At 44.8% G+C, this 144179-nt stretch overlaps 2 protein-coding genes and 1 non-coding gene across 7 annotated transcripts; 2 read left to right on the top strand and 1 right to left on the bottom strand.

Annotated features, from left to right (window-relative positions):
• Positions 1 to 19046: 19046 nt before the first annotated feature.
• LOC121535279 (solute carrier family 12 member 7) lies at positions 19047 to 56154 on the top strand. 2 transcript variants are annotated; one of them, XM_041842168.1, is made up of 26 exons: positions 19047 to 19250; positions 33880 to 33974; positions 34191 to 34322; positions 37759 to 37905; positions 38097 to 38151; positions 38349 to 38479; positions 38700 to 38941; positions 39200 to 39411; positions 39608 to 39775; positions 40031 to 40129; positions 40289 to 40346; positions 41694 to 41868; positions 41970 to 42088; positions 42268 to 42366; positions 43595 to 43714; positions 43969 to 44073; positions 44424 to 44592; positions 45475 to 45670; positions 48657 to 48826; positions 50648 to 50779; positions 50907 to 51014; positions 51351 to 51485; positions 52347 to 52522; positions 52880 to 52894; positions 55137 to 55270; positions 55572 to 56154. In XM_041842168.1, the coding sequence occupies exons 1-26, from the start codon at positions 19133 to 19135 to the stop codon at positions 55661 to 55663; spliced, it is 3402 nt and encodes a 1133-aa protein (XP_041698102.1). In that variant the 5' UTR covers positions 19047 to 19132; the 3' UTR covers positions 55664 to 56154. The 2 variants fall into 2 exon arrangements, with proteins under 2 accessions (XP_041698102.1, XP_041698104.1); XM_041842170.1 differs by lacking the exon at positions 51351 to 51485.
• On the bottom strand, positions 20501 to 20553 carry LOC121535838. The gene has a single exon (XR_005994806.1). It is a non-coding gene; the product is annotated as a U7 small nuclear RNA (small nuclear RNA).
• Positions 56155 to 69784: 13630 nt separating the features above from the next.
• Positions 69785 to 130029, top strand: LOC121535277 (collagen alpha-1(XVIII) chain-like). 4 transcript variants are annotated; one of them, XM_041842167.1, is made up of 43 exons: positions 69785 to 69889; positions 69981 to 70051; positions 104989 to 105542; positions 107974 to 108048; positions 108440 to 108535; positions 109416 to 109548; positions 109807 to 109847; positions 109989 to 110186; positions 110321 to 110347; positions 110452 to 110514; positions 110592 to 110669; positions 110763 to 110822; positions 111140 to 111289; positions 112373 to 112426; positions 112550 to 112585; positions 112765 to 112893; positions 113001 to 113060; positions 113173 to 113208; positions 113303 to 113344; positions 113434 to 113496; positions 113628 to 113663; positions 113867 to 113950; positions 114168 to 114233; positions 114801 to 114836; positions 116030 to 116092; positions 116248 to 116337; positions 116434 to 116469; positions 116948 to 117001; positions 117104 to 117160; positions 117281 to 117340; positions 117659 to 117700; positions 118597 to 118624; positions 120447 to 120521; positions 120687 to 120712; positions 120862 to 120960; positions 121129 to 121273; positions 121425 to 121489; positions 121685 to 121813; positions 121948 to 122052; positions 122194 to 122262; positions 122362 to 122559; positions 128663 to 128778; positions 128946 to 130029. In XM_041842167.1, exons 1-43 carry the CDS (start codon positions 69879 to 69881, stop codon positions 129160 to 129162), a joined length of 3873 nt encoding a protein of 1290 aa, XP_041698101.1. In that variant the 5' UTR covers positions 69785 to 69878; the 3' UTR covers positions 129163 to 130029. The 4 variants fall into 4 exon arrangements, with proteins under 4 accessions (XP_041698101.1, XP_041698098.1, XP_041698099.1 ...); XM_041842164.1 differs by lacking the exons at positions 69785 to 69889; positions 69981 to 70051 and adding an exon at positions 100213 to 100594; XM_041842165.1 differs by lacking the exons at positions 69785 to 69889; positions 69981 to 70051; positions 114801 to 114836 and adding an exon at positions 100213 to 100594.
• Positions 130030 to 144179: the final 14150 nt, after the last annotated feature.

Here is a 144179-nt window from a genome sequence, read left to right as displayed (position 1 = left end):
ACTGTACCATATTCATCGATTAGGACAATAGCTTTGGTCCAGTTTTTCGCACGTATTCATTCAATTGTTGGCAGTGGTTGTACTAATTACATTACACAAGTTGCTTTAGTTTACATTGTGAACATAATAACAAGCCATTTAGCAGACGCTTTTATCCAAAGCGACTTACAGTAATGCGTGCATACATTTTTGTGCAACGTTTACTGATTTAAAAGGAAGCATTCCCTCCCTGGCTGATGACAATGCAGGACGCCCCCTGGCTGTAGTGTAGCAGGGCCGTTATTTGGGGAGAACCCTGGCATAGTGACCATCTTGGTTTTAAACGCTTTCAATCAGCACTTATGATTTTTGCTGTATTTCCCGGGACTCTCGGGATAAATATGAATTATTCCTGGTATTGAAACTTGGTGGATTTTCTGAAAAAGATTAATCCCTACTCCCTATGTGTCTATGCAACTTTATTTAGTTTTACACAAAATGCACTCAAGCGTTAATTCCTAGAAACATCTCCCTCTTTCTTAGCAATTAAAACACCCTCCACGGCGTTCAGCGTGTTTATTATGAAGCTGAATGTCAAAATGTCAAGTGAACCAAATAGAGTAATTAAGGGGAGAGAGGCAATAATGGAGACCCAAGGGGTTAGACTGGAAAGCTGAGCTCATCATCAAACCTAAATCTAAAGAGGTCTCTCTCTCTCTCTCTCTCTCTCTCTCTCTCTCTCTCTCTCTCTCTCTCTCTCTCTCTCTCTCTCCCTCCCTCCCTCCCTCCCTCCCTCCCTCCCACCCACAGGGTCTTGGAATGGGAGTGAAGTTCTAGAGTCATGTTAGGGACAGGACGGGACAAACTTGACAGTCCACAGGAATGGGCAGTACAGAATATTTATAAACTGAGGGGGGCAGAGGGGTTAAAAATATGTAATGTGTGGAGCATTTCATTTAAAAAAAACTGTGTGTAGGCCTAATATAGCTTATTATTTCTGCATATTGCACCTTTAATAAACCACAATTTTCCACGACCATGCTAGAGTGGCTAATGCTACTTTCTGATTTTCAGCCAATCAGGTTGCAGCAGTCTTGGTACTGCAGTTTAACAGACGCCCAGCCCAGAAAGACAATATCCATACACGGCCACATAGAGGTCAGATTTGAAAATTCCTAATAAGACATAACCTTTGTGCACAAAACATCCATTCAATTATTCAAATAATTGTCGCAGAGGCTGATGTTTTTTTAATCACTCACAGCCGAAGATATTAACATTTTATATTCATCCAATGTCTGCCATGTCTTTGGATGACGTGATGACGTCGTCGCTACACGGGCTACTCCCGGTGCACACTGAGTGCTAGTGTGCATGTGATGTCGGTCCGTATAAACCGGATGCAACCCGAATATACAGTGGCTTGAGAAAGTACACTGCTCAAAAAAATAAAGGGAACACTTAAACAACACATCCTAGATCTGAATGAATGAAATAATCTTATTAAATACTTTTTTCTTTACATAGTTGAATGTGCTGACAACAAAATCACACAACAATTATCAATGGAAATCAAATTTATCAACCCATGGAGGTCTGGATTTGGAGTCACCCTCAAAATTAAAGTGGAAAACCACACTACAGGCTGATCCAACTTTGATGTAATGTCCTTAAAACAAGTCAAAATGAGGCTCAGTAGTGTGTGTGGCCTCCACGTGCCTGTATGACCTCCCTACAACGCCTGGGCATGCTCCTGATGAGGTGGCGGATGGTCTCCTGAGGGATCTCCTCCCAGACCTGGACTAAAGCATCCGCCAACTCCTGGACAGTCTGTAGTGCAACGTGGCGTTGGTGGATGGAGCGAGACATGATGTCCCAGATGTGCTCAATTGGATTCAGGTCTGGGGAACGGGCGGGCCAGTCCATAGCATCAATGCCTTCCTCTTGCAGGAACTGCTGACACACTCCAGCCACATGAGGTCTAGCATTGTCTTGCATTAGGAGGAACCCAGGGCCAACCGCACCAGCATATGGTCTCACAAGGGGGTCTGAGGATCTCATCTCGGTACCTAATGGCAGTCAGGCTACCTCTGGCGAGCACATGGATGGCTGTGCGGCCCCCCAAAGAAATGCCACCCCACACCATGACTGACCCACCGCCAAACCGGTCATGCTGGAGGATGTTGCAGGCAGCAGAACGTTCTCCACGGCGTCTCCAGACTCTGTCATGTCTGTCACATGTGCTCAGTGTGAACCTGCTTTCATCTGTGAAGAGCACAGGGAGCCAGTGGCGAATTTGCCAATCTTGGTGTTCTCTGGCAAATGCCAAACGTCCTGCACGGTGTTGGGCTGTAAGCACAACCCCCACCTGTGGACGTCGGGCCCTCATACCACCCTCATGGAGTCTGTTTCTGACCGTTTGAGCAGACACATGCACATTTGTGGCCTGCTGGAGGTCATTTTGCAAGGCTCTGGCAGTGCTCCTCCTGCTCCTCCTTGCACAAAGGCGGAGGTAGCAGTCCTGCTGCTGGGTTGTTGCCCTCCTACGGCCTCCTCCACGTCTCCTGATGTACTGGCCTGTCTCCTGGTAGCGCCTCCATGCTCTGGACACTACGCTGACAGACACAGCAAACCTTCTTGCCACAGCTCGCATTGATGTGCCATCCTGGATGAGCTGCACTACCTGAGCTACTTGTGTGGGTTGTAGACTCCGTCACATGCTACCACTAGAGTGAAAGCACCGCCAGCATTCAAAAGTGACCAAAACATCAGCCAGGAAGCATAGGAACTGAGAAGTGGTCTGTGGTCACCACCTGCAGAACCACTTCTTTATTGGGGGTGTCTTGCTAATTGCCTATAATTTCCACCTGTTGTCTATTCCATTTGCACAACAGCATTTGAAATGTATTGTCAATCAGTGTTGCTTCCTAAGTGGACAGTTTGATTTCACAGAAGTGTGATTGACTTAGAGTTACATTGTGTTGTTTAAGTGTTCCCTTAATTTTTTTGAGCAGTGTATTTACCCCCCTTGGCATTTTTCCTATTTTGTTGCCTTACAACCTGGAATTAAAATGGATTTTGGGGGGGTTGTATCATTTCATTTACACAACATGCCTACCACTTTGAAGATGCAAAATATTTTTTATTGTGAAACAAACTAGAAAGAAGAAAAAACAAACAGAAAACCTGAGCGTGCATAACTATTCACCCCTCCAAAGTCAATACTTTGTAGAGCCACCTTTTGCAGCAATTACAGCTGCAAGTCTCTTGGGGTATGTCTCTATAAGCTTGGCACATCTAGCCACTGGGATATTTGCCCATTCTTCAAGGCAAAACTGCTCCAGCTCCTTCAAGTTGGATGGGTTCCGCTGGTGTACAGCAATCTTTAAATCATACCACAGATTCTCAATTGGATTGAGGTCTGGGCTTTGACTAGGCCATTCCAAGAAATTTAAATGTTTCCCCTTAAACCACTCAAGTGTTGCTTTAGCAGTATGCTTAGGGTCATTGTCCTGCTGGAAGGTGAACCTCCGTCCCAGTCTCAAATCTCTGGAAGACTGAAATAGGTTTCCCTCAAGAATAGTCCCCTGTAGCTCAGTTGGTAGAGCATGGCGCTTGCACCGCCAGGGTTATGGGTTCGTTTCCCATGGGGGGCCAGTATGAAAATGTATGTACTCACTAACTGTAAGTCGCTCTGGATAAGAGTGTCTGCTAAATGACTCAAATGTAAAGAATTTCCCTGTATTTAGTGCCATCCATCATTCTGACCAGTTGAAAAACATCCCCACAGCATGATGCTGCCACCACCATGCTTCACTGTGGGGATGGTGTTCTCGGGGTGATGAGAGGTGTTGGGTTTGTGCCAGACATAATGTTTTCCTTGATGACCAAAAAGCTCAATTTTAGTCTCATCTGACCAGAGTACCTTCTTCCATATGTTTGGAGAGTCTCCCACATGCCTTTTGGCGAACACCAAACGTTTGCTTATTTTTTTCTTTAAGCAATGGCTTTTTTCTGGCTACTTTTCGGTAAAGCCCAGCTCTGTGGAGTGTACGGCTTAAAGTGGTCCTATGGACAGATACTCCAATCTCTGCTGTGGAGCTTTGCAGCTCCTTCAGGGTTATCTTTTGGTCTCTTTGTTGCCTCTCTGATTAATGCCCTCCTTGCCTGGTCCGTGAGTTTTGGTGGGTGGCCCTCTCTTGGCAGGTTTGTTGTGGTGCCATATTCTTTCAATTTTTTAATAATGGATTTAAATGGTGCTCCGTGGGATGTTCAAAGTTTCAGATATTTTTTTATAACCCAACCCTGATCTGTACTTCTCCACAACTTTGTCCCTGACCTGTTTGGAGAGCTCCTTGGTCTTCACGGTGTTGCTTGCTTGGTGGTGCCCCTTGCTTAGTGGTGTTGCAGACTCTGGGGCCTTTCAGAACAGGTGTATATATACTGAGATCATGTGACAGATCATGTGACACTTAGATTGCACACAGGTGGACTTTATTTAACTAATTATGTGACTTCTGAAGGTAATTGGTTGCACCAGATCTTATTTAGGGGCTTCATAGCAAAGGGGGTGAATACATATGCACGCACCACTTTTCCGTTATTTATTTTTTTGAATTTTTTGAAACAATTTATGATTTATGGTGATTCTACAGGAAAAGAGTGAAATAGCCACAGTAACTAATTTCATGTAATAATTACCAGCTTGCTTTGGCCCCATCCCCCTTTAACAGGATTGAGCATTTATTCTCCACTCCTAAACCAGATTAATGTGCCATAATAATGACCCAAATAGAAATCATTCCTCTCTTCCAAGGCTTCTGCTCTAATGTTAATAATGAGAGGATGGAATCTTTCAGTTCCAGTCCCAAATCTCTGTCTCGTGGATGGAAGGCAGCCAAAAGATATGCCGTGAAATCACGCTGCTCCCAAATTGAAAAGCCAATTCCACACAAACCACAGGAGAGATAGACGACCACAGTGTAATGTTCCAGTGTGTCCTTGTGCTTCATGTGGTGCCTCACACAGAGCGCAACTAGGGAGGGATTACTACCATATCAATGTGCTGTAGCTGGGGGGTTAGTGTAGGCACTGAAACCCTACTACAGTTACACTTCAGTACAGCTAACAGGACACTAAATATTGACTCAACATAGGATGTCAAAGGAAATGATCTATCCTCTCTATTGTACAGTTCATAATATACTATACACAGCTGTTTTGACTTTGAGCCCAGTTTGAAAGGACAATACATCCGATAATTTACTAGAAGCACAACAATGAGTGTTCACATCCATTTAATTGATTGCTGCTATTTCAAACTGGTAGTAGTAATCTAAATGCAGATTGCTTGCTTTACACACTCATCCCAGTACAGCAAGATGAGATGTCATCATATCCAAAGTTACCTTGAGCCTCAATCACCCTGGAAGAAAGCTTTACCGTGCTGTAACTTTACACTCTCATATTTCAAAGCAGATTAAATTGGGCTTGTTCTACGATCCAAAGAGATTTAGGGAGCAGGGAGATGCTAGCTGAGCTTTGTTGTGCTTGAACTGGGCCCGGTAGGCAGCATTCACAAAATCTGGATACATTTTGGCCAAATTCCCCAGTTACTCCTCCACAATGTAATTCACAAGAAAATCAACATTAAGCTTTTGCAACGTTCTTTAAATAAAAAAAGAAAAGAAAAACGGTACATCTATCATTTACGGAGCATACACTCAGAGGGTTAACTAGGATTAAACTGAGGATGTAGTGAACACCAAGGCTATCTCCATAGCCATGAGGGTATTCCAGCTATATTCTACAGTATTATCTACACCTTTAGCGAGGTCATTACTACAATCAACTCAAGGAAAACTCAGTCACTCGGGAACTCACTAAATGGGCATTGTATTCTGATACTCAACATTATATGGCTCAAAGGTGTAAAATACATCTGTTGCCTGTAACTTTTAAATGCAAACACATTGCAGCGTTACCAGGTTTGACACTGATTTCAGGGGATTACTAATTTCTAAGATTATGTTTACTCATTTATGTTTGTCGTCAGTATATTTGAGTTCCAGGAATGAATTAATACTCTGGTGGGCAATTCACCTCAGTGCTTTAATGACCTCTCATGAGAGATGAACTTTGAGGAATGAGACAAATCAAGGAGGAATTTTTTCTTGTTTACAAAGACTATTTCAATCTAGTGGGATTTTAGGTATATCAGGAGGGTCTCTCACTGTGAATATGATGAGATCATCGAGCCACCTGCCTGCATGAGAGTTAGGCTGGCTATGAACTCCCTGCTCTTAATATATCTAAGGAATGACTGAATCCAATGCATGCTGTGCCACTTATTAAATCTACCTCAGTCTACTTTGATACAGACTGTTATGCAAAAGGAATGTATAATTATGAATGTATTAATCTCTCGTAAAAATGATCAACACCTTCTAACGGTATAAGTCTCCAGCACACAAAAAGTGAAATCTGCCCTTTACATGATACAATACTGTCTCCCGCCCCCTGCTCTGCTCCTCCTAGCCTTGAAACAGACTGTGAGGGCATTGTGTGTTTCAGACTCTTATGCAACCATTCGAAAATCCAGGGGTTACCTTTGGGATTTGAGCGGCATAGTGAGTAATCGTCCTTCAAGCCATCCCCAGCTAGCACATTTGGTTCCTTGGAAGTTTTTGGTTTCCCATTGGTTCTGGGAACAAAGCCATAAGTTTCCTGACCAGTAAAAGTGAACGTTTTTTAAATGTTCTGAGAACAGAAGTGAAAATATTGCCTATTCTGGGAACATTAATTTTTAGGTTGCAGGGAGGTTCTGATAATGTTTTACTATGGTTTCCTGAATGTTTTCATGGGAGGTTTTATTAACGTTCTGAGAATATAAATTATAGATTATTTAACGGTAATTAAATAATTTTCTGAGAACATTCTCTAAATGTTGTGAATGTTTTGAACGAAATGAAAAGGTTATTTGGATAATTTTTAATAACTTCCTTAAAACCTTCACTGAATGTTTCAATAAGACTTTTAATAACACTGCTAGCTTAATTTGGGTTAACTTTTTTGAACTCCAAGCACAGATAGGACAAATGGAAATGAATTTGCTTAAACCAGGTGTACACAATTTTGGCCCCGATTTAGCGGTCCCAGACAGGTTTTTGAGATCGGAGACAAAATCCCCATGTCGTTGCCTAGTCGGGGTGAGCGGCCGTTCCCGACGCTTGTTTAATGTGAGCGGGTCAGAGACCCAATCTGAGGGCTACCGATCCCGTCTTTGAGCAGTCCCAGACGTCCCGATATTTTCAAACGTTTGATTTTATCGGCACAAAATCTGCAATGCTCTTGTACTGTGAGATATGCAACGACAAGATTTGAGAACGGTGATCAGCAACAGCCAATGAGAGCTCTCCAGAGGAGGAGCTAGTGAGATGACGTTGTATTACATCACCCAGAATGTTTACTCTCGAGCAGGAGCGATGACCAATACTAGTATGCGTTTGTACTTGCCATAGTGTCAAATCGTTACAGCTCTGACAAGCAATGTTATTAAATTCAAAATGTATTGGCTAGATTTTCAACTCGGTATGGCAAGCGTGAATGTCTGACAAAGTGTTTATGAGGCTGCTTTGAGCCAAAGCTCGTTCTAGCTATCTAATCACATCACATCCTTGTTGTAGTGAGACAACGTGGTATCGAGAATCACCACGAGCATGTGAAGAATCTTCTAGTGTGTGACCCCCGTCTGTGCCACTACCTTGGCAAGACAAAAAATTACAGGAAAGATGGTTGTTTAATGTGAGAGGCTCAGCAATGTCAGGATTTTAAAAGTCATGTAGTGTCCACCCGGCATTAGGCATGCAAACACATTTATTTTGTCACAGCCGCAGTGAGATTTAAACCTACGATCTTCTGTTCTTTATTCATGGTATTAGTCCACTGCGCCACCAGGATGGAGCTAACATGCCATGTTTTTTAAACTCATACAAAGCTGTTCATTTTAGTCTATTCAAACAGACCCGATTTCAAAGGGAACAAGCACTCATTAAGATCAGGTGTGGCCAATTAGTGGGCATGGCCAACACACCTGAACACACTTAACAAGATGGAGGATAGAGAGAGTTTTGTTGATGCTGAGAACAGAATGTATGTTTTTAAATAACATTCTTAGAAAGTTATTTAAACATTACTAATGTTTTCTTGTGTTTTTTATGGTAGCCTAACAGTTAAGAGCACTGGTTTGAATTCCCGAGCAGACTAGGTGAAAAATCTGTCAACGTGCCCTTGAGCAAGGCACTTAACCCTAATTGCTCCTGTATGTTGCTCTGGATAAGAGTGTCTGCTAAATGACTAAAATGTACTGTAAATATAAACATTGCTTTAAATAGAAGAACCATGAGTTAACCTGTAGGAAACATTATGCTGAAGTACTGAAATTCTCACAGAATAACTTTTTTCATAATATTCTCAGAACAATTTGAGAACATTACTTTAAATAGAACCATGAGGAAACCTGTAGGAAACACTATGCTGAAGTATTGAAATTCCCACAGAAGAACGTTGTTTCATAACATTCTTTGAACTATTTGAGAACATTCCCAATGTCAAACCAGTTGGAGAACATTCCTAGAACATTACCAAAAATGTAATTAAATGTAACCATGTTTGAACTTCTAGGAAACGTTCTGCTTAAGTAACGAATTACCAAAAAAAAAACGTTATTTTGTCAAGTTCCTTAAATGTGCTGAGAATGTCCCAAAGCCAAGCAACTATCCTGCATCATAGTTAAATGTTGTGGGAAGGTTGTATGCAAAATAACCATCGGACAACCACGCTCCCACCAAGCTCTAAGAAACATATGGTTCATAGAATGTTATGAGCTAGCTGGGTCACGACTCCTTGTCTTTTATTTCTATTGTTATGATTCCGCTATTCCCAACTGCCCTATAAAACTACATTATAGAGACAAGGTTACTCTTTAAAAACAGAATATATTGTAATAACAATTGACACGGAGACAGCACCAGTCTGATCCTACCTTGCAGTGATATTCTCTAGCCTATATGATTGATTGTGTTGGCTGTCTCAGTGACAATCAACACGATACATCAGGGCGGCAGGTAGCTTAGTGGTCTCCACGCGAGTGTTGGGTAAACGAAAGGTCGCTGGTTCTAATCCCCTAGCCGACCAGGTGAAAAATCTGTCGATGTGCCCTTGAGCAAGGCACTTAACCCAAATTGCTCCTGTAAGTCGCTCTGGATAAGAGTGTCTGCTAAATGGCTAAAAATAAATAAATAAAATAAATATATGATGGGCTTATTAATCAATCTGAAGGGATGGAGCACTAAAGTGCTCTGTGTGTGTGTGTTTTTGTTTAACTATCAGAAGTCCTCACAAGGATAGTAAAACAAGGAAAATTCAGACACGTGGGGACATTTTGCCAGTCCCCACAAGGAAACATGCTATTTTAGGCTTAGGGGTTAGGTTTAGAGTTACAATTAGGGTTAGAACTAAGGTTAGGGTTTACGGTTAGGTTTAGGTACAGTTTTAACGTTAGGGTTAGGGGTTTGGGGTTAAGGTTAGGCTTACGGATAAGGTTCGAGTTATGGTTAGGTTAAGGTTAGATTTAGGGTTAGGGGAAATAGGATTTTGGATGGGAATCAATTATTTGGTCAACAAGGATAGCAATACAAAACTGTGTGTGTGTGTGTGTGTGTGTGTGTGTGTGTGTGTGTGTGTGTGTGTGTGTGTGTGTGTGTGTGTGTGTGTAGAAGGCTGTGTGTGCTGTGTTTCTGAGTGTAGAAAGCATCGTCCATTTAGAGTACAGTGGAGAGGCATGGGAGGCAGGCACTGAAGAGAGCAATCAAGATGTCATAAAAACACTATCTATAGTTCATTGCTTTCCTATCTCTTCTTGTAATTGGCACAGCTGTGTGCTGGAACCTATGACAGAAATAATAGAGTCATATAAACACATGGACCATTTAGACACAGAGAGCTAAACATGGGGGAAATGGAATGTTCATTATGCACATCTCCTTCTCCAGCTACAGTGAGCACCATAATTCATTGGACAGTGACCATTTTTTTGTTATTTTGGTTCTGTACTCTAGCACTTTTGAGTTTGAAAGGATAATCAGGGTGAAGTGCAGACTGTCAGCTTTAATTTGAGGGTATTTTCATACATATTGGATGAACCGTTTAGAAATGATAGAAGCTTTTGTACATGGTCCCCCCAATTTTGGGGCATAAAAAACATTGGACAGTTTAACATAATGTAGAATAAAGTAATCATTGTTAATATTTGGTCGCATATCCTTTGCATGCAATGACTGCTTGAAGTCTGCGATGCATTGACATCACCAGACGCTGGGTATCTTCCCTGGTGATGCTCTGCCAGGCCTGTACTGCAGCCATCTTCAGTTCCTGCTTGTTTCGGGGACGTATTGCCTTCAGTCTCCTCTTCAGCTTGTAAAATGCATGTTGAATTGGATTCAGATCTGGTGATTGACTCAGCCATTCAAGGACTTTCCACTTTTTGGCCATCAAAAACCCCTTTGTTGCTCTAGCAGTATGTTTAGGGTCATTGTCTTGTTGCATGATGAAGTGCCGTCCAATGAGTTTGGAGGCATTTGGTTTTATCTGAGCAGATAAAATATTTCTGTATACTTCAGAATTCACTGTTCTACTTCTGTCTGCAGTCACATCATCGATGAAGACAAGTGAGCCTGTTCCACTGGCAGCCATACAGGCCCAAGCCATAACACCCCCTCCACCATGTTTCAGGGATGAGGTGGTATCCTTTGGATCATGGGCATTTCTTTTTTTTCTCCACACTTTCCTCTTTCCATCACTCTGGTACATGTTAATCTTTGTCTCATCTGTCCACAATACTTTTTTCCAGAACTCTTGGGGCTCTTTTAGGTGCTTTTTAGCAAACTGTAATCTCGCTTTTCTGTTCTTCAGGCTTATCAGTGGTTTGCATCTTGTAGTGTACCCTCTGTAGTCCTGCTGGTGTAGTCTTCTACGTATGGTAGACTTTGACACATCTACACCTGCATCCAGGAGAGTGTTTTTGATCTGTTGGGCTGTTGTCAGGGGTTTTTTCTTCACCATAGAGAGTATTCTCCGGTCATCCACTACAGTGGTCTTCCTCGGTCTACCGGGTCTTTTGACATAATTGACTTCACTGGTTGTTTTTTTCTTGTTAATGATGAACCAAACTGTTGACTTGGGCATGGCCAGGGTTTTTGCAATGTTCCTGATTTATTGATTTTCATTTCTGAGCCTTATGACGGCCAGCTTCATTTGCATCAACACTGCTGTCTTCCTCATGTTGTCACACCCCAACAACAACCTCCAAAGGCAATAGCAAAGTCTATAATCAATACTATTCATCAACAGCTCTCCTGCATTCACTAACGACACAAATGAATACACCTGCCTAACGACACACATCTGTGAAGCCAATTTAACAAATACTTGTAGTACCTTAAAATGGGGGGACCATGTACAAAAGGTGCTGTCATTTCTAAACGGTTCATCCGATATGTATGAAAATACCCTCAAATGAAAGCTGACAGTCTGCACTTCACCCTCATTGTCAACTCAAAAGTGCTAGAGTACAGAACCAAAATAATGGTCACTGTCCAATGAATTATGGTGCTCACTGTATATGGTCCAAAAAACACCATCCATTTCTGTACCATCGTCAAGACAGTGTTGTGTAGTCCTTATGACACAGAGCATTCAAGTAAAGTGTTACTAAACTAGGATTACCCAATACCCAAAGCCTTTATAAGGATCTCATTCTCTCAATAAAAGCCTCTGGCATCATCCAAAATTAAAGATTAAACACTGATGAATGAAATACTTTATAACCTCTATTCCTAAGTGTGTTTTATGTTTAAAAATAAAATGAGAGCCATACTGAAGCACTGGCGGGCTGTGCCGGGTCAGGTCATACCATCTTTGGAGTAGAGGGAGATCTCCACCTTCCTCTCCTCGGAGCCCAGCAGAGCCTTGGCCATCTGGGCCATGGCAGGCCTCTTGGTGTGCGGCCCATACAGAAAGCTGCAGGTGCACGGCTTCTGCATGACCTCAGCGCGCGTGTACCCGCACATGCCACAGAAGGCGTCGTTGCAGAAGATGATGGCGCAGTTCTCCACGCGAGCATTGGCGATGATGAACTTGCGATCTGAGGAAGGAGGGAGTAATAGATCAATATTGTTCTAATCTAAAGAGTCATTGCAATTTGTCATCATATATAATACAGTTTACTACAGTTCAATCTAGTACAGACTTCAGCGAATGAGACAGAATACAATCAGTCATTTTTTAGATACTTTAGGATGATTTGGACATGAGTTGGTGCGAAAATTAAAAGACCTTACATCAAAACCTCATCATAGTGAGGAAATTAATAGTGAGATGTGCAATGCCATTTTGTTTAAATATTTGATTTATTTAATTAAAATAAGACACCTAGAAAAAAGTATATTTATAAAATCGATTACTTGGGAAAAACTGCCCTTTTCTAAAATTAACATTTCATTTAAAAAAAATGTTTTAAGTGTCAACTGTAGCCATTCGGAAAGTATTCAGACCCCTTTACTTTTTCCACATTTTGTTATATTACAGCCTTATTCTAAAATGGATTAAATTGTTTTTTCCCCTCATCAACAGTTTTTAGAAATGTTTGCAAATGTATTAAAAATAAAAAACTGAAAACTCACATTTACATAAGTATTCAGACCCTTTACTTAGTACTTTGTTGAAGCACCTTTGGCAGGGATTACAGCATCGAGTCTTCTTGGGTATGACGCTACAAGCTTGGCACACCTGTATTTGGGGAGTTTCTCCCATTCTTCTCTGCAGATCCTCTCAAGCTCTGCACAGCTATTTTCAGGTCTCTCCAGAGATGTTCGATTGGGTTCAAGTCCGGGCTCTGGCTGGGCCACTCAAGGACATTCAGAGACTTGTCCCGAAGCCACTCCTGCGTTGTGTTGGCTGTGTGCTTAGGGTCGTTGTCCTGTTGGAAGGTTAACCTTCGCCCCAGTCAGAGGTCCTGAGCGCTCTGGAGCAGGTTATCATCAAGGATCTCTCTGTACTTTGCGCCATTCATCTTTCCCTCGATCCTGACTAGTCTCCCAGTCCCTGCCGCTGAAAAACATCCCCACAGCATGATGCTGCCACCACCATGCTTCACTGTAGGGATTGTTCCAGGTTTCCTCCAGACGTGACGCTTGGCATTCAGGCCAAAGAGTTCAATCTTGGTTTCATCAGACCAGAGAATCTTGTTTCTCATGGTCTGAGAGTCCTTTAGGTGCCTTTTGGCAAACTCCAAGTGGGCCGTCATGTGCCTTTTACTGAGGAGTGGCTTCCATCTGGCCACTCTACCATAAAGGCCTGATTGGCGGAGTGCTGCAGAGATGTTTGTTCTTCTGGAAGGTTCTCCCATCTCCACAGAGGAAATCTGGAGCTTTGTCAGAGTGACCATCAGGTTCTTGGTCACCTCCCTGACCGAGGCCCTTCTCCCCCGATTGTTCAGTTTGGCCAGGCGGCCAGCTCTAGGAAGATGGTTCCAAACTTCTTCCATTTAAGAATGATGGAGGCCACTGTGTTCTTGGGGACCTTCAATGCTGCAGAAATGTTTTGGTACCCTTCCCCAGATCTGTGCCTCGACACAATCCTGTCTCAGAGCTCTACAGACAATTCCTTCGACCTCACATGGTTTGGTTTTTGCTCTGACATGCACTGTCAACTGTGGGAACTTATATAGACAGGTGTGTGCCTTTCCAAATCATGTCCAATCAATTGAATTTACCACAGGTGGACTCCAATCAAGAGTAGAAACATCTCAAGGATGATCAATGGAAACAGGATGCACCTGAGCTCAATTTCGAGTCTCATAGCAAAGGGTCTGAATACTTATGTAAACAAGGTATTTCTGTTTTTAATTTTTTATAAATTTGCTAACATTTCTAAAAACCTGTTTTCGCTTTGTCATTATGGGGTATTGTGTGTAGATTGATGAGGAAAATGTTTTATTTAATACATTTTAGAGTAGGCTTTAACATAACAAAATGTGGAAAAAGTCAAGGGGTCTGAATACTTTCTGAATGCACTGTATGTCCCTTCATAGTTTGTTTGCCTAAGCATGACCATCCATCATCAACATACCTCATTTGTACCAAACTTTGCTTTTTTGTGTCAGCAATTGGACATTTTTCTTAGGGGGGGCTAGTTACCCCACATTACCCTATGCTTACTGGATCAATTTAAAGCAAGCATTCATACCAGCCTTACTGATTGAACCTTTCGTAAACTACAATACAATTTAAGATAGTTATTCTACTTGACCACACATGCCATATCAGTGATCTACACCAAGGCATGTAACCCTGCAAGATAACTAAGATGGGAGAATCTGTAAGGTGCAAGTCTGTTTCACATTCAACTACTAAACTTGTTGTTTATATAAAAACTATAAACTGTTTAGAGCCTTAGAAAAACAAGTAGATTACATTTTGGTTCAAAATATGTCCCCAGAAGGAAACATTCAGTGATTGACTTCAGTTATTGAAATGTAGCTGCTTTACTCTCTCCCATCCTGCTTAGAAATGCAGCTTGGGTTCTTCTGATCCCGCTATGATATAAACCATAGTTATGCTCTGACAGACACTGCTGCCCTATTTATGTCCACTTGAAATATTGGTCTCCCAGTAAATGTCAAGTAGAAATGTAGCCTTGCCTTTCCATCTGACTTCATCATTAGGCTATGTGTGTACAATTATAATACTAAGAAGGGAAACAGAATTACAATGGCAAATCAGACCCCTGAGATTACACAATCAAATGTGTGGCATACTGTACATGTCTTTAATCTTCACTTATATTATTTGGTTAAATATTTGAAAAGTCATATCAAGGCTAATAATTTTGCATAGACTATACGCTACTTTTTACAGGACAATCATAATACTACATAATAGAAAGTGGTAACATCTCATGAAACCTATGAACTCTAATGAACAGGCAGATTACCTAAAATAATAGCCTAGTATTTTCATTTTAATCGGGACAAATTGCATCTAAATAAGCATTTAGAAAATCGAAAGAGACGGTTTGCATTGAATTCCAAACCACAGCATGGTTCCCCAAAATGACTCAATATTGAAAAAAAGTTCTTACTCTGTCCTTCGAATTTTCGGATGATTGTATCCAGAAAAGTGTTCTGAGGAGCCACGTGTCCCCGCCGAACAGGCATGTTTTGGGCCGTATTTCCCTCGCTTTGGAAAGTTGGACAGCAGACTCTAGTTATTGCACTCTGCGCCGCTGTAGCCTGTGGTCCCTATAGAAATCACAAAGTCGCTGAAGACATGTCACAGCCACCACCAAGTCCTGCGACGTGACGTGTCAGCTACTTTTTAAATCACTTTCTAAAGCAGACACTCCGACGACTTTATACATTCCCCAAACAAATAGTCTATTTGGCCGGCTATCAACCGACCTGCTTTGTTTACGGATTATGTATCCATCCTTTACTCCCCCTGCTTGGAAGTAGCACCGCCTCTTCTTCAGTGAAATCTGCAATTCCAAATCACAGGTGCCTCCAGGACTGTTGCTGCGGATGCTTAGAACATCTTTGACATGGCTGCCCTATTATGCTGTTTCACTGTCAGACCGTGGCTACTTGAAATGACGATAGTCTATCAAGTCATGGATGGAGTTGTCAGGTATATAATAATAATAATTTGGGTGAGGGTGAGTTTGGATATGCAAGAAACACATTTTCATTACACACTTGTGTAAGATGCGTCATGCCCATAAAAATGTTTATTTTTGTTCTTTCTCTGTAATACTAGCCACCTAGCAATTGTATGAAGTTGAAGGCTTTAGCTAGCCCAGATAGGTTCCCAATCTCCCAACCTCATAACTAGCTACCAAGAAGCCATTTCAGGCTATCAATAAAGTTAGAGTAGCTAGCTTGTCTAATTATCTTAGCTGGCATGCCTGCTGGCAAGGTTGGTAGATTTGAGAAAAGCAAGCAATAACTAAATGGCCTGAATAATACTCACATTCCTTAAAATCTTTTACACCATTTTTTTTGCAGAGATGCAGAGAAGCATATATAAAAAAAAAAGAACCACCAGTCATGAGGACACAGACAGCTCAAGTGGTATGCTTAGATATGTAGAAAAATATACGATGTTTTATTTTAAACATAGAATTAAGCATAATGATTATGGCTTTAGGTTGCAGGGAAAAGCTGTTTCAGGTGTTTGGAAAAGGCAAAATTCTTCAACTTTCGCCTAGCTCCCCTCCTGACCACCCCCTGTCCAATTTCATGTACTTTGTGCCCCCTAATTTCATGTACTTTGTGCCCCCTATGATTTTTGTCTCTGCCCATTGTCCAAGGTGTGTTTTTGTCTTGTTATTGTTATACAGTCAAACTTAGGTTAACAATTTCAGAAATGCCTTTATTGAACAGGAGATTACTTTTATTTTCTGTGCGTTGAAAATGGATTGTGATGTTGAAAAGGGTACAACTTCTAGATATAGGCCTAGATCCGAAATTTGCAGCAAGGCACATTTTTTTGGTCTTTTATGAAGTTTGTGTTATTTTAATAATTTTAATGCTTTGTTAATTATTTAAAATGTATGCTATTAAATACCATACCATTTTATAGCGTAATTTACTCACCACCTGGACTATACTCATTCACCTCGGACCGTGTCATCGTTCCAGACTGAATAATGAAGGGTGTGATTGCCATCTAGTGACACAGAAAGCACATTACTAGAGAGTTTGTGGTATGTTACAGTATGACCCTATGATCAGCAGGTGGCAACAGAAGGTTATAAATGGTCAGGTTAGAATGGAAAACATCTTATCGTTTTGTTCTCATACGCAATTGACCTCATCTGTTTATGCTCAACTGTCTGCAGCTTCTACTTTGGCATTTGATTCAGCCATTATGTTCATTACACTTAACAATGGTTATAATGGAAATATGAAACTCTACCTGTGTGCAAGCTTGTCTATCAAACCCTGGTCCGAGAGACAAGCTTAAGCTTGCACCCAGGTTGAAGTTCATATTTCCTTTATTGCCATTGTTACGTCAGCCAGGATTGGTTTTCCGACATCTTGGAATTTTGGAAAAACCCTCCAAAATCTTCATCTCATCAACCGCCTGGTCGATTGATACAACATTTGGTATAATGTACTCGTAGCAAAGATTTTCGCATGCTTCACCTGTTCCTTTCTGACTGTAGCCCTAGTCCCTGACTAAATTGTGAAGGATAAGTTTCTGTCAAAACATTGCCCATTGACAAGCCAATCAAATTTCACCAAAAATATGTTTTTAATTCCAATGCTACTTTGTTCTATCAAATTATCCAACTGGTAGGCCTACAGATGATTGACAACATGACCAATTGGCCTATACTACAGCATTTTCGCAATGGTTTGTCTGTCCTGCTGACATTTGCTTTTCATTTGAAGTGCAGTTGTTTTCGTCAATACTGTATAAGCTTTGACAATAAACTACCTGCATGAACTGCCAAAGGAGCACTTAATGATGCTCACAGTCTTACAAGGCATTTTGACCTCTTATCTTATCTTCCCATGACAAAGTTTATGGCCATACTTCTAGCACATATCCAGAACACAGTGTGATTTACAGACTTGGGGTAAGTTGAGCCAATGGTTGAGCTGATGGCAAGTTGAGCAAATGGTGAATGTGCATAAAGTTGGCAGAATTCATATATGACGTCATTGTTTTAGCACTATCCACTGAATTTTAAACTACAGCACGCAATATGGTTTAATGTGCCAATAAATCAGTACAATCTTCTTTTTTTTGTATTATTTTTTGTCTTGAAGCAAAAATTGGGATCATGTATACTCTTCTAATGACCATACAAAAAAAGAGTAACGGAGAGCAATGTACAATACGGCGAACTTAGCAAAACTAGGAATTTGTGTTAAGTGCATTTGGGTCACCATCTTTATGTACCTTCGCTATTGAAGTGTTTTCTTAACAGGCATAATGCAAGGCATTATCGCTGAGGTATGAGGTAACAACAGGGCCTGGCCCGTGTTTTAAAAAATGTACAATGTGTTTCTTAGGTGTTAAGACTGAGGTAAAAGATGCTTACAATGATTAAAAGGCAAAAAGTGATTGTGATTGTGTTGAATTGTGTTTGGGAAATAAAGATAGACATGGTTTTAAAAAGATAGTGGTAATATTTCATTCATGTACAGAAATGTGTAGGCGGCGTAACTTACCCTGTCCACTTTTTTGGGACAAGCTATGTTTTCAAAACTGTAATGTTGACATGAAAGGATTACTGGGAGATGTATTTTTTAATTTCAGTTAAATCGCCCAGGAGTAGATTTGAGATTATGACTATTTTGTTGTGTTTAACGTTATTCATGTGGTTTTTCCAGAATCTTCATTGTCATTAATAGCCTTTGGTCTTTTAAATCCTTCTCTTTTCCAATTGTTCCATATGTTTGCTCTGGGGCACCCTCAGGCTGATGTGATTCACGTGTGTGACTATAGGGCCTTTTGTGTTGATTGCCGCCTTACCCCAGGGGGCCACTCTCTCTCGACTGGCATGGTAAATTACTGAAATGAAATGTAATGGTCAGTTTAGCAATCAACACCTCTGAATTACCCAGCAGGCTTTGCTCTGTGGGAAAGGAAACACCCCTTTGTTTACTTTTGCTAATATGTAGTAGTCTACTGGCCTACAAAGGGGGGTAAAATAGAGGAAAGAAGACGAAATCCTCAGTCACTGTGCCATAGATCTACACTGTACGTTACAAATAAAGGGCTATTTTCAGTAAAGGGAGAGTTGTTCAGGAAGAGGTGCCCGCTGTAACATTAGGAGTCTTGTCTATTGTAGGTGCTATAGCCTAGAGGGGGGAGAGGTTGAGTGTAGTAAGGAAGGAGGACTTTCTCTGAGGGAGGAGTTGTAGAAAACTCCTTATTTGGAGAGAGCCTGGTCACATGGGGCCAGAATCTAAGCAATAGAGGTGTGAGAGACAGAAGTAGAGAGCACTTCGAATTGTGCCTTAAGAAGGTGAGAGAGAGTAGTTGACTTTCTCAGACTAGAGCCAATGCGGTGAGGGGATAAAATGCCCATAAACTTCACTGTGGTTCCTGTAGAGGATGGCGGGGCCGGGAAGTCAACTCTCGAAGGTGTGTTTAGTGAGGAAGATGAGGAAGACATTTCTCCACGACGACCCTACTCAGGTGAGGGCCCACGCTGTTGACGTTGTCATGACAGGCTCAGACAAGCAGAGTAGCTTCAGTAGAACAGCTGAACATGTTGACTTTAACTTAGCTTTGGGACACAACATTCCTCAGGGAGTTCAACCAATACACAGACTCCCAATGTTGTGTCCCAAAGCTAACTGGCCCTTGACTTAAAGAATTCTGATATGATATATTGCTTTGTTTGTTTGTTCATTTTTCTGTGGTCTAAGGAGACCGAATATACTTTTTCCGACAAGATTGAACTTTTGAACTTTTTGTAATTCTGACAAGAAATCAACTCCTGAGATCAAAAACTAGTGAGGGCTTTCTGAGATCTTTCCTCTTGCTCTCTCTCTCTCTCTCTCTCTCTCTCTCTCTCTCTCTCTCTCTCTCTCTCAATCTTTCACTCACTCAACTCATTCACACATATCTTTCTCCCTCTTAATGTGAAATCAATATGGATAGTAGTCTGTTATCTTTAGAGGTTTCTCAGCCTTACATTCCACAGTGGCAGTCACTGCCAAAATGCCTCTCCTCTGTCAAGTATTAACTTGCTGTAAATCAGTAGAACTCCATTGTTCTCTTCCTGTTGGAAGGGAGAGTGGGTTAGGGTTAGTTTATTGGAATGTCACAGGCTGACTGTCTGCTCTTTACTGCTGTAACTATACTATTTTAGTATTTGCACACAACATCATTCTTGTAAAACCGTAGTAATTTCAGATTCTGAGGTGTTTTTTCACTTGTGTAGCTTTAAAAAACAAATTTATTGAGGAAAGAGTCCTTTTTGATTGTCTCCCAATTGTTGCTGCAGCACACATGTGCTGCTGTCAGCCCTCACTGACTTTGTATGGAAAGGATATCTATTCACGGGGGGATTATATAACCCAGATGTTTGTTTGTTGGAGTGTGTGGATGTGTATGTGCTTGCGTGGGTGTCTGCCTGTGTTTTTCCGACCAAACTCTTCCCACATGAAAAATACTGTAGTATTCACTGTAGTGTTTTTGCTGACTTTACTTTAGTATTTACTGTAGTGTTTGGGACATGACTGTAGTATACTGTATTATTTACTGTAGTGTTTTGCGTACATGACTGTAGTATACTGTACTTTTTACTGTTTACTATAGTATAAATACTAGTATTAAAATAGTCAATTACTATAGTATATACTCTAGTTTCTTATGTTTTTGTGGACATAACTGCCATATTTACAATAGTGTTTTTATTTGATAATTTTTGACATAGAAGTGGGGGCTTTCTCCTTGAGGAAACCTACTGGACAAATAGTAAAAGAGCACATTTTCCATAACCTGAACAGATAGTTCAAAGCTTCTGCTCTTTTCTATAACCTGTAGGGAACACGATATATGGTCTATACTTGGCATGTAGGTTTCTCACTCATGGGTGGCACAAATTAGGAGATGGGGGATGGGAATGGGTGGGGAATATGCAAAGTAAATACTGTAGTATTGCTATAGTTAAAAAGCTGTAGTGTTTTTGCGGAAACTACCTGATGCCTAACGTTGTAGAATTTAATATAGTATTCTACAGTATGCTATAACATTATATGGATAGTACTACACATGATTAAGGGATACTACAGTGTGTAGTACAGTATTCTACAGTATACTACAACATTCTATAGTAAGTACCACACATGATCAAGGGATACTATAGTGTGGAGTATAGTATTCTACAGTATACTACAGTTTACTACATAATTCTATAGAATTCTATAGTAAGTACTATACTATTCTGTAGTAACCTGTAGTATTTTTTAATGTGGGTTATGCCTATTTATTTTAGTCCCATTGAGACCAAGGTCTCTTTTGCAAGGTAGCCCTGCATCTTACAATAACACAACAAATTACACATAGGAAATACACCAGAAAGAATACCCCAAAGAGAATGCAAAAATACAAAACACACTCAAGAAAAGCAATCACATTCATCAACAAAGAGGTCCTCAATCAACACTGAAATGCCCGAAAGGCACCAGTACATCCAATTGTAGGGAACTCTGAAGATTGTTTCATACATGGGATGGGAAGAAACTAAAAGTCTGAAGCAACAGACAGAATTTCCAGAGTTAGCCATCCCTATGATCAGGTAGCTATGGTAACTCCTACTTCTATGGGCTTTATAAATGAATGAAATGCAGTGTTTCGTTTTACGCAACGTCAAAGAGGGCCATCCTACTTTATGATTGAGCAAGCAGTGATTTGTTACTTTCCCTCTGGCCAGTTGAGTTAAGTGAGTTTAGCTTCCAGCTGCCACCACTGCTGCCTGAGTGGGGATATGAGATATTAGAATACAATCTTGGCATCACAAAATGGTAAGGAGGGTTCAGAGAGGTCAGGAGCAGTACAAAAGGTCAGAGGTCAGTGGGGAAGGTAGAACTAGTACATGTGTATTATCATTGTTGTCGTAAAATTCAATGGGGTTTACAGTACTTGGTTTTTGGCAATTGTAGTGCCCATTTGAGTAAAGTCAAACACAAACCTTTTTTAAAAACTAAGAACAGGTGCCTTCATTTAGAACTGGCTGCAGATAAACATTCCCAGTGTCACTGAGAGTGGAGCTGTTAACCTTTCTGGCTGCTGTTTGTAAAGGCAGTATGAGTCACACAGGACACACATAAGGGAAGGCAATGGGCTGTGGTCACTTTTGGGCTGTAGTCAGCAGTAGGAAGGCTCCACTCAGTCCCAGATAACCAGCTCTATCTGTGTTACATCATGTGCTCTCCTCTCTGTTCTCACGCCTACAGTACCTGTACTCACACAGTGCTGGCTCCACAAAATACATCCAGTATAAACAACGTTTTCCCAAATGGGCTGCCTCAGGGTCAGGTTTCACAGCATTGTTTGTTTCTTTAACTGACATAGTTGGTCTCTCTCCCTGAAATGCACTAAATACTGTATACTGTCCATAAAGACTTTTTAGTTTTGTCATAAAACTTTACTTCACTAAAGTCATAAAACCTGTGGGCCAATTGCAACCATTGAAAGCCACCAGATTATTGCCAGCTAATCTCTCGTTAAACCATCAATACAATCTAAAATCACTCGCACAGCTGATCTCAATTGCAACCAACATTGGCCAGTAATTTACCACTCCTAACGTGGATGTCGAGGTTATCTTTTAGTCTTGATTGCAGCAAAAACATTTTTACAACTATTTCGCCCTCTGGTGGGTATTATCATCGGAACAACTTAGTCCTACTTTATGAGCAGTCTAAGGGCGATTTATCTATTTGACAATCATTCCATTCAACTGAAATTAAGTATTTCCTCATTTACTGAAGTAATTTACCCAACACATTGTATGATGGAAAACTATTGTTGATGGTGTAGCCTACTCTTATTATTTATTTGTTTTCAAGTTATGTAATCCATTAAATATAACTGTCTTTAAAAGGAAATGGTCTGATATGGTCCTTTCTTATCAAGATCGGGGGTCAGTCCATACTTGAAATGTGTAACTAAATCAACTAAATCATGATTGAGTTATATAATCTATATATTTTTATCAGATGAAAACGTAGTCTATAAAGTTATTTCGAATGGCATATATTATATTATTTTGCCATTTAAAGTGAAACGTTTTAATGAAATATAGGCCTACTACTTCTATAATCTTATACTCAAATAAGTCGTTTTTCATTCATCAGCCTTACGGTTTCCGATGCTCCTAATGGGTTGATATTTAATTGGCGGCGGGAGTAGAGAATCTAGACCAGCTGTCTGGTATCATGATCACTTGACACTGTAACAACGAGAGATCAACTGATCTGCTGGTTTATCCTTGTGGGTTTTTAGTTGCAATCATGCTTAGTTTACCCCGCAGGTGCATGTAATCTCCCGTTTTAAGAAATCTAGTGGTAACCTTGCAGGAGCGTGTTAAGTTCTGCCTGTTGGTTGCAATCAAGCCTGTATTTTTAATCCAGTATGTAAATTGCCAAACATATTTCATTCTATGTTTATTTCATTCAGTGAGCCTGAGGCAGTGTGAGTGGCTTGTCTGGACAAGACAGGACAGTTAGCGCTGTAATTTATAATTGTGTTTATCAATGAGGAAGAGTTAGGCCTACTTGCTGTTTAGAAATGTAGGATGCCTGAATTTGAGCTACAGAATCATGGTAGGCTACATGCTAATCATTTTGACTTAACTTTGCTTCCTGTTCTGAAAACTACCTCCATTGACATGCCAATGAAACTTCAGACAATTTCAGACTTCCCTCCCTTGGGACTAGGATGAGATTACCATCTGTTGGGCATTTCTGTTTTTCTGTGTCGGTCTTCCTAGAGAGAAGACACAGGGGCCCCTGTGGTTACAGTCAGGCTAACCGCACTGTTTGTTTACAATGTGATCCTCCAATCAATTTCTGTGAGAAATGTTGTATCTGCACTGACTTACTGTACGTTCTTATCCTACATAGAGACAAATATAAGGGCAAGGCATTCAACAGACATGAATGACTGAGGCTGTTGAAATCCTGTTCACAGGACACTGCGGGCAACACACAGTCATCCTGAAGCTCCTTAAAGGTGGCTACAAGCTCCACTCCATCGATAGATGTACATGCATGTGCAAGGGCAGAGTCAGGTTTTTGGGGCAGCGCGCACTTTTGTCCACATTGTCGTTGCGTTCCACCAAGGAAGTCTGTCTTGTGTAGCTTACCAAGCAAGAGGGTCTGAGGCACTCTGACTGTAGCTAGCGATGATATTTGAACTTCCAGATCCAGTGTTATATGCCTTTTTGTTGACAAATACTAGCTAGCTAGCTACATGTCTGGCTAGTCTAGTGTTCTATGCTTTACGACGCTACTTTTTAGCCATAGAAGCAGATGCAAACATATCTCTCTAAGAATTGCAATTGCTAAAGCTTGAACAGCGAGAGCTTGAACAGCGAGTTGAACTGCTCTTACTACTCAGGAGGAGAAGAAAATGAAAACGACTGAGAAAATGGCAAGTTTGTCCACAGAAGAGGGGACGATGGAGAATACATGTCTCTTGTCCAACCTATTTGAAACATTGTCGAGGAAAGACCTTTTCAATACTTTCGGCTGTCTGTTGCCAGATTTGACAGCTTGCTTCAGCGGCATGCCCCTCACATCTCACACGAGAAAAATTCACAGCTTGCCCTTAAGTGCTGCAGAAAGTCTGTGACCCTTCTGTTTTTGGCGAGCGGCAGCACACAGCAAAGTTTTGCTGCAAGTTATAAGCTAGGAATCTCTACCGTTTGTGCCATCGTCACGGAAGTGTGCCAGGCTATCTGGCATGTCCTGAAGGAGGATTTTGTTGCTTATCCCGCCGTGGCAAAATGGGCAGAAATCGTCAGAGTTTGGGGATCATTGGAATTATCAGTTTTGTGCAGGAGCTGTCGACGGAAAAAATATTCAGATCCGAGCTCCAGCAAACTCAGACAGCGAGTACTACAACTACAAGGGCTTTTTCTCAATAGTCCTGATGGCAGTCTGCGACGCAAAGTACCGCTTCACCATGATCAACATGGTCGCGAGGGAGATGCGGGAATCTTCTCACAAAGCAAGTTCGGCTCCCAACTCATTGTAGGCCAGCTGCCGCTACCAAGGCCAAAGTGCTCGCCGGGGACCCAAACACCGAGCCCATATGTCTTTGTGGTAAACCTGATGCGACCATATCCAGGTAAGATACGCTAAATACATGTGACTATACATATGAAGTGAAAATTATACCAATACAGGCATAATAATATGCCTCACATAAAAGTGATCTGGCATCCCAGTAAGGGGATGAGGGCCTACAGTATGTCCAAAGCATAGGCTACACAGTTGTTACAGTACACATTTAATAGCTTTCCTGTTCAATACTAATGGAGTACGCTTCTTTTATTCAAAGGTTCTTCAGGCCTTGATGACGCCAAGAAGATCGACAACTACCGCCACTCAAGAGCCAGAAGAATTTCAGATAACTGTTTTGGGATCCTTGCTGGAAGATGGAGGGTCCTGGGACGAGCCCTTGAGGTTGCCTCCGAGAAAGCTGAGACCATTGTGAAGGCCTGCGTGGCCCTCCACAACTACATTTGCACCACAGACACTACAGACACTGACAACACGGTACATCCACACCACGTTTGTTGACCACTCCACACCCACTGGGGACCTGCGTCCAGGAGAGTGGAGACAGGTGGTACAAGGGGACACCAGCTTCCTGTACCCAAGAAATATGTCGGCAGACAGGGCAACCAGTGTTGCTATAGACGTGCGCAACAACCTCGGACTACTTCCTCACACCAGCTGGTCAAGTGTCTTTCCAGGATGCTGCGATCACGCGTGGCACCCTACAGTAATTGTTGGAGTGTGGTTTGTAAAACACGTGCACATATGTTCTCTTCCTCTTGTTGATGACTGTTTTATATGTCATGTTGTGAGCTACACACTTGGTTTTTCTGTTTGGCTTATTCACACTTTACAAATCACAATAAAGTCTACCATAATGACATTCACTTTATCCTTGTGTTGTTTTAGTTTGTCATATATTTTTTGGAAGCTAGACCCTCAAGACATTGACCTAACCTTGTGTTATGTGTTGTGGCCTTTCAATGAAAGGCTGTCCAGCTGTAGATAATAAGGACAGACCCTCGAGACATGTACCTAATTAACATAATACAAGGTTGTACATGGTCATGTCCAATTGCAACATCTATGCCCACACAGAACTGTTTTTATTTTTTATTTCCCTCAAACACCAAGTTAGGAATAGGCTACCTAATTTCGGAATAGACCATTAGATCTTCTTGAATAATTGTTTTGTATGCGAATTAGAGCAGATAAGTGTTAACAAACTATTAGCCTTGTATTTTGTTTCAATCAAAGCATATATCATGCCTAGTCGTGCTCTGTTGAGTTTTGGTACATTGTAATTTTTGGGGGACTATTCAGCTTCAGCTAACCATACTAAAATCTCATTAGAAATTAGGTATTTTTGGTGTAACAGTAATGTTATAGGCCTACTATGCTATGGTATTATATTCGCTTCTGTTATGTAAAATGCAAATGAATCATTATGTGATCTTGCGAGACATTGATTCAGCTTTGATCTAACTTTACTAAACGAGCACCATTGTGGGAAGTGATAATCTAGGCGTAGGCAACAGATCTTGATGCGATGTAATTTTAAGGGATAGGCACGCCTTTCGTTGTGCTGAAAGGACAGCGCCAGGATCACACAATGATGTTAAAGAGTTGAACCAACTTGTGGTGCTAAAGGATAGCTGAAGCATAGTTCTGCCTTTCATTCAGTTCAGGAACAAACAATAATAATTTGCGGTAGGCCTATAGCGTATCAAATCAATTGACCAAGTAGTGAACATATATAAATAGTCTACTATGTAGAATTGCAGGAAATTCGTTTTAAACAGGCATAAAATTAAGCTGAGACTCAGATTTTTTTTTACTTTAACCGTAATTCTGTCATCAAACTTAGCATCTGCACTGTGGTTTTTGTTTTCTTTTGTGGAAATTGTTAAAAGTAGTCCTTATGCATAAAGCTCTTGTGAAACGGAGACCTCTTGTGGCAAGGCTCTTCATAGCATGGCGTGTCGGATAGAGCTTTACATTTACATTGAAACATAAGTAGCACCTCATCTAACTGTGTTCTGTGTAATTTGAAATATGGCATCAGATGTGCTGGTCATCACAACGGCAGACCTTTCAATGTCACTGTCAGAGGCCCTTCAGGTCCATGTTATTTTTATGCCAGGCAACAACTCAGCAGTCTATTGACTTTGGTGGGGATTGCACTTTTCACTTCCCAGAGGATTGGGTATACATGGATGGAATATTACTTCCCAGAGGATTGGGTATACATGGATGGAATATTACTTCATGTCCTCTGTTTCAGCTCCTCCATAATTATTTTCCTTTGAGCTGTTAAATGTAAAAAGTACACAAGATTCGAGGATTACATTGCGAACTGTATACTGTGTACACACTTTTTATGCTAAGCTAATAGCTGAGGGGAATAAACGTGTTTGTGTGTATATATGTGTATATGTATAGGGACATGCACTATAAGCTCTTTGAGCTGTGTTTCAGGGCACAGGGTTACAGTAGCTAAAGCTGCACCCTCCCCCTCCCTTCCCCTCTCTACCCCTCTCCCTCCTCTACCTCTCACACCCTCCAGTGAGTGGATGAGGGGTCAGGAGCGCAGGGGCTGATGATGCTCCACTGCCTCCAGACAGGACAGGACAGTAACAGGACAGAGAAGGGATGTCCACAACTCTGGAGCAGCTGAATCCCAGGGCACCACAGACACCTGAACCAAAGCTGCTACAGAAAGCTACCTAGTGCAAAACAGATATACAGACATTCATAGAGAGCTGTGTTACACAGATTCAAGTCAACTCAGTGGATATGGGGCTAGGCAGAGCAGACTGAGGTCTGGAACTACTGAGGTTTACAGTAGCATACTGGAAGAGAGTTGTGGGACCCCAGCTGCACCTCCCTCCTAGCATGGAGCGCGAGGAGGGTTCACGACGATCAGGTGAGCTCATCTGTGTGATAAACCCTGTGAAATAATCAGCCTAGACATATTTGCATATTCATAGTCTGGTCTGTAGTAAGAATTTTGCTTTTTCTTGTTGTGGAAGCTTTGGTTAAGCCATCATCATGTATATGTGTTTGTTGCGTCTGTCCTTGAGTGTTGTAGTTGTTAATCTGTGGTACGTATATCTGTGTTTACATGAGTGCTGGGGTGGACCCAGGGTTAAATATAGGGATTTGATATCTCTCTCTGTCTCTGTGTCTGTGCGTCTTACCTTCAGGCTCAGGTGTGCTGGGCTAGGCAGCTTATGAATCTGCCACTGTGGAGGCTTAATGAGTTATAAATAGCTCTCATTGTCATTTATTATCATAGAGGCTGCAATGCTTCACTTAGTTCCTCATTAGCAAACTACCTGATGAGATTGTGTTGTTGTGTGGACGGATTTTTCAAATAGTGAAAATGTCTGTTAAATCAGCCAAATGTTTAATATTTGAGAAAGCCAGATTTTGTGTACATTGGAGTTAAATTAAGATATTCCTAGTGTCTGAGATTCTTACCTTGAAGTTATTAACTTAAGCCAATGGCAAAATGTCTTATTATCGTACAATTTGACAAGTACTTCTACTGTATGTTCTGCGCTGTTCATCTCTGTCAACGGAACAAACATACTGTAAATCAATAAGATTATCTCCCAGAATGAATGCATAAACCTGAACCTGTCCACCTCCCTAGATCTACACAGTGTCAGCTCCCCTTTGTCTAAAGTATCGATGTAGCCTGATATAATTGGTTCCTATGCATTCCTTGTGTGTGGAATGAACAGAGCAGACAGCTAGTACATCGTGATGGATGGTTCTACCACTGCCCTCGTCTTCTCTTCGGAAGACTGCCTTGCTTTCCTCAGCCAGGACATTTTACAATAGGCTGGCTGTCAATTGTATTTAGTGTGCTAGTTTTGCTTTGCCAAACTCATGCTGTTAGAAACAGCGACCGTGGTAAGAGACTACCCACTGAAAACAAACAGTTTGAATCAACGTTGTTTCAACGTAATCTGTCAACGTATTGTGACGTAGAATCTACCTGAAAAAATACATTGGATTCGGAAAAAAGTAATCAACGTAAACTGTTGTCCCAACCACAGGATTATGTCATCATTGTAACCAATCTTTAGCATAGACAAACCTTGTATGAAATATGTTGAATTTGAACCTTTGAAACAACGTCAGATCTTCACAAATATATCCACTATATATATATATATATATATATATATATATATATATAAAACAACTTACTGTAGAGTTGATCTATGGCTATTCATTTGGTCTCCCATCCTGTTAAAAAAAAAAAAAAAAAAAAAAGATATTGTCTCATTGCTTTACACCACTCCAGCCGACGCTTGGCATTGCGCATGGTGATCTTAGGCTTATGTGCGGCTGCTCAGCCATGGAAACCCATGTCATAAAGCTCCCGACGAACAGTTATTGTGCTGACGTTGCTTCCAGAGGCAGTTTGGAACTCGGTAGTGATTATTGCAATCGAGGACAGGTGCCACGTTGAAAGTCACTTTGCTCTTCCGTAAGGCCATTCTACTGCCAATGTTTGTCTATGGAGATTGCATGGCTGTGTGCTCGATTTTATACACCTGTAAGCAACGGGTGGGGCTGAAATAGCCGAATCCACTAATTTGAAGGGTTGTCCACATGCCTACTGTAACTATAAATGTCTTCTTATGCAATCATAGAAACCATGTATGTTGAAGATAGCATGCAAATGTCGCTGGTCTGTGGAGATCTTCACAATTGCTATAATAATATGTGTAGAATCTAAAGGGAGAGTAATCAAGGTGATGATGAGGTCCAGGAGTGCATAACGATGGGGATCAGGTGTGGGAGGACGGCCCCGAGGGCAAGGAGCGGGCCGGACAGCAGAGATGGAAATCCCGGATGATGTTGGGGTCCAGGATGTCGGCCGCCGGGACCCAACAGCGCTCCTCAGGACCGTACCCCTCCCAGTCTACCAGGTACTGGAGCCAACCCCCACAACGTCGGGTGTCCAGGAGGGACCTGACGGCATAGGCGGGGGTCCCCTCGATGTCCAGGGGAGGCGGAGGGGTGTCGCAGGGACGGCACCAGCCAGGGGACCAGGAACCACTGGCCTGAGGAGGGAAAAATGAAAAGAGGGTGAGATCCGGTAGTTGTGGGGAGTTGTAATCGATATGTTACCTCGTTGACCCTCCGGAGGACCTTGAAGGGCACCACAAATCGGGGGCTGAGCTTCCAGCAGGGCAGGCGGAGCAGGAGGTTCCTGGTGGAGAGCCAGACGTGATTACCAGGATGGAACACAGACCCTCACTGCGGTGGCGGTCTGCCTGCTCCTTTTGATGGCGGACGGCGCGCTGGAGCCTCACGTGGGCAGCTTTCCAAACTTCCACCGCAGGGGCTTCGGTCTGGCTCGGAGATCAGTAACAAAATCTATGGACAGATGGGACCAAGGCCGCTGAGGCACGGGAAAGGGAAGGAGTTTCCCTGCTGGAGGGTTCCAGGGAGATTTTGTTTGGGCACATATGGAGCATGAATTGACATAGCGGGCGACGGCCTGTTCCAAGGTGGGCCACCAGTACTTCATGGAAATGGTTTGAATGGTGCGGGTGATAAATGGATGTCCAGCGGCGAGGGATGTGTGCACCCAGGTCAACAGCCAATCCCTTACCCCCGTGGGGACGTAGATGTGCTCAGGAGGGCAGGTAGCAGGCATGGGTTCCCTCTCCAGAGCCTGGTGGATGTCCACATCTATGTCCCAAAACAAGGGGCCAACGATACGGGAAGAATGATGGGCTGGAGGGCACCTACAGGACTCTCAACCGACGTGGAACCACAATGTATCCTTGTGCCCAGGCGGTGATTTTCATCCTCGACCAGGAGATGGTGGGGTTATGACGTTGGAGCCATGGGAGGCCGAGGATGACTTTGTGTACGGGTGCAGTGATGATGAGGAAGGGAAGGCTTTCCTGGTGCTAGGGTCCCACGGTGAGGGAGAGTGGTGCTGTGATGCGCCTGATTGTGCCGGATCCCAATTGTTGATTATCCAGGGCTTGAACCAGAAAAGGAGAGGAGAGCGGGAATGAGGTGATGTTCAGGGAGGAGGCGAGGGCCTGGTCGATGAAATTCCCTGTGGCACTGGAGTCCACTAGAGCTGAAGAGACAACACCTGAGGGAAAGCCAGCCAGTGAAATGGAAACCAGGAAGGATTTGGCGGAAAACGATGATGAAGGAATACTCACGACTACCCTGGGAGGGATGATTACGGGGTCGTCCCTCTTCCCCAGTGGACCTCGGGTTGGGTGGCACCAGACACAGCTGGAGCTAGTGCCCCTCCTGGCCGCAATAGGAACACAGCCCCATCTGTCTCCGGTGACGCCACTGCTGCAGAGAGGTGTGTGACCCTATCTCCATGGGTTCAGGCTCTGCCTCAGGAAGGCCAAAGGAGGAGGGTGAGGGGCGAGGGAGGTGCCGGCGCTCCTGAAGAAGGTTGTCCAGACAGATGACCATCGTGATGAGTGCGTCCAAGGAAAGGTTGTCGTCCCGGCACGACAACTCCGTCTGGACCTCCTCATGCAGTCCTCTACGATATAGGGTGCACAGTGCCGGTTCATTACATCCACTGGAGGCTGCCACGGTCCGGAAGGTGAGGGCGTACTCCGCAGCGGTCTGGGCATCCTGCCGGAGTTGGAATAGTCTCTCACCTCCCTCTCTGCCCTCCGATGGATGGTCAAAGACCGCCCTGAACAGAGCCATGAACCTCTTGTAGGAACCCAGCTCTTCCTCTCTCCCAGACGGCTGTAGTCCTCTCCAATGCCCGCCCGGTCAGTAGGGAAATGACAGAGGCAAACTTGGACCTCTTGGTGGTGGGGGCTCCCATCTGATGGGCAAAATAGAGGGAGCACTGGAGTAGGAAACCACGGCATTTGTATGGAGTCCCGTCATACTTGTCCGGGAGGGACAGTCGGGCATCGCCTCCCTGGGAGGACTGCTGGCTGGGCTGGGGAGCTAGCTCACTGGGACGACTCATGGTAGGAGGCCCTCCGCTAGTTGTAGGTGAATCCTCTCGGGTGGTTTCGAGGCGGTGGAGGACGCGGAGGACCTCATCCATAGCCGCACCTTGTTGCGCCAGCTGATCGTGGTGTTGACGGAGTAGGTGTCCCTGTTCACCGACCGTCTGGTAGATGTCTTACTCTTCTGCTGCTTCCATAATTAGTGAGGCAGTATTCTGTAACGTATAAGCAGGGAGTCAGGAAGCAGGTGCAGAAGGTGTGTGTGCGTAATGATAGTTGCTAGGACCGGTGGTTAGTGGACCGGAGGTTAGTAGACCGGCGACATCGAGCGCTGGAGCGGGGGAGCGGGAGTAGGCGTGACAGTTGTGCTATTAGATGAAGCACGGTGATAACACATTAAGTCAAGGTTTCCTAAACTCGGTCCTTGGGACCCCAAGGGGTGCACGTTTAGGTTTTTGCCCTAGCACTATACAGCTGATTCAAATAATAATCTAATCATCAAGCTTTGAATCAGCTGTGTAGTGTTAGGGCAAGAACCAAAACGTGCACCCCTTGGGGTTTGGGAAACACTGCATTAAGTTGTATAAATACAAAATATCTGACATTGTATTCCCATTTGAACTTTGCTGTGCTTTCAAATGGTTGAAAGTGCAGTGATAACACATTTGGGAATTCAACTAACTTCTAGCTGTCTTTTTGAGTGGTTGAATAAAGGTTGAAATCTCATTGATCAACATCTCAACCAAATATTACCCAATTATCCAAGTTGAAATGACGTGGTGTGCCTAGTAGATACTGTAGGGCAAGCTAATTATGTCTTGCAAAGAAATCCAATGCTTGAGAAATTTTGCATTTTTCATTGAAACCCTCTTCAAATCAAATCAAATCAAATTGTATTTGTCACATACACGTGTTTAGCAGATGTTATTGTGGGTGTAGCGAAATGCTTGTGCTTCTAGCTCCGACAGCGCAGTAATATCTAACAAGTAATATCTAACAATTTCACAACATATACCCAATACACACAAATCTAGTAAGGAATGGAATTTAAGAATATATACATATATGGACAAGCAATGACAGAGCGGCATGGACTAAGATACAGTACAATATTATAGAATAGAATACAGTATATACATATGAGATGAGTAGTGCAAGATATGTAAACATTATTAAAGTGACTAGTGTTCCATTTCTTAAAGTGGCCAGTGATTTCAATAGGCAGCAGCAGCCTCTAATGTGCTAGTGATGGCTATTTAACAGTCTGGTGGCCTTGAGATAGAAGCTGTTTTTAATTCTCTCGGTCCCAGCTTTGATGCACCTGTACTGACCTCACCTTCTAGATGATAGCGGGGTGAACAGGCAGTGGCTCGAATGGTTGATGTCCTTGATGATCTTTTGGCCTTCCTGTGACATCGGGTGCTGTAGGTGCCTTGGACATCTCATTTACAAGGAAGTCTCTGTAATGGATGATATCTTGTGATGATTAATAGCAGCTTGGCGAAACTCCTTTTATGGAACTCTGTCTGCTGTTATAGGCCTGAATACTACACTTCATAATGAGATGATAACATTGAAATGTTCCTTACCACTGCATCTCACCTCTTATTTTACAACAGCTGGAGAGCAATCATGGGAAAATAACATTGTATTACAGTATCGCAAAGATAAAGTTTTGTTCAGGGTAGTTTGTGCTTATTCATCATACTGTACAGAAGCTCTACAGTGTCAATATCATTGACCTGAGTCATTAGCAGCCTCATCCGCTGCACACGATAGCATTGATTGCTCTCGTCACAGTATAACCCCATAGGACATTACTACGGAAATGACAATCAACATGACTTTGTCTGGACAGTAGAGGTTTTCTGTATCGGTTGCAGAGGAAAGTGGTGTTTGTGTTGTTTCCTAAGAAATGTATAACAAAAAATTTACAATATTTTGGCCAAGTGATGAAGATACCATGAAATCAATAGTGATTGGACAGACAAGTACAGTAAAGATGTTTTTCTTATCTTACGCTGTGCCTCCTTTTCTGTTGGCTCCCAGGAGATGTCACTCCCAGAGAGAGCAGCCCTTTCATCAACAACACTGACCATGACCGAGGAAACTACTACGATGGCAAGAACATGGCTCTCTTTGAGGTATACCACATGTCAAGGCTTTTGATATCATAAATCATGTCATGTAATTAATTACCACATAGGTTTTATGCCACTTTAATGTAAAGTGAGAGCTAAGTGCTTACCTGGATTATATTGGAGTATATCATCCAAACGTGTTGCTTTTGTTTGTTGTATATTTGGATGTCTTCAATGCCATGACGTCCCGATTCAATGTCGTTGTGTCCTTATTGACAGGAAGAGATTGAGAGCAACCCCATGGTATCCTCCCTCCTCAACAAGCTGGCTAACTACACCAACCTCACCCAGGGGGTCACTGAGCACGAGGAGTATGAAAATGAGGAGGGGGTCACGAAGATTAGAGTCAAGGTATGGACCACATGACCGTTGTGCATTATTGAGAAGTTCTCCTGGTGGGTACTTTGTGGGAGACCTCGCTAAAGAGGTACAGTAGTAGACAGACATTGTATTAACTCTCAATCCACTTGACAAGGACATTGTTGTTCGATCACATTAACATCTATTATTATTGTGCATACCAACCTGAGTTGACTTGGTTAGTGGGGTGGCTATGCAACAGCACCTCTGAGAGCAGAGCGCGTGTGAGAATATAAGGCAGCATTCTTCTGACCAACCAACCAAAGAAATACTCCTACTGTTGCTATTCAGCGTCACAGCACCAACACGAGGCCACAGAAACCAACCATTCCCCTGTCCCCTGACAATTACCCCAGCACCTCTCCCTGCTGGAGATCTGATTGGCTCAGATCTATGGAGACAGAGTGGATAGTGAGGATGCCACTCCAGGTTGTGAACGGTCTTTGAACAAGGGCCACATTGACCCTGATAAAAAGGCGTATAGGAGAACCGACAGCAGTATTGAGAGAGTGCTGTGTTGCGTTATGGGATATATGGTATGTACTGTACTGTATTCATGCAGTGTCTTTGTGTGTGTGTGTGTGTGTGGGGGGGTAGAGTTCTCTGATCTTGAAAGAGTGGGGTCCGTTGCACCTTTGGAGCATAACAGGGGGTGCTTGTGTCATCAGGCGGTGGATAACACACTGGAGTTGTTCATTTATCCTGTGGTGATCGGGGCATGGATTGTATGGCTGTAATGAAGTCGAACAGATCATTGTAAAGGTAGCCTGTTACTGTACACTGTATAGCATTGTGTTTGGCTGTTATATTTGGGTATTCCTGCTTTCCAAACTGTGCAAGCACACAGAGCAAACATAGTATTATTTCACTGAATAGTTCTGTTGTTAATTTCTCTGGAAAACTGCAAAGGACTTCAAATACTTTACTGTTATGACATATGAGCATGAGTTGGGCATGAGGAAAATAGACTGGGAACTGTGGAAGGATTCTCTACTGATGTTTTGTTACTGATGTTTTGCTCAAAGGACATTGCAATGTATTTGAGCAATACATCTGTCTACTCATTGTCTGAAAAGCCAATGCAAACTTTATCCTTATACCACTCTCTCCCTAGACCCTAGAAATATAATGATTTACGTTTTAAATTCTAAACTATAACACACGTTTATACTGCAAACAATTTATCTGTTGTGTTTACATAACTTTATCAGACAATATTTGTAAAACTTCATTTGCAAACACAGGAGGATGGAACAGGCTAAACCAAAGCAACTTATGTGATGGAAGTTGTTGCAGGAGGATTGGGGTGGTATGGTTTGCATGTCACAGTGTTGAGGATGTGTAGTTTCATGAGAGTAACCCAGCTAAATGATGGGGTTGCCTGAGACTGTGTTTGTAGTCATGTCCCTACAGGGCACAGTTAAGCAGCTGACTTCAGACCATTGACTTCACCATTGTTGTGTTTTTATGCTGCTGAGATGGTTTGATGGTTGCTAATGAACCAATTTTAAAATAAAATAAAATGCAAATAGTGTACGGCTCTGATAATAGTCTGTCGGCTCAAGTCTTTTTGCCAACATTACAATTGTAGACAAAAAATAATCTCAGTATTTATTGTGGCAGATTTTATTTTATTTATTAGTATCCCCACTAGTCGACACCAACAAAAAAAACATTACAGACAAAATACTTTACAATTTACATACATTTAAAAACATGAACATGTAGTGTGCATCTAGCAGTTACTCATACATATCAGTACATACACTATCTCTAAAATATTTTTGGACACCCCTTTAAATAAGTGGATTCGGCTATTTCAGCCACACCCGTTGCTAACAGGTGTATAAAATCAAGGCACACAGCCATGCAATCTCCATAGTTAAACATTGGCATTAGAATGTCCCGTACTGAATAGCTCAGTGACTTTCAACGTGGCACCGTCATAGGATGCCACCTTTCCAACAAGTTAGTTTGTCCAATTTCTGCCCTGCTAGAGCTGCCCCGGTCAACTGTAAGTGCTGTTATTGTGAAGTGGAAACGTCTAGGAGCAACAACGGCTCAGCCGCGAAGTGGTAGGCCACACAAGCTCACAGAACGGGACAGCCGAGTGCTGAACTGTTCGTCAGGAGCTTCATGAAATGGGTTTCCATGGCAGAGTAGCCGCACACAAGCCTACGATCACCGTGCGCAATGCCAAGCGTCAGTTGAAGCTCGCTACCATTGGACTCTGGAGCAGTGAAAACATGTTCTCTGTAGTCATGAACCACGCTTCACAATCTGGCAGTCCGACAGACAAATTTGGGTTTGGCGGATGCCAGGAGAACGCTACCTGCCCCAATGCATAGTGCCAACTGTAAAGTTTGGTGGAGGAGGATTCTGTGCTTGCAACATTGTGGTAACAGTTTGGGGAAGGCCTTTTCCTGTTTCAGCATGACAATGCCCCCGTGCACAAAGCGAGGTCCATACAGAATGGTTTGTCGAGATCGGTGTGGAAGAACTTGACCCCATGGAACACCCTTGGAATGAATTGGAACGCCGACTGCGAGCCAGGCCTAATTGCCCACCATCAGTGCCCGTCCTCATTAATGCTCTTGTGGATGAATGGAAGAAAGTCTCTGCAGCAATGTTCCCACATCTAGTGGAAAGCCTTCCCAGAAGAGTGGAGGCTGTTATAGCAGCAAAGGGGGGACCAACTCCATATTAATGCCCATGACGTTGGAATGAGATGTTCAACGACCAGGTGTCCACATACTTTTGGTCATGTAGTGTACACATAACAAGTAGGTCACATGGGGGAGTGGTGTTGTGCCGTGAGGTGTTGTTTTATTTGTTTTTTGAAACCAGGTTTGCTGTTCGCTTGCGCTATATAAGATGGAATGGAGTTCCAAATCAAATCAAATCAAATGCCAAGTCTGTGCGTCAGTACTGTGTGTAGGTTGACTATGCAAAGAATTTGGAATTTCCAACACATTCATGTTTCTTATAAAGACAAGAAGTGATGTAGTCAGTCTTTACTCAACTTCTAGCCAAGAGAGACTGGCATACATAGTATACATTTTAGCCCTCTGATTACAATGAAGAGCAAGACGTGCCACTCCGTTCTGGGCCAGCTGCAGCTTAACTAGGTCTTTCTTTGCAGCACTTGACCATTTGACTGGACAATAATCAAGATAAGATAAAACTAGAGCCTGCAGGACTTGCTTTGTGGAGTGTGGTGTCAAAAAGCAGAGCATCTCTTTATTACGGACAATTGACTTTGTAATCTCAGCAGTATTAAGCTGTATTGTACAGGATTGTACAATATTGTATTGTATGCTGTATTGTGGCTATTACAGTATACCTTACAAGGCCCTACTGTACCATAAGCTGACTCATGGTAATCCTACCTCTCCTCTTCCCTTGCCCTCTACGTTGGCACCTCCAGAGTCCTCAAATGGGCACATTCATCGGCGTGTACCTGCCCTGCATGCAGAACATCCTGGGAGTCATCCTCTTCCTGCGTCTCACCTGGATAGTTGGCACTGCCGGCATCTTGGAGTCTTTCGCCATCGTCGTCATGTGCTGCACCTGTGTAAGTACTATGTAATGATACAAATGGAGGACCAAGGTGGGCTAAACTACTTACATACACACACTCCTCCCTTTTGGGGAGTTCAGGTACTAAACTGTGGTATTCTCTGCCAATCTTAGTTTTCTCCCTGAGGACATTGTAACCATACACCCACCAATATCTAGTCTATTGTATTTTTTCCTCTCTTACAGACCATGCTGACAGCAATATCAATGAGCGCTATTGCAACAAATGGTGTAGTGCCAGGTAATGTCAGTTCAACTTCAGCTTATTTTCCACCTTGAATAAGAAACCTCAACCTCTGTTTTTATGCTTATTTAGCACTGTTGAACTGTCATCATTTAACCATGGTTGATTATTATTACTATTGCATTGGAGCTATAGTCTGCGGCTAACTTATTTTCTAGTCGTTTTATCCGTATCTGTTCTCTTGCCCCATTCAGCCGGAGGCTCCTACTACATGATCTCCAGGTCTTTGGGACCAGAGTTTGGTGGGGCTGTGGGCTTGTGTTTTTACCTGGGAACCACATTCGCTGGCTCCATGTACATCCTGGGTACCATTGAAATCCTTCTGGTAAGGATAAAACAGAATGCCTGGTCATGATATAAGAAATACACAATGTTTAGAGGAGTTTTTCATGACCACATGACTCTTCCAGGAGCTGGTACCTTGTCACAGCCTATAACAATGGCACAGTGTTTTTCCTGGACATGTCACATGGGCCGGAAAAACTCTTGGCCCAAACAACGTTTCATGAAGCTAGTGTCCCAGCTGACTCCTATTCTTGTCCCAGACATACATCGTGCCGAACGCTGCGGTGTTTGTGGCTGAGAAGAAGGAGGGCGAGGCGGAGGCCATGCTGAATAACATGCGTGTGTACGGGACCTGCTGCCTGGCTCTCATGGCTCTGGTGGTGTTTGTGGGAGTCAAATATGTCAACAAGCTGGCCCTGGTGTTCCTGGCCTGTGTGGTGCTCTCCATCATGGCCATCTACGCCGGAGTCATCAAGACCGTCATAGAACCACCAGACTTCCCGTGAGTTAGATAGTTACTCTATAGGCACAGGAAATGCTTGTGTCTGTGTTTGTCTGGTCAGATTAATGTGCACACTGTATAGGACCATCATCAGTCATCTGATCTTATAGAGCTGAATACTAACGTGATCACACATTGATATCAGTGAGACAGATATTTATAGACTCTTTACAGTGGTTACAGTGGCCAAAAGGAAAATATTCTTAGTTCTTTACACAATAAAATATCCTCATGAATATATGTATATGTTTCCCACAGAATCTGTCTTCTGGGGAACCGTTCCTTGCAGAACCACAACTTTGAGAAGTGTGTGAAGACAGAGGTGATCAAGAACGTGACGTATACCACTAAGCTGTGGGAGCTGTTCTGTGACAGCTCCCACCTCAATGCCACCTGCGATGAGTACTTCACCCTGAACAACGTCACTGAGATCCAGGGCATCCCAGGCCTGCTCAGTGGGGTCATCAAAGGTCAGCGGAGCACCAAGACAAATTCCTAGAAAACAATTGTTGCGTGGCAATAAAGTTATCTGATTCTGTGTCAGAGCCCACTTATTGGCACTACTACTACTTGCTTACTACTTACTCACTTAACAAATGATTATTGAGAGCAGGTGTCCTTAGTGTTTAGTCTACTATAATGTGAGTCTTCTGTGTCCCCTGTCAGACAACATGTGGGGTGACTACGGGCCCAGTGGGATGTTGGTGGAGAAGAAGAGGCAGTCGTCTGTCCCAGCCCAGGATAACTCCAGAGATATCTACATGCCTTACGTCTTCAACGACATCTCCACCTTCTTCACTCTGCTGGTGGGAATCTACTTCCCCTCCGTCACGGGTTGGTAGAGCAGCCATACTGTCACCATAGATATCATTGTGTAGCTACCACCATATGACATAATTGAGTTATTGTTTGTCACCCTCACACTGATTGTAAGGGTGTTACTGTAACTTATCCTTTGGAAGAGTTACTGTAACTTACGCTTTTGTGTTTTTAGTTTTGGTGTTGTTTTCTGCTGCAGACAACATTTAAATATGTTGGTGATTTCCTGAATTTCAGCTTCTGTATGAATCTATGTGTTTTCCATGACAGGAATCATGGCAGGTTCCAACAGATCTGGAGACCTCCGAGATGCCCAGAGGTCTATTCCTTTCGGTACCATCCTGGCCATAGCAACCACTTCTTTCATTTGTATCCTTGGAGAAACCATAGAGATGATGACGTGCATGTGTGGAGTGGTGTGCATACATGCATGGAGTGCTGGCATGTGTGTTTTAGTGTGGGAGAGGGTATGTGTTCTGCATTTGTTAACTTTGACAGCACTATTTCTTTCTTAACCCCAACTCCCAGACATGACCTGTGTTGTGCTATTTGGTGCCTGTATCGAGGGTGTCGTTTTGAGAGACAAGTAACTACTATTCCACAGTTATTATTTACAACATGGCAACAGTTGTTATGCCATTATGTACAGTAGCGTTGATGCAGAAGCCATCCCTGCTGTGTATAACTTGTATATCAAAGACCTTTGTGTCATACATACAGTGCCTTCAGAAAGTATTTACACCCCTTTATGTTTTCCACATTTTGTTGTGTTACAGCCTAATTTAAAATTGATTCAATTGAGATGTTTTTGTCACTGATCTACACACGATACTCCATACTGTCAAAGTGGAAAATGTTTTCAATTAATAAAAAATTAAAAGCTGAAATATCTTTAGTCAATAAGTATTCAACACCTTTGTTATGGCAAGCCTAAATAACAGTAAAAATGTCCTTAACAAATTGCATAATAAGTTGAATGGACCATCTCTGTACCACACACATATAATTATCTGTAATGTCTCTCAATCGAGTAGTGGATTTCAAGCCCAGATTCAACCACAAAGACCAGGGAGGTTTTGTAATGCCGAGAAGGGCACCGATTGGTAGATGTGTAAAAAATGCTGAATATGCCTTTGAGCATGGTGAAGTTATTAATTAGGCTTTGGATGGTGTATCAATACACCTTGTCATCGGCAAGGACTAGGAAGTATTTTAGGATAAAAATAATATCCTATAACATATCTTAAAACACAAGGCCAAATCTACACTGGAGTTGCTTACCAAGACAACATTAAACTAAACTAGTGGCCTAGTTACAAGTTTGACTTAAAAATCGGCTTGAAAATCTAAGTCAAGACTTGAAAATTGCTGTCTAGCAATGATCAACAATCAACTTGACAGAGCTTGAATATTTCTTTTAGGAATAATGGGCAAATATTGTACAATCCAGGTGTGCAAAGCTCTTAGAGACTTACTCAAAAAGACTGACAGCTGTAATCGCCGCCATAGGTGCTTCTACAAAGTATTGACTCAGGGGTGTCAATACTTATGTAAATTATATTTCATTTTCAATCAATTTGTAAAAACATGTTTTCACTTTGTCATTATGGGTTATTGTGTGTAGAAGGTGAGAACAATCTGAAGGCACCGTATAGATAGACCCTTGTTGTGCATCTAGAAGGACAGACCACATGTAAACGGACAGCGTTAGAAAGAGAACATTGTGTGCTAATAGAGTAAAATGTCATGACATAAATGGTGTTAAGCTGATTGGACAGAACAGCTAAAGATTATTACGCTTGCATGGGTTTTTCATTATGTGTATGTGCTCAGATTTATGTCTCTCAATTTGCCTGTCTTTCTTTCGGTCTCGTTCTAAACAATACAGTACCTGTGTTTGTATAACATTCAACTGTGTCTGTTTCTGCTACAGATTTGGGGACTCCGTCAAGAAAAACTTGGTGATTGGAACTCTGGCATGGCCTTCTCCATGGGTGATAGTGATTGGCTCCTTCTTCTCCTGCTGTGGGGCAGGGCTGCAGAGTCTTACTGGCGCCCCTCGTCTGCTGCAGGCCATAGCACGTGACGGGATTGTCCCCTTTCTACAGGTAAGATTTTCCTAGAGACTGTGCCATACCCTTGCTATTGCATCTCAATAACATAACCACTTCAGCTAGTCTCTCTTTCTTCTCTCCCTCCCCTCCTCCAGGTGTTTGGTCATGGTAAAGCCAATGGGGAACCTACCTGGGCCCTCTTGATGACTGCTGGGATCTGTGAGATTGGAATCCTCATTGCATCACTGGATGCTGTTGCCCCCATTCTCTCAATGTGAGTGTGTTCAGTATGTGTGTAGAAGGTGATACTGCAAATCTGAGCATGTGTCTTTCTCGCTATAGTAATGGGATGGGAGTGTTTTTTCCTGTCAGTTGTGTACAGTATTAGCTCATTGTCCTTTTGTAAGCCTATAAGTCACTTCTATTAATCTTCTCTGTGGGGCTGGGTTTCAGGTTTTTCCTGATGTGCTACCTGTTTGTCAACCTGGCCTGTGCCGTCCAGACACTACTACGCACTCCCAACTGGAGGCCCAGGTTTAAGTTCTACCATTGGTGAGTTATTATTTTCCATGCCAAAAGTGTCAATTCAGGGATCTTACACCCTGGACCAATATTAAGTTACAGCCCAGCACTAAAACACCTAACTCATCCAATCAACTAATCATGAAGCACTTTGTGAAATAGGTAATGTAGATATTCAGAAGGAGGCAGAAGGTTCTGGTGCAAAGGTGTCCATATTTATTCATAGTGATAGCCGGCGATTAATATTTACAAGACAAACGGGTGGACAATAAACGTACTTCTCACACAAAATAACAAACTGCACTAAGCCTAAACCAGGTTTACCCTGTAGCTTCCGTAGTTCTTACACGTTGCGCGTATACCAAACCCAATCTACCTAGAAACCCAAAACAGGGCTTATATCCTCTAAGCCCCTCCCTGGTACATACCCATGTCCAATGACAAGTAACCACATAATTGGTATAGAAATGTAACTGTCTTCCTCATAATTACCCAATTACATACATTTCGTTTAAAACAGATGTGACCACTTCCATGTACACTTTAAATTGGGCGCACGTTAAACATTAATCATGAATTCTTACATGAATGGAACCGGCGAATGGCCGCAACCCAATAACATGTAGTGGTGCGCAAAGGCTCGCTCGATCCTGTTGCACAATGCACAACTCAAATGACACAGACAAGACATGACACACCTTGCACCAACGCGACGTGGGAAGTATGAACAAAGGAAAGCATTAACAGACTGAAACAGAGTCTCTAACTCGTGAGTGTTACGATGATTCTGTGCACCGAATCAACGTTTCACTCTCGTAGGCTAGAGAAAGATAAATCACCGCATTTATGTTTGGAATCGATTATACGGAAATACCTTTCCATACAAACATTTTCTTACCGAACTGAGCATGAACTATAAACAATAGCTTATTGCTAACAAAGGAGCTAAATAATTATATTGTCATGCGCAGTGTTGAGTATAATGCTTCTAGAAATAAATGGCAAAATGCATAGGGGAAATAGAAAGCGCTATTTGAATATAAAGCCTAATGGTAGTGTGCGCGTTCGTGACAAGTTGGCATAAATCCACATCGTCACACACTTGATTAGTTGAATCAGGTGTGTCAGTGCTGGGCTGGAACAAAAGCCTGCACAGCTCAAAGGTGCCCAATACGAGGATGTAGTAACACTGAGCTAATGCCTATCCAAAAAATAAGCCCATTCAATAAGCTGTTGTCCTGTTCTCTGGTCCCTGCAGGACGCTGTCGTTCCTGGGGATGAGTCTGTGTGTCTCCCTCATGTTCATCTCCTCTTGGTACTATGCTCTTGTAGCCATGTCCATCGCTGGATGCATCTATAAGTACATTGAGTACAGAGGGTAAGAGTTTGATTTTCCAATAACAGCTCAATAACGTTATACTACTGTAATGAAATTAGTAATGTCCCCACTCCCCACATAATTAAATAGAACACAGTATTATATCTATGTAGTGTCCCTGCCTTTCTTTAACCCATTTTCTGGACAGTGTGTTGTAATAATACAGTTTGGTTACTGTTTGGTGTATTGGCTTTGGTATCTAAATGTGAGATTTCCTGCTTTTTTAACCCTCTCTCTGATCTCTTTCCTCTCAGGGCAGAGAAGGAGTGGGGAGATGGGATCAGAGGTCTGTCCCTGAACGCTGCCCGCTACGCTCTAATCCGCCTGGAGGAAGTGCAGCCACACACTAAGAACTGGAGGTGAGAGGCTGAGAGCAGTGTAGGGTGAGGATGACTCCTGGACTGAGGGCCAGAGTCATACTCAGTTATATTATTTTCAACTGAGACACATTGTACATGAACTTGTTAAATATGAAGAACATTTCTTTGATATTTGAGACCATTATTGTGTGCACATGAATGATATCTCCTTCCTTGGTCTAATGTTTCTGTACTTTAGGTTTGCTATATAGAGCTGTCACTCTGAAGACAGATGGATGATGACTGACATTTGATTGTCTTGCTGTCCTGCCTGATGACCAAGTTTAGTTGCTTGTCTTGATGTCTATCTATCTGAACATACACTGACTGTACTGTATCTCTCCCCCCAGGCCTCAGTTACTGGTGCTACTGAAGCTGGATTCAGACCTGGGGGTGAAACACCCTCGTCTGCTGTCCTTTACCACCCAGCTAAAGGCAGGGAAAGGTCTGACCATCGTCAGCTCTGTGTTGGAGGGCACCTACATGACCCTGGGGGCTGAGGCCAAGAGCGCAGAGCAGGTGAGAGACACTCATATCACATGACCAGGGTGGCAGAGAATCAGTGTTCAGACCAGGTGAGGTGTCCAGAACAGCCGCAGTTGGAACAGATTCACCCTTGGCTACTGATTTCTCAGACCCGTGCTCGCTGGAAGCAGGTGTAATTTAGCCACCCACTCAAAGAGTAAAGAGACTCCATCTGCAGTTTATAAAGCCAGGGGAGGATGGAGTTCTCAATTAATTATCCCATAACAGAGAACTCTGCCACCTGCTGGGAGGTCAGATGGGTGCGCTAAAATATCAGAGGCAAGTCGTTAGAGATGAATAATATACTCAGTAAGTTACAACCTTAATTTACAATCAAACTGGTGAAGAGAAATACATTATCTCTGTTCACCTCACTCTCTGTCCTCTTCCTCATCCCAGATTACAGTCTGATGAAAGCTGCCTTTCTGTTTTTGCTCTGTCATGCTACCCTCCAGCCATGGTCAATGAAACATTCTGACTGGTCTAATTCAAGCACAAAGATGTCAATAAAACGCTATGCAAGGCCAAACTCCACTGGCTCTGTAGAGATTCCTGCAGTGAGCTGTATAGATGTTTCCACTTATTAGCCACACATGTTAAAACGTGATTTTGGTCACTCACTCTTGACTTCATGTCCAAGTTTAGAAAGCATTCATAAAGCTTACATAACAACTACGAAAAAGCGATCATTGGGGATTTTCCTTCATACTATCTGCATACTTTGCGTAGTATACTTGCATCAAAATGTTTCATCTACTATCAGTGTCTTGCAAATGTAAAAAATAGTATTTATGGAAACTATTTATTTCACTCTCTTTCATCCATTTTCCTCCTTCATCCTCTTTCCTCCTGGTTGTTCCTCTTTGCTTGGTGCAGAATGTCAAGTCGGCCATGCATGCAGAACGTACCAAAGGTTTCTGCCACGTGGTGGTGTCCTCTAACCTGCGGGATGGTTTCTCCCACCTGATTCAGTCGGCAGGGCTGGGGGGCATGAAACACAACACCGTCCTCATGGCCTGGCCTGGGGGCTGGAAACAGGCTGAGGACTCCTACCCCTGGAAGAACTTCATCGGTCAGTAGTACATTTCATACTCTACTATACTCTACCATACTTTACTATAATAGTCTACAGTACATTTTAGTAGTATCATCAAGTATGTCATACTAACGTAGTTTCTCCTGAAGACATTCACATACATTTGAAAAATACCTACAGTTGAAGTCGGAAGTTTACATACACCTTAGCCAAATACATTTAAACTCATTTTTTCACAATTACTGACATTTAATCCTAGTAAAAATTCCCTGTCTTAGGTCAGTTAGGATCACCACATTATTTTAAGAATGTGAAATGTCAGAATAATAGTAGAGTGATTTCTTTCAGCTTTTATTTCTTTCATCACATTCCCAGTGGGTCAGAAGTTTACATACACTCAATTAGTATTTGGTAGCATTGCCTTTAAATTGTTTAACTTGAGTCAAACTTTTCGGGTAGCCTTCCACAAGCTTCCCACAATAAGTTGAGTCAGGTTTGTAGGCATCCTTGCTCGCACATGCTTTTTCAGTTCTTCCCACACATTTTCTATAGGATTGAGGTCAGGGCTTTGTGATTGGCCACTCCAATACCTTGACTTTGTTGTCCTTAAGCCATTTTGCCACAACTTTGGAAGTACGCTTGGGGTCATTGTCCATTTGGAAGACCCATTTGCGACCAAGCTTTAACTTCCTGACTGATGTCTTGAGATTCAATATATCCACATCATTTTCCTTCTTCATGATGCCATCTATTTTGTGAAGTGCACCAGTCCCTCCTGCAGCAAAGTACCCCCACAGCACGATGCTGCCACCCCCGTGCTTCACGGTTGGGATGGTGTTCTTCGGCTTGCAAGCAACCACCTTTTTCCTCCAAACATAACGATGGTCATTATGGCCAAACACTTCTATTTTTGTTTAATCAGACCAGAGGACATTTCTCCAAAACGTACAATCTTTGTTCCCATGTGCAGTTGCAAACCGTAGTCTGGCTTTTTTATGGCGGTTTTGGAGCAGTGGCTTCTTCCTTGCTGAGCGGCCTTTCAGGTTATGTCGATATAGGACTTGTTTTACTGTGGATATAGATATTTTGTACCTGTTTCCTCCAGCATCTTCACAAGGTCCTTTGCTGTTGTTCTGGGATTGATTTGCACTTTTCGCACCAAAGTACGTTTATCTCTAGGAGACTGAACGCGTCTCCTTCCTGAGCGGTATGATGGCTGCGCGGTCCCATGGTGTTTATACTTGCGTACTATTGTTTGTACAGATGAATGTGGTACCTTCAGGCATTTGGAAATTGCTCCCAAGGATGAACTAGACTTGTGGCGGTCTACACATTTTTTTCTGAGGTCTTGGCTGATTTCTTTTGATTTTCCCATGATGTCAAGCAAAGAGGCACTGAGTTTGAAGGTAGGCCTTGAAATACATCCACAGGTACACCTCCAATTGACTCAAATTATGTTAATTAGCCTATCAGAAGCTTCTAAAGCATGACATAATTTTCTGGAATTTTCCAAGCTGTTTAAAGGCACAGTTAACTTAGTGTATGTACACTTCTGACCCACTGAAATTGTGATACAGTGAATTATAAATGAAATAATCTGTCTGTAAACAATTGTTGGAAAAATTACTTGTGTCATGCACAAAGTTGATGTCCTAACCGACTTGGCAAAACTATAGTTTGTTAACAAGAAATTTGTGGAGTGGTTGAAAACGAGTTTTAATGACTCAAACCTAAGTGTATGTAAACTTCCGACTTCAACTGTAGCTAGCTACATTACATGGCCATAAGTATGTGGACACCCCTTCAAATGAGTGGATTCAGCTATTTCAGCCACACCCGTTGCTGACAGGTGTATGAAATCGAGCACACAGCCATGCAATCTCCATAGACAAACATTGGTATTAGAATGGCCCGTACTGAAGAGCTCAGTGACTTTCAACATGGCATCGTCATAGGATGCCACCTTTCCAACAAGTCAGTTCGTCAAATTTCTGCCCTGCTAGAGCTGCCCCGGTCAACTGTAAGTGCTGTTATTGTGAAGTGGAAACGCCTAGGAGCACCAACGGCTCAGGCGCGAAGTGGTAGGCCACACGAGCTCACAGAACGGGACCGCCGAGTGCTGAAGCGCGTTAAAATCGTCTGTCCTCGGTTGCAACACTCACTACTGAGTTCCAAACTGCCTCCGGAAGCAACGTCAGCACAATAACTGTTAGTCGGGAGCTTCATGAAATGGGTTTTCATGGCCGAGCAGCCGCACACAAGCCTAAGATCATCGCCATTGGACTCTGGAGCGGTGGAAACGCATTCTCTGGAGTGATGAATCATGCTTCACCATCTGGCAGTCCGACGGACGAATCTGGGTTTGGCGGATGCCAGGAGAACGCTACCTGCCCCAATGCATAGTGTCAACTGTAAAGTTTGGTGGAGGAGGAATAATGGTCTGGGGCTGTTTTAAATGGTTCGGGCTAGGTCCCTTAGTTCCACTGAAGGAAAATCTTAACGCTACAGCATACAATGACATTCTAGATGATACTGTGCTTCCAACTTTGTGGCAACAGTTTGGGGAAGGCCCTTTCCTGTTTCAGCATGACAATGCCCCCGTGCACAAAGCGAGGTCCATACAGAAATGGTTTGTCGAGATCTGTGTGGAAGAACTTGACTGGCCTGCACAGAGCCCTGACCTCAACCCAGGCCTAATCGCCCAACATCTGTGCCCGACCTCACTAATGCTCTTGTGGCTAAATGGAAGTAAGTCCCCGCAGCAATGTTCCATCATCTAGTGGAAAGCCTTTCCAGAAGAGTGGAGGCTGTTATAGAAGCAAAGGTGGGACCAACTCCATATTAATGCCATTTATTGTACCTTGAGTGAGATTTTGTTTTTTGTTCCGAGAATATCAAGCAAGTGAATGTCTTATGGTAGAGTCAAGTGTTTTTCCTGAGCAAATGACCTGACCCAGAGTCTGTCAAAATTGTGGGACCTAATTATATGAGTTTCTTGTTATGTGGGTTCCTTATCCCACAGAGACGGTGAGAGAGACTACGTCAGCCCATCAGGCCCTGCTGGTTGCTAAGAACATTGACAAGTTCCCCAGCAATCAGGACCGTCTGGAGGAGGGCACTATAGATGTGTGGTGGATTGTCCATGATGGAGGTCTTCTCATGCTGCTGCCTTTCTTACTGCGCCAACACAAGGTACTATGGCAGTGGCACCATATACCCATGGGTACTGTTGCTTTGTAAAAATGAAGTAAAAAAATAAACAGCATTCTAATGGAGGCCAGGTTTTCACAAAGTTAATTGCAGGGGGCCATTAAACAATTTCCACAACTGATATTGGACCTAAAGCACTATAGCATTTAGACCAGTTTCACAGACACACATTGTTTCTTTCCTTCTATCTACAGTGAGGGGAAAAAAGTATTTGATCCCCTGCTGATTTTGTACGTTTGCCCACTGACAAAGAAATGATCAGTCTATAATTTTAATGGTAGGTTTATTTGAACAGTGAGAGACAGAATAACAACAACAAAATCAAGAAAAACACAAATGTTATAAATTGATTTGCATTTTAATGAGGGAAATAAGTATTTGACCCCCTCTCAATCAGAAAGATTTCTGGCTCCCAGGTGTCTTTTATACAGGTAATGAGCTGAGATTAGGAGCACACTCTTAAAGGGAGTGCTCCTAACCTGTATAAAAGACACCTGTCCACAGAAGCAATCAATCAATCAGATTCCAAACTCTCCACCATGGCCAAGACCAAAGAGCTCTCCAAGGATGTCAGGGACAAGATTGTAGACCTACACAAGGCTGGAATGGGCTACAAGACCATCGCCAAGCAGCTTGGTGAGAAGGTGACAATAGTTGGTGCGATTATTCGCAAATGGAAGAAACACAAAAGTACTGTCAATCTCCTTCGGCCTGGGGCTTCATGCAAGATCTCACCTTGTGGAGTTGCAATGATCATGAGAACGGTGAGGAATCAGCCCAGAACTACACGGGAGGATCTTGTCAATGATCTCAAGGCAGATGGGACCATAGTCACCAAGAAAACAATTGGTAACACACTACGCCGTGAAGGACTGAAATCCTGCAGCGCCCGCAAGGTCCCCCTGCTCAAGAAAGCACATATACATGCCTGTCTGAAGTTTTCCAATGAACATCTGCATGTTTCAGAGGAGAACTGGGTGAAAGTGTTGTGGTCAGATGAGTCCATAATCGAGCTCTTTGGCATCAACTCAACTCGCCGTGTTTGGAGGAGGAGGAATGCTGCCTATGACCCCAAGAACACCATCCCCACCGTCAAACATGGAGGTGGAAACATTATGCTTTGGGGGTGTTTTTCTGCTAAGGGGACAGGACAACTTCACCGCATCAAAGGGACGATGGACAGGGCCATGTACCGTCAAATCTTGGGTGAGAACCTCCTTCCCTCAGCCAGGGCATTGAAAATGGGTCGTGGATGGGTATTCCAGCATGACAATGACCCAAAACACACGGCCAAGGCAACAAAGGAGTGGCTCAAGAAGAAGCACATTAAGGTCCTGGAGTGGCCTAGCCAGTCTCCAGACCTTAATCCCATAGAAAATCTGTGGAGGGAGCTGAAGGTTCGAGTTGCCAAACGTCAGCCTCAACCCTAATAACTTGGAGAAGATGTGTGGGACAAAATCCCTCCTGAGATGTGTGCAAACCTGGTGGCCAACTACAAGAAACGTCTGACCTCTGTGAATGCCAACAAGGGTTTTGCCACCAAGTACTAAGTCATGTTTTGCAGAGGGGTCAAATACTTATTTCCCTCATTAAAATGCAAATCAATTTATAACATTTTTGACATGCGTTTTTCTGGATTTTTGTTGTTGTTATTCTGTCTCTCACTGTTCAAATAAACCTACCATTAAAAAATTATAGACTGATCATTTCTTTGTCAGTGGGCAAACGTACAAAATCAGCAGGGGATCAAATACTTTTTTGCCTCACTGCTATCTCTCTTTTCCATGTCCTCCTCTGTCCCAGGTGTGGAGGAAGTGTAAGATGCGGATCTTCACCGTAGCTCAGATGGATGACAACAGTATTCAGATGAAGAAGGACCTGCAGATGTTCCTTTATCACCTCCGTCTCAATGCTGTAGTGGAGGTGGTGGAGATGGTAAGCAGCTGCAGTCACACTTACTCAATCATACTTGTTATATTGGATTAATAAGAAACCATTTGTCAGGGTTTTGCCCAAAATATTGTGCCAAATTCTTCATATTGCTTTGTATTTCTGTCCTCAGCACGATAGTGACATCGCAGCCTTCACCTATGAGAAGACCCTGGTGATGGAGCAGCGCTCTCAGATGCTGAAACAGATGCAGCTGTCCAGGAATGAGAGGGAGAGAGAGGTAACGTGCTGCTTTACTCTGTCTTGTTCTGTTTAACCCGGTCATTATAACCAGGTGGTTCAGTAGTGGATAAAGCATAATTTATTTTGACAAGCAAACACATAATCACTGCTTTGAATGTTAACTGTAGGTCTATGCACTGTGTTTAAAACAAAGACAAAGGTTGCAGTTCACACACGGGACAGACTATATCTGTGGTCCTTGCTGTTACAGTAGTTCTTTACTTCCTTGTTGTGGGGGGCTCGTAATATTGGCTGACTGTTGTGACATTTTGGCCTGTCCTGATTTCCTGCTGCTGTGTTGGATGTTCTGGGCTTGCATTGGATTGGGCTTCAGATTCAGAGCATCAGAGACGAGTCGCGTAACTCCATCAAGAGGAAGAAGTCATCAGTGGTGGAGACACTACAGGCCCCAAACACACTACAGGTCCCAAGCCTGTCCATATCCAGGGACATGCGAGTGGATGAGGAGGTAGCCAAGCAGCCATGTGATGTCCCATAAACATCCCATAAGCATCTCCCTCTCCCTCGCCACCCTCTAGTCTAGCTCATACCTGTATCTGACATGGACAGAGCCACAGTTATTAAATACCAAAAAAATTGCTGTGATTTGGGAATTTTGGGAAATCTTAAGGAATGACAGAGATGTTCCAGTAGAAGCGTACTCCAATTCTGTATGTGTTTCTGGAAGCAGTGCTGGGAAGCATTGCTCTGAATGAATTTGTCTGTGACAAAATAAGTATTAAATGGAACTGAATTATAGGATCTCAATGGCTGTGGCCCTCTGTGTCATTGTCACCGCATTCCTCGATCAACTTACCTGAGAGTTATCGGCTTTGTAGCAGCTATTAGACTTAGTTCTAAAAAGATTGTTCTAAAAATATCTAAGAATTTTGAGCATTTTAGAAAACTGCCAACCCCAAACCTTTAAGTAGAAATGTAGTCCCATTTTTCCTCATATTTTCCATATGTTTCAACTTCACTACAATTTATTTGCGCTATGTTTTTATTATTGTTTGCTGTAGTACACTTCATTTTGTTTCTATCTAATGCATTGTTTTTATGTCACTTTGTTATTTTCATGTTGAATCATTGAAATGTATTTCATGACTTTTCCATAGAGGAGACAAATGAAGTAATGCAACAATGAGAATATCATCCATAATACATTGTGGATCTATTGTTAGGAGTAACATTATCATTCTTGTCGAATGCAAAACTAGGATAATCTCCATTCTACAGTTGTGCCAGCCTCCTGATCCTGTCTGATGGGAGGCACCACTTTGTTTAGCATCCTGCCTTGGTCTGTAGTGACACCAGTGTTATTCCCCAGGCTCAGCTGATCACTAAGCTGGGCACAAACTCCCACGCCAGCCTCAACGACAACGCTACCGCCACGCCCGACCACCGCGTCCACATGACCTGGACCAAAGACAAGCTGATCGCCGAGAGGAACCGTAACCGCGGCGAGCCCAACGTGGGCGTGAAGGACCTGTTCAATATGAAACCGTAGGTATCTCCCCCTAGAGGCTCCAGGCTCACACTGCAGCACGCTGTTAGACCAGAAGTAGCCCTTTCAAACTCCTCAGTCTAACCGAGCCATGCTGTTCTGTACTGGCCTTGTAATGGTAGTGTGAAATCCATAGATGCACCTGTCTACTGCACATATACTGAATCATAGCTACAGTAGCTACTGTTATTTGAAATAGTCTGTCATGTACCATTACTTGAACTAGTCTTTGTTCTTAGGATGTTATATAGTGAATAACCTGTCATCAGTCTGTAATCCATCATTGATGCCCAGTTGTCCCTATTTGTATATGAAAGAATGTGATTAACCTTTATGTTTTGTTTCCTCCCTTCTAGCGAGTGGGAGAGTCTGTAAGTCAAGTTTCCCTTTGTCTCAACTGTGACAGTGTGTGCGTGCCTTTGTGTGTGTGTGATCCTTTCCATGTCATGACCTTATAGTTTTTATTGGAGAAGCGAGGGTTGTCTTTCTTCACTTCTCTCCTCCTCGCAGTTGATCTGCATGGAAAGGATAACGTTCTCTCTGCATGCATGACCTTGCCTAACTTGCCTAGACTGTTTGCTATAATCATAAGTATATTATATACACTGCTCAAAAAAATAAAGGGAACACTTAAACAACACATCCTAGATCTGAATGAATGAAATAATCTTATTAAATACTTTTTTCATTACATAGTTGAATGTGCTGACAACAAAATCACACTAAAATTATCAATGGAAATCAAATGTATCAACCCATGGAGGTCTGGATTTGGAGTCACCCTCAAAATCTAAGTGGAAAACCACACTACAGGCTGATCCAACTTTGATGTAATGTCCTTAAAACAAGTCAAAATGAGGCTCAGTAGTGTGTGTGGCCTCCGTGCCTGTATGACCTCCCTACAACGCCTGGGCATGCTCCTGATGAGGTGGCGGATGGTCTCCTGAGGGATCTCCTCCCAGACCTGGACTAAAGCATCCGCCAACTCCTGGACAGTCTGTGGTGCAACGTGGCGTTGGTGGATGGAGCGAGACATGATGTCCCAGATGTGCTCAATTGGATTCAGGTCTGGGGAACGTGCGGGCCAGTCCATAGCATCAATGCCTTCCTCTTGTAGGAACTGCTGTCACACTCCAGCCACATGAGGTCTAGCATTGTCTTGCATTAGGAGGAACCCAGGGCCAACCGCACCAGCATATGGTCTCACAAGGGGTCTGAGGATCTCATCTCGGTACCTAATGGCAGTCAGGCTACCTCTGGCGAGCACATGGAGGGCTGTGCGGCCCCCCCAAAGAAATGCCACCCCACACCATGACTGACCCACCGCCAAACCGGTCATGCTGGAGGATGTTGCAGGCAGCAGAACGTTTTCCACGGGCGTCTCCAGACTCTGTCACGTCTGTCACGTGCTCAGTGTGAACCTGCTTTCATCTGTGAAGAGCACAGGGCGCCAGTGGCGAATTTGCCAATCTTGGTGTTCTCTGGCAAATGCCAAACGTCCTGCACGGTGTTGGGCTGTAAGCACAACCCCCCACCTGTGGACGTCGGGCCCTCATACCACCCTCATGGAGTCTGTTTCTGACCGTTTGAGCAGACACATGCACATTTGTGGCCTGCTGGAGGTCATTTTGCAGGGCTCTGGCAGTGCTCCTCCTTGCACAAAGGCGGAGGTAGCGGTCCTGCTGCTGGGTTGTTGCCCTCCTACGGCCTCCTCCACGTCTCCTGATATACTGGCCTGTCTCCTGGTAGCGCCTCCATGCTCTGGACACTATGCTGACAGACACAGCAAACCTTCTTGCCACAGCTCGCATTGATGTGCCATCCTGGATGAGCTGCACTACCTGAGCCACTTGTGTGGGTTGTAGACTCCGTCTCATGCTACCACTAGAGTGAAAGCACCACCAGCATTCAAAAGTGACCAAAACATCAACCAGGAAGCATGGGAACTGAGAAGTGGTCTGTGGTCACAACCTGCAGAACCACTTCTTTATTGGGGGTGTCTTGCTAATTGCCTATAATTTCCACCTGTTGTCTATTCCATTTGCACAACAGCATGTGAAATGTATTGTCAATCAGTGTTGCTTCCTAAGTGGACAGTTTGATTTCACAGAAGTGTGATTGACTTGGAGTTACATTGTGTTGTTTAAGTGTTCCCTTTATTTTTTTGAGCAGTGTATAACATATATACCTTGATGTATCAGTTAGTGAGGTGTGATATTGATACTAAAGGCAAATCATCAACGTTCTATCTATACTGTAGCATGTCTATTGAGGCATTCAATATACAATGACTTAGCGTAGCTAATTGGCTTACTGTCCATTCTTGGTAAGCGTGTGATTACATTTGAGTCACTTATCATGACGCCGTTAAGTCACTTATCACGGGTGTGATGTCATGTTTATAATAGCATCCTGTAGTAGGATATAAGGCATAGTCTAAGGTTGTCTCAAATGGCAACCTATTCCCTATATAGTACACTACTTTTGACAGGGCCCATAGGGCTCTGGCCAAAAGTAATGCACTATAAAAGGAATAGGGTGCCATTTGGGACACAGCCCAAGTAGCAGACATGTAAGAATTGTTATTGCTGAGTTCAACCTGTACTCTCATAGGAACCAGTCTAACGTGCGGAGGATGCACACCGCAGTCAAGTTGAACGAGGTTGTGGTCAACAAGTCCCAAGGAGCTCAGCTGGTGCTGCTGAACATGCCTGGACCGCCCAAAAACAAGGGAGGAGACGAGAATTGTATCCTTTTTTTTTAAACCACTAGTATACTCTGAACTGGACAACTGAGTGTCCACTTAGTCAGTATCATCTTACAGTAATATAGACTGACATGGATGGAAGCTATACGTTACATTGGACACCATAAAGTAGTTTGGGGCATCTCCAGCTGAATGAAATTCCAGACAATTTTAGGTTATTGCCCCCATTATTTTTACTTTTGACAATTCAAATGATTGTACCATAGATGCCATTAGTACTCTTCCACATCAATTTCTATATCCAGACTGCAGTTGTTTCTCCTTGACCCCATGGCCTGTAGACATGGAGTTCCTGGAGGTTCTCATGGATGGGCTGGACCGGGTGCTGCTTGTGCGTGGAGGAGGCAGGGAGGTGATCACCATCTATTCTTAGCGCCAGCAGATACAGGGCGGGCATGGTGCAGCCTCAGAGCCTCCGGTGGGGCCATCCAGCCAAGTGGCTGGGCCTCAGCCTCTGCCACAGTGCCAGGAGAGGAGCTGGGCGCCCCCTACAGTATGGGAGGACAGTAGGGGGCTGCCTCCACTCTCAGAGCAGGCTGAGCACACACCACTGCTGACTAGCGGAGGACATCAGAGGGCACTGGATCATCCTCCCTTTTTATTTCTTGTCGTATCCTATTCTGGTTTTCCATGTCAGTCGTTATGAATAGTTATTGTTTCAGTAGAACAAAGTGCATGAGTAATGATTAGAATAGATAGAGACGTCCTCTGATGACATAGCTCAAGGCACTAATGCAGTATGGTCTAGTCCAGTGATTCCCAAACTGGGGCGAGGGGTCAGCAAGGGGGGTGTGCCCCCCCAAAAAAGAAACGGTCCGGCTTTCAACTTACTCTTGAAAGTTGTAATAGTAGAATTGCAATTTCGAAATTGGGTAGTTTTCCTCTTGTCATTGCATACCTTAGAGAGCTATTTATAACTTGTCAGAAATGTCCAGATCTAGCCAATGTCAGTGTCAGCTTTAAACCTGCAAAAAAAAATGTTTTTAACGCCAACGAGGGGTGTGTACCGTTTTTGTCATGAACAGTGCTTTTGCCCATAGAAATAGACGGGGGGGGGGACAGGATGTTCCACAATGCTGGAAGTGGGGCCGGAATTAAAAAGTTTGGGAACCCCTGGTCTAGCCTTTAGCTGATATGGGATATAGCTTGTTCAGTTCAGATGGTAGACAGGTGTTTAAATCCCAGGTTGGACAGCCTACTACAGTTGTGCCCTTGAGCGAGCCATTTGTCGTGAATTGCCTCAGTATCCAGTTGTGTATATGAGCCATTTGTGCAAAACACCATGAATTATGAAATGATTAAATGTCCTCACAAATTTCACTTATTAAGATTTGTTTGAGCACTATTGTCTACTAAATGACTAAAATGTACATTTATTTTATATTATAGGAATACAGCATTTTCATCTCAGCTTGATGAAATACACAATGGCATAGGGAGGCCACAATACAAAAATTTAGTTTTGTTATACTAAATTAGATTGGTTGTTTTATTTTACAGGACTATTTAAGGTCATTATTATGTAATTAACATTTTTACCATAGTGTCTATGTAAATACCTGATAAAACAGCTTTAAAATAAAGCCATAGCCAGGATATATGGATATGCTTTACACAATAGTTTTGTATTTTAAATAGTTCTTACCAAAGCAAAGCTCTTGAGATTTTTGTTGTCCATTGTTGTGACCAAACTTAATATACTGTACATTAAGATAATTACCTGGCTTTATTTGATCTAATCATATGACAGGCCTTTATGGTTTGGATTCTGTGTCAGAGATGAGGCAGAACAGAAGTCAAACTGTACAATCTGATCCTCAAATGGCTATGGTTGCTATGGTTGTGTCCCAAATGGCACCCTATTCCCTATGTAGTACACTATTTTTGACCAGAGTCCTACAGATGTAGGATCTTAATTTGAGCCAGTTTGCTACAGCAGGAAAATAGTCCTGCAGCAACAGGAAATGTGAATTATTATGTGGCTTATAATTAATGGACATTTTTGTAGGGGTTGATACATTTTTCGTAAGTCAAAATCAAGCCTGAAATTTCAAAGTGTAAATTACAAACTTTAGAAGCCTTTCTAAACCTTAAATACACTACAAGTTTGACATTTCCTGTCATCAAATTAATATCCTACATCTGTATCTGCCCTGGTCAAAAGTAATGCACTATATATGAAATGGATTGCCATTTGGGAGGCAGCCTATCATTTAGGTGTTATATAGGGAATGAATGGTACAGTACATTGGGTTATATAATATAATATAATAATAATATATATATAATATGCCATTTAGCAGACGCTTTTATCCAAAGCGACTTACTGAATAGTGTATAACCGAGTGACATAGTGTCCATGTCATGTCACATTTTGCTGCACAGCACGACGTGTTAGTTGTCTAGTGCAACATTAGACCTACTGCACTGTATGCCCTTGTTGTTTCCTTTTTCAATTCACTCAATCAGGTGACTGACTACTGTTTACATATCACCGTGTAATAGGAAACAGTAGAGTACCTTATTTAATTGTCTGTGATGCTGTGTACTGTGCTCACCAACTGTGTGGCAGCACAACGTCAGATTCCAACAGTACATGTACATTTCTATAGGAAAGCAGCCATGGTGTGTCGATATTGAGATCATTAATGTTTCTTTTATTGATTAATTTAATGTACTGTGACTGTCTGCACTCTGTCAACAGATTTTGGATGTGAATTCATGTGTTTCCCGTGGGATACTGTAAACGTTTATTTTTGTCCCCATTAAGTATTGCAGGTGAACATAGGACTATGGGGTCAACATTGTTCCTACATTGTTGTACTCTCCACCAGTGGTTATGCTGTCTACAGTACCTACCTATATGTTTGTTTGAATGTTTGAAGGTTATAGTGTGTTTTGAGGGAGCCTGTATGTGTCTGCACCATATGAAATTATGTTATTTGTCACAAAGATTTGGCTGATGTTGTTTTTACAATGAGTTGGCTGAATATGCACGAGCTATAAGACTATGACCTGCTCTATGACATGGTGTCTAAATCCATCATTTAAGACAGATGGTAGATGAATTCAGATTGTTTTGCACTATTTTGTATTAAACTATAGATTTATTTGACGGTATTGCATATTGCTGTCCTATTATATACTGTAATCCACCTTATAGAAATAGTCAGAGATCAAGTACAAACATGTCAGCTGATTTTCCTCATATGTACTGATACGAGCCCTATAGGTTCAGATGTGCCAAATATATTTTGAATTAATGAATGACAGAGTTCATGTATTTCAATTTAAAGTTATCAGCATATCATTATAATAGTATAGAGTATCTGATATCTAAAAGTAAACTCTTAAGACTCATAAGTGTTTATTGAAAACTAAAATGAGAAATTTCAGCAAATTTCCCTCTACATCAACAATCGGTAGGTAGCATAATATTCACTGTTTCCTTTCATCTTCTGTAGTTCTTTAGACTTTTTTTTTTCTCCCTTTTGTGTAAATTGTATTGAGAAAATCGACTGTTTGAGAAGACTTGACTGTTGGAGTTTGAGAAAATGAATGAATTTGCTGAAAGTTGTCCTTACCATTTCATAACGTGTGATTCCATAGCTGTCATTGTATCTATAATTGACCATAACTGTTTAGGAATAAACAAGCTATAGCCTACATATTTAAGAGACTGTGTGTATAATGTGAATAATGACTGGGGCCATGTAGAAGTTGTACCAAGTTCTTGTTTTTATGTTTCTGGGTTTTTTGTCCAGCAGAGGGTGTTGCTTGCAATAGAAAAATGTCTCAAAACACTTTAATGGAAAGGTCTTGGTGGCAATCAGAATAATGTGAAAACCTCCCACTGTCAATAACTTGCAAAGGCTTAACACTCGTGACAGTGAGAACTAAACTGGACCAGTCAGTTATCAGTAGCAATTGAAAGGCTTTCATTAAATTGGGACTTGAAAACTGTACTGCACTCAGTTTTTACTCTTATCCAACATCCACTATCATAGCCTACCATAAAAACATAATGACATACATTTGAAAACACTTTCCAACATGTAGCTGTTGAAGCACATCCTATGACATTTCCCATGATGATGTCTTATTTGTTGCTTGGGCGCTTTCCGCTGGCAAGGATTATTATCATGTGGCTGGGAATCAACGCCAAACAACCTCAAACTGTCCCAAAAGCCCAGCACAAACAGCTACTGTGTTAAACCAACTTATGTAAGTCCTTCCAGACTAAAGGGTCACAGACGCAATGCTAACTAATGTTCTAGAAAGAAGTATAATGCCTCTAACAACATGCATTTGTATCCCAAAGCACATGAGCGTTTAATTCAAGTGAGCCATGTTTATTGATATTAATGTTGTTTGTGATTAGTGTTTTCCCAATTAGGACAGTACAGCCACCCGTTACTTGTCAGAGAAGCCCTCACTAAAACTCTCCTACCTCACAGACAGTTCTCAAATACGGGTGTGCTGTGATGCGTGAGCAAACCAGACAAATTAGGAACTGAGGATTGGCCAGGAACTTACAGAAAAACTAAGATCTCCATGGTGTTTTCTTTCCCTTTATGGGTTAATTATTATCACAAGATGTTATTAAATTATTTTTCACTTACTTGGCCCGACTTATAAATGGCATGATGGGGGTGTTATAATGCTGTACCATATTAGCCAGATTTCCCTGGGACTTCTAGAGCCTTGCACTGGATGTCTTGTTCTCTTTTTAGAGTCTGACTGGGGAAGGGGAAACCTGTTTTTGTTCTCTGTCTGCTTTTAGCATCCTTACAGAAATGATGCTATGAGAACTGAACTGAACAAACTGATTTAGCATTGGGGTTGCAGAAGGGTGACGTGGTTTGAGATTATACAGTTACATTGGAGAGCTTTATGTCACACTCAAAACAGTTATCAAACTTCTCAGCTTTTGTGTGTACTTTGCCAAGACTTAGTTTCACTGTTATCTTTAAACATTTAATGTAGGAAGCCCCCATCCCAAATCCATGCCCCACCTCACCTCTCCTAGATGTTTGATGGTCTGTGACTAAAGAGAGCAGACTGTGGCCCTTTCAGCTCAGTGTCACCCTGGGTACCCCACAGATATCAACCTGTTCAAAGCCTGACAGAATTATAAAAGAATGGGTCCCATTTCTCACCATTGTACACACCCAGAGCCCAATCCCAGAGCCTAGTCTATAAGAGGTTGCTTCAGAGACATGGGGAGGGAGGAGGCAACCTTCTATGGAAAGTGTTTTTCTCACTCACATTATAGACATTTCCCTACAGGCATTATTGTATGGCTTTATTGTGTGCAGGAGGACACTTAAGATGGCGTGGAGTAGCCTAGTGGTTAAGAGCATTGGGCATTGGGCCAGTAACTGTAAGTTCGAATCCCTAGACCAACTACAAAATCTGTAAGTGGCCCTTGAGCAAGGCACTTAACCCTAATTGCTCCTGTATGTCGCTCTGGATAAGAGCATTTGCTAAATGACTGAAATGAAAATGGAGTTTAGCTGTTTACCATACAGTAGATCACACCATAAATTGATTAAAACTTAAATATGTTTATCACAAACTGCGATACTACCAGAGATTGTAGCAAATACTGGGGGCTAAAGTGTGTATTTGTAGGGAGGCTGTGTGTGCGCAGAATGTCCATGGAACATGTACATTTTGTGGCTTATTTTTCTCCATATTTGAAAGCTTCTTTGAAATCATCTTGTGCTCAATCAGATTTGAACTGATTGAATTGATTAAGATTGGTAATGACAATTGCTGACCCATGGTTTGAAAGATCAGAATTACATGCACTGTCCTGATTTATCCCTCCTCTGCAAGCTGCCAGCTAACCCAGTCGCATCCCACAAATAGCATTCCATACAAGTCACATTTCAATTTTTTTCAAGCACTGTGAATACAAAGGCTGTTCTTGGGGAAAATCCACTTTTCAGTACATAAGCCATTACCGCGGTTACCAAAGCAATCAGTCAACAACCTATAACAACCGTAGGGACACAGCAGGGGACCTGGCCTCCCATCATGTAAAATAAAGCAAGTCTCACTTCTAATTTCTCACCATGTAGGCCGACTCAGAAACAACGCAGGCATTGGGAAAATATTAATCCACTCTCCACTTTTAAGCCTAAAATGACCAATTCAAACTCACTCTACTGTAATGAGTATGCTAAAACTGTGGAGTTGAATAGGCTTACAACATAAAATGGAAAAGGCTTTATTTATCTACCTCTGAGAAGGTTGATAGTGGTTTCAGATACTGATACTAATGCTTGTGATGGCCACTTCTAAATGCCTACGGTGTGATCCTTCCTTAGCCACAGTTTGTTAACCACAACATACAGGTTTGTCATCATGGGCAGATTGGCGATTAAGAGTACACTGTGAATGGAATCCTTGACCCTGGAGATCAAATGAACAGTGAATGAATGGACAGTGTCCTGCTTGCCCATTGAAACTCCAATTCCTTTACACTGCCTCAAACAGTTAGATTTGGAACCGTGTGAAATTTCCAAGAGGATGCAGGCCTGCGGCATCCTAACCTCCTATAGACTTAAAATCCCCACCCTCTCTACTTCACTAACAGCTACCTCCGCTGCCACGCCCTGGATATGACATCGCACAAGAATGTCACCTGCCCTTCCACAGAGCCTCTTTCACCACCAGCCACATGTGCAAAGTGTGCCCTAGGCAAATCACTTTAAGTCATTTGAAGGACATTAACATTAAAGTTGATTTTACCCTCATTCTAAATTTAGCCAATCTAACTAAACTTGTTGAGCGCCTCTTTGTAACATCTCTATTGGTGTCTAGGACAGCATACCGAATCTCAGATCAAGAATGTGCACATTTTTGTTGTATGAATAAAGAGAGGTCGTTGTTTGCTAGGTTTCGATGGAGAACAAAATTACTTAGGCTTTGATAATGTATCAGCTGCATCTTGCTGAGAGTGGAATTCAACTAAGCCCTGGGATGTAAAGTAATGTTCTCAGTGCTTAGTTATCATCAGAATGCTTGTCGAAGGTGCAAGTGATGTGAAGAATGTACACTCAGTGCAGACTGAGGAATGGGTGTTACTTTAGATTCAGTTGGGGTTACTAGATTCAAACTGGGATAGGTGGGTGCAAAAAGATAAAGAAGCATGCTATGACTGCAATCTTTCTGTCAGATTACTCTATTGGTGATAAATCGGCTGTGATGGGTGATTTGAAAGAGTCAGGCGCAGGAGGGTAAATCACAGAATACAGAGTTTATTCCGGAAAACAGTTACGCAGGATAGCATCAAACAGTCCAGTGCGCAAAACAGGGGCACTGGAACAAATACAGGCACATAGGGAAAATATTCCCCGGCAATACAAAATACACGTAGCTCAACCGAGCTACTCTCTCCTCACATAGAATAATCACCCACAAGGACAAGGGGTCAGAGGGAACACTTACACAAGTACTAATGAGGGGATATGAACCAGGTGTGTGTAAATGATAAGACAAAACAAATGGAATGATTATATGAGATGCGGCAGTGGCTAGAAGGCCGGACACCGGCCTCGGGGACGGCCAGGAGAACGCGGAGCAGAGCGAGCCGGATGGCGACGGTGGAAATCCCGCAACAGGGAGGGATCTAGGATATCCCTCACCGGGACCCAGCACCGTTCCTCCGGACCGTACCCCTCCCACTCCACGAGGTACTGAAGGACCCCCACCCGACGCCTCGAATCCATGATGGAACGGACGGAGTACGCCGGGGCCCCCTCGATGTCCAGAGGAGGCGGAGGGACCTCCCGCACCTCAGACTCCTGGAGCGGACCAGCCACCATCGGCCTGAGGAGAGACACATGAAATGAGGGGTTAATACGATATAATGGGGAAGTAATAACCTATAAGTAACCTTGTTGATCCTCCTCAGGACTTTGAACGGCCCCACAAACCGCGGGTTCAGCTTCCGACAGGGCAGGCGGAGGGGCAGATTCCGGGTCAAGAGCCAGACCCAATCACCCGGTATGAAGACCGGGGCCTCACTGCGGTGGCGGTCAGCGTTGGCCTTCTGACAACACACTGCGCGTTGGAGGTGGACGTGAGCAGTATTCCATGTCTCCTCCGCGCACCGAAACCAGTCATCCACCGCAGGAGCCTCGGTCTGGCTCTGGTGCCACGGTGCCAGAACCGGTTGATAACCTAAAACACATTGGAATGGCGTTAGGTTAGTGAAGGAGTGACGGAGAGAGTTCTGGGCATATTCGGCCCATGACAAGAACCGACCACTCCCCCGGCTGGTCCTGGCAGTAGGACCTGCCCATTACTCTCGGGGAGGAAACCAGAGGTCAAGCTGACCGAGACCCCCAGACGTTCCATGAACACCTTCCAGACCTTGGTCAGACACTATGTCCTCTGGTACCCCGTAGTGCCGGAAGACGTGTGTAAACAGGGCCTCCGCAGTCTGCAGGGCCGTGAGGAGACCGGGCAGAGGAAGGAGGCGACATGCCTTGGAAAAGCAGTCCACAATGACCAGGATGGTGGTGTTACCTTGAGAGAGGGGCAGATCAGTCAGGAAATCAATACTTAGGTGAGACCATGGCCGTTGTGGAACTGGTAAAGGCTGTAACTTACCCGCTGGGAGGTGCCTAGGTGCCTTACTCTGGGTGAACCCCGAGCAGGAGGAGACATACATACACCCTCACGTCCTTAGCCAAGGTAGGCCACCAGGACTTTCCGATCAGGCAGCGCACTGTACGCCCGATACCTGGGTGACCAGAGGAGGGGGACGTGTGTGCCCAGTAGATCAGACGGTCACGGACAAGAGCAGGCACGTACTGCAGCCCAGCTGGACACTGAGATGGAGATGGCTGTGTGCGTAACGCCTGCTCTATATCCGCGTCCATCGCCCATACTACCGGCGCCACTATGCAGGAGGCCGGGAGTATGGGGGTGTTGTCTCTGGGCCTCTCCTCTGTGTCGTACAGCCATGACAGTGCGTCTGCCTTTATGTTCTTCATACCCGGGATGTAAGATAGAGTGAAATCAAACCGAGTGAAGAAAAGGGTTCACCTGGCCTGGCGAGGGTTCAGCCTCCTCGCTGCCCGGATGTACTCCAGGTTACGGTGGTCCGTCCAGATGAGGAAAGGGTGTTTCGCCCCTTCGAGCCAATGCCTCCACACGGTCAGGGCTCGGACAACAGCCAACTGCTCCCAATCACCAACGTTGTAGTTCTGCTCTGCCGGGCTGAGCTTCTTGGAGAAGAAGACACAGGGGCGGAGCTTGGGTAGGACAGTGCCTATCCCTACCTTGGATGCATCCACCTTCACTACGAACAGTAGTGATGGATCAGGGTGGGCCAGTACCAGGGCTGAGGTGAACAGACCCCTCAGGTTACTGAAGGCCCTGTCAGCCTCAGCAGACCAGCGGAGCCAGGATGGCCCACCCTTCAACAGAGATGTAATGGGAGCTGCGACCTTGCCAAAGCCCCGGATAAACCTCCGATAGTAGTTGGCAAAGCCAATAAAGCGCTGCACCTCCTTAACCGTGGTTGGAGTCTGCCAATTATGCACAGCTGAAATGCGATCTCCCTCCATCTCCACACCTGAGTTGGTAATGCGGTATCCAAGGAAGGAGACGGACTGCTGGAAAAACAGACACTTTTCTGTCTTGGCATGAAGGTCATTTTCCAACCGTCGGGCCAACACTTTGCGAACCACGGACACGTAGTGGAATACACCAGAATGTCATTGATGTAGACCACTACACCACAACCAAGCATGTCCCGAAACACCTCGTTCACAAAGGACTGGAAGACGGATGGAACATTCATCAAACCGTAGGGCATCACCAGGTATTCATAATGCCCTGTGGTTGTGCTGAATGCTGTTTTCCACTCATCCCCCTCTCGGACACGCACCAGGTTGTACGCACTCCGGAGATCTAATTTGGTGAAGAAGCGCACCCCATGCATTGACTCGATCACCGAAGGAATGAGGGGGAGAGGATAACTAAATCGTATCGTCTCCTTGTTCAGTGATCGATAATCTATGCAAGGGCGCAGACCGCCATCTTTCTTCTTCACAAAAAATAAACTTGAGGAGGCGGGCGAAGTGGAGGGACGTATAACCCCCTGGCGCAGGGACTCAGTGATGTATGTCTCCATAGCCTCCTTTTCAGCCTGTGACAGGGGATACACATGACTCCTGGGAGGCACAGCGTCTACCCAGAGATTTATCGCGCAATCCCACGCCCGATGAGTTGGTAACTTGGTCGCTTGCGTTTTGGAAAACGTGTGCGCCAAATCGAGGTATTCGTGGGGAATGCGCACGGTGGAGGTACTGTCTGGACTTTCCACCGTGGTTGCACCAACGGAAACACAGAGACACCTACCCTGACACTCTTGTGACCACCCCGTGAGAACCCTCTGCGGCCATGAAAAGGTGGGGTTGTGCAGTGCTAACCAAGGAATACCTAATACAACAGGGAAAGCAGGAGACTCAATAATAATACAAAAGTGACTTGCTCGTGATGAGTCTCGTGGGTAACCATAGTGACTGGTGCTGTAACTTCCCTAACAAACCCGGACCCTAATGGTCGACTGTCAAGTGCTCTTATGGGGAGTGGAATGGATGAAATGCCTAGACTGTGCGAAAATGACCTGTCCATAAAGTTCCCAGCTGCGCCTGAATCTACTAGCGCCTTTCACTGGGGAACTTCACTGTAATCAGGAAAGTGGATGCGTAGGGTACAGTGCGCAGCAGAAGGCTCTGAACGAGTGTGGGTGTTCGATACCTGGGGTGACGCAAGAGTGCCCTGCCTGCCGCCTCCAGACCCAAAAGAACGCTGATGACACTGGTGCTGTCGTCCTCCGCTCTCTCGGATCGCCGCTCCATCAGTTCGTGATCCGAGTCGAGCGGGGTTGGAACGGGCAGACCCCCTCCAGCACGTCCTCTGAAGGCTCCTCCTTCATTCGAGACCGCGTTGGCCCACTCCAGGGCTTTCCCCGAGAGGCAGGAGACGAGGGCGGACACCTTCTCCCGCTCCGATGGGGCCGGGCTGATGCTGGAAAAATAGAGCTCCAGTTGGAGGAGGAATCCCTGGCAGAGAGCAGCTGTCCCGTCGAACTCCCGTGGTCGGGATATATGGATCCCTCTGGGTGCTGGGGTGTGGGTGGCTGGATCCGGTCGCCCAGCTGGTCTCGACAGATCGGGTCCTCTCCTCTCCAGGCGTTGGACGACCTGGAGAATCCAATCCATCGCTTCTCCCAAGCTGGCTAGCATCATCGAATGCTCCTGGACACGTGCCACGACTGCAGGCATGCGCTTCTCTCCCGCTGACTCCATAGCGGGTGGGTGCTTCTGTGATGGGTGATTTGAAGGAGTCAGGTGCAGGAGGGTAAATCACAGAATACAGAGTTTATTCCGGATAACAGAGTTACGCAGGATAGCGTCAAACAGTCCAGTGTGCAAAACAGGCGCACTGGAGCAAATATAAGCACATGGGGAAAATATACCCCAGCAATACAAAATACACGTAGCTCAACCGAGCTACTCTCTCCTCACATAGAACAATCACCCACAAGGACAAGGGGTCAGAGGGAACACTTATACAAGTACTAATGAGGGGATATGAACCAGGTGTGTGTAAATGACAAGACAAAACAAATGGAATGATGATATGAGATGCGGCAGTGGCTAGAAGGCCGGTGACGACGAACACCGAAGCCTGCCCGAACAAGGAGAGGAGGCAGCTTCGGAGGAAGTCTTGACATCGGCGGAACATTAATTACCAACTACTCATTCACAATCTGCCAAGGGAGTAATGGGTTAACGCTATAGGTCAGGGATTGTGACTTGTGAGAGACAGCCAATAGCTGACCAATGGCAATAACAGGGGAACTAGAGCCACTGCTGTATCATTAGCTAGCTGTGTCTTGTCTCAACCTGAGGCCCTTGCCGCTACACTTAACCCCAGGGGTCGGAGGTCGGCTGACACCAGACCTTGTTGACAACAAATTATTTATGTTGAGTGGCTTCATTTAGAAAAGGCTCTGTGACCTGGCTTGTTAAAGCATGGTACAGAACAGCCAAAGGATCATTATATTGCAGGGGGGGATAAAGAGGTTGAGGAGACAGGTGCTGCTGCTAAAAACAAATACCTCATGCAGGTGTCACGACTCACAAGCCTTAAAGCCTAATGAGAGGAAACCCCCCCAAAATGGAGATGGGTGGTATTTGTGGTTCCAAAAATAAGTAGGCGTAACTTTTACGCAAGTGGCCCAGGTCACTGCTAAACTCTGAGTAATATCTGTAGTTAAATCTAGGCCTTGAATGAAATACTATAAATCAGATGTGTTATACATTTTTAAACATATTGTAAGAATTACATGGCACCGAATTATATGATGGTACAATGCCGTCTCTATACTGGAATAAATGCTCTTTGTAAGTTTCAGCAGAACATCTTCATTGACATAACAACAAATCAGTTATCTAAGATCGATAAGATCTAAGATCTAACCCTGTATGGTATTGTCCTTGGGAGATTAGAAGAGCATGTAAACTCCAATCATCATGACTGCATTCTCCACAGTTTAAAGGTAGAGTAGGGAACCTTTACCACAAAACCATTATCATTCCAACACCTACTAACTGTAGGTTATTAACATCCCAACCCAACTATTTTCACTGAAACCAGCCTTTTCTGTGTTCTTGGTGAGAGAAAGGTTGTTACAGGCAGATAGCTGTGAATGCAGCTTTGGGCCAGTATGATTCTTACAATGTTTGCTTGTCACTTACCCACTGGGCTAACCAATTCTTAATTAAAACCTAGTTGCTTGTATTCTGTTATAGTGCAATGGTTTGCCATAACACGGCTCACTTTCTTTGTCAGTGTGACTATGCCACTAGTTCCTTTATTACAGAATGAAATGGTTTGGGTTTGGGTATGTAATGTTTGTGGTTTGGGTGTGTAATGGTTGTGGTTTGGGTGTGTAATGGTTTTGGTTTGGGTATGTAATGGTTTTGGTTTGGGTGTGTAATGGTTTTGGTTTGGGTATGTAATGGTTTTGTTTTGGGTATGTAATGGTTTTGCTTTGGGTATGTCATGGTTTTGGTTTGGGTATGTAATTGTTTTGGTTTGGGTATGGAATGGTTTGGGTTTGGGTATGTAATGATTTTGGTTTGGGTATGTAATGGTTTTGGTTTGGGTATGTCATGGTTTTGGTTTGGGTACGTAATGGTTTTGGTTTGGGTATGTAAAGGTTTTGTCAGGATGTGTTTTGTGAGGCAGAGGAATGTGTGGCTTACTGATTAGAGAACTTCAGCTAAAATTACAATTAGGCAAATTGTCTGAGTGAATTGTTTTCAAGTCAGTCATTATGTTAGATTGACCAATGACCATCCAACATTGATGTTAACTTCTCCATTATCATTTTTAGAGATCACATCCAATTTCAAACTCTGATAGAGTTCTGGAGGAATCTGGTGCAGTTGCATATCAACTGATTTCAGCTCATAATACCGTACTGGGTCAGGAATTTGTGGGGATGCCTGGCATGGTCAACATGCCAACAAGGTACACCTTGCTAACGCTACCCTTGTCTCCAGCAGGTCCAGTTCATGGAGTCTGATGTAGATTAGCATCTAGACAGGGTGCTGAGAGTAACATGATACAGGGTCTATGGAAAGGCCTAAGCAATCCTCAGTGGTTGATGACAGCTAAACATCAAACAGACTTGCAATGTCTTCACCTATGACCTTATTACTAAATGTCTCTGTCAGGGTGCCACTACCTGTTGTTAGGTATCGGCCATGAAAGGATGTTTACCATTCGCTTTGCAATATTTGACATATTTGACAAAGATTTGTGATGAAATGATTTCCATAGCTGAGCAACTTCAAGTCACATGAATCAGAACAATTTCCTTAACATATTATTTGAAATGTATTCAACTTTCCCCCAACTTGTCTCATTGAGTCAGAACAAAGTTTGGGCCAACTCAAAAATGTGAATTTATTGCAACACTTGAAATGAAAAACTTGTGGAATTGGTTACAATCTTTTTGATTTGGCCACCTAGATTTTTTTTAACAGTATATAGAGTAGCTATCCCCAGCCAGCTTGATATACGGATTACAAAATAGTTTTCATGCCATTATATTCAGTAGGTCTAACGCGATAAAAAAAAATTATGGTGCTGCTGGAAAAGTGTATGGCAGTTCAGCTAGTCGCCATAAAAATGGCGGGTTAAGAAGTTTAAGGCAGCGGTTCAGTGAGGGATTTTAAGGAGTCAGATTTCCGTGTCCATGGGCCAGTGACTCACCGAAGAACTGAGAATGTCTTTGTTCGATTGGTAGACTTACTCCAGGCTGTCGGAGAGAGAGAGAGAGAGAGAGAGAGAGATAGAGAGAGAGAGAGAAAGAGAGAGCGAGAGAGAGAGAGAGAGAGAGAGAGAGAGAGAGAGAGCGGGAGAGTGCACTCACTGGCAGGAGAGGCAAAGATCCGCAGGAGACAGAGCGCGTGAGAGAGCAGATTCCAATTCTAAGCACGTTAAGGACAATTTTGAATTATTGGATTTTGCTAATCTATCCCAAAATGATTATTCGGTGAGGGTGTTTATTTTAATGTTTTGTGCTTAATTTTTAAGATTAAAAAAGATTCAGTCTAACTCACCTAACATAATTTTCTTACCTCTAGCCTGTCCAGGTGGTCTCTGGTTATTCATCTCCTGCTCTATCACTTTTCTACTGCGGTTCAGATCATTGAAGGTAAGACGTTTTGAAATGTAAATTTTCATAATTAATGTAGGCCTATTTGATGTATTTTTTTCGGTGATAGGCTATTTGGAAGTGCTGTATGTGATTCTCAAAGCCTAGGCTATCGACCTGCTGCGTGTGGATTTTTAATGTCTTGACTCTGACTACTCTTGGAATGAACATTGGCTAATTGAAAGACAAAGTATCTTATTTTCAAATAGCCTTTTTTATGTAATAATAGTTGCATACAGTATGTCAAATTGATCAAGGCTACATGATCACTTTACGAGGAAGTTGATTTAAAGCTTGAATCCTTAGTTGCTAAATTGATTTTTGGACTTATAAATTAATGTTATTTTCTATATGCATTGATTCTTGAAGAATATAACTTATAAATGCCTCATGAGCTTAGTTCAACTGTTGTACCCCATCAGAACCCATTATATAAGCTTGTTTGTGAACATAGCCTCAAAACATGGTTAAAACTATCATTTGAATATCATGGATGGTCAGTCCCTGCATCCATAGCTCTGTCTATGAATTTGAGAGTGGTTACATTTCTCCAGGCCATCCTTCAGCTTTTTAACAAAACAGAGGCCAGGCAACCGCTTTGTTATTGTTTGTGCAGTCAAAATTCTTTTTTCCTGTGTTTTATATCATATTGTACAACAGCTAATGAAACTAACACTGTAAAAGTGTTTTAAAAATGTAATCAGTGTTATTTCCTGATACAGTGCCTTCAGAAAGTATTCACACCCCTTAACTTTTTCAAAATTTTGTTGTGTTACAGCCTAAATAAAAAATTGATACAATTTCGTTTTTTTTTTTTACTGGCCTACACACAATACCCCATAATGTCAAAGTGGAATATATTTTTCCAAATTAAATATGTGCTTAACAAGTCACATAATAAGTTACATGGTCTCTGTGAGCAATAATAATGTTTAACATGATTTTTTAATGAATACCTAATCTCTTTACCCCACACATCCAATTATCTGTAAGGTCCCTCAGTCAAGCACTGAATTTCAAACACAGATTCAACCACAAAGACCAGGGAGGTTTTCCAATGGCTCGCAGAGAAGGGCACTTATTGGTAGATGAGTAAAAATAAATCTGACATTGAATATCCCTTTGAGCATGGTGAAGTTATTAATTACACTTTGGATGGTGTATCAATACACCCAGACACTAAGGATGGATCAATAACATTATAGTTACTCCACAACACTTACCTAATTGACAGAGTGAAAATAAGGACGCCTGCTCAGAATACAAAAATTCCAAAACATGCATCCTGTTTGCAACAAGGCACTAAAGTAATACTGCAAAAAATGTGGCAAAGCAATTGACTTTTTGTACTGAATACAAAGTGTTATGTTTGGGGAAAATCCATTACAACACATTACTGAGTACCACTCTCCATATTTTCAAGCATAGTGGTGGGTGCCTCATGTTATGGGTATGCTTGTAATCACTAAGGACTGGGGAGTTTTTCAAGATAAAAAATCAGTGGAATGGAGCTTAGCACAGGCAAAATCCTAGAGGAAAACCTGGTTCAGTCTGCTTTCCACCAGACACTGGGAGATGAATTCACCTTTCAGCAGGACAATAACCTAAAACACAAGGCCAAATATACACTGGAGTTTCTTACCAAGAAGACAGTGAATGTTCCTGAGTGGCAGAGTTACAGTTTTGACTTAAATCTACCTGAAAATCTATGGCAAGACCTGAAAATGGTTGTCTAGCAATGATCAACAACCAATTTGACAGAGCTTGAAGAATTTTGAAAAGAATAATGGGCAAATGTTGCACAATCCAGGTGTGGAAAGCTCTTTAGAGACTTACCCAGAGACTCACAGCTGTAATTGCTGATAAAGGTGCTTCTAAAAAGTATTGACTCAGGGGTGTGAATACTTATGTAAATTTGATATTTCTGTATTTCATTTTCAATAAATGTGCAAACATTTCTACAAATATGTTTTCACTTTGTCATTATGGGGTATTGAGTCCAATTTAATCAATTTTGAATTCAGGCTGTAACACAACAAAATGTGGAATAAGTCAAGGGGTATGAATACTTTCTGAAGGCACTGTACTTGCTGGTTAAAAATACAATCTACACAGGACCTTATAATCAGCAGGTTTACATGGGCGGGAGTTTGGGGTTTGCATGGTGACATCAACATGCTGTAAATTGGTTAATAGACCAATAACAAAGAGAGTACCAAATCTCTCTGCCAATAACAGCTATTTTTTAGTTTTCCCCTCCCCGCTCAGACCACTCCCAGACAGTCCTAGCAAAATTCTTGCTTGAGAAATATTATTTTGCTAAAAACCTACTTTTACCCATTTTAATGGAAATATATTACAGTAAGGTACTTAATTGTTACTCAGAGATTATTTGATATTGATATAAAAACAGATGCATTTGGCCTTTAAGGACTCTGGCTTTAAGGTGTGAGATGTAGGCCTATGTAATTTTATTTTAGTGTACATTACGTTGGACCACCCATTCTGCAGATGCTTTTCAAATGAACTGTCAGCTGAATCTTTTACCTCCACACTCAAAGTTGAATGCAACTGGTTTGGATGAATAGCTGAAGGCATTTTTTATTCCAGCACATAGATTCTCATGTGCAATACATTTGCAGTTGATAAACAGACTCAGAGCTAGTCTGAGTTATATGATGTCCTTATGTGGACATGCATGTTTTGCATATGTATTCAAAATAATATGTGAGTCACATACAGTACAATACATGTAAAGGAACACTTTTTAGAGTGTATAGATATCCCCCCCCCTAATTTAGCATGTCTAATTTATTGAATTAGCTTGAATAGGTCCTCATATACCCTGCTATAGGATGTGGTTCTATTGTTTGTTTGATGGGACCTGCTTTCCTCCCCATCCTCATGTGTACACAGTGGACCTGGAAGCAGTGGTCTGGTTAAACACAGCACCTGGCTGTGAACTGGTGTGGTCACTTCTTATGTAAATTAGGACTTTTCCCTCTTGTCCACATGCTTGTAGTGCTGACCAAGCCTGTGTGAAAAAGTGACTTTGAAGTGAGAGAGGAGGAAAACACTCCCATCCCATTCTCTCTATGGGTTTTAGACAGGGACGTGAGAGGGAGGGATGATATTGGGGTGTTTCTCCCACCCTGTGTGACAGGGTTTAATACGGCCTCTGTGTTTACAGAGCTGCACCTTCACTGGGTTTAAGCCCAACCAAGAAAGCCAAAACATCCTCTCTGGCTACAGACTAATGTTGATTGAGTTGGTGAGCAGATATGATCCATCTATGATTCAGCTTGTCATCTCAGGCAAGTGCACTATTGTGGCACCTTACGAAGTATGGTTCACTAGGACATTGTTATTACCATAGAGATAGAACTGTGCTGTTATCTAAGGTTGTTACATTGTCATTAACCTGACTCTGTACAGTACCATCTGTTGAACACAGATGTATGTTAATCTCTGAAGGGCTATTCAGAAATACATATTTCCTTTTCAATCTGCTGTCTAATGGAGTGGCTCTGGAGAATATCATGTTAACTACTCCTCTAATCAAATTAGAATAGAAAATACCAAAAGCCTGTATAATAACATAAATCTGTTTCGCAATGTGCAGTTTTGAGATGTCTGCGTTAAAACATGGGAATGTGTGTATGTGTAGGAATGTCGTAATTCTAAATATAATCATCACTCTATTGCTAAAACGTCTGGTAATTAAGATATACAGGGATTATGTCGTCTTCTCACAAAATCCACTGCTAACTGAGGTTTCGTTTTTTATGACTGAGGACTTCATCATTTTACAGTCAAGTCTATTTCACATAAGTTTTTTTTTTTATTGGGGCCGAATATTACTGCCTTTTACATTTGATTTTAGTTTGGTTCAGTTCCTCACAAAGGAACTCATTGTCACGCCCTGGCTCTGGGGACTCTTAAATGTTGAGCCAGGGTGTGGATTTTCTATGTTTAGTTTTCTATGTTTTTGTTCTAGATCGTGTTGATCTATGTTGGTGTCGTATCGGGTGAATGCTGGCAATTATTGCTGTCAACAAAGAGTCCGCTTAGGCTGCACCATGATTAGAGGCTTTTATTAATATCACAAGGTTACAGCATAAGTTACAGACCCGCGGTGTCTGGAGAAGCCCCGTCCCAAATTAATCTGAATGCTTCTCACTTCTCCTTTGTCTAGCTCCTACTTATAAACAATGGCAAAAATGGGTTGCTCCCTTTTTCGTCCAATCACCTATCCCCCCTGTCACAAGCCGGGCTAGAACTCCGGTCTCAAATGTGTAGAGCTGGGGGTACTACCCCTTAGCCACAGAGGAGATGTTGTAGGACCCAAATGAAACACCCCAGGCAATACTCCAGGTAAGTAGATTTAATGTTCCAAAACAGGAGGCAAAACAAAACAACTCCCCGAGGGGAGAAAAACAAACTAAAGATAACTTTGAATAACTTACTAGGACTGATACGGTGGGACAAAGCAGGAGACACATAGACAGGACGCAATAACCAAGTGAGAAACAAGGGGAAAACACACAGCTAAAATACTCAAGGGGAAACAAGGCACAGGTGACATAGATAAGCTAATTAGGACACATGAGGAAAAACTAAGGCAAAGGGGGAACACAGCTGACCTCTAGAGGCCAGGAGACAAACAGGGGAAGCAGGAAGCTGACAGGACCCCCTCCTCTAGGAACGACTCCTGACGTTCCTTCCAGAACACCCTGGCCCCAGGGTGCGAAAATCTCGGATCAACCCTGGGTCCAGGATGTCCCTGGCCGGAACCCAGGAGCGCTCCTCTGGCCCGTAGCCCTCCCAGTCCACCAGATACTGCAGAGAGTTCTGGACCCTCCGGGAGTCCAGTATCCGGCGGACTGTGTAGGCTGGCTGGCCGTCTATGATCCTGGGAGGTGGCGGGGGTCTGTGGGGGGGGCAAAAGGAGAAGACAAGACAGGTTTAAGGAGTGAAACATGGAAAGTGGGGTTAACTCTAAGGGAGCGAGGCAGAACTAAACGATACGACACAGGGTTAACCTTTCTAGAAATGCGGAAAGGGCCGATGTATCTCTGGGAAAGCTTCTTGGATTCGACCCGGAGGGGCAAGTTCTTAGTGGCCAACCAAACTCTCTGACCAGCTCGGAAACTAGGGCCGTCCGGCGGTGGCGATTAGCCTGACTTTGGTATCTCTGGGAGGTCCGAAGGAGGGTACACCTGGCCTTCTTCCAGGTCCGCCTACAGCGTTGGACAAAGCGCTGGGCCGAGGGAACACCAACTTGCGCCTCTTCCTCTGGAAACAAAGGAGGGTTGTAACCGAACTGGCATTCGAAGGGGGGACAATCCGGTGGCTGAGGACTGGAGGGTGTTGTGGGCATATTCAGCCCAAATAATATAGGTGGCCCAAGACGTGGGATTACTGGCCGCCATACACCGCAGGGTGGTCTCCAGATCCTGATTAATCCGTTCCGTTTGGCCATTAGACTCTGGATGGAATCCTGACGATAGGCTGGCTGTGGCCCCAATAAGCCTGCAGAAGGCCCCCCAAAACCGGGACGAGAATTGGGGACCTCGGTCAGAGACCACGTCCAGGGGAATGCCAAATATCCGGAAGACATGGTTCATGAGGAGCTCCGCAGTCTCCTTAGCCGAGGGCAGCTTGGGCAGGGGAATAAACCGGGCAGCCTTAGAGAAACGGTCTACCACCACCAGGATGACGGTGTTGCCCTGGGATAGAGGAAGTCCCGTAACAAAGTCCAGAGAAAGGTGTGACCATGGCCTTCGAGGAACAGGTAAGGGATGGAGCAGTCCCTGGGGTCGCTGGCGTGTCGACTTTCCCTGGTTGCACACAGGGCAGGCCTCAACAAAGACCTGCACGTCCTTCTTGATGGACGGCCACCAAAACCGCCGTCGGAGGAACTCCAGTGTGCGAGCACTGCCAGGATGGCATGTCAAGGGCGACTCATGACCCCACTGCAAGACGCGGGCCCGAACCGAGAGAGGAACGAACAGGCGACCGGCAGGACCACCGCCTGGATCGGGCTCATGGGCAAGAGCTCTCGTACCCCTCTTTCTAGTTCCCACTGAAGAGGTGCGACGATCCTAGACCTCGGAATAATCGATGCCAAGGGCTTCTCTTGTACCTCGGGAGAATAGACTCGAGACAGAGCATCCGGCTTGACGTTCTTGGTGCCAGGTCGGTAAGTCAGGATGAACTGGAATCGATTAAAGAAAAGGGACCATCGTGCTTGCCGAGGGTTCATCCGCTTAGCCTGTTGGAGATATTCCAGGTTCTTGTGGTCTGTGAGAACCTGGAAAGGGTGCTGAGCCCCCTCAAGCCAATGGCGCCACTCTTCCAAGGCCAGTTTAACCGCAAGCAACTCTAGATCCCCCACGTGGTAGTTGCGCTCGGCCTCAGACAGGCGGCGAGACATGAAGGCACAAGGGTGTAATCTCCCATCCGCACCCCTCTGTGACAGGACGGCTCCCACCCCCACCTCTGAGGCGTCCACCTCCACCACGAAAGGTCTCTCTGGGTCAGGGTCACCAGAATCGGAGCAGAAGTGAAGCGGCGCTTGAGATCCTCGAAGGCCCCTGCTGCTTCCGGACCCCAGTGAATCTTGGTCCCTCCTCCCTTGGTAAGCGTCGTCAAGGGGGCTACCACCGAGCTGAAATTCTTGATGAACTTCCGATAGAAGTTAGAAAAGCCAATGAACCGTTGAACCTCCTTGACCGTGGCAGGTGTGGGCCAATCGTGGACCGCCTTGACCTTCTTGGGATCCATCTCTAGGTGCCCGGGAGTGACAATAAACCCGAGAAACTGAGTCTGAGAAACATGAAATTCACACTTCTCAGGCTTAACGTAGAGGTGATTGTCAAGGAGCCTCTGGAGAACCCGGCTAACATGCCCCTCATGCTCCTTCAGTGACCTCGAGAAGATGAGGATATCGTCCAGGTAACGAAGACGAACAGATTAAGCATATCCCGGAGAACATCATTAATCAGGGCTTGGAATACTGCGGGGGCATTGGTGAGCCCGAACGGCATCACCCGATATTCATAGTGTCCCGTGGGCGTGTTGAACGCCGTCTTCCATTCGTCTCCTGGCCGGATCCGCACGAGATGGTAAGCATTGCGGAGATCCAGCTTAGTAAAAATGGAAGCCCCTTGAAGCAGCTCAAAAGCAGTGGCCATGAGAGGAAGAGGGTATCGATTCGAACCGTGATCTTGTTGAGTCCCCGGTAATCAATACAAGGCCTCAGACCCCCGTCTTTCTTTTCAACAAAAAGAAGCCCGCCCCAGCCGGGGAAGTAGAGGCATAGATGAGGCCGGCTGCCAAGGACTCCTTAATGTAGGTGTCCATAGCTGCGTGCTCGGGGAGGACAAGGAAAAGATCCGACCTCTAGGAGGGCAGCACCCAGGGAGTAGATCAATGGCACAGTCATAAGTGCGATGAGGCGGTAAGGCAGTAGCCCGGGCCTTGCTGAACACTGCTTTGAACCGATGGTAAACACTGGGGACTCGGGAGACGTCAACAGACTCTTGAAACTGGGTACTAGGGGCTGAGGAACTCTGAAGCATGCAGGTGAGTTGGCAAGTGGGACCCCAGCTAAGAATGGTGCCAGTAGGCCAGTCGATCTGGGGATTATGTCTGCATAGCCAAGGGTGACCCAGGATAATAGGATACTCGGGAGAGTCAATGAGATAGAAGGTCTCCTCCTGCTGGTGTTGAGAGATGGTAAGTCGCAGGGACTGAGTCGCCTCAGTAACTTTTCCTGGTTCCAGAGGTCTGCCATCTAAGGCTGTAACTGCCTGGGGTTGAGGAAGTAGTTGGGTAGGAATCTTAAGTTCCTTAGCCAAGGTTACATCCATAAAATCACCTGCGGCACCGGAATCGATCATAGCCTGGACCCGATGCTGGTGGCCCTCCCAGGACAGAGTGGCTGGAATAGCTAGGACCGCGTTAGTAGGAGGAGCTCTAATTTTCCCCATCACAACCCTCCTGTAGCTGGGCGGGGACAGGCGTTTCCCGAAAGCTCGGGGGCAAGTGGAGCGGAAGTGGCCGGCAACCCCGCAGTAGAGGCACCGACGCTCCCTCATGCGACGTTCCCTTTCGTTGGAAGAAAGCCTGGAACGGCCTAACTGCATGCTCTCCGGGGAATCCTGGGGCAGTTCAGGAGCCGGGGCAGCTCTGAATGACGGAGTCCAAACAGGAGAAACAGAGCTGCTCAGAGGAACTTGGGACTGAGACACCTGACGGCGAGCCGTTCTCCGCTCTCTTAGACGATTGTCCAGGCGGATGGCCAAGGCTATGAGGGACTCGAGATCTTCAGCTGGTTCACGGGTGGCTAACTCATCTTGAAGGGGCTCAGATAACCCTCCCTGAAAGCAGACCCTCAGCGCTTCATCATTCCATCCGCTCCTTGCTGCTATGGTTCGGAACTCAATGGCAAAATCTGCCGTGCTTCGGGGGCCCTGACGGAGAGACAGTAGGCGCTTGGAAGCCTCCCGCCCACTGACAGGATGATCGAACACCCGCTTGAACTCTTCTACAAATGCAGCGTGGGAGTCACAACAGGCCTCCTGGGACTGCCACACCGCAGAGGCCCAGGCGAGCACCTTGTCTGAAAGAAGGGTAATGAGGTAGGCAATCTTGGAACGGTCTGTGGGAAAACTTGAGGGTTGGAGCTCGAAGGTGAGGGGAGCATTGGGTGAGGAAACCCTGACAAGAGCTTGGATCCCCAGAAAAGGGCTTGGGAGGTGGTAGTCGGGGGCTCCGCCAACCGAGAAGGCCTGTCGTCACTGGGAGGTGACCGGGGGAAGGGGGGAGAACCAAGGAGGCGTTCAAAGAGCTGGTGAAGGGAACTCATCATTTCGGCCAGGAGTTGAGAATGTCTAGCCATCAGCTCCTCTTGTCGGCTGAGAACGGCTTCATGGCGCTGGAAAGAAGCCTCATGTCGAATGATCACCGCCAACAGGTCCTGGGAACTGAGTGTTTCTGGGTCCATGATTGACTTGGTTATTCTGTCACAAGCCGGGCTAGAACTCCGGTCTCAAATGTGTAGAGCTGGGGGTACTACCCTTAGCCACAGAGGAGATGTTGTAGGACCCAAATGAAACACCCCAGGCAATACTCCAGGTAAGTAGATTTAATGTTCCAAAACAGGAGGCAAAACAAAACAACTCCCCGAGGGGAGAAAAACAAACTAAAGATAACTTTGAATAACTTACTAGGACTGATACGGTGGGACAAAGCAGGAGACACATAGACAGGACGCAATAACCAAGTGAGAAACAAGGGGAAAACACACAGCTAAAATACTCAAGGGGAAACAAGGCACAGGTGACATAGATAAGCTAATTAGGACACATGAGGAAAAACTAAGGCAAAGGGGAACACAGCTGACCTCTAGAGGCCAGGAGACAAACAGGGGAAGCAGGAAGCTGACACCCCCTGTCTCCAACACACTTCCTGTCTGTTGTATGTGGCGTTACACTAAAACATTCCCTCTTGATACTAAAATCAACGTCCTCTCTGGTTTGGTGGAGAATGCGGGCAATTATTACTGTCAACAAAGAGTCCGCTTAGGCTGCACCATGATTAGAGGCTTTTATTAATATCACAAGGTTACAGCATAAGTTACAGACCCGCGGTGTCTGGAGAAGCCCCGTCCCAAATTAATCTGAATGCTTCTCACTTCTCCTTTGTCTAGCTCCTACTTATAAACAATGGCAAAAATGGGTTGCTCCCTTTTTCGTCCAATCACCTATCCCCCCTGTCTCCAACACACTTCCTGTCTGTTGTATGTGGCGTTACACTAAAACATTCCGTCTTGATACTAAAATCAACGTCCTCTCTGGTTCCACTTAAAACATTAACAACGTCATAATCTTCATATACGATATTGGCCAGGGTGGTTCCCAATCAGAGGCAGCTGTATCTCGTTGTCTCTGATTGGGGTCCATACTTAGGCAGCCTGTTGGCACCAGTTAGTTTGTGGGATCTTGATCCGTAAAGGTTTGGTGTGTGTAACCTCAGGACTTCACGTATCGTTTCGTTTTGTTGTTTTGTTCGTGTGTTGTGTACGAAATAAAGATGTACGCTTATCACGCTGCGCCCTGGTCCATATCTTCCTGTAACGACCGTGACAGAAGATCCCACCCAAAGAGGACCAAGCAGCGTGTCCAGGAACAGACAGCCTGGACTTGGGAGGAGATCCTGGACGGGAAGGGATCCTGGACTTGGGAAGAGATTCAGGCCGGAATGGATAGCCGTCCTTGGGAGGAGACTGTGGAGGCGCGCTACAGAGAGGAGCAGCGGCAACGCAGAGGGTACCGGCCGAGGAGGAAGCCCGAGAGACAGCCCCAATAAAAAAATGTTGGGGGGCTAAAAGGGTGGTTGGCGGAGCCTAGAGTTAGAGCAGAGCCAACTCCCCGTACTCAGGCTAGGAAGCGTGAGACTGGGCAGGCTCCGTGTTATGCGGAGCCACGTACTGTGTCGCGAGTGTTCCGGCACAGTCCTGTACGTCCGGTGCTAGCACCACGCACGTGTCGTGCTAAGGTGGGCATGCAGCCAGGACGGGGTGTGCCGGCTCAATGCTCATGGCCTCCAGTACGCCTCCTCGGTCCCGTATATCCTGCGCCAGTGCCACGTGATGTAGCGCCAGTACGAGTGCACAGCCCTGTACGTCCTGTGCTGATGCCTCACACATATTGTGTGGAAATAGGCATTCAGCCAGGACGGGGTTGTGTCAGCTCTCCGCTCCAGACCTCCAGTCCGCCTCCACAGTCCGGCCCGGCCCGTTCCGGCTCCCCGCACCAAGCCAGTGGTGCGTGTTCCCAGTCCGGCCCGGCCTGTTCCTGCTCCCCGCACCAAGCCAGTGGTGCGCGTCGTCAGCCCGGTCCGGCCTGTTCCTGCCCCTCGCACCAAGCCAGTGGTGCGGCGTCGCCAGCCCGGTCCGGCCTGTTCCTGCTCCCCGCACCAAGCAGTGGTGCGCGTCGCCAGCCCGGTCCGGCCTGTTCCTGCTCCCCGCACCAAGCCAGTGGTGCGCGTCGTCAGCCCGGTCCGGCCCGTTCCTGCTCCCCGCACCAAGCCAGTGGTGCGCGTCGTCAGCCCGGTCCGGCCCGTTCCTGCTCCCCGCACCAAGGCAGTGGTGTGTGTGTCCAGTCCGGCACGGCCCGTGCTTGTTCCACCGGTGCCTGGTCCGGCACCGGTCAGCTGCTCCACTCCGGAGTCAGAGCAATCCGCTCCACCGGGGTCCGGTCCAACTCCAGTCAGCGGATCCACTCCGGAGCCAGAGCAATCCGCTCCACCGGTGTCCAGTCCAGCTCGGCCAGCGGCTCCAGTCCGGGAGCCGGTAAGGTTTGGTCCACCGTCGTCGGGTCCAGCTCCAGTCAGCAGGGCCAGACCAGACCAGGGGCGCAACGGGGAGGTGGAGAAAAGGTGGTGGTCACGCCCGGAGCCGGATCCGCCTCCGAGGCGGAATGCCCACCCGGCCCCTACCCTCTTGTATTTGTGTGGCGCGGTCGCAGTCCGCGCCTTTGGGTACTGTCACGCCCTGGCTCTGGGGACTCTTAAATGTTGAGCCAGGGTGTGGATTTTCTATGTTTAGTTTTCTATGTTTTTGTTCTAGATTGTGTTGATCTATGTTGGCCAGGGTGGTTCCCAATCAGAGGCAGCTGTATCTCGTTGTCTCTGATTGGGGTCCATACTTAGGCAGCCTGTTGGCACCAGTTAGTTTGTGGGATCTTGATCCGTAAAGGTTTGGTGTGTGTAACCTCAGGACTTCACGTATCATTTCGTTTTGTTGTTTTGTTCGTGTGTTGTGTACGAAATAAAGATGTACGCTTATCACGCTGCGCCCTGGTCCATATCTTCCTGTAACGACCGTGACAGAAGATCCCACCCAAAGAGGACCAAGCAGCGTGTCCAGGAACAGACAGCCTGGACTTGGGAGGAGATCCTGGACGGGAAGGGATCCTGGACTTGGGAAGAGATTCAGGCCGGAATGGATAGCCGTCCTTGGGAGGAGACTGTGGAGGCGCGCTACAGAGAGGAGCAGCGGCAACGCAGAGGGTACCGGCCGAGGAGGAAGCCCGAGAGACAGCCCCAATAAAAAAAGTTGGGGGGGCTAAAAGGGTGGTTGGCGGAGCCTAGAGTTAGAGCAGAGCCAACTCCCCGTACTCAGGCTAGGAAGCGTGAGACTGGGCAGGCTCCGTGTTATGCGGAGCCACGTACTGTGTCGCGAGTGTTCCGGCACAGTCCTGTACGTCCGGTGCTAGCACCACGCACGTGTCGTGCTAAGGTGGGCATGCAGCCAGGACGGGGTGTGCCGGCTCAATGCTCATGGCCTCCAGTACGCCTCCTCGGTCCCGTATATCCTGCGCCAGTGCCACGTGATGTAGCGCCAGTACGAGTGCACAGCCCTGTACGTCCTGTGCTGATGCCTCACACATATTGTGTGGAAATAGGCATTCAGCCAGGACGGGTTGTGTCAGCTCTCCGCTCCAGACCTCCAGTCCGCCTCCACAGTCCGGCCCGGCCCGTTCCGGCTCCCCGCACCAAGCCAGTGGTGCGTGTTCCCAGTCCGGCCCGGCCTGTTCCTGCTCCCCGCACCAAGCCAGTGGTGCGCGTCGTCAGCCCGGTCCGGCCTGTTCCTGCCCCTCGCACCAAGCCAGTGGTGCGCGTCGCCAGCCCGGTCCGGCCTGTTCCTGCTCCCCGCACCAAGCCAGTGGTGCGCGTCGCCAGCCCGGTCCGGCCTGTTCCTGCTCCCCGCACCAAGCCAGTGGTGCGCGTCGTCAGCCCGGTCCGGCCCGTTCCTGCTCCCCGCACCAAGCCAGTGGTGCGCGTCGTCAGCCCGGTCCGGCCCGTTCCTGCTCCCCGCACCAAGGCAGTGGTGTGTGTGTCCAGTCCGGCACGGCCCGTGCTTGTTCCACCGGTGCCTGGTCCGGCACCGGTCAGCTGCTCCACTCCGGAGTCAGAGCAATCCGCTCCACCGGGGTCCGGTCCAACTCCAGTCAGCGGATCCACTCCGGAGCCAGAGCAATCCGCTCCACCGGTGTCCAGTCCAGCTCCGGCCAGCGGCTCCAGTCCGGAGCCGGTAAGGTTTGGTCCACCGTCGTCGGGTCCAGCTCCAGTCAGCAGGGCCAGACCAGACCAGGGGCGCAACGGGGAGGTGGAGAAAAGGTGGTGGTCACGCCCGGAGCCGGATCCGCCTCCGAGGCGGAATGCCCACCCGGCCCCTACCCTCTTGTGTTTGTGTGGCGCGGTCGCAGTCCGCGCCTTTGGGGGGGGGGGTACTGTCACGCCCTGGCTCTGGGGACTCTTAAATGTTGAAATGTTTTCTATGTTTAGTTTTCTATGTTTTTGTTCTAGATTGTGTTGATCTATGTTGGCCAGGGTGGTTCCCAATCAGAGGCAGCTGTATCTCGTTGTCTCTGATTGGGGTCCATACTTAGGCAGCCTGTTGGCACCAGTTAGTTTGTGGGATCTTGATCCGTAAAGGTTTGGTGTGTGTAACCTCAGGACTTCACGTATCATTTCGTTTTGTTATTTTGTTCGTGTGTTGTGTACGAAATAAAGATGTACGCTTATCACGCTGCGCCTTGGTCCGTATCTTCCTGTAACGACCGTGACACTCATGTTTGGTCAATAAAGTACTGTGAGGTGATCCCCATTGGGAGTTTTCTTTCGAAGCCCAGTTAATATGTTGAACAATTCACAATATTAACCTTACTCAAAGTTTTATGGGCTAAGAAATTCCCTCCACCTTTTGGAAAGGGTCCAGTAAGCTCCATTTACAGCATATTGCCATGAAGAGCAGAATGAAGACCAACTGTAAAAGGTGTCACTGAACTATAATGTAACGGTTAGCTTTAGTTTTGAAGAGAAAAGCCACTCAATGGAAAGTTGTTTTACTTTTTGGGACGTTGACGTGAATACAATATTTTCCATGTGCACAAAATGTGTGCTGATGTTGTTTTGTAGATGTGAGGTTTCCTTGGTTACATCTGTTGAAAACGCTAGTAAGTACCTCCCTCATCTAAAGATTATGTCAGAACGCTGCGTGTGGATGTGGTGCAGGGAATCAAGCGCAGGAACAAGGGTGTTCGTCAACAGACTTTAGTATATCCAAACAGGAATGAGTCGCCAACCCAACCGGGTGGCACGAACAAATTACGCACAAACAACAGTGCGAAAACAAGAAAAAAGCGCACGCAGTGCGAACTCTCAAATACAACGATATGAGAGAGGAAACTCCTCAATGGCAACAGCTGACAATAATAATCACACATAACACCTGACCCAACACACGATAACTAAATAGGAAACAAAATCAAACACTAACAAGGGACAGGTGTACAACCAGACAAAACCAAACAAACATGAAACATCGAACGGTGGTAGCTAGTACTCCGGGGACGACGACCGCCGAAGCCTGCCCGAACAAGGAGAAGGAGCAGCCTCGGGCCGAAACCGGCGACAGTACCCCCCTTGACGCCGCGGCTCCAGCCGTGCGCCGATCCCGGCCTCGGGGACGACCAGGACGACGCGGAGCAGGGCGCGTAGGATGACCCCGATGGAACTCGGTCAGCAGGGACAGGTCTAATATGTCCCTCCTCGGCACCCAGCACCGCTCCTCCGGGCCGTACCCCTCCCACTCCACGAGATATTGGAGACCCCCCATCCGGCGTCTCGAATCAAGGATGGACCTCACAGTGTACGCCGGAGCCCCCTCGATGTCCAACGGGGGCGGAGGAATCTCCTCTATCTCATAATCCTGGAGTGGACCAGCTACCACCGGCCTGAGGAGAGACACATGAAACGAGGGTTAATATTCCTGTACTCAATAGGCAGTTCTAACCTGTAACACACCTCGTTCAACCTCCTCAGGACTTTAAATGGCCCCACAAACCGCTGACCCAGCTTCCGGCAGGGCAGGCGGAGGGGCAGGTTTCTGGTCGAGAGCCAGACTCGATCTCCAGGTGCGTACACAGGCCCCTCACTGCGGTGGAGATCGGCGCTCGTCTTATGCCGACGGATGGCCCGCTGCAGATGAACGTGGGCAGCGTTCCACGTCTCCTCCGAGCGCCGCACCCACTCATCCACCGCAGGGGCCTCGATCTGGCTCTCGTGCCAAGGTGCCAGAACCGGCTGGTACCCTAACACACACTGGAAAGGGGTTAGTTGGGTGGAGGAGTGGCGGAGAGAGTTCTGCGCCATCTCGGCCCACGGAACGTATCTCGCCCACTCCTCCGGCCGGTCCTGGCAATAAGACCTCAGAAACCTCCCCACATCCTGGTTGACACGTTCAACCTGCCCATTACTCTCCGGGTGGTAACCCGAGGTAAGGCTCACCGAAACCCCCAATCGTTCCATAAACGCTCTCCACACTCTGGAGGTGAACTGGGGGCCTCGATCAGACACTATATCCTCGGGTACCCCGTAATGCCGGAAGACATGGGTAAACAGAGCCTCAGCGGTCTGTAGGGCAGTAGGTAGACCCGGCATGGGTAGGAGACGACAGGCCTTCGAGAACCGATCCACAACGACCAGGATGGTAGTATTCCCCTGTGAGAGGGGAAGGTCTGTAACAAAATCCACCGAGAGGTGGGACCAGGGTCGTTGTGGAACGGGCAGGGGTTGTAGCTTACCCCTGGGCAAATGTCTGGGCGCCTTACACTGGGCACACACCGAACAGGAGGAGACATAAATCCTCACATCCCTGGCTAACGTTGGCCACCAGTACTTAGTGCTAAGGCAGTGAACTGTCCGGCCGATACCTGGATGTCCAGAGGAGGGGGACGTATGAGCCCAATAAATGAGGCGATCGCGTACCTCGAGCGGAACGTACGTCCGACCCACAGGACACTGGGGAGGTCTTGGGTCGGTGCGTAACGCTCGCTCGATCTCGGCATCGACCTCCCATACCACCGGTGCAACCAGACAAGACTTCGGTAGTATGGGAGTGGGCTCAACGGACCTCTCCTCCGTGTCATATCGCCGAGACAGGGCATCTGCCTTCCCGTTCTGGGACCCAGGGATGTAAGTGATTTTAAACACAAACCGGGCTAGAAACATAGTCCAGCGGGCCTGGCGAGGATTCAGTCTCCTAGCTGCCCGGATGTATTCCAGGTTACGGTGGTCAGTTAGAATGAGGAAAGGGTGTTGAGCCCCCTCAAGCCAATGCCTCCACACCTTTAGGGCCTGTACCACGGCTAACAGCTCCCTGTCCCCTACGTCATAATTCCGCTCCGCCGGACTGAGCTTCTTAGAATAAAAGGCACAGGGGCGGAGTTTAGGTGGTGTGCCAGACCGTTGTGAGAGAACGGCCCCAATACCAGCCTCGGACGCGTCTACCTCTACCTGGAAAGGTAAAGCGGGATCCGGATGCGCCAACACCGGCGCTGAGGTAAACAGGTCCTTCAGTATCTCAAAAGCCCTGTCCGCCTCAGCTGACCACTGCAAGCGCACCGGACCCCCCTTCAACAGAGACGTAATGGGAGCTGCCACCTGTCCAAAACCCCGAATAAACCTCCGGTAATAATTCGCAAAGCCCAAGAACTGTTGCACCTCTTTCACAGTGGTTGGGGTTTGCCAATTACGCACAGCTGACACCCGGTCAACCTCCATCTTCACCCCTGACGCAGACAACTGATAACCCAAAAAGGAGACCGACTTCTGAAAGAACAGACATTTCTCTGCCTTGACATATAGGTCATGCTCCAACAGCCTCCTCAACACTCGGCGCACCAGGGCTACATGCTCAGCTCGGGTAGAACTGTACACCAGAATATCGTCTATGTACACGACTACTCCCTGCCCCTGCATGTCCCGGAAAATCTCATCTACAAAGGATTGGAAGACTGAGGGAGCATTCATTAACCCATATGGCATGACGAGATACTCGTAATGACCGGAGGTCGTGCTAAATGCTGTCTTCCATTCATCGCCCTCTCTAATGCGCACCCAAGTTATATGCGCTCCTAAGATCCAATTTTGTGAAGAACTGAGCACCGTGTAATGACTCCGTCATAGTCGCAATCAGAGGAAGTGGATAGCTGTACTTCACTGTAATCTGATTGAGACCGCGGTAATCAATACACGGGCGCAGACCTCCATCTTTTTTCTTCACAAAAAGAAGCTTGAGGAAGCGGGTGAAGTGGGAGGCCCGTATGTATCCCTGTCTCAGAGACTCGGCGATGTAAGTTTCCATTGCCTTCCTCTCCTCTTGGGACAAGGGATACACATGGCTCCGCGGGAGGGCTGCTCCTGACTGGAGGTCTATCGCACAATCCCCCTGTCTATGAGGCGGCAGCTGCGCCGCCCGAGTCTTACTGAACACCAGTTTCAAATCCTCATACTCAGGGGGAATCTGCAGTGCTGGCATTAGATTCGGACTCTCCACCGAGGTCGCCCCTATGGAAACACCCAGACACAGCCCCACACACTGAGCAGACCACCCTGTAAGAGCTTTCTCTCGCCACGAAATAGTAGGGTCATGGGTAATTAACCAGGGAAGCCCCAGCACCACCGGATACGCAGGAGAGTCAATCAGATAGAGCTGAATCGTCTCCTCATGACCCCCCTGCGTCACCATCTTAAGAGGCGCTGTGACCTCCCCAATTAACCCAGATCCTAACGGACGGCTATCTAGGGCATGTACAGGGAAAGGCTTATCAACGGGACGGAGGGGAATCCCTAACTTTACACAGAACTGGCGATCTACAAAATTCCCAGCTGCGCCTGAATCTACCAGCGCTTTATGCTGGGAACGAGGTGCAACCTGTGGGAAACAAACAGGCAAGGTTAGGTGAACGACAGAAAGCTCTGGGTAAGTAGGGCGCCTACTCACCTGGGAGGACTCCCCAATGCCTGGCCTGACCTCACCTCCACCAGGGGACCTTCCCCAACACCTAGCCGCGGTGTGCCCTCCACGGCCACAGTTGGTGCAGGGAACGGCCCCCCTCGGGTTCCTACTCCTCCGTTCCCTAGCGCCAGCACCTCCGAGCTCCATAGGGCTCGGCTCGGAGGTGCTGGAAGGTGGAATGGGCAACCCCCACCCGGGACGTCCACGGGTAGCGAGCAGGGTGTCCAGCCGAATGGCCATGTCGACCAGTTGGTCAAACGACAACGTGGTATCCCTGCACGCCAACTCTCTCTGGACGTCCTCCCGGAGGCTGCAGCGGAAGTGGTCTATGAGGGCCCGCTCATTCCACCCTGCATCTGCCGCTAGAGTCCGAACTCCAATGCAAAAGCCTGTGCGCTCCTCATCCCCTGTCGGAGGTAGAACAGACGCTCCCCGCCGCCTTCCCCTCCGGTGGATGGTCAAACACGGCACGGAAGCGGCGGGAGAACTCCGCATAGGTAACAGTAGCGGCGTCTATTCTCCTCCATTCGGCGTTGGCCCACTCCAACGCCTTGCCGGTGAGACAGGAGATGAGGGCGGAGACGCTCTCGTGTCCCGAGGGAGCCGGGTATACGGTGGCGAGGTAGAGCTCCACTTGCAGCAAGAACCCTTGACACCCGGCAGCGGAGCCGTCGTACGCCCTCGGGAGGGAGAGCCGAATCCCGCTGGGTTCCGGAAGGGGGACAGGAGGACTGACCGATGGGGATGGTCCGGTAGGTGGGGGCGTGGGTACCCCGCTGGTCTCCCATCGGTGGAGAGTGTTCATCACCTGATCCAGGGCGTGACCGATCTGGTTGATCCTGTCCTCCTGCCCACGAAGACGGTCTTCCATAATGTCCGTTGGCGCGGCTGCTCCTGCTGATTCCATAGTGGGATGTGTGATTCTGTCAGAACGCTGCGTGTGGATGTGGTGCAGGGAATCAAGCGCAGGAACAAGGGTGTTCGTCAACAGACTTTAGTATATCCAAACAGGAATGAGTCGCCAACCCAACCGGGTGGCACGAACAAATTACGCACAAACAACAGTGCGAAAACAAGAAAAAAGCGCACGCAGTGCGAACTCTCAAATACAACGATATGAGAGAGGAAACTCCTCAATGGCAACAGCTGACAATAATAATCACACATAACACCTGACCCAACACACGATAACTAAATAGGAAACAAAATCAAACACTAACAAGGGACAGGTGTACAACCAGACAAAACCAAACAAACATGAAACATCGAACGGTGGTAGCTAGTACTCCGGGGACGACGACCGCCGAAGCCTGCCCGAACAAGGAGAAGGAGCAGCCTCGGCCGAAACCGTGACAGATTATCCACATTTGGATGTGAAGACAATCTTGTGTCTGTCTTACAAACCTGTAAGTGACATGAGTTTATAAGAGGTCTTATAGTAGAACCTTATCTGATTACAATCATAGAGCAAGCATAGAGGGACATGTGTTTTTAGACAAACAACACATGAAGCTTTGAATTCACTAGAATTTATTAAAATCATGTCCAATGACGAGGAGGTCAAATAAAGGGGAACGTACAATACAGTATTCCTGGAGGCTCCATGGGGGAGCCTCCACTCTCTCTCTCTGTCTGCCGCTGTTCTATCCTGTAAAGTTGTGGAAACACACCCAGTGAAAGGGAAGCCCAGGCCATTATGCAGCTGTTATGGGGACGACCTGACACAGATTTATAGAGAGATTACACAGTAGGCATGGAGAATGAACGACTACCTCCTGTCAACACCTCAGATTTAGGTTGCATCCCAAATGGCACCCTATTCCCTTTATAGTGCACTACTTTTGACTAGGAGAGAGTCATGCCTGCTGTGTGGTGTCTTCTCTCTCATCCGTGAACTCTTGCTCTGTTAGGTCTGTTTGTGCTGCACAGATCACCGATTGTTAGATTCTAGCAGCATCTCACCACCTCATCAAAGGGTCGGAGTGCTGTCCCATGATAACCATTGAATGAACTAAACCAGGTGACACATTTAACATCCCAGGTGTGTTCAAACTCTACACTGTTTTCATTGTTTGGTAGAGGTTAACCTAACGTAGCAGGTGTAAAAGAAAAAAAAATGTCAGGGGAGGTTCTCTTCTGCACTGTTCAACCAATCCAAGAGGAGGAGTTAAGATGGAGTGTCAGCTTGTTAACGTCCAAAAGCGGAAGTCGTGTCACAGGCTCTCTTTCCATTTCCCTGAAAACTGGAACATCCGGTTGTTGGGGACCCGGCAGTGGCTAGGTAGAGGTTAACATGAGCTCAAAAATAACTTGTGAGATCATAAATGCTGCTGGCATATGGGTGAATTTACAAAAATGACTCCAGTCTTCTCCTGTGAGACCATAGTTAGAGGAGAGTGTGACAGTGGGGCTACAAATCATTGAGGTACCAGTAGACACTAGACAGTGATGATCACAGTGACAGTTCATGGTTTGAGGGCACATTACTAAGTTATCTCACCTGTACATTTGACCTCTTTCACTCCCTACCCAGGGAGATGTATGCTGGTGCTGAATCACTGCTCAGTCACTGTAACAAAATCTGTCTCAGTCTGAACAATAATCAATAGAGGTTTGTTTTACTGGGCTGTTTTCCTGTGTGGCCATAATGTTGTCAAACCATCTTTCATCTCCATTCTGTCCAGACACATAAAACATTCTGTTATGACGCGATGTCACCAGTGCTCTATGATTTCTGATTGGTTGAGTGAGCCAGTGAAATGGCTAGATGTTCTTTATAGAGCAGACTGAAAGACAAAACCAGACTCAGAGGCATTGTGTTCTCCTTACCTGCCAGAGTACGTGTGTGTGTGTGTGTGTGTGTGTGTGTGTGTGTGTGTGTGTGTGTGTGTGTGTGTGTGTGTGTGTGTGTGTGTGTGTGTGTGTGTGTGTGTGTGTGCATGCATGTGTGTACTTCTTGTTTTTGGAAAGGGCTTGCTTGTCTGAACCCTGCTACCCTGCTAACTTTTCTGTCCTGTTGTGTTGTGAAGAGACCCTTGGCAGACCCAGATAGACGGCCCAGGCCCTCCTCTGTCTGACCCAAATAAGCATGAGTAGCAGACCACACAATGCATCTCAACAGGTCTGTCTGCCCAGCCATTACTACTAATTGTGGGAACAGTGTTGTAGCAGAAACATCCGTACTGAACTGTACTGGACTCCCAGATGTTATTAGGAATCTAGTGACTCTTTATCAGACACTTTATCAGCGACCTTTCCTTTCTTAGTGGATTTGGACATTAGGCCACTTTAAGCACTTAATGATCAAGGACAGTGTTATTTTGGCATGCCATCATACAATATAGTAAATGTATGTTCTTAAACAATTTATTGCATTAATAGACCTGACCTCCCACTCACCTTTACTCCAGGTTAGAAGGTATTCATTTAGAATTAGGTAAATAAACTAATCTGATGCTCATTACCCAGTAAGACAGGTGATGTTTCAGAAAACGTTCCTGTTAATTACACTGATCTTTAAATGTGTGCTGACCCTGAGCTCTGTTTGTTATTGCTTCCAATGAGGACACTAAATCAAATGTGGCTGTGCTGACCCTCGTAGGACTACTGTACTGTAGACCTGTGTTCAGGTCAGCTCTGATAGCCCAAATGTAAATAGTTACACAAGACCCAAGCACAGGAAGAGATGAGGGAACTATTCTCAACTGAAACACGACATAGAGGTGTTTAAGAGGTGAGTAGGACTGGGGGGCATTTAAATGCAATCACTTAGATTGTAAACAGGAAAGGATAGATTATATGTCATGTCATGCTCGGTAGACCAAAAAGGGACACTATTTACAGTTGAAAGTGGCATGAAACATTTTATAATTTCAGTACTAACAGTACTCTGTGAACATTCTGAAACCAAGGAAATGTCAGCCACCAACCCCCTAGTGAGAATGGGATCTGAGGGTTCACACTTGTGCTCAAGAGATTAAAAGTTTCAAGATTTTTCAGGCTAAGAACTTGTGTTTAGATAGTAGTTTAGAGCTGGGCAAACAGGAGGACTGGCCACAGAAGTGTCTCCTAGCCAACCTCCACAAATGTCCATAGACAAGAAACCTCTTGATATTCATGTGTGTTGATTGGAGATGCAGTAGAATTCTCCCATTCAAACTCATGTAAAAAAATTTTTTTTTTTGCTTTTGAGCTAGGTCAAACAATTACACAATTGACAATGGGAGTAAACCTACCATGGCCACCACCAACCAAATGAGCTCATAAAGGACAGATCAACCATGAGTGACCACTTGTCTATCTGACTTACCACACTGGCCTATTCAGCTCTCTCAATTATCTGGGGCAGGCATTACCCAATGGAAAAACCACATCAATGAGCACATGGCCCTCCTCTGTCTCCTACTACACCCAGCCTTGTCTTCAGGGGATGGTGGGCTTGGGGTGAGGGTGGGGGTTAGGGTAAGGTCGGGGGACACTTGAAACAATGGAAACTGAGTCTACTGTATTTCAATGGGCCAGATGTCAAGATTGACCAAGGCTTAGCCCCACATGCCAGGCTTAGTATTGTCAGAGGACACACAGCTGTTGAAAGAGATTTTGACTTTAAAGAGTTAATTGAAGTTAATACTAAAAGGTTACCTCCCGAGTGGCACAGTGGTCTAAGGCACACAGCTGTTGAACGAGAGAGATCCTGGTTTGAATCCAGGCTCTGTCGTAGCCGGCCGCGAACAGGAGACCCATGGGGCGGCGCACAATTGGTCCAGGGTAGGGGAGGGAATGGCCGGCAGGGATGTACCTCAGTTGGTAGAGCATGGCATTTGCAACGCCAGGGTTGTGGGTTCGATTCCCACGGGGGGCCAGTATAAAAAAATAATGTATGCACTCACTAACTGTAAGTCGCTCTGGATAAGAGCGTCTGCTAAATGACTCAAATGTAAATGTTTTATGCCTTGTATTATTCGATCTGTGGACATTAGTGTACAAATACTACAACTGAATGATTCCTGAGTTTGCTGTACATGTGTTATGTGCTCTGATAACGTCCAAAATAACTTGCATTTAACAAAGGTTTATATTATTGACCTTACTGTAATGCATTTTATAGAAGTCATTCCACTCAATCAGCCAGTGCCATACCCTGTATATCTTCTTTACTCAATTACTAATGGCTGCAGGCAACTGCTGTCCTCCATCCCTACCTGGCTGTCAAAGCACACAGCCACACGCTTTAGGCCCCTGTCTGTTTGTGAGGAGAGGAGAATGTCTGAGGTTGGGTAATTCTCCTCTCATGACTTCCTTTAAGGCTAATAGATTTGGCTGGATGACCTGCCCTGAACATCACAACCACTTTGGTCAAAAGAGACCCTCTCTGTACTTACTCTGTTGAGAGCTGTGTCGCTTTATCCACTAAGTTCACTCAGGGTTATCTAGAGCCCAAGCCAAACTCTGGATTTATGGCATAGAGGCAAATATACAAATACAAGGCGCCTTTGGGATATTTTAATTTGCTGCTGAGCCACATTACTGCTCTTCACAGTTGTGACAGTCTGTAATCCGAAATGCAAAGTACTTTTCTATATAAGTTAGCCACTGTCAACTGAAGACCTGTAAGTAAGCAGTTCGATCAGCGAACAAAATCACTCAAGGACATTGCTTGTCAATCAGCACTTCACTTTGTAATGCCGTCTCAAACAAGTACTTGTCAGACCCCCTCAACATCAGGTTTATGCTAATGCTACACTCAATCTGCACTCTGTAGTTTACACAAAATAGGAGGGTCACCACCCAGGCTTAGGTGATGAAGGCTATTTTGGACATACAGTTTTGTATCTCAATGGCATAGGTTGAGGTCTCACAAGGGTCAGATATTGCTGTGCCTAAATAATCCTTTGTTGGCTTTTTGGCTTTTCATTCTTTCTCTGAGGACATTCTAGAACAGGCATTCTTATTGTGAGGTCAGCTTTCTGGCCACCCCCAGGTTAGGTAACAACACACCCACTCATAGGCTCTATCTTCTCTCACTTTTTGGGCTTTTCCCACCATACTTAGTCTGTCTCCTGTGACCCCTCCTCTCTTCCCAGCCCAGGTTAACTGTGATTGATCCCTGAGTGACAATAGAGGAGCTCCCTAGTTCTAAAATAATTGATTGAAGAGAATGCATTCACTCTCTTCTCCCCCTCCCCCCAGCCTTTAGCTGTGTGTTGGGGAGATAGGAGGTGACTTCAGCTCTAGCATTCTTTACATTCTCTGGATTTCACCTGCCCTGAGGGAGGCAGTCGCATCACAATAAGGATGGGCAGGACTGGCTTTAGTCCTACCTAATCACAAACAAAGCCTATGTCAAAACCCCTTAGGGCTGGTTTATACACATGGGACAGCAGGTAGCCTAGTGCTTAACAGCGTTGGGCCAGTAACTAAAAGGTCACTGATTCGAATCCCCGAGCCGACTAGGTGAAAAATCTGTCGATGTGCCCTTGAGCAAGGCAGTTAACCCTGTAAGTGACTACTTCCACTTTTAACCCAATCCCACATACATAGGTTTTGGCGAGGTGACGGAAACTGCCACACTGGGAGCTGTTGTAGGGGTTAAGCACCTTGCTCAAGGGCAGGCATTGGCATCTAGGATTTGGTATCAGCTCACTTGCCACCAGATTTGTCCCGTTGGAAGGATTCGAACTGACAACTCTCCAGTTTCTGGCTCACCGCTCTAACCGCTCTAACCGCCAGGCTACCTGCCACTTACCTTTCTGTACCAACTGTAATGTATGTAATGTTATTCATACATAGAGGGTCATACTGTGAATGTAAATCGTTGTCTTTCTCTCTGTGTATTAATTCCCTGCAAATACATTTATGTAGTCCCCTGTAGCTCAGTTGGTAGAGCATGGCGCTTGCAACGCCAGGGTTGTGGGTTGGTTTCCCACGGGGGGCCAGTATGAAAATGTATGCACTCACTAACTGTAAGTCGCTCTGGATAAGAGCGTCTGCTAAATGACTAAAATGTAAATTTATCATCACATTGGGTCTGTAATCTGATGTCACTTTTCCCCCCAGTAAAACATTCTCAACTATAATGTTGTTGCAGATTATTACAAGTCAGAAAGAACTTCTACTTGGTCCCTAGAAGTACATATAAATACATCCAAACATTTCCTGCTCTAAACATGCCCTAGAAAGCCTGACCTGAAAATACTTCATAAGTGTGTGGGGGGGTTTAAAAGTGAAATGTTCTATTATTACCTGTCCCAGAGTGGAGAACAGTCACACACTGTCTACCTCTCCACTGGTATCCACCCCTCTCTTATATCTAGACAGGGATTGGCAGGAAGAGCTGTCAATCATTTTTGTTCCTCTGACACAATAAATACATTGGCTACTGAATGGACAACCTACATACTCCGTCCTCAAAGTGGATTGGTCCAACTGTAAATGTTATGTCAAGTTGGCATTTTGTCCATAGTAATGCCCTCTTATTTGAATGTCATGTGGCAGTTTTATGCTGTTGAGATTTTATGTAGTTTTTTTAAAGACATTGGCAGCCATCAGCTGAAATTTAGGCTTAGCTAAATGTATACAGTGCATTCGGAAAGTATTCAGACCCCTTGACTTTTCCCACATTTTGTTACTTTACAGCCTTATTCTAAAATGCATTAAATAGTTTTTCCCCTCATCAATCTACACACAATACCCCATAATGACAAAGCAAAAACAGGTTTTTAGAGTTTATTTTATTTTAAATATTACATTTACATAAGTATTCAAACCCTTTACTCAGTACTTTGTTGAAGCGCCTTTGGCAGCGATTACAGCCTCAAGTCTTCTTGGGTATGACACTACAAGCGTGGCACTGTATTTGGGGAGTTTCTCCCATTCTTCTCTGCAGATCCTCTCATGTTCTGTCAGGTTGGATGGGGAGTGTCGCTGCACAGCTATTTTCAGGTCTCCAGAGATGTTCGATCAGGTTCATGTCCGGGCCACTCAAGGACATTCAGAGACTTCTCCTGAAATCGCTCCTGCGTTGTCTTGGCTGTGTGCTTAGGGTCGTTGTCCTGCTGGAAGGTGAACCTTCGCCCCAGTCTGAGGTCCTGAGCACTCTGGAGCAGGTTTTCATTAAGGATCTCTCTGTACTTTGCTCCGTTCAGCTTTCCCTCGATCCTGACTAGTCTCCCAGTCCCTGCCGCTGAAAAACATCCCCACAGCATGATGCTGCCACCACCATGCTTCACCGTAGGGATGGTGCCAGGTTTCCTCAGAGTCCTTTAGGTGCTTTTGGCAAACTCCAAGTGGGCTGTCATGTGCCTTTTACTGAGGAGTGGCTTCCTCAGTATTTCAAATAAGTTATTTCTGTTTTTAATTTTTAATAAATGTGCAAAAAATTCTAAAAACCTGTTTTCGCTTTCTCATTATGGGGTATTGTGTGTAGATTGATGAGGGGGAAAAATGATTAAATCCATTTTAGAATAAGGCTGTAACGTAACAAAATGTGGGAAAAAGTCAAGGGGTCTGAATACTTTCCGAATGCACTGTAAACAACTGGTGAGAATAGTTACAGGAGAAAGGATCTCCTGAATACCTAACATCTGCTGGCATACTAAAAATTGATTATTTAGCAAGGAAAATAATATTCAAAGAAGAATAGAACATCGAAATGTTTGTATTACTTGGCTACAAGAAACCAGACTGAACTAGAGGCATGTGGGCCCATGTGTCTGACTAAATCACCCCAATAAAACCAGATTGCTTTTGATCTGCTGCCCATAATAATGATACAACATTCGAGGGGCAGACTCTTGATGAGAGAGCTTCCCAGTGATGGTGATTTAATGTGGCAAAGCTCTGTTTTTGTTCACCCGTGAAGCCTAATTTGCTTTGCTAATTGATTAGTGAGACCTGGCCTCTGTCAGGTTGGCTGTCAGGTTGGCTCTTTTCTTTAGTGAGACCTGACCCCTGGTGACATCACATTGGTCAATCTAAGGCGACAGGGACTGCTGTGGTTGGTCGTGGTGTGTATCCCAAATTGCACCCTCTTCCTTGTGTAGTGCATACTGTTGACCAGGGCTTTAGTTAAAAGTAGTGTGCTATAGAGGGAATAGGGTGCCATGTGGGACCACACACTGTGTATACAAGGCTGTTTTCGTAAGGGAATGAAGTTATGTCTGTGATTCTAGATATGACCACATGGTGGAGCTAGAGGACCACTGTGTGTCTATGAATGGGTCCGGGGTGTAAGTTGAATTAGATCACAACTTCACAGCGTAAACACTGAATTTACGACTGTGCTGTAAACTATAGAGGTATAGTCCCAGTCGGTGTTAATGTAATAAGAAGGAATTTCCCTCGACCACGCCCATAAATTGGTGGAAACCAACAATCTTTCCTATTGACCCCCATTGTAAAAGAGGCAACATCGTCGTTGAGTTTTAGTCATACAGAAATAACAAAACATGTCGAAAAGCTGCTGTGTTGTTCAATGTACATGTAGACAGGTAAAAAATCCCGGCCTACGGTTCGCAATGCTCCCACGTATAGAAATAGAGCCTGCGAGAAGAGCCCTGTGGCTTCAGGCTATTCGGGCATGAGGGAAGCCCTACAATATTACGATTCTCTAAGTAGTGAGAACGTTAGGGAGCAGGCAATGTTGAGAAGTAATCTTTAGACATGTTGTACTTTTCTTAAATGTAGTTTTGTAATTTACTAAAACAAGCAGACAACAGGAAAATTGCGTTAAAAAAATTTGACGTTTTTGCTTTGAGCCAATGGGGTAACCTAGGTAACCACAGGTTGTTTTCCCCACAGGGGGCAGGGTCGGACGTTCTATCTAATACCGACTGGGTCTATGGTGAATGCATTTACACCTGTTACAAATTAAAGTTACCAAAAAGCTTAATTCTTATATTAAACACATAGAGACATTTTCTGCTTCAAAGAGGTTCCATCACTTTCAGCGTAGTAAAATTGACAGGAATTTATCACAGATTTGAATGGGTATTCAAACCCATTTTTTATAGTTAGGCTTTATATGTGCTCAATATTTATAGCACCAGTCCTCATTGTTCATTGCAAAGGGCATTTAAATCACTTTGGGCCAAAGCTCTTCTATACATGTGACGAAGTGGTAGGTGTTACTGGATACAGTGTACTACATTGTCAAAGGTATTGTGTGCTGTTTCCCTTTGGAAAATTACAGTCTCATCTCTGTGAGAATAGATTCACAACATGCTCCAGCTGATGGCTTGCGACAATAAACCAATTAATGGATGTTGTGGGGACATTGAACTGAGATTGAGGTTAGTGGTTACGTTCCCTGGCCTCCTAGCCCCCTGCCCCCCTGGCCTCTAGTCCCCCTGGGTAAGACTGGGATTAGAGAGGGGTGTAACTTGGATCCCTAGAACCCCCTTACAGGGAGGGGGCAGGCTAACTGGGGCTCCCTTCCTTCCTCCCTGCTTTTCTCCAAATTACACTAAATCCATCATCTGGTCCATTTAGCAAACATCCAGTCCCAACGTTCCTAGTAAATCTCATTAGGACCACTGTAGCACCAGTGTCCTGTCTCTTTAGTATGGAGTCCATCCATACCACCACTGTGGATTGCTGTGAACTGTTGCACATCTAAAATAATGCACAGTCAATTCCAAGTGCTGGTCGTAATATCCGAACACGCACATCACAGTAACAGTTAGTGTTCAATGGATGATTGTGTATTGGTAATCTTACTGTGCATTTTAATCGGTACTGTTACTGTTAATGACGCAGTATCTGAACAGTGTGTTCCTCTGTTACTTATAAATGATTGGTCCGGAGTGGGCTCATCCTCTCCGTGTACGTGTGTGTGTGTGTTTGTGCGTGTGTGTGTGCTGCTGGCAGGGCTGTCAGGACCTGTCCCTAGGCCCCATCCTCATCCCCTCAACACACAACACCAGGGCCATGAGCACTGAGTAGCGGAAGAGTCTTCTCTTTGTCACTACGCCTGCCTGCCTGTCTTTCTGCCCGGCCCCTCTGATCACTGAGCTGTGCAGGCTTGGCAGAAACCCATCTCCTCTCCTCCATGCCATGTTTCTCCTCCCCTCCTTTGTCACAGTCCAGCTTTTCACTCTCCCATGTTTAATCAGTGCCCGCCCATGGGCCCTCAAAGTCAGACAGCCACTGATTGGCAGATTCCTGACCCTGTCCTAATGTACTATTTGCTGAGTTTAGCATTTTTGTCAACAATTTAAAAAACTGTGGAGATGTATCTCTACACATGTACTTCTATTGAGTTTATTAATGGACATGAATGCAACTGACTGAGTATAGGTAATATGTTAAACGCCAAATGTTGTAGAAACCGTTAATGTTACATTTAATTGTGTGTTCCTTTGTGGTGCCTTTTTTACAGAATTATTTTGAGATCTTGTAGTCCTGATTTCTGTCCCTGGGGGAATAAAAAATGTGTGCAGTGCTCACCATGTCCTTATAGGCAGGAAATATCTCATCCAGGACCCTAGCCAATGTCGCAGTGCCCATTATTGAACATTCTTCCAACTGACCACAATTTGTTATTCAAGCAAAGACCAATGATAATATATAATATAATGCCATTTAGCAGACGCTTTTATCCAAAGCGACTTACAGTCATGCGTGCATAAATTTTTTTTTGTGTATGGGTGGTCCCGGGGATCGAACCCACTACCTTGGCGTTACAAGCGCCGTGCTCTACCAGCTGAGCTACAGAGGACCACCCATACACAAAAAAAATATGATAGTTCCTGCATGTTCAGTAAACTGTAGTAGAGTTGGTGATAGTGGTATACGGAGGGGGATAGCATTACTCAAGAGGGCTGTGGCTTACGGCTGGGCCTTACATCCTCTTAACACACCCACTGTGATGCGAGCCAGACGTAGTGTAGAGATGCTGCCGCGGCTTCTGCTGTGCCGCCTGTGAAATATCTAAGCCTGCGTGGTGCTGAGGGGGTCTGGAGCAGTGGTCACTGCTAGACACTGAGCAGAGCAGAGGGAGAGGAGGACCAGGAGGGGGGAGAGAGAGAGAGAGAGAGAGAGAGAGAGAGAGAGAGAGAGAGAGAGAGAGAGAGAGAGAGAGAGAGAGCGAGAGAGAGAGAGAGAGAGAGAGAGAGAGAGAGAGAGAGAGAGAGAAACAAAGAGAGAGGGAGGGAGGGATAGGGGCTCACACACACACACATACACACACATACACACAGAGAGAGAGAGAGAGCGAGAGAGAGAGAGAGAGAGAGCGAGAGCATAAAGTGGGAGAGATAACATAGATAGAAGCAGGGAAGAGAGGGGAGCATGAGAGCTGAACTGTTCTGCTGAGAACATACATCTTGTTGAAGTTTTGAGTCAGTAGTTGGAGCATCAGGACAGGATGGCTGTCCTGCGTCTTTACAGTCTGCTGCTGCTGTTCATGGCTCCTGTTCATGGCCAGTGGTGGAGTGTGTTCTTGGAGAAAGCACAGGAGACGACCACACAGCCTCCCACCACCATCCCCACCACCACCCAGGTATTGTGGACCACAGAAGGGACAGAGGTGAGCCAGGTGGGGACTCAGACGGAGGTCTTCACCACTGCACCTGTTCAGAATACACCGCTACAGAGCACACAGGAGCCTGCTGCTGCTGGAACCACAGAGATCAAGGCTAAGAAAAGATCTCTGAAAATGTGGAAGAGTCGTGGTGAGTTAGTCTGTACTGTGCAGGAGTGGAGAAACACCTGGAGTGTGCTGGGTGATGTAGTTGTTTCAGTTTTATTTCCGTGGGGGGATTCTGTCCAAAAAAGTCGTCTTTATGTTGTGGTTAAAATAACAATCAGTTCTGCATTTAGTTGTTTGCACTTTCAATGAAAGATAACCAATGCTGTGTGAGTTCTCAGTAACGATTTAGCATACAGTGAGGGAAAAAAGTATTTGATCCCCTGCTGACTTTGTACGTTTGCCCACTGACAAAGAAATGATCAGTCTATAATTTTAATGGTAGGTTTATTTGAACAGTGAGAGACAGAATAACAACCAAAAAATCCAGAAAAACGCATGTCAAAAATGTTATAAATTGATTTGCATTTTAATGAGGGAAATAAGTATTTGACCCCTCTGCAAAACATGACCTAGTACTTGGTGGCAAAATCCTTGCTGGCAATCACAGAGGTCAGACGTTTCTTGTAGTTGGCCACCAGGTTTGCACACATCTCAGGAGGGATTTTGTCCCACTCCTCTTTGCAGATCTTCTCCAAGTCATTAAGGTTTCGAGGCTGACGTTTGGCAACTCGAAACTTCAGCTCCCTCCACATATTTTCTATGGGATTAAGGTCTGGAGACTGGCTAGGCCACTCCAGGACCTTAATGTGCTTCTTCTTGAGCCACTCCTTTGTTGCCTTGGCCGTGTGTTTTGGGTCAATGTCATGCTGTAATACCCATCCACGACCCATTTTCAATGCCCTGGCTGAAGGAAGGAGGTTCTCACCCAAGATTTGACGGTACATGGCTCTGTCCATCATCCCTTTGATGCGGTGAAGTTGTCCTGTCCCCTTAGCAGAAAAACACCCCCAAAGCATAATGTTTCCACCTCCATGTTTGACGGTGGGGATGGTGTTCTTGGGGTCATAGGCAGCATTCCTCGTCCTCCAAACACGGCGAGTTGAGTTGATGCCAAAGAGCTCCATTTTGGTCTCATCTGACCACAACACTTTCACCCAGTTCTCATCTGAATCATTCATATGTTCATTGGCAAACTTCAGACGTATATGTGCTTTCTTGAGCAGGGGGACCTTGCGGGCGCTGCAGGATTTCAGTCCTTCACGGCGTAGTGTGTTACCAATTGTTTTCTTGGTGACTATGGTCCCAGCTGCCTTGAGATCATTGACAAGATCCTCCCGTGTAGTTCTGGGCTGATTCCTCACGGTTCTCATGATCATTGCAACTCCACGAGGTGAGATCTTACATGGAGCCCCAGGCCGAGGGAGATTGACAGTTCTTTTATGTTTCTTCCATTTGCGAATAATCACACCAACTGTTGTCACCTTCTCACCAAGCTGCTTGGCGATGGTCTTGTAGCCCATTCCAGCCTTGTGTAGGTCTACAATCTTGTCCCTGACATCCTTGGAGAGCTCTTTGGTCTTGGCCATGGTGGAGAGTTTGGAATCTGATTGATTGATTGTTTCTGTGGACAGGTGTCTTTTATACAGGTAACAAGCTGAGATTAAGAGCACTCCCTTTAAGAGTGTGCTCCTAATTTCAGCTCATTACCTGTATAAAAGACACCTGGGAGCCAGAAATCTTTCTGATTGAGAGGGGGTCAAATACTTATTTCCCTCATTAAAATGCAAATGAATTTATAACATTTTTTACATGCGTTTTTCTTGATTTTTTTGTTGTTATTCTGTCTCTCACTGTCTCAGCAGGGGATCAAATACTTTTCCCACTCACTGTAATGCTCTGTAAACTCTTTCCTAAAGGAATCTGAAGACCCTGACATGTGGCAGCTGTGGAGCTGTGGACTCATGGTCGTTCATTATTTTTGTTAAAATGGTCTCAAGCTGATACTTGTAGTGGGATCATGACAGGGATTAGTTAGCGTGTTCCCCCACAGCCTGGCAAAGCTTACTGAGTGTGGCTACGCTTTTTAAACTTGTCTAATTGAGGCTGTGAGTTGTCAAGGGGAGCAGGCTTGTGGTTTCCTGCTAGCCCCTTGGTTTCCAATGTTAATCCCTATCACATGATATAATAATAATAGGATTAGGGCCAGGAGCCTTCCTGGAACCTGGGGAAATTGGGGTCTGAGCGTGAGCATTGTTTCAGAGCCTCCCGCTGTGCTGGGCTGGGTTGTGGGTTCAGAGAAAGGGGGAATCAGGGACGGATGGGTGAGGGATGGGAGGGAGGACTGAGATCAAGAGGCTGGAGATGAGAGGAGAGATACAACATGTTCATAATTGAGATGGATGGTGCAGCAGTTATAGGGAAATCAATTACCAACATACTATATGTCTGATGTCTTAACTGACTAGAAGAATTGGGCGCTAAATAATCATCCAGTAGACTCCAAGAAAATCATGAGTCAAAGAGGGCACAGTTGTGTCCACACTCTGCAAGCTCCCAGATGTCTGCTCATTCAGTATGACAACCTACTTAAAGACCTTTACACAGGTTCACACCATTCACCTGTATGTTATTAGCATTACTGTGTTGATATGCTAAAACAGGCAGGGTCCTCATTGAGGACATCGGATTTGCATGTTTAGATATATGTTAGACATGAACTTCTAATGGATCTCTCTCTCTCTGATCCCACTTATTGATTGGCTTGTCTGTGGCAGTCTGGGTTGTGTGAGTCAGTGTTTGTGTGAGGCTGCATGTTGTGGGAGGGATGTTCAAACACTACGACCCTCCTCCCTAATTGTCATGTATTTTTCCACATCGCTAATTTGATGAATTACAGACCCAATCAGAGACCCTGTCTAGCCTAGGAGTGGAGATCAGAGGCCAACTGATGTGTAGAGGAGGGTTAATACTTGACAAGACTGAGGTAAAACTAACGGCCAAGAGGTTACCTCAGTGGAATGTTGGGGTGAGAGTGGTCGCCACGGGAGATGAGCTCCATGTGGGGGAGAATGGAGAGAATGTGATCGATCTTTCTCCGCTAAGCACTCTCCCTACGCCACGATGATAGGCCCCCCAACACCAATGAAAGGCTTTTCACCTTGGAGTTATTTTGGGGGGGATTAGGGTCTGAAGAGGGGAAGGGGAAGAAGAGGGAGAGCAATGATCCATAGGTGAACGTCTAACTCATTAGGGGTTCGTAAGTGTCATCAGTTACCGCAGGATGAGATATCCTGTACAGCTGTGCTTACGCTGTGTGTGTTCACATGCAAACAATGATGTAATAGTGATTGTGATGATAGTCACGGTCAGGTGATAGCACATAAGTATATCCGCTAATTGATTTGTTACATTGGAGGATATCCATAAATGTTCAGTGGTGAAATGACATATCTTCATGACGTATGGTGACATATCTTGATGAGAGCATTGGATGTTATCTTTGTACAGTTATGCAATGCTGAACCCTTTACAGTGCCTTGCAAAAGTATTCATCCCCCTTGGCATTTTTCCTATTTTGTTGCATTACAACCTAATTTAAATGGATTTTTATTTGGATTTTATTTGGATTTCATGACATTGAAAATAGTCCAAATTGGTGAAGTGAAATGAAAAAAACTAATGGACCAGGCAAGGAGGGCATTAATCAGAGAGGCAACAAAGAGACCAAAGATAACCCTGAAGGAGCTGCAAAGCTCCACAGCGGAGATTGGAGTATCTGTCCATAGGACCACTTTAAGCCGTACAATCCACAGAGCTGGGCTTTACGGAAGAGTGGCCAGAAAAAAGCCATTGCTTAAAGAAAGAACACCATCGGCAGGGACTAGGAAACTGGTCAGAATGGAAGGAATGATGGATGGTGCTAAATACAGGGAAATTCTTGAGGGAACCTATTTCAGTCTCCCAGAGATTTGAGACTGGGACAGAGGTTCACCTTTCAGCAGGACAATGACCCTAAGCATACTGCTAAAGCAACACCTGAGTGATTTAAGGGGAAACATTTAAATGTCTTGGAATGGCCTAGTCAAAGCCCAGACCTCAACCCAATTGAGAATCTGTGGTACACCAGCGGAACCCATCCAACTTGAAGGAGCTGGAGCAGTTTTGCCTTAAAGAATGGGCAAAAATCCCAGTAGCTAGATGTGCCAAGCTTATAGAGACATACCCCAAGAGACTTGCAGCTGTAATTGCTGCAAAAGGTGGCTCTACAAAGTATTGACTTTGGGGGGGGGGGGGGTGAATAGTTATGCACGCTCAAGTTTTCAGTTTTTTTGTCTTATTTCTTGTTTGTTTCACAATAAAAAATATACAAATCCATTTTAATTCCAGGTTGTAAGGCGACAAAATAGTAAAAATGCGAAGGGGGGTGAATACTTTCTTAAGCCACTGTATCCACAGAGTTTTCTATACAGCTTTAGGCTCATACATGTGATTCTGCACATTTTGTTTAGATCTCATGAATCTCTTGTTTCCTTACAGAGCGTGGCTCTACAGGCCACCTAGACCTGACCGAGTTGATCGGAGTGCCGCTCCCTCCCTCTGTCTCCTTCATCACCGGCTATGAGGGCTTCCCGGCCTACAGCTTCGGGCCTGACGCCAACATCGGACGTCTCACCAAGACCTTCATGCCCGACCCTTTCTTCAGGGACTTTGCCATCATCGTCACCATCAGGCCCAGCAGCAAACAGGGAGGGGTGCTGTTCGCCATCACTGATGCGCAGCAGAAGGTGGTGCAGCTGGGGTTGGCACTGACGCCCGTGGAGGACGAGACCCAGAGGATTCAGCTGTACTACACCGAGGGGGGGCAGGGGTCTTCACACAGCCAGCAGGTGGCGTCCTTCAAGTTGCCTGATATGACGAATAAGTGGACGCGCTTCACTCTGTCGGTGCTAGACCAGGAGGTGCGCCTCTATATGGACTGTGATGACTTCCACGCAGGGACCCTCCACAGGAGCAGAAGCCAGCTCAGCTTTGAACCCAGCTCGGGCATCTTTGTGGGCAACGCTGGAGGAACTGGCCTGGAGAGGTTTGTGGTAAGTAATGTCTACCACTTATGTGGGTCCTCTATAGCTCAGCTGGTAGAGCACGGCGCTTGTAACGCCAAGGTAGTGGGTTCAATCCCCGGGACCACCCATACACACAAAAAATATGCACGCATGACTGTAAGTAGCTTTGGATAAAAGCGTCTGCTAAATGGCATATTATTATTATATTATCTTCTGTTTCATTTGACAATGTTGCATGTGTGTGTGTGTGTGTGTGTGTGTGTGTGTGTGTGTGTGTGTGTGTGTAATCACATTCCTTGCACTGTGTAGTGTGAGTCCTACTGTATGTTTTCCTAGTCTGTGTTAGCATGAACATTACTCCAATAACATGATAAAAAACTCAAAGGTCATCTGTGTTGAATTCTTAACAACTGTACTAAAAGCTCCACAGCTGGGACTTCTTCCAACTGGCTGTGCACCATTTGTCTAGCATACAATATCGTATTTTAACAAGAATGTTTAGCTATATAATGTATAGTGATTAGTGTATGAATGTGCTCAAGTCATGGATTATAGTCACTTGATCACAGTTTTTCAGAATCAGGTCATATAAGGTTGTATAGCTCAGCTCCAAACATCCTGGTATTTGACAGCCATCGATAGGACACAGACCTGATTCAAGGCTAACGGGAGGTCTTGGCGGTCTCTCGGAGAGGAAGGGAGAGATATCAGTAAGCCTTGTTTAATAAACAGAACCACCTCTCTGCATGGTCAGCTCAGCTCAAGGCCTCACGTTTATGTATCCTGTGGTCTCTGTTCCAGTCTTCTCTTCTCTGAGAGGAGAGACTCTAAGGTTCACTGACTGAAGAAGTAAGAGGGAGATAGTAGTTTGGTCTAGCCAAAACGGTGTCTTCCCCTTCTACCCCACATTGACTGTCTTCCAGTGAAGTTACAGAGAGTGAGACCATTGAGGTATTTCATATAGATTATCTATGGAGAGAACTGTTCAGCTGTTTCAATATAATCAATTAAAATATTAATATCAATCATTTTGTTGGTTATCATTTAAGTCCAATAAGAGCAAAACTTCCCCTAAAGCCTGGCCACTTCAATATGGTCAAACAAACACTGATGATAATGAAGTGAATGTGTATGGGACTTTATTCTCCATGCCTCCAAATGAACCGTCCTGCAATGTTCTTTATTAGCATGCTGCTGCGCCTTAAGAGTTGTGGTGGTAGTGGTGTGTGTTTGGGAAAGTGGTTTCCATGGTGACGGCAGCAAAGTGGGCAGCTTTTCCTTTTGTTGTTGTGAGGCAATTTGGTGCCGGCCAGGGGCCTGAGAGCGCCAGGAGTGGTAAAGACAGTGTCAGTCAGTCAGTCAGAGCACAGGGGCCAGAGAGGGAGGGAGGAGAGGGGGAAATATTGGGGGAGAGAGAGGGAAGAGGAGAGGAGGCAGAGAGGGGGAGAGAGGGAGGGAGGAGGGGGGGTGAGAGGAGGGGGAAGAAGGGGGAGGGAGGTGGAATAGGAGAGAAGCAGGGAGGTGGAGAGAGGAGGGAGATGGGAGATCGGTAGAGGGGTGAGTGAAGGGGGGAGAATAAGGGGGGAAGAGATCCAACAGAACACAGTGGACTGTCATGCTGGGAGATACAATACTGCTGGGCCAAACACCGTGCCAAGAGATGGCTCTCGCCCTTCAAAACCAGCCTGGACAAAGCTCTGGGTTTTGTTCTGATGCAGCCTTGATTCGTTTCACTCTCTCCCTCTATCTGTCTTTTTATCTTTGGACTTGTGTTCTGTCTGTGTTTCTCCTTTAGTCTGATTTTATGATTTCACAGTAAATGTGTTTCAGTCAGTAGTTTGCTGTGTTCTGTACTCTGTATTTTACATTCCACTGATCCCAGATCAGAATCTGCTACTGTACTTGATGTTAATCCAGTCATCCTGTTGGCTTCTAGTTCAGGGGCCTTAGCCAATGTTTTTGTTGCCACACTCTTTCATGATCAGTGGCATTCTCTATAATGTCCTCCAATGATGTCATCGTGTTGCACATTACACGCTTTAGGTTTATCACGCGGAAGGTGGAAGGGATGCTTGTGACAATGAAAGTTAATGAGTGTGCCGAGGCCCGTCCCTATCAAATACTGCTCACAGATTAGAAGGTGTTTAACCATGTGATGCCTGTAGAAAGGGCCTCTTGCCTCTAAAAGTCAGCATTTTCTACCTGTTAAGGAAAGCCTTCAGAATAAACGTTCCTGCTGTGTGACTCTTTTTGCTTCTCTCTCTCTCTCTCTCTCTCTCTCTCTCTCTCTCTCTCTCTCTCTCTCTCTCTCTCTCTCTCTCTCTCTCTCTCTCTCTCTCTCTCTCTCTCTCTCTCTCTCTCAATTTAGCCAATGAAATTAGCTATATCAGCACAATAACTCCATATTATACATCACCAAAGCATTATCACATATCTCTCTTTCTCTCCCTCTGCACAGGGCTCTATCCAGCAGCTGGTGATCAAGCCAGACCCCAGGGCTGCAGAGGAGCAGTGTGAAGAGGATGATCCCTATGTAAGTGTCTACACCACAGCCTGTTCCATAGATATGTATTAATCCATAGCCTTGAGCTCCTGACATTCTAAAGGCCCTGCCAGCACAGATTCTTGAATACGTGTTGAGCGTCTGGGTCGCAATACTTATTTATGCATGACTTGACTCTGCATAGAGCATACTGGTGGCTCCCTCTAGTGTTTAAAATATGAAATACTGTTTACTGGTTGATCGCTTCACTGGCTCTCACACATCACTCACCATGTAACAACATTTGAATGTACAAAGCTGCAAATTATGGAATTAAGAGTTAGTTCTCTCTAGTGGTTAGTGAGAGAAATGCTACTTCTAGGTCACTGGTGTCAATCTCTTCTTTGAATAGAGATGTGTGGTAATGTCTCCTGTATTCCAGGCTTCTGGGGATGGGAGTGGGGATGACACGTTGGATGACCGTGAAACAGAGGACGAGTTGATGAAGAACATGGAACGAAAAAAGGAAACAGCACAGGTGAGTAAAAGTGGAAGGTGTTAGCATGGGGTGTAAGAGATGAATGTGTTCAGTGAAAGAGAATGTCAACGGACGCTGGGTGAGCATTGGTGAGAGAAAAAACTTCTGCACAACTAAGATTGACTTGGACACAAAGCACATTGTTGTCTGAGCAACACTCTCTGACAGACTTAATTGGAAGTCTCTTACATAAGCCTTTGACATGTAGCGAAACATCTTTTCTGTTTCATCAGTTTGTCAGTCAGACATTTGTACTGGTACAAAACACAAGTATGTAAAAGTGAACACTGGGGGATATATTCCATTAGGGAGATTCAGTACCTCTATCTCTCTACGCAGAGATACGTCTCTACACTGGCCTTTGATGTGTCTGTTATGGCTATGGGTAGCAGTGGTTCTTTATCAGGAAAGTGTGGCCAACCCCCACATCCTTGTCAAGAGGAAGCAAACACAGATACAGTGCTGCACTCGTGTACCCAGTGAACACCCCTTTTTTGTTGTCTGTTTCTCTTCCATTGTGGGATTGCCCCAGATTCTGGCTGTGTGTATGCTACATTCACTTTCATCCTCCTATCACTAGCCTTGTAACACACTGTACTTCCCCTTAACAACCCACAATCTGCCCTGACCCCAATTACTACAAATAAACATATGACATAAGTTGTCTGTTCTTATTTGAAGTTTGTTTTAATTAGCTAGATATTTTCTGTGTTACTCCTCAATATTTCAAATAAATTGGACATTGCTTTACTAGTTTACTTACTCTTCGTTCCTGCTTCCCTCCCTCCAACCCCCCACCCCCCTCTCTCTCTTTTTACAATTTTTTTGCATTCACTCTCTTTATCTATCTCTCTTCCTCCCTACATTTTTCCCCCTCCAGCCAAAGGACATGCTAAGCGGGCTGGTGCGAGCCCTGGCCACAGAGTCTCCGGAGGTGGAGCTGGATGAGTACTCAGGTCACCTGACCCCCACAGACAAGGCCCATCAGGAGATGCTGCTCAAAGGTGGAGAAGGCAGGTTCACCATACTCTTATCTTAACCAATCATATCATGGCATTACAAGGCACTTTCAAATAACTTGATAGGCGAGCTTGATTTAACTCACCCGGTGACTATGTAAATTGTTATTAGATTTTCCCTTTTTATTGATCAATCTTATCTGTCTCTCATTGGCTAATCTTGTTGTTTGAATACATCATATATCCCTCAATGGTTAGCATTATTGAAGCCTCATTGGTTAATCCTATTGGTGTCTATTTTTCCTCTCTCAGGATCCCACCAGACAGAGGAGCCAGGGGAGAGGTCAGGGGATGTAAGTAATAGCTCAGATGACTTATACGTAACATGCCTCAAAACCTGCTTTAAATGCTTAAGTTATTCAGCTTAAGTTATTCAGTATTACGTTATTCAGTATCTAATACATCTTACACAATGTTCTTCTGCTGATCCTCAGGGCAACCCTCTTAGCCACAGACAGAAAGGAGAGCAAGGAGAGCCTGGGCCTATGGGTCCTGCTGGCCCCCGTGGCCCCCCTGGCCCTTCCACTCCCTCTGAGGATAGGTCTGGACACAGCCAGCCAGGACCCAGGGGCCCTCAGGGGCCTTCAGGGCCAACAGGGGCCCCTGGAGTGCCAGGGAAGGATGGACAGCCAGTGAGCTTTACTTCATTATAATCTCCCATTACTCTGTGATAGTAGTACATGTTTGATTATGTTTTATATTACCTTCACTTCACTTGACAAGACTGAACAGATAGGATAAATAAAGGAGTGTTCTCATTTTTCAGGGAAGCAAGGGTGAAGATGGAGACCCAGTGAGTAAATCTGGTCTTGTGTCAAATGTATACTGTTTTGTTATGTTATTATAGAAAATACTGTATGTCTTTAAATATGACCTAATCTATGTTAATCCCCACAGGGACAAAGAGGACCCCAGGGATTCCCAGGTTTGGCAGGAGAGGTTGGAGTCAAAGGAGATAAGGTACAAAAATAAAAAGAAAGATATTGAATGTGTGTGAGATAGGCAGTTAGTCTTACCCTGTATTCTCTTCTGTACAGGGGGACCCAGGAGCAGGCTTACCGGGGCCTCCAGGCTCCCCCGGACCTCCCGGACCTCTCAAATCACACAGTGTACCGGTGGGTGTCAGTGTAACATCCTGGAAACATCGGATTGAACTGGGGATCAAATGGGGATTTGTGTTTAATTGCCTGTTTTCCTTTGAATTGCAGTATGGAGAGGATGCACTCGGCTCTGGCTTTGGGGACCTTGACGATACAGAATTGATCCGAGTAAGAACATTCTTCTAATCTGTCATTCTGCTGTCAGTCTATCTGTTATGTTTTTTTCTCTAATAAAATGTCTCTAGGAGGAGTATTTTAGCCTCGTATTACCAGCCTGATCTCGCAAGCTTTCATAAAAATGTTTTGCTACACGGAATCATATATTTGCGTAAGCTTGCGAGATCAGACTGGTAGTACGAGGCTAAGAGTATTCACCACTTGATGTTAAACATGTGGTGGTGGTGTTTCATCTGATCACCTAGAGTTGAGACAACTCCACTAGAATGACGTGATGAATTTACAGTGAGGAGTCCTCTCTCTCCTAGGGTCCCCCTGGTCCTCCCGGCCCTCCAGGTCAACCTGGCCCCCCTGGTCCCACCAGTTACTTCAACGCCTCCGAGGGCTTATTCCCTGGACAACCAGGTCCTCCGGGCCCACCTGGCAGAGACGGCCTTGTTGGGAAACCTGGACCTCCAGTGAGTTCTCTCTCTACCCACATTATCTTTATTAAGATCCATTATGGATGTTTCCACCTGTTACCAACTGTTATTGATGTTCCCACTTTTGTTTTGTATTGGAAATGTTATTTTATACTCTATATGTGTATGCATGCATTGTAGCTGACAGTGGTTTCCCTCTCTACTCTCTGTTATTGACCTGGCTGTCACTGGCCTTTATTGTTTCAGGTGATTGAGGATTGGTTTAGTGGTTCTGGCTCGGGCTCTGCGTTTGGCTCTGAGTTTGGCTCAGGGTTGTTCGGCTCTGGGCTTGGTTCTGGCGAGGTATTGCCCTGGTTCCTTCACTGAACCAGTAGGCTTGAAAAGGCAGACTGTTCTCTCCAACCATGTTTTCTAACAGCCTGGCTCATTGAACTTACTGTACGTGTGTGTGTGTGCTTATTGCCCATTGTTCTTCTGCTTTGAGTTGTTTACCCATCTATGAAACCATCAGGGGTCTATGCTTGTCCCCATCCTCTCATTAAATGGGAAGTAACCCAGGTTTGACATCCTCTCATTAAATGGGAAACAACCCAGGTTTGACTTCAACTGCCTTGATGGACATTAAGCTTGAGCTATGTGCTTCATACATCAAACATGGTCCAGCTACATTGGAGAGAACTTTCCTTTTAATATAAGTCTGTTGCGTGTGTGCTTTCACTAACTGCATTTATGGAGCTTGCCCTTTATGTTTTACAGTTGATGAGCCATGTTGTTCCTTCAGGAATGGCAAAAGGGAAAATGGTGGCACCGGCTGGCTAAGATTTATTAAAATGTTTGTTGAAACTATTTAGACAGAGGAATATAATATTTTATGATGGAAAGTAACTAATTCTGTGGAATTAAAGTTTAAAAAACAATCTCATCATGAGTAATTATGATGAGAAACCTTTTAAATGACTTGGAAGTTCTCTTTGCAATGGTATATATGGTAGCTACTATGACACTAAGGAAAGCAAGACAGTCTTGGTCATGGTTAACTAGTCACTTGTGTGACCTGTATGTGTAGGAGATTCAGAGAGCGACGGTTGTGACATCACATCTCTCTGCTGTTGATTTCAGGGTCAACCTGGTCTGAATGGGGATGGTGGGCCGACAGGGCCTAAAGGTCTGAAGGTAAGATGACAGTAACTTAGGAGGCTATTGTTTGTACTTTACAAGGGAAATTAGCTGGCTAGATCCCCTATTACCATTTCCATTGCAAATGTTTACTCTAACCTATCTGTCTTCCTCACATAGGGTGAACAAGGACTAGCTGGACTAAACGGACCAATGGTATTTCTAACCATCTGACAACAGTTATCAATTATAAAATGCTTTAATCAAACAATGAGACCTATGTTTCTAACCATGCTGCTGACATGCAGAAACATCTACTTTAGGCTTTGTCATTTTAAGTCAAAACTATACTTTGTTCTTCATAGTCAGTTAAATGGGTTTATTCTTCCTCGCAGGGTGAATCAGGTGACCCAGGGTTGGTAGGAGCTACAGGACCGAGGGGACCAGAGGGGAAGAGGGGCGACCCTGGACCTCGTGGGCTGCCTGGTCCCCCCGGACCCCCAGGAGGAGGATTCTTTGTCGAGGTATTGTTTTGTTGATTTTACTGTTGAGTCAGTTTCCCATCATACTGTTGTCTTGTTTTGTCTCTATTGATTCTGAATGCAACAATGTTGTGTGTTGGTGCTTGCAGGACGTGGAGGGGTCTGGGAAGAATGACATGGTCCTTGGCGCAGGACTCAAAGGCCCTCAGGTGATTGAGAGTGGTATATGTGTGTATCTCCTGTAGTTTTGAAGTACTTTTATATTGTATTTCTCCTTGAGTTTCAATGAGAATAACTGTTGTTATCTACTCTCTTCTGTAGGGAACTCCTGGTCTCCCTGGCCCTGCAGGACCAAAGGTAGGATTACAAACAAGGAAAATAACTAGCCTGTGGAAAAAACTAGGTTCACATGGAAATCTGATCAGTTGTATATCCTGTCTGTTTTCTACAGGGTGAAGATGGGAAGGATGGGGCTCCTGGGTTGTCAGTGAAGGTTGGTTGCATCTCTCTTACACCACCTTCTACAATATTATTAGTGGACATTGGTGGTTGTGTCTTCACCTTTGTTCTGTCTCTTTTCAGGGTGAGCCTGGTGCTTATGGACCTGAGGGACTCCAAGGGCTAGCTGGGTTACCAGGCGTGAGGGTCAGTATTGAACCAGAAAGCATTGCATCTCTCATCTGCAGTAACCATGAATTTAAAGTTTGTAGCTAGCTAAACCTCAACTACTACCTGGCTACTATGTTTCACTGTGTTGTGTGTGCTTGTCTCTGCAGGGATTGAAAGGAGACAAAGGCGATCCAGGACCAAAGGTATGTTAGACAGCAGGACGACTCCAAACTAACCCTGATGTGGGCTTTTCTTCTACCATCTTCTACTGTTCATCATATAATACTTGTGGTTGTATCAAAGCCTGTTACAACCAAAGTTGGTCTATAATGTTGTATCATTCAAATGGCTTGTAGAGTTCATGGGGGTTCTTTGTCCTAACTGTCCTGTGTTCTGTGTCTTCCAGGGGGAGTGTGGTCCTGATGGACACAGTTTACCTGGTCCTCCTGGTCCTCCCGGCCCTCCAGGACCAATCATCAATCTGCAGGATGTACGTCCACTCCACACACCTCTCATCTCCTGTCTGAGTGCTGTTTCACAAATAACACACACACATTGAACAGGAATAGAGCTGTTGTGGTTTATTAAGGGTTATTACCTTCATCAGTATTCATATATTCATAGTTTGTACAGTATGTAAAGTGTATAGCTAGTTTAGCTACAGTAGATTTGCTACTGTAATCAATATGTCATATGTTTATCCTCAGCTCCTCGTGAACAATACAGAGGGCATGTTTAACATCACTGAGATCCGTGGGCCGCCTGGCCCAATGGTGAGTAGCACAATGTTCATTTGGTGTATTTCTGAAACTAGCCCATTACATTTAAATGGTAATATCCATTATGCTTTACATTAAATGGTCTGGATGCTGGAGCATGGCACATATCAATATGCCTCAGGGCAGTTTGCATTTATTGCTATTTCATGCATGAGCAATTATTCATTCACATCTGTCATGTGTGAAGCTAGAATGGCCTGTTTTCAATTGCAATGCGTATTTACTAAGATACTCGTAGGCTCAGCTAAGGGTCAACCTAACCAACCATTAACGCAACCATAATGCATACTTGATCCATAATACAGGTTACGTATACAATGCATATGCTTCACCTACTTACATAATGTATACACTTACACTCAACCATGATGTTATCAGGTTTAAAAGCTTGTTCTTACATTACAGCCTTGGAAATGTTTGTACTGTATTCTGTGAGATGGATGCTATCATGCTAGTAAATGCTGCAAAGACACTGCATGCTACTTTATTATTGCATGTGATTGACAGCTATGCTAACCCAGTCCTGCTACCTGCCTGTGTGTGTTTTGCTGCATGTCACAGGGCCCTGAAGGCGAGCCTGGCAGAGCAGGATTCCCTGTAAGAGCAACTCCATACTTAATATGTAATTACTGGGTTGTTCCACGAAAAGAGTGCCCTTTGTTTGATATTTTAAGTAAAAATTGTGCACTAATATTGCATTTTAAAAAGTCTGTGCCGTTTAATATAGACCACATGGAGAATTCAATAAATCAGATTTCTGATATGAATAAAGGCTTGCTAAAGTGCCAATATTCAGCATTTTGACATGTCCCTCCATCAACACTGTGTCACTTCTAGGAAGATGTTAACCCACTTAATCCCAAAATGTCTCCAAGTTTCACCATTGTAAAGCCCTAGTTATTTTGTTGCTTTGACAAAGTCATTTCTGAAGATTATTATTTATTTGAAGTGATTAGTGATTCATTTACAGTATGTCTGTCCCTCATTTTAAGGTCAAAGCTGTTACGTGAACTGAACTCGTAATATGGTGAAACTATTCCTTTTAAAAAATATAACAATAAAAAAGAAACATTGAACATCTAATATTCAAATCATAGCGTAAAAGCAGGTGAGCTAGTTCTACCCTTTTTGGCAATTTTCTGGTGTTTTGTGGTGGAGAACTGAGCGGGTCGAGCATAACAAGTCAACCCTGTTACCCATAGATAGACAGACTAGAAATGTTTTAACAATTGCATTTTTTGGGTGAAGCTTGCATTCAATTGCCACTCCCTGTTGCACACAACATAATTTATGGCTGATTTAAGAAGAAATCGTCACTCCTGTTACGGTCAACCATGTTACGGTCAACCATGTTACGGTCAACACTTACTTTATTCGGCACTTAATAGGCACTTAATATAGTATAATTTTGTATTAACCTCTTAAGATGGGAAAACATGTTTTTTATGAAGTTAGACTTGCTCTTTATGACAGAATGTTAAAATTAGGTGAAATAAAACATGTTTTTTTTTAACCAAGTTACACTTCTCAAAAGGCACCGAATTGGTGGAACGACCCAACCCCATGTATAACATGCAGGATGCGTTTTATATTTATGTACTACTGTAAATACCATGCTGATTTAATTTAGTCTTTGCTGACATGGGAAGGAATTGGGTAGGTTCCTTATCATAATGAGAAGAGTCTGTAGTTCTGAATAAAACATCTATTTTGACTCACCTACTATAAGTAAATATGCTCTAATACGCTTATCTTCTCTGTCCATAATTATTATTGTGGTCTTTGCCCAGGGCCCAAGAGGACCAAAGGGTGACATTGGGCTTCCTGGTCTTCATGGTTCACCAGGAATGAAGGTAAGGATCAGAGGAGGCTCTGTTAATGTTTACTGCCCCTCCATGCCAGATAATTACTACTTTATGGATCTTACATCAGATCCAGATAGGACTTTAACAACCTAACCAAGACCTGATGATCATGTCTATGTCTACTATGTCTTTCTTCCTCATAGGGTGCGAAAGGGGAAGCTGGTGTCACTATCGCTGCCGACGGGACTGTGTTGACAAGTGTCAGGGGCCCACAGGGGCCAAAAGGAATCAAGGTGACTCCTCTCTCTACCTCTAGGGTCAATCGTCACTGTATGGTAGTGGTTTTCTGATGATTCAGTGCTCTGACCATGTCTATGTGCTTTTCAAAGGGTGAGCGTGGCTTCCCTGGAGCTTATGGTGTCATGGTAAGTAAATGATGCCTTGTAAAAGCATAAAATAATGCTCTATAAAACGTACACTTGTATTTGCTATACATATCGTTATCTATAACAACTGTAAACATCTAAACATCTAAAGACCTCCCGAGTGGCGCAGTGGTCTAAGGCACTGCATCGCAGTGCTAGCTGTGCCACTAGATTGCCTGGTTCGAATCCAGGCTCTGTCGTAGCCGGCCGTGACCGGGAGACCCATGGGGCGGCGCACAATTGGCCCAGCGTCGTCCAGGGTAGGGGAGGGAATGGCCGGCAGGGATGTAGCTCAGTTGGTAGAGCATGGCATTTGCAACGCCAGGGTTGTGGGTTCGATTCCCACGGGGGGGCAGTATGAAAAAATAATGTATGCACTAACTGTAAGTCGCTCTGGATAAGAGCGTCTGCAAAATGTAAATGTATCTACTGTCTAGTGGGTGAAAGTGAAATGATAGAAAACCATGTTCTTTCTCAGGGACCAATTGGACCAACTGGACAAAAGGGAGAATACGGGTTCCCTGGTCGACCGGTCAGTGCTTTTTCTCAACCCTCTGCTGTTTTATTTTGGTTGAGTAAAAGATGAGTCACTGTATTTTTCCCTGTCTAAGTGTTGGCCTTCTTACCTCCACAGGGGAGACCTGGAATGGCAGGGAAGAAGGGAGACCAGGGAGATGCCATTGGTCAACCAGTAAGAATTGCCATCTTGAAACATGATTTTATGCGATTACAGTACAATCAACTAACTAACTGACAGAAAAGTGAGGTGTCATTGACTGTGATTGATTGATCTGTGTGATTGTGTTTGTAGGGACTTCCTGGCCCTCCTGGCCCTCCCGGTCCCCCAGGACCAGTAACAGGACTCAACGGAGTAAGTACAGTATGCCTGTATAAGTGCACATTGATGTCATTGCTGTATAAGTACACATTGATGTCATTGCTGTTTCTCTACTATAATTAGTATGCGCTGTGGAGGGGATTGGTCCTTTGATTTAATAGCAACGTTCATATAATAGCAATAAGACCCACTGGAGACAAACAAAACAGAACAAAATGAATGGTAGTTTGTCTCCAGTGATGATCTAATGTCAACACATGAAGAACTCGCTTTCATTGGATATCCAGATGTCGTCAATGATGTCATCATCAATGCTAGTCTGATGTCATAATTTTCCTCTGAATCTTAAAGACAGTTTTTCCGGTCCGTCCCAGACCGTTCTGCAAAACACCAGTAAGTTTGTGTTTGAGCCCTTTTAAGGCTCTTTGAGTGTGGCGGCGCATGTAAGTCCGTGGGCTCTTACCCCTAACAGGCAGCCCCTCCCTCCCCTCCCCTCCCCTCCTGTCTGCAGCCGTGCTGTGTCTCCCTCAGTGTTTCCTGGGTTTGTGGTGGTCCTCACGACAGCATAAAGCTGGCTCCTGCTCCTCCGCAGGTCATAAGGTCATATGTGACATCATACAGTCACAACCACACTGTCTAGTCACATTGACTTCAATACATCAATTTCAGAATCTATGAATTCAAACTCTTTAGAATCTTCAGCCTGCTTTATGCTGACGGTGTAAAAATCCAGGGGAAATCTAGAGCTTTTTTCCCCTTGAGTGTTCCTGTTCCTTTAACTCTGAGCCCTGGTGTGGCGTGGTGGAAGGTCTCTACCCCCGGCATGTTGCTGTTGCATGTGGTTTTATCTGTTGTTTTTTTAGCTTTACAGCGCTAAAATGTTAAGGCTAACTCCTGTGATTCAAGGTGACCAACCAAAATAAGAACATTAAACTGAGTTTCTTACTACCTCTCGCCATCCCTGTCCTCATTCTATGTTTAACTGGTGTGTGCAAGGCTGTCAGCGATGTTTTAAAACCCAAATTAATTACAAATCTCTCTCCAATAACGAAAAGTCTCTTTTAATTTTCAGACGTTTTTGAATGGCCATCTTGACTGAAACAAAACAACTATACCTGTTGTGTGTGTATAGGATGTAAAGCTGTTTTATTGTTGATTATTTGGTGGTTTTGGTGGTGGATCTGGTTGTGGGTATAATTTCATATTTTAACGATGTAGTTTGTGACATCCTTCCACAATAACTTTGAGCCGCAATAACAGCACAATAACCATACCATTTTGACTTGTAGGTTAATGGCAGCAAAGGATCGTCACAAGGTAAGTCATCAGATATTCCATTGTACGCAAGACATACATTATACTCTTGTGATAATGAATCTGATCATACAGTTGAAGTCGGAAGTTTACATACACTTAGGTTGGAGTCATTAAAACTTGTTTTTCAACCACTCCACAAATTTCTTGTTAACAAACTATAGTTTTGGCAAGTCGGTTAGGACATCTACTTTGTGCATGACACAAGTAATTTTTCCAACAATTGTTTACAGACAGATTATTTCACTTATAATTCACTGTATCACAATTCCAGTGGGTCAGAAGTTTACGTACACTAAGTTGACTGTGCCTTTAAACAGCTTGGAAAATTCCAGAAAATGTTGTCATGGCTTTAGAAGCTTCTGATAGGCTAATTGACATCATTTGAGTCAATTGGAGGTGTACCTGTGGATGTATTTCAAGGCCTACCTTCAAACTCAGTGCCTCTTTGCTTGACATCATGGGAAAATCAAAAGAAATCATCCAAGACCTCAGAAATAAAATTGTAGACCTCCACAAGTCTGGTTCAAACTTGGGAGCAATTTCCAAACGCCTGAACGTACCACGTTCATCTGTACAAACAATAGTATGCAAGTATAAACACCATGGGACCACGCAGCCATCATACCGCACAGGAAGAAGACGCGTTAGGTCTCCTAGAGATGAACGTACTTTGGTGTGCGAAAAGTGCAAATCAATCCCAGAACAACAGCAAAGGACCTTGTGAAGATGCTGGGGGAAACAGGTACAAAAGTACCTATATCCACAGTAAAACGAGTCCTATATTGACATAACCTGAAATGCCGCTCAGCAAGGAAGAAGTCACTGCTCCAAAGCCGCCATTAAAAAGGCAGACTACGGTTTGCAACTGCACATGGGGACAAAGATCGTACTTTTTGGAGAAATGTCCTCTGGTCTGATGAAACAAAAATAGAACTGTTTGGCCATAATGACCATTGTTATGTTTGGAGGAAAAAGGGGTAGGCTTGCAAGCCGAAGAACACCATCCCAACCGTGAAGCACGGGGGCGGCAGCATCATGCTGTGGGGGTGCTTTGCTGCAGGAGGGACTGGTGCACTTCACAAAATAGATGGTATCATGAGGAAGGAAAATGACGTGGATATATTGAAGCAACATCTCAAGAAATCAGTCAGGAAGTTAAAGCTTGGTCGCAGATGGGTCTTCCAAATGGACAATGACCCCAAGCATACTTCCAAAGTTGTGGCAAAATGGCTTAAGGACAACAAAGTCAAGGTATTGGAGTGGCCATCACAATGCCCTGACCTCAATCCTATAGAAACGTTGTGGGCAGAACTGAAAAAGCGTGTGCAAGCAAGGAGGCCTACAAACCTGACTCAGTTACACCAGCTCTGTCAGGAGGAATGGGCCAAAATTCACCCAACTTATTGTGGGAAGCTTGTGGAAGGCTACCCGACACATTTGACCCAAGTTAAACAATTTAAAGGCAATGCTACCAAATACTAATTGAGTGTATGTAAACTTCTGAGCAACTGGGAATGTGATGAAAGAAATAAAAGCTGAAATAAATCATTCTCTCTACTATTATTCTGACATTTCACATTCTTAAAATAAAGTGGTGATCCGAACTGACCTAAAACAGGGAATTTTTACTAGGATTAAATGTCAGGAATTGTGAAAAACTGAGTTTAAATGTATTTGGCTAAGGTGTATGTAAACTTCCGACTTCAACTGTACATGGTGATCATCATAACAGTTTGATCACTAGTCTATGGAGAAATATTTTCAACATCTACATACAGATGAGCTCAGTTGTCTCATACACCTGTACTGTATTTCTATAAAGGTGGCAGGAGAGGAAACGGAGGTGCTAAAGGGGAAAAGGGAGAGGTTGGACTGCCTGGAACGCCTGGAGAACCAGGTATGTATGTGCAGCCAGGGGTGCAGTTTCTCCTCCATTTAACTTGTTTATTTGCAATTATTGCACTTGATTAGAACAGAAACTGTATGCATGAGCGTCCTCAGACGTGTTTGCAACCGACATACAAGATGACAGTTCAATAAGATGTGTCTTCTCCCTCATCAGATGATGTTCTACCAGAAGGCTTTGTAGTGAGTATTTTACCTTAACTTCTTTAAGGAACATTTACCGGTTCAAAATTCAAATACTGTATAAGTAGTGGAAATGTATGTTATGTTAAACTGTTATGCATGTCATAATATATGAATAGTCTGATTCAACCAAACTGTTTGTTCCTCAGGGAGAAAAAGGAGACGTGGGCTATAAAGGAATGAAAGGAGACAAGGGTGAACCTGGGTTGCCTGGCCCTCCAGGTCTTCCTGGGAGATCAGGCCTTGTGGTGAGTAATTACAGGCTCAAAATACTCAACAAAGTACAATATACATTTTACAAACTATAGTCAATGTAAATAGCAAAATACACTAATTTGCATACATGATAAAGCTATTAATTAGACATTTCTGTACATTTGACAGTGTCTCTGACCATTTTGTATATGCTTATGTAGGGGCCAAAAGGTGAGTCCATCGTTGGCACCCTTGGTCATCCTGGAGCTCCTGGTGAACCAGGGGTTCCTGGCATTGGACGACCAGGCTCTCGGGGGCCCCCTGGCCCTGCCGGACCCCCTGGACCACCCCCTGTCTATGGCTCAGGTAACTGTGCACTGTGTGCTCGCTAAAATACAACGTCTTAAACTTGGCCTTGCTGTCGAGTTCCATGTGTATGTATTTGAAAGGCACAAATGTATGTTTGGTAGACCTACAGTACACTGCTATACCTTTGTATTACTGTTCTATTTTTCAGCTGTCAGTATTCCTGGCCCACCTGGGCCTCCCGGTCCTCCTGGCATTACTGGCTATGAAAACCCGGTAAGACAACCAGTAGGGTACTTCCTTATATACTCACCAAGTCAGCATAGGTAAACACACAGGGAAATGTGTGTTTGTGTGTACCTACTTGTGTGTGGGTTTGCGTGTGCACTAGTTCTCACATTGTCACCATGGATTGGCTTGAGTAGCGATATCCAGATGATTCAGTGTGAACTTCCTCTCTTCTCGCCCCAGGTGACCACATACAGGAACACCAACACTCTGATGAGGGAGAGCCACCGTGCTGCAGAGGGCTCCATGGCCTACGTCTCAGACAAGGGAGAACTCTACATTAGAACTAGAGATGGCTGGCGCAAGGTTCAGGTACTGCATGCCTTTACAGTCCCACAATCCCACAGTGATGTCTCCAATTAATTAAAGCCTTTGATATGGCTAAATTCAAAGCAAATTGTGATGTTGCCTGTGCTTATTCAGTGAGGTGTGTCCTGTCTACCCAGCTTGGTGAGCTGATCCTCGTCCCAGCAGAGAGCCCATCCTCTGCAGTGTCCCAGGCCCTGAGCAGACCAGGAGATCGCAGCAGACCCCACAGGCCACACAGCCAGGTACTTTGGCTACAGTAACACACAACCCGCTGTGGTTACATTGAACACTACATCCGATCTCTCTTCACAGTCTATTATGAATGTTTAAATTCTGATTTCATTATTCACAGTGTCAATCTGCGCTTGTGTCTGTTTTTTTAGGAACTAGTTGGAACTAGCTACGTGCCCAACTATAATGTCCTACCTAATACAGTACACTCAGTACCAGGGGTAAGGTGGAATTTAAACCTCTCAGTTGCACATAGTCACCATGGACTTGCTTGAGGTGTGTTGTCTATGTTTACGTCCATTGACTTTTGCCCCCCTCAGCTGCACCTGGTGGCCCTGAATGCTCCGTTCTCTGGGGATATGCGTGGCATCCGGGGGGCAGACTTCCAGTGCTACCAGCAGGCCCGAGCCATAGGTCTCACTGCCACCTACAGAGCCTTCCTGTCCTCACACCTCCAGGACCTGGCCACTATCGTCAAGAAGGGAGACCGCTACAACATGCCCGTCATCAACCTCAAGGTACAGTTGTTGTCTCTTATGACAACTAAAACATAAACAATGGACTGATAGGTCCTTAGTTTTTTGGTTATGATGCGGTTGTTGAAAATAAAGCAAAGCCAGTTCAGAAAGGGAACCCAAAATTAGATGCTAGTAACAATCACGCTTACCTTATTTGGCGGTCTATTTCATCTGACTGGTTCTGCTCACACATCCTGTGTTAGGCTATGGTTCAACCCAGCACTCAGAGAAACAACACGACAAAGGGAGTGGAAGAAACAAAAATATTTAATCAAAGTTAAAATTGTCTTAGTCCAAAAACAACTGAAGTAAAGGAACAGAGTGGGCTAGTCGGCTCCGGAGGAAGGAGAGGCTGAGGCAGGCAGGCAGGCAGGCAGGCAGGCAGACCGACAGGCAGGAAGGCAGGCAGGTTGGGAGATATGTCCGAAACTAAAGACAAAACAAACGACAGGTTAAGGAGAGTGGAGAGCCAGGCTGAAGACAAAGACAAAATAACTTTACTGGTGAGCCAAGTTACCGCTCTGGTAAGAACAACGATCTGGCGCCGGTGGAGAGCCATGCCCAGGAATAAGTAGTGCAGGTTGATGAGAGAATAGGATGCAGCTGCGTAGGCAGGAATCACTGGAAACAACCCGCAGCTGCACAGGAGAGGCAGATCCTGAGCACGCCCCTGATCCACTCCAGACACACCCACATAAAGGGGACAAACACACATACAGATACAACAGAAAAAGAGGGGACAAAACAAGGAGGAAGGGAAACAGAAAAGGGAGAGACAAGCTGCCCACATAACAGTACCCCCCTCAATGGTCGCCACCTGGCGACCCACCAGGCCTGTCAGGGTTGTCGTGATGGAAGTCCGTGATCAGCTGAGGATCCAACACAAAACGCTTAGGGACCCAAGACCTCTCCTCTGGTCCATAACCTTCCCAATCGACTAGGTATTGGAGACCCCTACCCCGCCTCCGAGAGTCCAGGAGCCTACTGACGGTGTAGGCCGGATGGTCGTCAATGAGGCGAACAGGTGGAGGTGGATCAGCCGGCGGACACAAAAGGCTGGAGGACACAGGTTTCAGTTGGGAGACGTGGAAAGTAGGGTGTATCTTCATGGCTGAAGGCAACTTCAAACGAACCGCAGCGGGGTTAATGATGGACTCCACCACAAACGGACCCAGGTACCGAGGGAGACAGCTTGCGTGATTTGGTACGAAGAGGTACGTTCTTAGATGACAGCCAAACCTCTTGACCAGGATGAAACACAGGTGCGGGAGTCCTGCTCCTATCCGCTGTTGTCTTGTTCCTGTCGGTGGTCCGAAGCAATGCTTCCCGAGCGTCGCTCCACACTCTCTGGCAGCGGCGGAGGTTCTCCTGAACCGAAGGAACAGCCAATTCCTTCTCCTGAGCAGGAAACAGAGGGGGTTGATAACCCATGGTAACCTCGAAGGGTGAAAGACCGGTGGCAGAGGCGGTGAGGGAGTTGTGGGCGTACTCTATCCAGGGCAGATGTTTGGCCCAGGATGATGGATGTTGAGCAGCCACACAACGAAGGGTTGCTTCGAGGTTTTGATTGGCTCTTTCTGTTTGACCGTTGGTCTGGGGATGAAACCCTGAGGACAGACTAACGGAAGCACCCAAAGCAGAACAGAAAACCTTCCAAACACGGGAAGTAAACTGTGGGCCTCTATCAGATACGATGTCCACAGGTATTCCATGGGGACGGAATACATGTTGGACTAGGAGGTCCGCTGTCTCACTGGCAGATGGTAATTTTGGTAATGCTATATAGTGGACAGATTTAGAGAATCTGTCCACAATGGTAAGTATAGTATCATTACCTTCAGACTTGGGTAGGCCGGTGACAAAATCCATGGCAATGTGGGACCAGGGACGGCTGGGAACTGGGAGGGGTAGCAGCAGCCCCGAAGGGGACTGATGGGAGGCTTTGCCCCGAGCACAGGTTGAACAGGCTGCCACAAAAGCCCGAACGTCAGTTTCCATTGAAGGCCACCAAAAATGTCTCCTAAGCAGCGTCAACGTGCGTCTCATCCCAGGGTGACCAGCAAAACGGGAGGTGTGAATCCACTGCAACACCTGAGACCGGACCGTCTCGGGAACAAAGAGTAGGTTGGGAGGTCCATCACCCGGTCCCGGGTCCGTGGCAAGTGCAGTCTTCACAAGAGACTCGATCTCCCACTGAACAGCCGCCACGACGCATGAGGAAGGCAGGACTGCCTCAGGCTCGCTGGTCTCCGAAGGGTCAGCAAACTGGCGGGACAAAGCATCTGGTTTAACATTTCTTGACCCCGGTCTGTATGTAAGAATAAAGTTAAACCTACTAAAAAACAGGGCCCATCTGGCTTGGCGTGAGTTGAGTCTCTTAGTGGCTTGGATGTAAGCCAAGTTTTTGTGGTCAGTCCAGACCACAAACGGCAGTTCAGCTCCATCCAGCCAGTGCCGCCATTCTTCCAGTGCAAGCTTGACCGCCAGCAGTTCCCGGTTTCCAACGTCAGTAATTCCGTTCTGTGGGTGACAATTTCTTGGAGAAAAAAGCACAGGGGTGAAGCTTTTGGTCAGTGGGGGAGCGCTGGGAGAGGACTGCTCCCACACCTGAGTCCGACGCGTCCACCTCCACAACAAACTGCAGAGAGGTATTGGGGTGTATCAACACGGGGGAGGTGGAAAACAGTTCCTTCAAAACCCCCTACCGCCTGCTCCGCCTCAGGGGACCACCGAAAAGGGACTTTAGGAGATGTGAGTCTTGTAAGGGGTGCCACCACTCTACTAAAACCCTTAATGAATCTACGGTAGAAGTTAGCAAAGCCCAAAAATCGTTGAAGTTGCTTACGGGTGGTGGGTGTGGGCCATTCCGTCACTGCCCGGATCTTCTCGGGGTCCGCCTTCACCTGCCCGCTCTCAATTATGAATCCAAGGAACGATGTAGACTGTTTGTGGAACTCACACTTCTCTGCTTTGACGTACAGCTTGTTCTCCAAGAGCCGTTGAAGGACTTGACGGACGTGTGACTCATGCTCCTCGGGTGACTTGGAAAAACAAGAATATCATCCAGGTATACAAAGACAAAACGGTTCAAAAAATCCCTAAGAACATCGTTCACCATGGCTTGAAAACCGCAGGGGCATTTGAAAGCCCAAAGGGCATGACCAAATACTCAAAATGTCCCAGTGGAGTGTTGAAAGCGGTTTTCCACTCATCTCCCTTTCGGATTCGGACAAGGTGATAAGCATTCCTGAGGTCGAGCTTGGAAAACACTGTGGCGCCATGCAGAGGTTCAAAAGCTGAGTTGATGAGTGGAAGGGGATACTTGTTTTTAACAGTTATGTTGTTTAAACCCCTGAAATCGATACAGGGGCGTAACGACTTGTCCTTCTTTTCCACGAAAAAGAAACCTGCACCCAAAGGAGACGACGAGGACGGATTATGCCCGAGACCAGAGAATCACCAATGTACTGCTCCATTGCCTCTCTTTCCGGTCGGGACAGATTGTATAACCGACTAGAGGGCAAGGGAGCACCAGGAAGCAGTTCAATAGGGCAATCATAAGGCCTATGTGGTGGTAGAGACAGAGCCTTGTCCTTACTGAAAACCTCCGCTAAGTCATGGTATTCTTTGGGGACAGATGACAGATCAAGAGGAGCTGAGGGAGGAGTTGGGTTACACTTAGTGGGGGGAACCGCTGACCTCAGGCACTCGGAATGGCAGTTAGTGCTCCAACTGAGAATGGTGTGACGTGTCCAATCAATTTGTGGGTTGTGAAGAGCCAACCAGGGGAAGCCAAGGATTAGGGAGGTAGCTGAGCCAGACATAACTCTTAGCTGAATGCTTTCACAATGATTGCCAGAAATCACTAGGGGAAACGGGGGTGGTTTGATGAGTTATCTCCGCGAGGAGGCGCCCATCAAGGGCTGTGACCCGAATGGGGGTAGGTAGTGGCTCCATGGGGATACGAGCTTGTGTAACGAACTGGTGGCTAATAAAGTTATCTTCTGCACCTGAGTCTATGAGAGCTGAGAGTGGCAGGGAATGACTCTGGAAACGTAAGGTTACAGGTACTTGTAATCGGGGAATGATGGGTTCAGGATCTAACTCTGGGCTCGCAAGTAGACCCACCGTTACGAGCGAGCCTTGTCTTTTGGCCGCTTAGGGCATGTAGCCAGAATGTGTGTGGCGTCTCCACAGTACAGGCACTCACCCGCCTGGAGGCGCCGTTGCCGCTCTGCTGGAGGTAGTCGAGCTCGACCCACTTGCATAGGTTCCTCCTCTGTGCTCGGGATGGAATCAGGAACAAGAAGCTGCCGACTCCGGAGAGGCGAGACTCGAGTGGTTGAAGGCTGGGGAACTCGTCCTCCTAGATGTGGCCGATCGCCTCTCTCCCGACGCCTCTCCCGCAACCGATTGTCTAGCTTGATGGACAGGGAAACGAGAGAATGTAAATCATGTGGCTCATCACGAGCAGCCAGTTCATCCTTAATGGCTTCATTCAAACCGTTTAGAAATGCTCCTTGAAGTGCCACATTGTTCCACTTGGAGTCCGCTGCCAACGTCCAGAACTCAATAGAGTACTCTGCCACACTGTTAGAACCCTGCCTCAAATTAAAAAGTATCTTGGAGGAATTACCCACATGGTCAGGATGGTCAAAAACAGTCTTCAATTTAGCAGAGAAATCAGCAAAAGTCAATCCAGTCAAAGTTTGATCTGAGCACACAGCCTCAGCCCAAACCAGAGCTTTCCCTCTTAACAGCCCCAGAACATAATGTACCTTAGATGAATCAGTAGAAAACGACAGTGGTCTCTGCCGAAAAATCAAGTCACACTGAAGCAAAAATCCCCGGCACTTGTCCAATTCTCCATTGAACGGTTCAGGCGACGTGACAGGGGGTTCCCGACGGAACGAAGCCTGCCTAGTGTCCGAGGAAACAACTTGGGGTGCATCAAACTGGGGGTCAGAGAGAGATGGAGAACTGATAACAGACAATTTAGAGACGTGTGTAGTTAACTGAGTCACCTGGTTCAGCAGTTGATGATTATCTTCCACAAGAGTCCGAATCAACTGGTCATGCTGTCCTAGCAACGTTCCTTGAGCCTGGATAGCTTGTTGGAAGCTGTCTTTGTTTGCCCCGTGCTGTTTCTCTGTTGGGTCCATGGCCAGATCGTTCCGTTAGGCTATGGTTCAACCCAGCACTCAGAGAAACAACACGACAAAGGGAGTGGAAGAAACAAAAATATTTAATCAAAGTTAAAATTGTCTTAGTCCAAAAACAACTGAAGTAAAGGAACAGAGTGGGCTAGTCGGCTCCGGAGGAAGGAGAGGCTGAGGCAGGCAGGCAGGCAGGCAGGCAGGCAGGCAGGCAGGCAGGCAGACCGACAGGCAGGAAGGCAGGCAGGTTGGGAGATATGTCCGAAACTAAAGACAAAACAAACGACAGGTTAAGGAGAGTGGAGAGCCAGGCTGAAGACAAAGACAAAATAACTTTACTGGTGAGCCAAGTTACCGCTCTGGTAAGAACAACGATCTGGCGCCGGTGGAGAGCCATGCCCAGGAATAAGTAGTGCAGGTTGATGAGAGAATAGGATGCAGCTGCGTAGGCAGGAATCACTGGAAACAACCCGCAGCTGCACAGGAGAGGCAGATCCTGAGCACGCCCCCTGATCCACTCCAGACACACCCACATAAAGGGGACAAACACACATACAGATACAACAGAAAAAGAGGGGACAAAACAAGGAGGAAGGGAAACAGAAAAGGGAGAGACAAGCTGCCCACATAACATCCTGCTGCTGCTTGCTGCTAGGATGTGTTTGTTTATTTTGCTCCCACCACCCCAGCCTCCACCTGTTAGGTTCTGTTTTCCTGCTAGGGGATTGGTACTGTATAGCCATCCGCGCTCCCTGCTTGTAGGTCATTTGATATATTGACCTTTGCTTGGACAGTGAGCTACCCTGAAGGAGCAGAGCCTATATTACCAAGACTTGTATTATTCATTCTTTAATAAATAGTTAAACATATTTCTACGTGGTGTTTCCTTTCTGAACTACAGGAAGTCTGTGACTGTAAATGGAGCTTTAACCATATATTTTACACAGGGAGAGGTGATCTATAGCAGCTGGATGAACATCTTCTCTGGGAACGGAGGCATGTTTGACCCATCCATCCCCATCTACTCCTTTGAAGGACGGAACGTCATGACGGACACTACTTGGTGAGTGACCAGCTTTGGCTGACCCCTTAAAAGACATACAGAGAACAATCACAGATTGGGATATTTAGGTGAACATCGATGAAAGTCACTCTGGATAGGAGTGTCTGTAAATGTAAAATGTCAAAGGTCTGTGTTTAACTCTCTGTGTGTGTTTTCTGTGAACACAGGCCTCAGAAGCTGGTGTGGCATGGCTCCAGTACGGTGGGCATCCGTGTGACCACTAACTACTGCGAGGCGTGGCGAGCGGGTGACATGGCGGTGACGGGCCAGGCCTCGCTCCTCCAGACAGGCAGACTTCTGGGCCAACACACCCGCAGCTGCTCTAACCATTTCATAGTGCTGTGTATTGAGAACAGCTACATTGACCACAGGAGGTCTAATTAACCTCAACACACATACATCTAGTATATACTCTCACTCACTCACACACTAACGAGTCTCCTATTAACAAAGAGCAGCTATGTGCTGGACCACATGAGGCACTGTCACACACCACAGCACTCAGCTATCTACAACAAACAGATAGAGCAGCTTCATACTGACCACAGATTAAACTACCCCTCTTCATTCACCTCTCATTATTAACCTCCCATCAACACAGCATCACTGCATTGCACTGGTCACTAATGTATGTTTACTGTTTCTTTAAGAAAGGTGTAAATATAATGTAAATTGCTTCCTGTCAAAAGCACTGCATCACTCCAATTCACTGTGTTTCAATTGACTGAAGAAGGAATGCCAAAGAACTGGTGATCAGCAACCAACCGACTAACCCACATTGTTTCTGCTGGAGTAGCCTTTAACCCACAGTTTAGTTTTGTTGGTTTGCTCATTCGAGTCTTATTCTTAAGTGCTTAGTAGAGTAGTTTGCATAGAGACAGCAACCATTCTAACCTTTTGTGGTTTACTGTATTAGACCCCAAAACAATATGATGAAATTAGGACGACTGGTCTTTTCTGTTTTCCGTGATGAAAATGAATAATGAAATACCAGGATGTTGCTCCCTCAGGCCTTGAAGTCATTTAGATGCACTGTGAGTTGATTTGAATAGTTTGCGGTTTCCATATCCATGAAGGCTTTTTGTCTGTGAAAATTGTTAAGGGTTTTTATGTTGCAAGCGACTTTGTCTTAGTATTTAAGTTGAATTCTATGTATCATATTTGTATTTATACTGTAACAGCACATAATCTTAAATGTGGCAGCACATAGGTTCACTTTGAAAATTAAATTAAATTGGACGTGTATATACAGTGGGGAGAACAAGTATTTGATACACTGCCGATTTTGCAGGTTTTCCTACTTACAAAGCATGTAGAGGTCTGTACTTTTTATCATAGGTACACTTCAACTGTGAGAGACGTAATCTAAAACAAAAATGCAGAAAATCACATTGTATGATTTTTAAGTAATTAATTTGCATTTTATTGCATGACATAAGTATTTGATCACCTATCAACCAGTAAGAATTCCGGCTCTCAGAGACCTGTTAGTTTTTCTTTAAGAAGCCCTCCTGTTCTCCAGTCATTACCTGTATTAACTGCACCTGTTTGAACTCGTTACCTGTATAAAAGACACCTTTCCACACACTCAATCAAACAGACTCCAACCTCTCCACAATGGCCAAGACCAGAGAGCTGTGTAAGGACATCAGGGATCAAATTGTAGACCTGCACAAGGCTGGGATGGGCTACAGGACAATAGACAAGCAGCTTGGTGAGAAGGCAACAACTGTTGGCGCAATTATTAGAAAATGGAAGAAGTTCAAGATGACGGTCAATCACCCTCGGTCTGGGGCTCCATGCAAGATCTCACCTTGTGGGGCATCAATGATCATGAGGAAGGTGAGGGATCAGCCCAGAACTACATGGCAGGACCTGGTCAATGACCTGAAGAGAGCTAGGACCACAGTCTCAAAGAAAACCATTAGTAACACACTACGCCGTCATGGATTAAAATCCTGCAGCGCAAGCAAAGGTCCCCCCTGCTCAAGCCAGTGCATGTCCAGGCCCGTCTGAAGTTTGCCAATGACCATCTGGATGATCCAGAGGAGGAATGGGAGAAGGTCATGTGGTCTGATGAGACAAAAATAGAGCTTTTTGGTCTAAACTCCACTCGCCGTGTTTGGAGGAAGAAGAAGTATTAGTACAACCCCAAGAACACCATCCCAACTGTGAAGCATGGAGGTGGAAACATCATTCTTTGGGGATGCTTTTCTGCAAAGGGGACAGGACGACTGCACCGTATTGAGGGGAGGATGGATGGGGCCATGTATCGCGAGATCTTGGCCAACAACCTCCTTCCCTCAGTAAGAGCATTGAAGATGGAGTCGTGGCTGGGTCTTCCAGGATGACAACGACCCGAAACACACAGCCAGGGCAACTAAGGAGTGGCTCCGTAAGAAGCATCTCAAGGTCCTGGAGTGGCCTAGCCAGTCTCCAGACCTGAACCCAATAGAAAATCTTTGGAGGGAGCTGAAAGTCCGTATTGCCCAGCGACAGCCCCGAAACCTGAAGGATCTGGAGAAGGTCTGTATGGAGGAGTGGGCCAAAATCCCTGCTGCAGTGTGTGCAAACCTGGTCAAGACCTACAGGAAATGTATGATCTCTGTAATTGCAAACAAAGGTTTCTGTACCAAATATTAAATTCTGCTTTTCTGATGTATCAAATAATTATGTCATGCAATAAAATGCAAATTAATTACTTAAAAATCATACAATGTGATTTTCTGGATTTTTGTTTTAGATTCCGTCTCTCACAGTTGAAGTGTACCTATGATAAAAATTACAGACCTCTACATGCTTTGTAAGTAGGAAAACCTGCAAAATCGGCAGTGTATCAAATACTTGTTCTCCCCACTGTATATACAGTACCAGTCAAAAGTTTGGACACACCTACTCATTCAAGGGTTTTTCTTTATTTTTACTATTTTCTACATTGTAGAATAATAGTGAAGACATCGAAACTATGAAATAACACATATGGAATCATGTAGTAACCAAAAAAAGTGTTAAACAATATATATATATGTGAGATTCTTCAAATAGCCACCCTTTGCCTTGATGACAGCTTTGCACACTCTTGGCATTCTCTCAACCAGCTTCACCTGGAATGCTTTTCCAACAGTCTTGAAGGAGTTCCCACATATGCTGAGCACTTGTTGGCTGCTTTTCCTTCACTCTGCGGTCCGACTCATCCTAAACCATCTCAATTGGGTTGAGGTCGGGGGATTGTGGAGGCCAGGTCATCTGATGCAGCACTCCATCACTCTCCTTCTTGGTAAAATAGCCCTTACACAGCCTGGAGGTGTGTTGGGTCATTGTCCTGTTGAAAAACAAATGATAGTCCCACTAAGCCCAAACCAGATGGGATGGCATATCGCTGCAGAATGCTGTGGTATACATGCTGGTTAAGTGTGTCTTGAATTCTAAATAAATCACAGACAGTGTCACCAGCAAAGCACCCCCACACCATAACACCTCCTCGTCCATGCTTTACGGTGGGAAATACACATGCTGGGATCATCCGTTCACCCACACCGCGTCTCACAAAGACACGGCGGAAGTAACCAAAAATCTCAAATTTGGACTCCAAACCAAAGGACAAATTTCCACGGGTCAAATGTCCATTGCTCATGTTTCTTGGCCCAAGCAAGTTTCTTATTATTATTGGTGTCCTTTAGTAGTGGTTTCTTTGCAGCAATTTGACCATGAAGGCCTGATTCACACAGTCTCCTCTGAACAGTTGATGTTGAGATGTGTCTGTTACTTGAACTCTGTGAAGCATTTATTTGGGCTGCAATTTCTGAGGCTGGTAATAATAATAATATAATATGCCATTTAGCAGACGCTTTTATCCAAAGCAACTTACAGTCATGTGTGCATTCTTTTTTACATATGGGTGGTCCCGGGGATCGAACCCACTACCCTGGCGTTACAAGCGCCATGCTCTACCAATTGAGCTACAGAGGACCATGGTAACTCTAATGAACTTATCCTCTGCAGCAGAGGTAACTCTGGGTCTTCCATTCCTGTGGCGGTCCTCAGGAGAGCCAGTTTCGTCATAGCGCTTGATGGTTTTTGCGACTGCAAAGTTCTTGCAATTTTCCGTATTGACTGACCTTCATGTCTTAAAGTAATGATGGACTGTCGTTTATTTTTGCTTATTTGAGCTGTTCTTGCAATAATATAGACTTGGTATTTTACCAAATAGGGCTATCTTCTGTATACCCCCCCATACCTTGTCACAACACAACTGATTGGCTCAAACACATGAAGAAGGAAAGAAATTCCACAAATAAACTTTTAACAAGGCACACATGTTAATTGAAATGCATCCCTCATGAAGCTGGTTGAGAGAATGTCAAGAGTGTGCAAAGCTGTCATCAAGGCAAAGGGTGTCTACTTTGAAGAATCTCAAATATAAAATAGATTTTGATTTGTTTAACACTTTTTTGGTTACTACATGATTCCATATGTGTTATTTCATAGTTTTGATGTCTTCACTATTATTTTACAATGTAAAAAATAGTAAAAATAAAGAAAAACACTTGAATGAGTAGGTGTGTCCAAACTTTTGACTGGTACTGTACAGTGAGGGAAAAAGTATTTGATCCCCTGCTGATTTTGTACGTTTGCCCACTGACAAAGAAATGATCAGTCTATAATTTTAATGGTAGGTTTATTTGAACAGTGAGAGACAGAATAACAACAACAAAATCCAGAAAAACACATGTCAAAAATGTTATAAATTGATTTGCATTTTAATGAGGGAAATAAGTATTTGACCCCTCTGCAAAACATGACTTAGTACTTGGTGGCAAAACCCTTGTTGGCAATCACAGAGGTCAGACGTTTCTTGTAGTTGGCCACCAGGTTTGCACACATCTCAGGAGGGATTTTGTACCACTCCTCTTTGCAGATCTCCAAGTCATTAAGGTTTCGAGCCTGACGTTTGGCAACTCGAACCTTCAGCTCCCTCCACAGATTTTCTATGGGATTAAGGTCTGGAGACTGGCTAGGCCACTCCAGGACCTTAATGTGCTTCTTCTTGAGCCACTCCTTTGTTGCCTTGGCCGTGTGTTTTGGGTCATTGTCATGCTGGAATACCCATCCACGACCCATTTTCAATGCCCTGGCTGAGGGAAGGAGGTTCTCACCCAAGATTTGACGGTACATGGCCCCGTCCATCGTCCCTTTGATGCGGTGAAGTTGTCCTGTCCCCTTAGCAGAAAAACACCCCCAAAGCATAATGTTTCCACCCTTTATGTTTGATGGTGGGGATGGTGTTCTTGGGGTCATAGGCAGCATTCCTCCTCCTCCAAACACGGCGAGTTGAGTTGATGCCAAAGACCTCGATTTTGGTCTCATCTGACCACAACACTTTCACCCAATTCTCCTCTGAATCATTCAGATGTTCATTGGCAAACTTCAGACGGGCCTGTATATGTGCTTTCTTGAGAAGGGGAACCTTGCGGGCGCTGCAGTATTTCAGTCCTTCACGGCGTAGTGTGTTACATATTGTTTTCTTGGTGACTATGGTCCCAGCTGCCTTGAGATCCTTGACAAGATCCTCCCGTGTAGTTCTGGGCTGATTCCTCACCATTCTCATGATCATTGCAACTCCACGAGGTGAGAACTTGCATGGAGCCCCAGGCCGAGGGAGATTGACAGTCCTTTTGTGTTTCTTCCATTTGCGAATAATCGCACCAACTGTTGTCACCTTCTCACCAAGCTGCTTGGCGATGGTCTTGTAGCCCATTCCAGCCTTGTGTAGGTCTACAATCTCGTCCCTGACATCCTTGGAGAGTTCTTTGGTCTTGGCCATGGTGGAGAGTTTAGAATCTGATTGATTGATTGCTTCTGTGGACAGGTGTCTTTTATACAGGTAACAAACTGAGATTAGGAGCACTCCCTTTAAGAGTGTGCTCCTAATCTCAGCTCGTTACCTGTATAAAAGACACCTGGGAGCCAGAAATCTTTCTGATTGAGAGAGGGTCAAATACTTATTTCCCTCATTAAAATGCAAATCAATTTATAAAATTTTTGACATGCGTTTATCTAGATTTTTTTTGTTGTTATTCTGTCTCTCACTGTTCAAATAAACCTACCATTAAAATTATAGACTGATCATTTCTTTGTCAGTGGGCAAACGTACAAAATCAGCAGGGGATCAAATACTTTTTTCACTCACTGTATGTATATATATATATATATATATATATATATACAGTGGGGAGAACAAGTATTTGATACACTGCCGATTTTGCAGGTTTTCTACTTACAAAGCATGTAGAGGCCTGTAATTTTTATCATAGGTACACTTCAACTGTGAGAGACGGAATCTAAAACAAAAATCCAGAAAATCACATTGTATGATTTTTAAGTAATTAATTTGCATTTTATTGCATGACATAAGTATTTGATACATCAGAAAAGCAGAACTTAATATTTGGTACAGAAACCTTTGTTTGCAATTACAGAGATCATACGTTTCCTGTAGGTCTTGACCAGGTTTGCACACACTGCTCCAGGGATTTTGGCCCACTCCTCCATACAGACCTTCTCCAGATCCTTCAGGTTTCGGGGCTGTCGCTGGGCAATACGGACTTTCAGCTCCCTCCAAAGATTTTCTATTGGGTTCAGGTCTGGAGACTGGCTAGGCCACTCCAGGACCTTGAGATGCTTCTTACGGAGCCACTCCTTAGTTGCCCTGGCTGTGTGTTTCAGGTCGTTGTCATGCTGGAAGACCCAGCCACGACCCATCTTCAATGCTTTTACTGAGGGAAGGAGGTTGTTGGCCAAGATCTCGCAATACATGGCCCCATCCATCCTCCCCTCAATACGGTGGAGTCGTCCTGTCCCCTTTGCAGAAAAGCATCCCCAAAGAATGATGGATTCTTCACGGTTGGGATGGTGTTCTTGGGGTTGTACTCATCCTTCTTCTTCCTCCAAACGCGGCAAGTAGAGTTTAGACCAAAAAGCTCTATTTTTGTCTCATCAGACCACATGACCTTCTCCCATTCCTCCTCTGGATCATCCAGATGGTCATTTGGAAACTTCAGACGGGCCTGGACATGCGCTGGCTTGAGCAGGGGGACCTTGCGTGCGCTGCAGGATTTTATTCAATGACGCCGTAGTGTGTTACTAATGGTTTTCTTTGAGACTGTGGTCCCAGCTCTCTTCAGGTCATTGACCAGGTCCTGCCGTGTAGTTCTGGGCTGATCCCTCACCTTCCTCATGATCATTGATGCCCCACGAGGTGAGATCTTGCATGGAGCCCCAGACCGAGGGTGATTGACCGTCATCTTGAACTTCTTCCATTTTCCAATAATTGCGCCAACAGTTGTTGCCTTCTCACCAAGCTGCTTGCCTATTGTCCTGTAGCCCATCCCAGCCTTGTGCAGGTCTACAATTTTATCCCTGATGTCCTTACACAGCTCTCTGGTCTTGGCCATTGTGGAGAGGTTGGAGTCTGTTTGATTGAGTGTGTGGACATGTGTCTTTTATACAGGTAACGAGTTCAAACAGGTGCAGTTAATACAGGTAATGAGTGGAGAACAGGAGGGCTTCTTAAAGAAAAACTAACAGGTCTGTGAGAGCCGGAATTCTTACTGGTTGGTAGGTGATCAAATACTTATGTCATGCAATAAAATGCAAATTAATGCATACAATGTGATTTTCTGGATTTTTGTTTTAGATTCCGTCTCTCACAGTTGAAGTGTACCTATGATAAAAAATTACAGACCTCTACATGCTTTGTAAGTAGGAAAACCTGCAAAATTGGCAGTGTATCAAATACTTGTTCTCCCCACTGTTATATATATATATATATATATATATATATATATATATATATATATATATATACTGTTGTTCAATCTGCTTGCGCTATCTACCATGAAATAGTTGTTTTTGTACGGTATTCCACTAATTGACTTACTGTAGATGTACTTTCAACAAATCTATGATTGACAACTAGATATTTGAATGGCTGTTACAGTGATTCAGATAAATACTATGTTTGTACTCATTGACTGATGCTCAGTGAATAAATGTTTTGTTTGTTTTTTTAAGACTTGACTATTAATTTAATGTGGAGTTCTGAAAATATGGGTCAATAACGCATTTACGCCAAATGTGCACTAGGTGGTAGCACACCATCTCACTTTACCAATAGTTCTGTTGAAAGTGAGCCTGGGACGTGAATCTCATAACAAATAAAACACCTCAGCATAATTTGATATGAGCGCTGATACAGCTTCATAAATCTGGATGGGGACATTTGAGAAATATTTCTGGTTTGTGGCTCAAAGGGTTATCAAATCGGTCTCACTGGACGACTGACTAGGTGTTTCTTACATGTGCAATGATCAAATAAAATTTCATACAGTACCTCCTCAGTGCAAGTTGAAGACTGTGTTTCTGTTTTGTATTATTCATTGACCACAGTCATTTTATTATATAGATTTTTATTCTTATTTGTAAACAGTGTTTTCTCTGAATGTTTCATTGTTCCCTGAATCTAAAACCTTGATGGTTGCGTTACACACAGCGCTGCTTTGTACATTATTGTCCTCTAGACCAGTGGTCACCAACCTTTTTTGAGTCGAGATCACTTTCTGAGTCAAAATGCAAGCCAAGATCTACCGTTTATTTTTATTTTTTTTACATGAATTAAAAAAGTAAGCCTATGCAACATTAACCAATTAAAAACAGTACTGTCCACTAGAGATCCTGGTTCGAATCCAGGCTCTGACATAGCCGGCCGTGACCGGGAGACCAATGGGGCGGCGCGCAATTGGCCCAGCGTCGTCCAGGGTAGGGGAGGGAATGGCCGGCAGGGATGTAGCTCAGTTGATAGAGCATGGCGTTTGCAACGCCAGGGTTGTGGGTTTGATTCCCACAGGGGGTATGAAAAAAATTAATAAAATAAAATGTATGCATTAACTGTAAGTCGCTCTGGATAAGAGCGTCTGCTAAATGACTAAAATGTAAATGTAAATCTAGTAATGAGGTTTGTGCAGTAGGCTATAGACCCAAAACATTATCACCGCATATTGGCTTTGCTTGAATTGCCATGCCAATGCATTGTTGTTCTTCTCAGACTATTTTCTAAAATTATATTTCAACGTTTGAGGTAGGCTATAGATCAGTTGTTGTATTACTTGTGAGGTACAGCTGAGTGATTCGCTTTATTTTTATTTTACTGGGCTGTTGGAGCCTGCATCTGATGGTCAGTCTCAGTGTCCCTCCGCTCTCCCTTTCCTCTGCTGACCAAAAAGGGACACCGTCTTCAGCTACCTCATGAACAAATTAATGTTGTTACTCCTATGACCAGAGAAAGCGAAATATTCCTCAATATTAAAAAAGACCCAAGCCGCTAATAATAACAACGCAAGCCTATCGATACACTTTCCTACTTATTCATTGCAGCTGCAATGCTGGTTGTAGCGCAAATGCTAGTGGAAGTAGGGAGAACGCCCATTTTATGACTTATAAAAGTGTTGAATAGAAAGTTGACAGTGCTGAGTAAAAACTTAAACATGAACTCACTTATAAAAACAGCAGCTCTTTTCTGTATTCGTTGACAGTCTCTTTCTAGTCATGGTTTGAAACGTTTTGAAATCTCACAGTATCAACTTTGCTGTAGCTTTCTTTTATGCCTGCTTCGTTACTGCTGACACGGTAATCTAAGCCATTCGATTGGCCAGTGGTAGACCTATAGTGTACTTGATTTGCTCCCCCGGGCCGCTGGGAAGGCAGTTTGTTGCCAACTCCTCAGTAAGGAAAGTAGCTATTGGCTGTCCTAAAAGTCGCTAAATGACATCATCACCTAATTTGTATAATTGGCCATGTGCATGTAATTGTGTTGGACGCTGTAGGAGAGAGGAATAACGTTGTGGGAGAGACAAAAAGTGAGTAAAAAACACCCTAAATATGTTTAGAACTACAAATTAACTTTCTTCTGTCGATTCTTCTTTTTTTTTATGTCACAATTCCAACCCTCATCCTTTATCCGGGCTTGGGACAGGCAAAAGTGACCCAAAAGAGACACTCTGGCGGAGTTACTTATTTTTTTATTTTTTTTTTTTCGTTTTCTTAAGTTTGATTTGGTTTTTAACCTTATGGTCCACTTAGGAGCCTACAACAAGTCACAGTAAAACATGAAAATTTTTAACCATAACATTTTAAACATTTTAACAATCTAAATGGACCAAAAAGAGACAATAGAAAAAACTGTCAATGGCAATGTGAGAAAATGATGGTAACTAGTCTGGGTCTAATTCAGGTTAATTGTTTGTTTTTTTCAGACCCCCCTCCACACACACACAGGCTGTGCTGGCTCACAGAAAGAGTGGGTCATCGTCATTTTGGTCAAGGCTCTCTATGGCAGGTTCAGCAACTGAGAGAGCTGACTTAAATGAGTAAGCAGCTGATGTGCCAAAAAGCTGCAAAACATTATCAGGCAGCTAGTGCTCATAGCAAGCCTCACCAGACAGCTTCAGTCCATATCGAATGTACAGGATGGAGTTAAGGGTCTGCAAGGACATCCGATTTCTAAGTTTGCTTTTTACCACACTCATCTGGCTGAATACTCTCACAACTTCAGCATTCGAGTGTGGCAAGGACAACACAGACACAGCAGCCATGGCATGTTCTTGAAACGGGTTGATATCAGCTGCATCCCTGAACTTCAGAACTCACTCCAGAAGCCCAGTGTGTTTTTTGTCTCATTCCATTTACTAAGATATATGGCACGCCATTGCTGGACAATCTTGTCTATCTCTGCAGGGGATAGGCTATTTTTTATATTTCTCCAGGGCTCTTATTGTGCTTTAGAGTTTCCTCCACATTGAAAACTGACATGTACTGCAATGCTTCGATGTTGTCCGGCAGTCTCACCCTCAACTCATTAGTGAGGGAGATGGTGAAGGCTACACACCGCTTTCGGACATTGTTTTCATCCTCAGGCGCAAGGTGGAGCTCAGCTGCCTTTGACTCAAAAAGGTAACCAAGGTACGGTTTGGGACTGATGTATCCATCTACTGGCCCTTTGAGTACATCAACATTTGCCAGTGGATTCAGCACCCTGCTGCTCACAGACTTGATCAGGCTAACTAAGATGTCAAGTAGCTTAAGAGGATCTACTTGCTCTCCCTCAAAAGCCTTGATGGCCAACTGTACCTCACCCAGCACTGCCTTCTACAAAGTCAGATACAATATGTTTTGAGGATCACTGTACATGGAGTATAAAACCTCAGCCATGTAGCAGTGTTCACTGGACTTGGTGACTACGAAATGCAGCCTCAGATCCTCCCACTGGTCCAAAATGCGTGAAACAGCGGGTTCAATGGAGAGCCAACGTGTGACACACACCTTGGTTATCTGTAAAGGTTTCTTCCCACAGTTGATGGTCTCATATATGGACTTGTAGGCCTCCGTGCGCTTTGGAGACACTGAAAACCAGTTATAAGTCTCTAGTACTAAGTACTCCACACTACGGGGGATGGGGTCATTGGAAGCATGACTTAAAGCAAGCTGCAGAGAGTGGCACACACAGCGAATAAGAACCAGATATTTGAGGCCATACTCCTCCTTCAGCACTTTATGGACCCCATTGTTTATCCCCGTCATAACAGAGGCATTGTCAGTCCATATCCCCAGGAGTTTCTCTTTTTTAAGACAACACTTCGAGGAAAGCCACAACAGCACGGGCTATAGATTTGGCATCTCCTCCCTCCAACTCAACAAGCCCCAGAAATGTTGATACAATTGTCTGCTTGGTGTCACTAAAGTACCTTATCACAACCCCCAGGTACTTAGAAACACTTACATCCGTGGACTCATCGAGGAGGAGGCTGAAATGCTGGTCACCCACATCTGCGACCAACCTTTTCAGCAATAGCTAATGCCATGGTGGCCTCAGCCTTTTTTGCAGAGTCAATTGTTTTAACCATAAATGGCAGCTTGTTTTGGGTGGAACTGTTATAAGGCTTTGCCTTTCGAGTATGTTTTTGAGTTGTCATGTGTTTTTTTACATCACTAAGTTTGGCGTAGAAATCAGCCTTACAATACAGGCAGTATGCCCGTGTATCATCTCCAATAAACGGCTTCAACCAGCCTTTGAATTCAGGGTTGGATTCCCACTCCTTTCTGTATTTTTGAGTGTACAGTTTTGACTGTCCTGATGAGCTAGCCAGCTAGATGTTTAGCTTATGTCACAGAGAGGCACACACACAGTGGACGAGGTGAGTAAGTGACTGAGGCTGTGTGAGTCAAATGCAGTGCTTTATTTTTGTGCAGTGATTTATTTTAGACAAAGAACATTTTACATTTACATCCTGCCCTGAATGTAAGTGTGGGGATCTGGATGTGATACCTAGCTTAAATGCATTAATGATTAAGCATAAAATGTTTGTACTGTACTGACATAAATTGTTTCACCTAACAAGCTGTGATTAATTTGAGGAGCTGTTTTAGGGAGTAGGGGGAGATAAGAACTTGTGTCTCACAATACCCGAACACTGCCTCTTTGTGATCTGTGAACCGTCCAAGGACGTGTACTGCAAAAGTGCTGACTTTCTGGATAAGTTGCAAAACAACTAGACACCTGGCAACAAGGGAGCGCCAAGAGGCTGGGACCAGCCTGAGCGCCAGCGATAGGTTGGGCAAGTCTAAACCACGCTCAACCTCTACTCTGATTGGCCAGCAGGGAACGGGAACTATCTCTGTCAGAGTATTTTAAGAAGAACTCATAACAATGGCTTAGTTCTCTGAGTGCCCTGCGTGGTATTTCAGTGGACCCGTATATACGAACATCATATTTACCATTGAAGTGGTTTGCATTAATTAAAATACTAGTCTATTTAGAAGACGTTGTCGTATCGAGTAAATGCTGGCAATTATTGCTGATAAACAAAGGAGTCTGCTCATACTGAACTTGGATCATAAGGTTTATTCATATCACAAGCTTTCAGCATGAGTTACAGGAGTCAAGATCCCCCGGAGAGCAGTGTCCTCGAATTGTGATGGCTGCTCTAACCCCCTGTGCCTCCAGCATATACTTATAAACAATGTAAAAATATGGGTTGCTCCCTCTGCGGTCCAATCACCTGTCTCCCTTCGGGCGTCACCCTACAAACGGCTACTTTTGAACTAAGATAAACATCCCCTCTGGTTCCATTAAGAAAGTCATAATCTTTAATACACTACAACGTGTATTGACCTCTTTTGTTCCTAATACCAGATTTGAATTGACGCAACTTAACATAAACCAGGGCGGGATCAGCCAGCAGCGGCTTCCCGCATGCGCGATTCATTTGCAGTCTGGACACAGAGGGGTGAACATCTCCTGCTCTGACTGCAGCTGGGAGGGACTGCTGCGCGAGGACTGGGCCGCCTGTGAGTCCTTTGGGACGGGGGTGGGGCCCACGGCAGCACCCGCTGCTCGTTGAGAAGAGTAAGGACGATACGTGCTTTCACGTCAGAGTCTCCAAAAGTCTCCAATAACACCAGAAAAAGTCTCTAGATTTGTCGTTAGTCGAGTTTTTGAAAATGTGTCGCCAGAGGGGTATGAATACTGGCTAAATATAGCGACAAAGTCGCTAAGTTGGCAACACTGCTTCAGACATATTATGAAAGGTTTCAAAATGAGAACACGCCGCCTACCAGGCATGCGGGAAAACTGAATCGGGTTCACCTACCGCCAACAGTGCAAGACACATTTTTAAAAAGTAGGAACGCAAGGCTTATCGTTGGGTTTTTTACACCAACCGATCGACCGGTTGGTGTCCACTGCTTTAGACAAAGCTGGAGTTCTGTGAGAGCCTTTATCTCTCTTTATGAAGGACAGGATGCACTTTTGAATTGATATTATTTTTCAATTAAAATTCCTTTTCAATTAAAATATATTCAATGTAAATATATATTTTTATATATACAGAAAGAGTTAATCAAATCAAATCAAATGTCATTTGTCACATGCGCCGAATACAACAGGTGTAGACCTTACAGTGAAATGCTTACTTACAAGCCCTTAACCAACAATGCAGTTTTAAGAAAGAATACCAAAAAAACATCACAAAAAAGTAACAAATAACTAAAGAGCAGCAGTAAAAATAACAATAGCGAGGCTATATACAGGGGGTACAGAGTCAATGTGCGGGGGCACCGGTTAGTCGAGGTAATTGGGGTAAAATGTACATGTAGGTAGAGTTATTAAAGTGACTATGCATAGTGTTAAGTTGCGTCAATTCAAATCTGGTATCAGGAACAAAAGAGGTCAATACACGTCTTCTAAATAGACTAGTATTTTAATTAATGCAAACACTTCAATGGTAAATATGATGTTCGTATATACGGGTCCACTGAAATACCACGCAGGGCATTCAGAGAACTAATCCATTGTTACAGGTTATTCTTCAAATACTCTGACAGAGATATTTCCCACTCCCTGCTGGCCAATCAGAGTAGAGACTGAGCGTGGTTTAGACTTACTCAGCCTATCCGTTGGTGCACCGGCTGGTCCCAGCCCCTTGGCGCATCCCTGTTGCCAGGCATAAGTTTTTATCATAACAACCTGTAGAGTCAGCACTTTTTGCAGTACCCATGTCCTTGGACGGTTCACAGATCACAAAGAAGCAGTGTAGTCTAGTATTTTGAGACACAAGTTCTTATCTCATCCTACCCCCTAACGTTCCTCACATGAATCACAGCCTGTTATGTGAAACAATTTATATCAGTATAGTACAAACCTATGCTTATCATTAATGCATTCCTTCTAAGCTATTCATCACATACAGATCCAATTATGAGAAAATAGAACCTCACAATCCCCCTTTTCACACCCACTGGGTGTGAACCCAAAATAAGAAAACCCAAAATAAGAAATTTCAGGGAAATTTGGATTCCACCTTTTGACACCCACTAGGGTGTCACTCATTAAAATACAATACAAACAAAAAGAATCACACTTTTATTAATAGACAATAATGATAATAAAAAATAAAAACCCTCAGTCATTCCACCTACACCGAACTTGCAAACGGTTGGCTACAAGTCACCCAGGAACTTCAAACCTTCACATAAGGAAAGACAAACATTCACAATGGTTAACTTGATTAATAAAGCATAAAACACAGGATTAATAGAACACAAAACATAAGATTATTAAAACATAAAACACAAACAGCTTTCTCACCAACCCTCAGACACAGGGAATAAGACAACATCCACAAAGAACAAGTATACCCATAGAAGCTATAACTTCACCCAGAATAGTTACAACAATAGTTTTCCATTTACCAAATATGTTATCAAACCAACCGTTTAGGGAACTATCAATACCAGAGTTCTCAGCCAGTTCGTTCGCCAACGTGGTGAGTCCCTGAAGCGCTTTGGTC

Source organism: Coregonus clupeaformis, chromosome 21 (genome assembly GCF_020615455.1).
Source record: "Coregonus clupeaformis isolate EN_2021a chromosome 21, ASM2061545v1, whole genome shotgun sequence".
NCBI classification, from domain to species: Eukaryota; Metazoa; Chordata; class Actinopteri; order Salmoniformes; family Salmonidae; genus Coregonus; species Coregonus clupeaformis.
Note: the sequence above shows the minus strand (reverse complement) of the source record. Positions and strands in the feature narration are given on the sequence as shown.

Coding starts and splice junctions, on each gene's coding strand:
- LOC121535279 (XM_041842168.1), top strand. CDS start 19,133: ATGCCCATAAACTTCACTGTGGTTCCTGTAGAGGATGGCGGGGCCGGG. Junction 43,715..43,968: donor AAGTACATTGAGTACAGAGG/GTAAGAGTTTGA, acceptor CTTTCCTCTCAG/GGCAGAGAAGGAGTGGGGAG. Junction 45,671..48,656: donor CCCCTGGAAGAACTTCATCG/GTCAGTAGTACA, acceptor CTTATCCCACAG/AGACGGTGAGAGAGACTACG.
- LOC121535277 (XM_041842164.1), top strand. CDS start 100,288: ATGGCTGTCCTGCGTCTTTACAGTCTGCTGCTGCTGTTCATGGCTCCT. Junction 110,670..110,762: donor TCAAATCACACAGTGTACCG/GTGGGTGTCAGT, acceptor TTTGAATTGCAG/TATGGAGAGGATGCACTCGG. Junction 113,951..114,167: donor CAATCATCAATCTGCAGGAT/GTACGTCCACTC, acceptor GTTTATCCTCAG/CTCCTCGTGAACAATACAGA.